This window comes from Varanus komodoensis, unplaced genomic scaffold, assembly GCF_004798865.1.
Source record: "Varanus komodoensis strain SLA01 unplaced genomic scaffold, ASM479886v1 scaffold29_1, whole genome shotgun sequence".
In the NCBI taxonomy this organism is placed as follows: domain Eukaryota; kingdom Metazoa; phylum Chordata; class Lepidosauria; order Squamata; family Varanidae; genus Varanus; species Varanus komodoensis.
In genome coordinates, this window is record NW_025335759.1 from 1193471 (window position 1) to 1317504 (window position 124034).

General features: G+C 46.9%; 5 protein-coding genes and 2 long non-coding RNA genes across 10 annotated transcripts; 4 read left to right on the forward strand and 3 right to left on the reverse strand.

Moving 5' to 3' along the window:
- Window positions 1-6130: 6130 nt before the first annotated feature.
- LOC123026030 (kallikrein-14-like) lies at window positions 6131-14564 on the reverse strand. Its single transcript, XM_044435265.1, has 5 exons — window positions 14558-14564; window positions 12780-12933; window positions 7625-7878; window positions 7228-7364; window positions 6131-6310 (listed from the first exon to the last, which is right to left on the reverse strand). The coding sequence occupies exons 1-5, from the start codon at window positions 14562-14564 to the stop codon at window positions 6152-6154; spliced, it is 711 nt and encodes a 236-aa protein (XP_044291200.1). The 3' UTR covers window positions 6131-6151.
- Window positions 14565-36372: 21808 nt separating this feature from the next.
- Window positions 36373-41496, forward strand: LOC123026031 (trypsin-like). Its single transcript, XM_044435266.1, has 5 exons — window positions 36373-36427; window positions 37023-37179; window positions 38807-39060; window positions 40223-40359; window positions 41344-41496. The coding sequence occupies exons 1-5, from the start codon at window positions 36373-36375 to the stop codon at window positions 41494-41496; spliced, it is 756 nt and encodes a 251-aa protein (XP_044291201.1).
- Window positions 41497-46742: 5246 nt separating this feature from the next.
- LOC123026032 (trypsin-like) lies at window positions 46743-55081 on the forward strand. The gene is made up of 5 exons (XM_044435267.1): window positions 46743-46791; window positions 48861-49020; window positions 50289-50542; window positions 51253-51389; window positions 53463-55081. The coding sequence occupies exons 1-5, from the start codon at window positions 46743-46745 to the stop codon at window positions 53715-53717; spliced, it is 855 nt and encodes a 284-aa protein (XP_044291202.1). The 3' UTR covers window positions 53718-55081.
- An 864-nt stretch (window positions 55082-55945) lies between these two features.
- LOC123025793 lies at window positions 55946-59073 on the reverse strand. Its single transcript, XR_006415190.1, has 2 exons — window positions 58898-59073; window positions 55946-56384 (listed from the first exon to the last, which is right to left on the reverse strand). It is a non-coding gene; the product is annotated as an uncharacterized LOC123025793 (long non-coding RNA).
- A 3891-nt stretch (window positions 59074-62964) lies between these two features.
- On the reverse strand, window positions 62965-93711 carry LOC123025792. Of its 3 annotated transcripts, none has more exons than XR_006415188.1 (3): window positions 93572-93711; window positions 92373-92486; window positions 62965-63075 (listed from the first exon to the last, which is right to left on the reverse strand). It is a non-coding gene; the product is annotated as an uncharacterized LOC123025792 (long non-coding RNA). The 3 variants fall into 3 exon arrangements; XR_006415189.1 differs by lacking the exon at window positions 62965-63075 and adding an exon at window positions 85433-89056; XR_006415187.1 differs by lacking the exon at window positions 62965-63075 and adding an exon at window positions 85433-89136.
- Window positions 72562-79070, forward strand: LOC123025791 (kallikrein-8-like). The gene is made up of 2 exons (XM_044434809.1): window positions 72562-75769; window positions 78214-79070. The coding sequence occupies exons 1-2, from the start codon at window positions 75608-75610 to the stop codon at window positions 78367-78369; spliced, it is 318 nt and encodes a 105-aa protein (XP_044290744.1). The 5' UTR covers window positions 72562-75607; the 3' UTR covers window positions 78370-79070.
- A 6528-nt stretch (window positions 93712-100239) lies between the features above and the next one.
- On the forward strand, window positions 100240-119102 carry LOC123025790 (kallikrein-14-like). 2 transcript variants are annotated; one of them, XM_044434808.1, is made up of 6 exons: window positions 100240-100308; window positions 107097-107191; window positions 111312-111483; window positions 115860-116113; window positions 117256-117392; window positions 118869-119102. In XM_044434808.1, exons 2-6 carry the CDS (start codon window positions 107125-107127, stop codon window positions 119046-119048), a joined length of 810 nt encoding a protein of 269 aa, XP_044290743.1. In that variant the 5' UTR covers window positions 100240-100308; window positions 107097-107124; the 3' UTR covers window positions 119049-119102. The 2 variants fall into 2 exon arrangements, with proteins under 2 accessions (XP_044290743.1, XP_044290741.1); XM_044434806.1 differs by lacking the exon at window positions 100240-100308 and adding an exon at window positions 104863-104964.
- Window positions 119103-124034: the final 4932 nt, after the last annotated feature.

Sequence of the window (124034 nt, forward strand, 5' to 3'; positions counted from 1 at the left end):
AAATAGTTCCTCAAATGAAATTTGGCCGGGCTCAAGCTGGCTCCCGGGCTTGTATTTTGGGAATGCATTTTATCTGAGGAAGTGCCCAAGAGATGCTCAGTGGCACATAGGCAATGCCTGAATGAGACCAAGGTGTTGGTGGGCATGTGGAGCAGAACCCAGAGAAGTGGAAGCAGGCTTATGTCTCATCCTGCGACTCGCAGAGGCGGCTTGAGATAGGTACTTCCTTTAGCCAGTCTTCCCTGAGAATCTAGAGGAGAGCCAGTGCTGTGGCTGCGGCTGCTGGAGGGGACAGTGCCCCCTCAGACCCCGGGGAGGTCCAAGTTCAAAATCATCCTTCAGCCCTGAAGTCTGTTCCCACAAGCGGGGTGGGAAGAATACCTGTAAGGCACAGGAGAGGCGCTGCTAGAGTCATAGCATAGTCGAGTTGGAACGGGCCAAGAAGGCCACCAAGTCCAACCCGCTGCTGTTGCAGGACACCAGTTGACACCATCCCACGCAGGTGGCTGCCCAGTTTCGATCTGAATGTTGCAGTGTGGGAGAGCCCCCCGCCTCTCCAGGCAGCTGGTTCCACTGTCGTATTGCTCTTGTGAGAATCACTCCTGTACTTTGTTCGTCAAGAGAATAAATTCATGGCACGAATTCAAGCAGCACTAAGTTTATCTTTGCGATTGCAATGGCGGGTGTCCCACAGAGCAGGCACACCAAGCATAGCTCACCAGTTCTTTTTATTTCCTATCTCCATCTGCAAGAAGCCTCCCCCTTTTCCCCATTTACTGGGTAGTGGAGGGTTCACAGCCTTTCCATTGGCCTATTTCATGCAATTCCTGTCTCATACCATTACATACATCTACATACATTGCATGTGCATTGAAATTAGCCCATTGTCTATTCGGGGTGTGTGAGTTAATATTCATCAACCTATTATGCCTGCTTGCTTATAACTACAAGTTCACAAGTTCACTCCTCTGACTTCACCTTGCCCATCTCATAAAACTACTGGGAGGATGAGATAGGAAGTAGCAAACTTTCTTCCAAGCCAATTATCTCTTTCTCCCCTCCACATTTCTGTTTCATTTGAGAACAGCCAGCTGCTATTTGAGAATAGCAGAAGATAGCAGAGACAACTACCTGCTATCTTCTGCAAAAGCAACAATTAACCCTTTCCTACACTCTGACGGTGAGGAAGCTTTGCCTGAATCTGGGTTGTCGCAACTTGAATGGATTACTTGGTGTCCTGCACAGGCTGCAGCAGGACCCGGCAGGCTGATTTTGCGCCTGCAGAGCAGTAGCTTTTCTCGAACTTCCCAAGCCCATACCTTGTGCAGTAATGGAGCTAATCTGTGCACTTGTTCCCTAAAAGCAGCTCTGTTTCAACATGCCCTTGGGAAAAATGCAAATACCAACAGCTGTCTGAACTTGTTCCCTTGTTTGGAGAGATCTTTGCCAAAGTCAGCTCTGGGGAGGGTCTGAACCAAAAGTGGTTGGAGTTGCGCTCGCTCGCACTCTCTCTCTCTCTCTTTCTTCCTGCTACCCCCTTTTCTTTGGCTAGTGGGCTGCTGGGGGAGGCAAAGATCCCACTACTGAGGGTCTGGACTGGTCACTTCTGGAGGGCTGCGTGCCATTAGACCTTGAGCAATGGGTTGCCCACCTTTACCCTAAAGCTGTTGTGAAGAAAAGTACATGTGGGCAAACATCTGGGTCCGGAAACAGATTTTTAAAAACACAGAGAATGTTCAAAGGTATTAAACCTGAAAATAGTAAATGCAGGGAGCAGAGTCTCCCCATACCTACACTGGGCAAGCAAGAGCCTGGGGGGCGACTGGGTTGGGCCCATGAGAGCAGCTGGGAGCCTGGGTGGAAGGCGGGCCAGTGCTGCCAGACAGCGAGGTGAAATGCAGACGGCCAAGCTGACAAGGGTAGGCAGGGTCAGGCCGAGGGCTCACAGTGCAGGAGCGGGCTCCTGCCAAAGGCCCTCTGGAGTGGCCCCTGCACTCCTCCCGCCTATCACTGTGACTCAGACAACAGTGGCGGGGAGGAAGAGCAGGGGGTGAGGAGCCGGTCAGAAAGCAAGTGGCGATGGTGTGAGAGAGGAGGGAAATTAACCTGATGCAAATCCAAATGAAAGGGACGGAGGCCCCGAGTGAGAGGGCACGATGCAATGGCAGTCAAAAATGGTTCTGCAGCTCCTTAGCAATTAACACATTCATTGCACCAAAGGATCAGCTTCTGTCAGCCAGAACCCACTTGGTAAGATGTGTTTGGCATGGAGCCAGGCTTTCCCACATGGAGGCTCTGCAGGCTGGCTCAGAAGAGAGCCCAACATTTCTGTGGCACTTAGTCCCAGTTAAGTGTGTGTAGGATGACATCCAAAGTGATGAAGGGCATAATCCTGGGCACATTTCAACAGGAAAAAGTGCCACAGCCTCCCGCATGGCTGCTTGAGGGAATACTGGAAGCTGTGGGACTTTCCTCAGTCTACTCCTTTGTTAGACTACTCACTGAGCACGTCAGTTGTTTTTCCTGCAACATATTCTTTACAGATTCCTCTCTGGAGAGTAATTTATTTGTGGGAGGTATTTCTGTTATTAAAGAAAAGCTGGAAGGAAAGAGGATTCTTGGCTGACTGGTCTTTCCTGTTGCAAGAGGGTGTGAGCTTTGCTCTGTGTGTAAAACGAAAGCTGGAAAGAAGTAGGCAAGTGGAAAAAGCATCCAGAGACCTTTGCAGATTGCAAAGCCTCATCTCTGCACATCCTGCTATGAGGAAGGCTGCTGTTTGGAGTTCAAACTGAGTACTAGTCATAAATAACTGCCTGGCATTTGTACTTGTCAATAAATGAATAACGTACTGCCTTTTTCTGTTGTTCCAGATCAGCTGCCTGAGGCTGATTTGCGTATGTGTATTTTTATAGGACCGTGTCTCCTGGGGATCCCCCTGTGGATGGATGAGAGGAGGGCATTTGATTTCAAGGAAAAAAGGGACACCTCAGATGGAAGATGCAACAGCAGGGGGTGGGGGTGGGGGGGTGGGGGGGAGCCACACAATCCAAAGGGCTCAGATACAACAGAGGCCATCACGGCCCGTCTACCTTAATTTCAGGAAGTGCCATTTTTTTCCAGTTACATGAACAGCAATGTTCAAAATCGCTTTCTGTGCAGTGGACTGCTTATGATGTCACTGTATACATAGCTGCTCTGGCTGGGGTATGTAGATGTAGTTAGAGGGTGTACCTTGGTGGGAGGGAGTGCGTGTATTTCCTCATCCACCAAAATCAGGCCATGTGGATTGAGTAAAAAGGTGCCTGCACAGCCAGGGAGCTCCAGCCACACTCGGCTGTACACTCTCTTATTTCCTGCCCCAAGTTCAGTTTCTGCTGCCCATTCAAACCCTGTTTGCAAGGAAATCCACTTCTATTTCCCCCATCCATTAAGGGTCTGGATTAGCCTTGAGGAAGTCACAAATGAGGAAGGCCTGGTAGGCATGTCCTGAGTGGAGCCGGCAGGAGCTGGGGGGTCAGACTAGATGGCCTGGGAGACCCCTTCTGACTCACTCTGTTTCTCTGTTTCTATATTATATCTGTTAAGTGAGAAGCCAATGTGCCTGCTTTTCTTCTTCTCAGGGCCTTGCTGCCTCCAATGGCCAAGGGCACAGGTGCATTTGCCCAGAAGCAATTGGCTGAGCAGGGGTGGCAAGCTGACATTCCAGGGCGCCCTGGCTATGGGTGCAAATCCTGGTGCAGCAGAGACAAACTGGTATCCACCACCACCCCTGGAGGTAAACCAAGCCAGTCTCTGCAGTCCTGAAGCGCTCTCGGTCCCTTGGGACTCGCTGGCCAAGATCTCACTGGTGTTACTTGTGCTGGGCTTCTTTTCATCCCTCCAGAAAAAAGAGGCTTCCAGGCTCCAGGTTTTGCTCAGGATGTTCCTTGCAATCTGGTTGTTAAACACCATTAGCACGGCCAGGAGTGGGAGCCTCCCCGCTTTCACCCACAAAGCTCACCATCCGGGTTTTGGAGGAAACAGGGTAGAAGGTTTATTAGAGATTCAGGGGAAAGTGCAGGGTGGGAAAGGGTTTGTTCAGTTTCAGAGGAGAAAGCAAAAGGTAGCTTCCAGTGGCCGTTCAGTGGCAAATGACAAAGGGAAAATGCAGCCCAGAGAGCAGGGCCCTGTGCTAGGCTGCCGACCAAGCTTGCTGAAGATGTCCAGCCTCTGTGGTGGATTTCTCCTGATGCCTGTGTCAGGTCTTCCTCTGCCTTGGGGAAGGTGACATTCCCCCTGATGCCTTGGTCGAACTCCTGGGAGGCTGCTCTTGGCACAAGAGACAGACCTCCCATGGTCGTTTCCAGCGGAATCTTTCTCATTTGCTTTCTCCTCCCTTGCCTGATTGGAGGTTCCAGAAGACTGCTGACAGTTGGGTGATTGCTCATCCCCAGCTCTGTCATGGAAAGACTCTTCACTGCCTAAGCACCCAGGCTGTTCGACATTCAGGAGGTTTGCTAAGTGGAGGGGCTTGGCTTTGGGATGACCTCAGCCAGGTCTGCCATGCAGTGTCAGCATCCAGATGAGCAGGACTTTAGCTTAGCAGAAACCTGCAACTGATTGAAAAAAAAGACCTGCAGACCTGGCTAAGATGGATTTAGCATGGTTTGGTTGAGTAGGCCTCTCCAGGTGGACCGTAACTGCAGTTCCTTGCAGGGTCAGACGTACTCCAGGTGACAGTGGTGCCACAAGGCCATTCTGGAATCTGGACTTAATGAAAATAATTGGCAGAACTGTGGAACAAAAGAGATTTGGCAGACTGGCACCTTCCTGCTACATTCCCCATCTGTCTGCTCGTACAGTGAGTCCGACCTCTCCTAGTACCCGTAAGTCTATTAAGCTCACAGGGAAGAAATGGCCTTGTGTTAAGACCAAAGGTGGCAACTGGGTGAATTCTAAAAGTCCAGGGTGCCTGCCTAGGTGAGCCATGGACTCACACCTCCCATGGATAAGGGTGGTGAGGAAGATGGCCGGAGAGATTCCAGGCTCCTGCCTTAGCAGGCCACCCCTTAATACTGCTTCTGCTAAAATAAACAAAGTAAGCAAAGATGCCAATGGAATTTTAAACAAATGTGACCTATCCATTCAACCCCCCAAAACGATCAATCTCCCATCTGTCTGTGCTCTATAACAGTTTAGTAGAAAAAAACCCCCCACATTAACCTAAGCAACGACAAAACTTCTTATCACTTCAAGTCCTCTACTGCTTTTCCTTTCCTTTTCCAAAGTCCCCTCAACTCCTATTAGTCGTACTGAGCATAATAAAATTTCTATTTATATTTAAATTCTTCTAACGATCTTCTGTTTACATAGTTAACTGCCATCACGGAATATTCATTTCTTTTTTTAATTTTTATTTTCTTAACATATACAAATACATAAAAAGAATATAAAACAGAACAAACTGAAATAATCAAAGTAAGCAAAGATGCCAAGGAAATATTAAACAAATGCAACCTATACATTCAATCCCCAAAACTATCCATCTTCCATCTTTGCTTACTTTGTTTATATATGTTAAGAAAATAAAAATTAAAAGAATACTGCTTCTGCTGGGTGGGGTATGATTATTTCCAAAAAGTTGTGGATGGGACTTTAAATAAGAGTTGATGAACCTTCCCAGCCAAATTCCATTTCAGGTAAGTGTTGGGGTTATATTTTGGGGTGGGGTGGGGTGGCCCAAAGGCAAAAGGGGCAAAACCACAAACACCAAGGAGAAGCATTTCAACTTGGGTTTGGGGAGACTGCCCCAAAACCGAAACCAATGACTGGTGACTGGGGAAGAGGGTGTTGCCATCCAGGGAACCCCTGAAAAGCTGGATTTGACCCCCTCAAATGGCTGGATTTGGCCGCCGAGCCTGGGCTTCAGTGCTCCTGCTTTAAATGCTTGCTCTGATGTATTGGAGATAAAGAACAAACACTATCAAAGAAATCCTTAATTTTGCCACTATTTCTGTACCACGGATAAAGGAAATTGTCCTACTCATCTACCTATCACCAGCTGTGATGCCTCCATATATGCGTTTACAGGTTTCATAGGAAAGGAAACGACGACAACAAAAATCCTGCCATTATTTATGATTTGCTTTTATGGATAAGATGAGCTCTGTCCTCAGGGTCGGTTCCATTGCATGACTTCTCTGATCCATGTGACATAGTTGCATACGCGAGTGTAAACGCCCGGCCGGTTCCTCTGGGCACACTTCTCCAAGCCCCAGGAGACAATCCCCTCCAGCTGCTGATTGCAGACCAGCGGCCCTCCAGAATCGCCCTGCAAAAGACGAGCACAGCCGCTAACAGAGAGCCAGTGCAATGCAGTGGTTAAGGGCACGGGACTGGGACTCGGGTGATTTGGGTCCTAGTCTCTGCTCAGCCCTGGAGCCACCGGGGTGACTTTGGGCCACTCACAGACTCTTGGCCCAACCTGCCCCACAGGGTTGCGACTGAGACAGCAGGAGAAGAATGACGTTGGCTGCTTGGAGTCCTTTGTAAGAAAAAGGGTGGCATAAAAATCTAATAAACAAATGATGGCTACAAATGATCTTCATGAGCACATGCCTGTAAGCAAAATGCAGATGGCTAGTGGGTTCCTGATTCCTGTTTCAGAATGTGCAAAATGTGTCACAGCAAGCTTTCTTTTAGAAGAGGCATTCCCCTCTATGTGTATGAGAGAGGGAAGCAGGGAATGTCTCTTTCAAAAGTATGCTCCCCTCCCCGCCTTGCGATAAGCCATCGCATGGAAAAAGAGACATTTTAAAATCCGCTTCCTGATTAATTGTGCGGGCTCTTTTTGGCCAATTTAAAGCTTTAAAAACTGATTAACCCCTTAGTTGATTAACAGTGCAAGGCAACCAATGTCTACACAGAAGTCATCCACAGTGGGTGTGGTCCGCCCCCATAGCAAAGTTTAGGGTACCTAAGACCAGCTGCCCTATTTTTTTGCATCTGAGACAGAAAACCCCAGAAGCGTCTCACAAGCAGTCAAAATGCAGTGATCCTGGGTGAAATGGCAAACCCTTCTATGGCATCCGAAATCCGTGGCCTTGGGCAGCCCTCTCACCCTGCCTCGTGGCAGGGTTGCTCTGCATTAGCGGCAGGCGTGTGTAGGGAGAATCCGAAGGTGCAGGAACACCTGGGGCAAAACTCTCCTGAGGCCACTTCAGTAACCAAGTCATTTCTCCGTCATACCTGGCAGGTGTCCACGCCACCTTCAGGCACCCCAGCACACACCATGTTGCCAGTGATGTATTGTGGATAAGAGGCTGTGCACTGCTCTTGGCTGATAATCCTGACGTTCCCACATTGCAGGACATCTGGGTAGGTTACTGTAAAAAACAGACCAGCGCTCTCCATTAACAACCATGCAAACGGTGAAATTCACAGCGCCCACTGCGTCGCCACCTGTTTTGTGATCGCAGTCATAATCAGTGTCTTGCTTTTCAATCAAGCTGGTGCTCAAGAGGTTTAGTAATAGCAGACAACAGGAGAGAACCTTGTTGAAAGCAAAGAGGAAAACACAAGTGAAAAGTACGGTTGAAGACAGGTGAGCAAGAGAACTGGGCAGCAAAAGCTCTCAAATTCATACCTTTGGGAGTGGTCACAGTGCCCCAGCCGGACACGATGCATGTTGTTCCGGGGGCTGAGCAAGCTGAAGGCAGTCCCAGAGGAGCCACTGTCGGGCTGATGGACACAGGCCTCCTGAGCTTCAGCAGCATGATGTCATTGTTGAAGGTGCTGCGGTCATACTGAGGATGGCAGAAGTACTGGGCCACCCTCCGGATCTGCTGCCCTTTCCCCCGGGTATTCAGGTTGTGTTTCCCCAGGTGCACAAGAATGTTGCTAGGCAACAGAAGAAGGGGAAGGGATACAAAGAACTTCATGGAACCATGATTGTACCAAGTCATCCATCAGTCCGTTTCTTATTGCTTTATTGCTTGTAGAATACTTGGTGCAGCTTCACAATATTGAAAATATTGGAACAGAAACACAAAGAAGCAGGTGTTGAAGAAAAGCCCCAAACACATGAGGAATGTTGCAATAAAAACTGCACTCTAAAACAGGAGGTTGGTAGCCATGGAAATAAGAGTTGAAAGTGTGCTGGAAAAGGCAAGTTTCGAATGGGTAGAAAAAGAAAGGACCCAGTGAAGCTCCTCCAGTGGGGTATTCTAGAACTGCGGGGCTGCTATCAAGAAGGCCCAGTTTTCCATACTCATTTGGCAAGTGGCCCAAGAGGGCAGTGCAGAGAGAAGGACTTGTGTTCATATGAGAAGCTGGTCCCTAAGATAACCAGGTTGTTGGTACGCTTGGGGCTAATAAGAGCACATTTCTAATGTCACCAACCATTTGCTGAAAATGAACTTGATCACCCTTGTCTTGACTAGTTTGGAACTACACGGCAGACCCAGAATTCTTTCTTGGTGATGTGTGATATAGTCCAAATAAGTGCATCTGGGCCTCTCGTGTGGTTGTGTACACAAGGATTCAGGAGACACTTCAAATGCATCTCTCTAGGTTAGCCATGTGTCCCATCTTATCCAGGGGGCAGTCCTCTCCTTCATGGAAACCTTGACTTTCATGGTCCAAGTCTAGTTTAAAGGTACAGAACCATAAAATAGGAGAGGAGCAAGGCCCTTGTGGTTGGCCATCTGCAATTCATGCCTGAACAGCGGATTAAATAGGAAGCTATGCAAGCCACCTGGTGACCCGATAATCATCTTCCCACTTACAGTGAAATGCATTGTATTTTTATTTAAATGGTGGTTGTTATGATTATGCATCAGCAATTTCTTTCTGGTCAAATTCAACGTGCTGCCTTTAACCTATACAGCCCCATACAGTGGTCTCATGGCCAGGACCCCAGTGCCTCAAGGACCTTCTCCCTCTATGTATTTCCTGCTAGAGCAGTTTGGGAGGTGTCAGTTTGTGAACAGATCTTTTCCAGTGTTTATGGAAAAGTAAGTTTTTTGGCTGCCGATACTGTTATCTTTTCAGCTCCAGGCAAAATGACATAGTTATTTTCTCACGTGTTTGGACATCAGTTATGGAGAAAGAAACATAGAAACAGAGCGAGTCAGAAGGGTCCTCCTGGGTTATCTAGTCTGACCCCTGGCTCCATCTGGCTCTGCTCACGACATGCCCACCATGTGGATGTCTAGCCTATCTTTGAACCAATGGGGCCTCAACCACCTCCCGTGGAAGCCCATTCCACACCCTCGGGACATCAGTTGCTGCAGATTGCTTTTGTGAGCAGGAAAGTAGGGGGAGAAATTTTGTGTTTCTATAAATGAAAAGTGTTCATATGGTAGTGTTTTAGATTATGTTTTTATGGTATTTATGTTTGCTTGTACAATTGTGCTGACTTTGATTGGTTTGGGGGTTTGGTTTCATTTCATCTTGTTATATCACTATTGCAATTCTGTATTGCTTCTGTACAATTTTTGTACATAGGAAGAAATAGATAAATTTACCAAATAAATTATAAGCTAACGTATAAATAAATAAACTGATAATAATGCCATGTAAACTGCTGTCAACCATTTGGTGATGTGTATGTGGCATCCGTACAGGAGTTTAACATTTGACCAATTTTAAGCCTCACTGGTGAAAACTGGATTATAAACTAGGGTTTTTTTCCAGTTAATCCTTGGCTTTGGGAGGCTTCCTTTCCATCAAGTTCTCCCTGCTCCACTGGAAATTGCAGGGATGGGGAATGAACAGACACCCCCAGAATGCCGAAGACAACTCCGTTCAGGAACTAAAATGCCAGTTTTTCAGGCCCAGCTCTACTGTTTGACAAGGTGATCCACGGGTGGCAGATACTGGGGAAATGGCGCAGTCGCGTGTTGCTGGAATTGTGTGCCTTGGGCAGCCGGCTCTGCATATCCTGAGCTAGCTCTCTAGTTTCAGATGTAGCAGAAGATGTGTCCAGGGTGGCTGCCAATCCAGGAAGTTGAGCAGGGCTCCCTTATCCTTTCCTCTTTCCTCCAAGCTGTAAAGTGTTTTGGGCCGGCCCTGCTGCTTTTGAAAACTGCTATGGAACAAGCAAGGCAGCAAGCTGTGAGTTCTCTATGCAGCTATGAAAAGTTTTGAGCAATAGATTGCAAACAGGTGACTGAAGCATCCTTGTTGAATTGCTTCTAAAAAAACACCTGTGAGCTAAAATCTATCCACAAGATGGCAGTATTTGTCTAGTTGCCTCTTATCATGTCCACGGGCAAGGACTTTGGAGAAATCCACAGCAGATTCAAATCAGTTTGAATTTCCTAATAGATTCCACAGCAGACCTTCCTTTCCCCTATTGTGTGGCTTCTGCAGACTTGCAGATCGTTTGTTTTATTTTAACTTCCAATTTTTATGCAAATATGCATCTAGAAAAAAATAAAAAATCAACCAAATATTTCCCTTTCTATCATAAGTGAAGGTATAGAAACATGCATTTTGGTGGACTTGATTTATTGAGCTGGAGGGGGAGATTTTTGGGAATGTGCAAATCTGCTTCCAGATACATTTGCACAAAATGGTTGATGGGTAGTTGATGGAATGAGAACCTGATCGTACTTGACTTGTGGAAGAATGGATTTTACAACATCGCTACTAGGTATATCCTGAGAAGTTACTGCCCTGTATTGAAATGGCAAGGAAGAGAATCAGTCTAGTTTCTTCTGCCTTGCCATCATGCCCTCCTTCACTGTTGTTTTGGACTCTCTTGGACGAAGTGTTGGAGGTCATCCAGTGACTAAAAGCAGGCAGGTCTCAGTCTTGTTGCATTTACACGACATACCAAACAAGGGCAGGTGTGAAAGGCATACATTTAGTGCTAAAGAATTCTGAGTCCAGGAATTTATCTGGAATACCAGAAATGAACTGAGCTCGTAATCTGAGCACACAAAATCTGCTATCTGGTGGTCCCAGACTTTCTTTATTTCAGCAGTATAATTATGGAGTGGGAGCCACTAAATTGCTGTTATGATATTATTGCAAATCACCCAGAGATCTGTCCGTCCACCCTTGCTCACTGTAGGAGTCTTGCAACTACAGGATCCCTGCATAGGATCTACCCATGCTTCCTTATTGCAAGATCCATGCAAATACAGGATCCCTGACAGATGACCATCCAGCCTATGCTTCACTGCTTCCAATAGAGGACAGCCTAGCACTTCGTGAGGCAGCCGCTCCACTCTGGAACAGCTCCTCCCCTTAGGAAGTTTCTCTTGAAATCTCCTTCCTTGCAATTTCCACCCCTTTGTTCTAAACCTGCTCCCTACAGCAACAAGAAACAAGACAGTTCCATCTGCTGAGTGACTTACCTCTCAGATTCCTGACCACAGATCTCCCGGTATCTCGACTTGTTTCCCCATACACACACACAAATTTAAATCTACACCCCAGGTCTGCAGTTTGGAATTTCTACACATCTGATCAGACCATACTCCAACTTTACCCCACTTCAGATTAGTTTCCTCATCTAGGCATTAGCAAAGAAGGTGCTAGAGAGGCTAGCCTGGCCAAAGGAACCATTTAGTAAAACAATTCAGATACCAACTTAGATGAAGATTAGGATTTGCATCTAACACAGAAAGTGAACGTGACAGTTCTCTGCCGGGGACTGAAGCATCCCTCCTGTTTTAAGATGACGTTCTCCAGACCATGTCAGGAGGCAGGAATATGGGACCAGCCCCTGGAATATGCTGACTGAAGTGACTCTCTTACATTGCTTCCTGGTTAAGTCTAGCCCTGGATCCAGATGCCTTAAGTAGGCGGACCAATGTACGTGCTGCAGAGGAAGGCGAAAGCGACTTACATGACTTGGTAGAAAACACCTCTCCACAATGGGCCCTTGCACATCCCCAGCAAAGATGACAAATGAGGGCACAGATTTGCATAAAATTAGCATTTTCTAATTTGTCTGTATAGCTGCAAATTTAGAAGTAACTGCTGCCATTTGAATAGAAATACAATATATCTCACCATAATCAGAAGACTGTGACCAGGTGGTCTAGGTACCTATGTCATCTGACCAGTATTGACGTGTTGTTTCAGTACTGCTACTCTCCCTTCCTACCAGGGACGGCTCACCCACGAAGCAGGGTGGGGTTCTGCACCAGGTGGCACAGCTGGAAGAGCAGCCAAGTGTGCCCCTCTTCTGCCCGCTGCCAGCACCAAGGGGGTGTGCAGCCGCTTCTAGTGGGGGCTTTGGAGAGTCCCACCAACCACTCTTCTGCCAGGCCTGCTTCTTAGAGTGCTTCAGCCGAAAGTGGCATTGCACGGAGGACTCTTGGCATAGTTGGATGTATGGCCACCCTGATGTCTCATGGTTCTCTTTCTTTAAAAAAGGGTTTGTTTCAGACAGAGGACACGTTCAAAGAGAGGACTGTCTTCTGACAGCCCATCGAATACAGAGAGAGCTGTCCCACACAGAGCAGAGCAAGCGACCAGAGAAGATACGGCAGTCAACTAGACCATGAGCATGGAGACGGTCTCCAGCTGAAGCTCTCCAGAACTTCTACCCATTTTTGGTTGGAAGACACCTCCCAGGGACCTAGCACATTCTCTTCACATAGGCAGTCCCAGGTTCAATCCCCAGGATTTCTATTTAAAATAATGTTAGGGTTGCAGCAGGCCCAGGAAAGTGTCTCCTGGTATTTGTCATGCCTGAAATCCTGCTTCCAGTCAACAGAGATGACTCTGAGCTGTTGACTGGATGGATCACAGGCTTGGTTTGAGAGCAGACACAGACTCACCCTCCAAAGCAGTGTGCGGCAGTAACCACCCAGGATGGCGCAATCAAAACTCCCCCACAAATGAATGTTCCTCTCAAAAAGGCCTGCCAGTTCTGAGAGTGGGGGAGGCAGGGATAACCTCCGATGATCCTTCCCTCTTCAACTTGGGTGAGCACTGCAAAAGATGTCAGCCAGCAAATTACCACAGAAGGAGCTTTGGAAACCTTGAGCAGGAGTAGAGAACATCGTGCTTCAGTCCCACCCTGCCTTTTGCCCCTCTTTGGTGCCCTGACCTGGCATCCCAGTAGCGGTCAAGCATTTACTGGAGGAGCTGGTTCCAAAATTCTGTTGCTATAGAGGGGAAGCAGGAAAAGAACTGGAGCAAAAAACAAAACAGAGGCATTCCTCAGTGGGGAAGAAGAACTTCTAGTGCACCAGGGTCCTTTATTTCATGCTGGGATTCCTTGTCCGGTTATTTGGAAAGCCAACAAAGATTGTGGGATGCTCGCCTTAAGCCAAAACAGAAATTGGGTTGTGACTCTTAAGCTAGATGACTTTTCCTCTTGGTTTCTTAGCCAGTAATGGAAGGTACTTACTCAGCAGGCACTGATGTCCAAAAACAATTGTTTAAAAGAACAGGAATGCATTTGGATGGTTGGTGACTTCTAACTAATGCTCAGATACCTTGCTTGGGCAGGGGTCTGAAAAGAAATTGTGTGGATTTGAATTTGGCCAGGGGAAGAGAGAAGTTTTGCTTCTCAAAGCAGCTGACAACCATAAATAAAACTCAGTTAAAACAATAACAATAATAGGCACTGTAAGATGCAATAAATCTACAGCAATGATAGAATAAAAACTGCTTCTGATCAGCTGCTTCCCCTGCTCACTGTGTATCCTTCTAGATAAATGAAAATGTCATTGCAAAAATGTCATAAATTTCTAGCCTTCGCAAGGGAGCTGCCCATGAAAACCCTGCCTCCTAGAACATCCCCCTGCTTTGAGAAGCACAAAACATGATTCCATGCTTTGGTATTTTGGAAATAAACAGAGACCATGGCAAATGCAAACTGGCAAAGGCAGACAATGTGGCCAGGAAGCCCTTTCTTCTACACTTACCAGTAGATGCTAGGAGTAACACACCTGCCAGCTCCTTTAGGCCTGGCATGGCAGCAAGCAGAAAGCAGCGTGTGGCTAGAGATCTCTCTAGGATTGTTCCTGCCTAAGAAGGAGGTGAAACGTTGGTTATCAAAACTGATATGGACTTGGAGCCCATGTTGGACTGGATACCTAAGGCTGTGCAAGACACCTTGCTTTTTCTGGCAGCTGCAGAAAAGGACATGATGAATCCCAGGATCCATTGCACAAGTGCAGAAGCTGGGGCCCATGAGTCTGTTTCTGAGCCCATGCTCTGAGCTGGAAGATGGAAGAGCCGGGGCCAAAGCAAGGCTGGCTGCCCCTTCCAAAGCCAATGATAATGTAGTAGCTCGTAAGGCAATGATGCGAAGAAGGCGCTTTGCATGCAGGCTCATTCCCTGGCTGGCATCTCCAGTGAGAAAACCAGGTAGCAGGAGATGGGAGAACCCTGCCTGTGGGCCTGCAGAGCTTCTGCTGCTTAGAGAAGATCAAGTACAGCAAGGCAGGGGAAGCTGCGATTTTGCAGCTGCCCAGGGTGGGTGGCAGGCAGTCTGCAGCCCGGGCTGGTTGGTTTTAGCTGCTTTAAAAAGGGAGTGGGGTTACGGGGTGGAGCCCTAAGGGCCGATGGCAGGTGCTCTGAAGCAACTGGGCTAGTGAAAACGCACCTGACATTGCGTCTCTCTGCCTGACAGAGGAGTGACAAATTCTGCACACAATGTTATGCAAGTTCAGGCGGAAAAGAGCCCTGCAGCTCTCAGTAGGCGCTGGCCTGCAGCACTGCTTCTGTGCCTCAACTTGCAGAGGATGTGTCTTTCGCTTCCTTCGTGTAACATTCACCCAAATAGCAAATGAGGAGCTGGGCCACTGCTATACTGCCATGGGAGCACTTGACACTAGCGCTTTCCTCACAGAACTTTTAGCCACTGGCAGGCTGGTGTGGTTCTGGTACGGTCTAAAGTCTGTGGAAGGTTGTGCCAAGTGTTTCAAGGGGTCCATATCCAAATCTCGCGCAGCCCTTAGCTTGATTCCAGAAGCTCCCTTGGAGGCAATCAGTTCAGATTTCTGATCTCTCTCTGTTCCGGAACCTGCTGAAGGGTATTCACAGCGCCTTCAGCAAGGCCCTTCGGGAATTGCATCTTGGTAGTCCCTGAGTTGGCCTTCACTGGACATACAAGAATTTTGCCTCAGTTAACAAATCCTTGAATGAGTTCTGCTTGCACTGTATTTTGGAACATTTTTTAAAAGTTCACAAATTTCTGAACTTGCACTTGTGTCAAATCATTGTATCTTGAAGCCGTGTGCCCTTTTAACATGCACATTTAAAAATACACATTTGCGTGCTTCAGTCAGCATAGAGAAATTGCGTACGTTTGAAAAATGTGAACCAACATGCATTTTCCCATTTGAAATGTGCACTTCCCCCATTCCAATGAAGGCTTTTGTTTTTGTTTTTGTAGTAGGTCTGGAGGTTGCAAATGAGACCAGAACTGAAATGAGGTAAGCATTCAAGTAGACTTTGGAGAACGATGGCAGACACCAGCACCCTTGCTCCTTCCATCAAACTGGTCAGTTTAATTTCAGCCTAGCCGTGCCACACGCAATTTTAAGAAAGCAGCTCTGAGCACGGACAGAGTCCTGCACCACTGAAGAACACATAATTGGAATGGGGGGATGAATTTTCCAGGCCATGAGACACAGCATCCCAAGTGCTATAAACCTACTGCCCAGGCATATCATGTAAGCTGGCTCCAGGCCTGAGGGGCCTTAGGGGAGAGGTTCCCAGTGGACGTCCTCTTCACGGGGTCCTCATAGCTTTACTGGCAGGAGCAGCTCCGCTCTGCACCATGCTGGGCGCACAGGTGAAGCAGCACTTTTAATTTCCCACAAGGGCCCAGCGCAATGCTAGGTCAAGGTGATGATGGGAAGTTAAAGGGTAGCTTTTCAGGGCCAAGAAACTTTAAAAAAAAAAGAGGGCCTCTGTCAGACATCGCCTGGGGCCCTTCCAATTGGCAGAGCTCTTGCAGCTGCCCATGGCTGCCAGGCACCAGCGCTAGCTCTGGCTTCCCATTTCACCAATTAACCCCTCAGGAACTCCCGCTCGGTTCTTACCGGGCAGGGCCAGTCTTCTCTTGGTGCACCTTCCCACAGCTTCTGGCCCTGCAAGCAGCTCGGCTAAGTTCCCAGCTGAATCACACCAACCTTTCCCATGCCACATGCTTTTAAGCTGGCCTGAGCTCAGCAGTGCCTGCCCCTGGGTGGCATGTGGCATTTACTGGCTGGGGGGACGCCTCCTCGCTTGTCATTATCGCTCGCCACCCATCTCTCAGGTCCACACCCTCCCGTCCTAGCTGGGTTTGGTTCAGGATGCCTGGATAGTCAAGCAATGGGCTGATGATGACTCTTCTTGACATAGGAGGAACCTCTGTCTGTCTGTCTGTCGGTCTGTCTGTCTGTCTGAAAGTTTGATATCCCACCTGTCTAATGCTCTTGCAAAGCACAGAGCAGACAACGACAGCAATAAAAAATACATTGCAATTAAAGTACTAGCCTCACTAAGTATAATTGATACTTATTTCTCTGTGCATCATCTGTAAAGAATTGCTCTTGTATGCTTTTAAGAAATTGTCCTGCCATTTCATTTATATATATATATATATTATATATATAGTATTATAATATATAAGATATATATAAAATGAGGGGGTGTAAGATAGCACATGTGTGTGTGTGTGTGCGAGTGTGTATCTTATGGAATGGCAACCTTCTTGACACATCAGTGGACAATTGATGCTGCAACTCCTTGGATGCCATCGTTAACAGCATGGCTTAGCTTTTAATAGGGATGCCACTTGGAGTGGATTATATAGGAGTGCCTATAAATTGTTTTAAAGTCCTGATGTAAGCTGGGAGCTGCGTGACACAGGTTGTTCATTCTGCTTACTGAGTACAGCAAAAGTCCCAGGTGGACACTGGAGATGGCTCTAAGTTACACGTCATTGCGGCTACAATCATAAACATGCTTTCTCGCGGGTAAGTCCTATTAGTGCAGGAGGACTCATATCTCCATAGGCATGCACAGGACTGCACTGAAAGGGAGAATGCAAAGGGATGACAGGGCTCCTGGAGAAAAAGGGAACTCCTCACCCCATAAAACGGTAATAGGGTAATAGAGAGGAGGAGAAAGATTTCATAAGCCAGCCTGGGTCTCTTGCAAGAGGAAAACGTGCCGGGCTAGAAAAATGGTAATGAAATAAATATAATAATGAAAATAATTCCCAGACATCACTAGCTCTAGTGCTTCAATTTAGTCCCGTGTGTGCATCGGGTGGGGGGCATCTTTGCATCCCCTGTGAAGGGCCCAGGCACTTCTGCAGGGTCTCCCCAAGAGGGCACGTTGCCCCGCCCCAGCTGGAGGCCCGCGGGAACTGCACGGGAACGGAACTGAAGGGCTGAGCCTCGCCGGAAAGGTCGGAGTCCTGCCGGCAAGGCTCGGTCGCAACGGGTCCTTGCCGAGCCGCGTCCAGCCAGCCCGGGTTCGGCTCGGCTCGGCTCGGCCGAGTCTGTCAGGACCCTGGACAGAGCCCCGCGGGACGGAGCTTCCCAGAGCCCGAGCGAGCGAGCGAGCGAGCAGGGCGACCGCGCAGGAGAAGCGCCTCCGCATCGGCGTCTTCCTCGGAGCCTGAGAGGAGAAGCTGCAGCTGGGAGATCCTTCACACGAAGGCACCTTATACGTGTACAGCCATCCGTGGATGCAAGCAATGAGGGCAGAGGGGTGCCCGTGGAAAAGGCACCATTGCCTTGCCTGGCTTTGAGAAAATCTGAAGGAGAACTCCGGTCAGCTCCTGCTGTCATGTGCGAAAGGGGCCGGCTCCGAATCCAGGAGCTTTAAGGAGGGGACAGCTTGGTTCATATGGAGTAGGCGAGGAGCAAGGCAAGGGAGGAACCAACCAAAGGGCTAAGAGCAGGGGGCTGGGGCTCAGGCGACCTGGGTTCTCCTCCCCGCTCAGCCAACTGGGTGACTTTGGGCCAGTTACTCAGCCCAACCTACCTCACAGGGCTGTTGTGAGGAGAAGATGGAGAGGAGGGGAGAATTATATGAGCCTCCTTGAGTTCCTTAAAAGGAAACAAAGGCAAAATGTAAATATAATACACAAACAGAAGCAAAGAAGATAGAGGAAGGCATAAAAACAGCTTGACCTACAAATCAAAGATGTTTGATCTGGACACAGATGTTACATCCAACAGAGTGCAGGCAGTTTTGTTAGACTGTTGTTGCACTCCAGAGTGACATCCATCCTCTCCGTTGTGGGCCAATCTCTGGAAAACCAGTTCTGCAGATTTTCAGCATGATTCACCCTGAACTGGAGAAAGGCCAACAGCTGTGGGTGTCTCTTGGCTGGCACCTCTACCCTCACTGCTGGTACAATCCGTGCTGCAGTTCTGCATCTGAAGAAAACAAAGCAAAGCAAAACAAAACACCAGTGTGGAAACTGCATAGGCTCTCATACAATTCCTCTCCCAAAGCTTTAAGAGAAGAAAGGGGAAAGGGAGAGAGAGAGCCTAGGAGAATCGTGCAAACCAAGCTGCAGACCCTAAGAAATGGTCCCCGATTGCCACATTTCTGCCAGTAAAAGCCACACCTCTAAAATGGGCCTCTTGGACCAAGACACATGCAAAGCTCAACCTGGTGCATGTGTCCTGCTGCCCTAGACTCAGTTTGGTCTTCGTTCTTGGCCACGTTGATAAGTCCCACTGCGTTCAGTCATGCATACACTAAACCTCAGTAAAGATTTTTGCTATTGCATGAGATTGGGGCCAGCTCTACCCTCAGGCAGCAGATGCTGGAACGACCTGGGATGTTGCCTTTGCTTTCCCCAGCTGCTTGCCTCTGTTGGAGAACCGAGCTGGGTGCATACATCCTGTGCTAGAACCCCTAAATTAGTCCGCTCCCTCAGGTGTGGTGGAACATATGATCCCAGCAGCAAAGCTGAGGGAAAAATCAACAGCGAGTGCTACCCATGGAAGTGGGTGTGGGCACTATTTGATCTTTCGCCTCAAACAGCAAAAGTTCTTGGGCCAGCCCTGCAGTAGTAACCTTTGTGGGAACCCTCTGTTCACTGCATGCCCCTTGGAGAAATTCATTATATACAACAGCCATTAAAATGGTGTGCAGGGAGAGGACTGTTTGGTTGGGAAACAATAAGAAATGCCCCAGTGGTGATCAGAATAACCCCAACTTCTCCCAAGTTGTCCCGCGAGGTGATTAAGATGATCGGAGTATTAAGATCGTCATCATTTTGCAGGTGGTTCATCAGTCCACAGATTTCCTTCTGGTAGCAACCCAGAAGCAGGCCTTTCCCAGAGAGCTGCCCATCTGGTGGAATGACTTCCCAGCCGCATCCAGGAAGTATCAGCTGCAGCTTGCCTTAGGCACCAGTTAAAGAGCCATCCCTTCACCCAGGCCTTCCTTCAGTGTGTGTATTGCTCAGTTTGTTCATTAAAGCCTTGTATTGGTTCCAATACTCTTATTAATACTGTAGCTGTTTTAGCAATTAGTATATATTGAATTGCATTTTAATGTACGCCATGATGCATTTTAAATGTACTTAATTTTCTTGCAAATTCATTAGAAATGTTTTTTACATATGGTCAACATCACATGGACATGACTGATTGACTGGCGGAGTGTCAAGGTGCTTTACGTTCCAGTCACACCCCTAGCAATAAGTCACAAGAAGTGAATCAGTTCGGGGATCAGATATTCTGCCTCCCCTAAAACACTCTCCTCTTTTGTAGGTAAATGATGCTTCAGGCAAGTTGTTCCCAGAAAGGATGACCTGTGAATATGCCTTAATTATTGTTCATGATTCAGTTGTTTCCTGGTCCAGGACACGTGTCACGCTTGGAATATGTGAATGGGGAAGAACTTTATGGCAGACCAGTTTTGATAAAATGTACCAAAATTCACAAAGCGCTTCATATTTGGGCACAGAAAAGAGGTTGAATTTTAAAAAATGAACACAGGAGAAACCAAGCTAGTCAGATCCATCCATCCAGATCTAGGACTTCAGGTGCATTTCTGTTAAACAATTGGCTTTTCATGGCCATGCTAGGGTTAAATTAGGCTTCTCTTTTCTTCTTTTACTTAAGTTTTACTTAAGGGTTTTTTTTAACATAGTTTTACTTAAGTTTTTATATGCCGTCCCAATACTAAAAAGTCTCTGGATGGCTTACAAAAAACAAAAAGTAGGAAAACAAAGCAAACCATAACAACAACAGCACACAACACACTGCATTTGATAAATAATATAAAAACAAGGATAAACGAATTAACTGTTAAAAAATTGAGAAAAAAACACGGTCTTTGCCTGATGCCGAAAAGAATAAAGCAGCAGCACCAGGCAAACCTCCCTGGGGAGTGTGCCCTACAGTTGGGGAGCCACCACTGAAAAGACCCTTCTCTGAGTAGCTCCCCTCCTGGAGGGCTCCTGGAGAAGAACCTCTGCCTCAGACCTCAGAATTCCAGTTCAGTTCACTTTTATAACAAGTTACCAACATTTGCAAAGTGATCCATATTCTATGGGGAAAAACCCTCAAGATTTGAAGCCTCCAAATGTGAGAGAAGGTGAAACTAATTCCTGTTGGCATCTGTGTACCATTCTGGTCACTGCACCTGATACTTTACAACTAGAAAAGATGCAGAAAGGGGTGACCATAAATGATCATGAAACTGTAGCATGGAGAGCTTTTACAAACCGAGTTTCACACTCTTTAGCTTGAAAAAAACCCCGAAAAAACAAAGTTAACAGAGGTACACAGAATGATGAATGCTATAGAAAAAATCTCTTATGGTACTGCAGCTAGGGTCACCCCATGAAGCCGAATGGCTGGACATTCAGGACAAATAAAAGGAAGGTTTTCTGCACATACTATATAATTAAATAGTGAAATTAACTCCCACAAGATGTGATGTAGCTACTGATTGTGATGATGAAAGGGGATTAAACAAACTCAGACAGGACAGCGTGATCTAGGGCTAGTAGTCTGGTAGGCTCCAGGTTACCTCCAGTATTTATTTATTTATTTATTTATTTATTAGAACATTTCTATGCCGCCCCTTGCCGAAGCCTCAGGGCGGCTTACAACACAATAAAATACAATAAAATACAAAAATAACAATATAAAATTAAAATTAACAATATAAAATAAATAAAATATATAAAATATAAAAGAAGTCGCCCTGGCCAGATAAATAAGCAAATCTTGTTAACAATTAAAATGACGTTTAAATAAAAAGGTCTTCACCTGGCTCCGAAAAACAAATAACGACGGCGCCAGGCGGACCTCTCTGGGGAGCGCATTCCATAGGTTGGGCGCCACCACAGAGAAAGCCCTCCTCCGAGTGCCTACCCTCCTAATTTCCTTCACGGAGGGTTCTCGGAGAAGGGCCTCTCCCGCAGATCTCAAGGGGCGGTCGGGCATATATGGATGTAAGCGCTCCTTCAGGTAACCAGGACCCAAGCCGTTTAGGGCTGTATAGGTCATCACCAACATGTGGAGTATGGAGGCAGTGTACCTGCACCTGTCAGTTGCGGAATGTCTTGCTTGTGGGTTTCCCACTGGGGTATCTGGCTGGCCATGTGGGAGCAGAAGCTGTCCTACATGGAATTTTGGCCTGGTCCAGCCCGGCTCTTTGTGCATCCTCATGTGGATTTGCTGTTGCCTCTGAAGCAGCCCCTTCACTGAGCCGTCTTCATTCTGGTCAGTTGACGGTGCTGATTGTCTTCTTGAAGCTGCATGTGGATGTTCCCCTTTCCCCAGGTACTGCAGCCCAGGTTGGCACTAAGTCTGGGGCAGGAGGAGTAACCTGCACACAGATCCTCTTGTTGTTCTGACTTGGTAAAGGTGCAGCCTTAGCAAAGGCAAGGAAGCCTCCGGATTTTATCCAGACCACAGCAAAATATTCTCCCCATTTGCAGAAAGGTCTGGAGGGGGCTTGTTAAGACTACCAAAAATGGATGGAAGAGTGAGCAGAGCTCAAAGACTATAACCAAGTCTATGTAAAGAATTACATAGACAAATCTATACATTACATACATAAATTACATAGGCAAATCTAGACAGCATACTAAAAAGTGGAGACATCACCCTGCCAACAAAAGTGCGTATAGGCAAGGTTATGGTTTTCCAGTTGCAATGTATGGCAGTGAAAGCTGGACCATAAGGAAGACTGAGTGCCGAAAAACTGAGGCCTTTGAATTGTGGTGCTGGAGGAGACTCCTGCGAGTCCTTTGGACCACAAGGAGATCAGACCAGTCAATCTTAAAGGAAATCAAGCCAGACTGCTCTTTAGAAGGCCAGATACTGAAGATGAAGCTCAAATACTTTGGCCACCTAATGAGAAGGAAGGGCTCCCTGGAGAAGAGCCTAATGCTGGGAACAATTGACAGCAAAAGAAGAGGGGGATGGCAGAGGATGAGGTGGCTGGATGGAGCCACTGAAGCAGTTGGTGTGAGCTTGGGTGGACTCCGGGGGATGGGGGAGGACAGGAAGGCCTGGAGGAATGTTGTCCATGGGGTTGTGATGGGTCGGATGCAACTTCACAACTACCAACAACAACATGCAAAGAATGTTTTGCTGATAGAACTCTGCCATGCCATAGCACGCTAGTCCTTCCTTCCTAACATGCTGCCTGAAACGCTTTTTATGTTTGATTCTACACAGGAGACAATTCGGACATGTCAGCTCAGCCCAGCCTTGCCCTGCCTGCGTTCACAAGTAGTTTTGCTCCTGGTGGACCACAGCACAGGAAGTCTCCATGTCTGTGTGTTGGTTGGCTCCATGCAGATGGATTGTGGTGTCCCCACAGCAGTGCTGGGTGGCACAGAGTGGTGAGACACACCAAAGAGGCCCATCTGAACAATGCCAAAAGCTTTGCCAATGGCTCAGCAACCTGCCCTACGGAAAAGGAGGCGACAGGTCCCGAGCCGCAGCTGCTTGGGCAACACGAGAAGTCACAGAGGGCAGAATCTGCCCGCAGCGTGGGATGCCGTGGGAGGCACAGATAGCGATTCAACCTTTGGATTGTTGCAGATGAAGCCAGCTTTTAGTTGCCAGCGTGAGTCTGTTGCTGGAGGCAATTTTTCCTCTTGTCACCTAATATCAACAGCTTATTTGTGGGTTATTACAACCACATCCTCCTTTTGGTGACCAGGAAATGGGTTTCAGTCATGAAGGTGCTTAGGGCAAGCAGGAGGCCATCTCAGAATGAGTGAGATAAAGGATATAGCATTGCATAATATTCCCTTCCTGCAGGCATGAGGGCAGGCAGAGAACTACTTGTGATTAAGGGTTTCCGCTTCCTCCTGGGTAGGGCAGGTGGGAAGAGGGCTTGAGCTACAGGTCTGGAGAAGCAGCCCAGGCCCAAGAGCTCAGGGAGCTACTTTAGGTTGAATCCTGCCCTTGGTCCTCCCATGCCAGTACTGCTGGGCCCAATGCCTTCCTGGCCCCAGCCAGATTGAACCTGGACCATTCTGCACGGAAAACAATGGCTGCACCGCTGTGCTAAGGAAAGTTCCACCACCATGAGGGTTTAAGGCCTAGGAAACAGAATATCTAGGGCATTGTCCCATCCTTCTCAGAGGAGCAAATTTTAAAAGAATCAAAGGGTAGGCAGGCTGATCCTTACCAGATGTTTTGGACTACAAAGCCCATCAGCCTAAGTCAACGTGGCCAATGGTCAAGGATTATGCAGTTGAAGTCCAAAGGTTGCCTGTCCTGAATATAGAGCAAATTTTAATTATAGAAGTTTCTAATGTTGTAAGCCACTTTAAGTCCCAGTACTGGGAATAAGCGAAATCTAGTAATAATAGTCTCATGCCTTTCCCCCGTTCCTTCCTTGCGTATGGTAAATGCCATCAACTGCTCTTGCTTCGCTTGCTCTTTCCCCCATTGCTACACTAGCTGCCTGAATGTCTTTTGCACACTGCCTTTCCCCGGGTCGAAGCAAGAGGCAAACAGCCAGGTTGCAATGGTAGAGGCCCTTGCTAGTGGGTCCCTGCTGAGGTGCGAGCCTTTGGCAGGTGTCCAGCCAAACCTGTTCTGGACAGTGGCCCTCAAGGGCTTCCCTCTGCTTGAGGAAGGAAGTGATGCTCAAATGGAATGGGCCAGAAAAGCAGAAAATACCGGCTTGTTTTGGCTGAATGCTCTTCCTGCCTTAGGGCAAGGCACAGCAGAAAGGAGGTCTCCTGCTATTTTGGACGTCACCTCCCAACAATTTGCCATGCTGGCAGGGGCATCTGGGAGCTGAGAGGCAGAGTGGTTAGCATGCTGAACTGGAACCTGGGAGATCTGAATTCTAGCCCCCAGTTGGCCATGAAGCTTGCTGGATGAGTTTGGCCAATACTGGTCTCTCCGCCTCACCTATCTCATTGGATAGTTGGAGGATAACATGAAAAGGAGGATTATGTAGACTACTTTTAATTCCATACATGGAAAAGGCAGGATATAAATAGATAAATAAATAAACAACATATCTGGAGATGCACCTTCTGCCCATCCTTGCCTTAGGAGAGGTATTTCCAACTTTTAAAATGGGGAAAAAGCTTTACAGAAGCTGGGAAGCTACCAAGTGGTCTGTGGTCAGGAGAAAGGGAGGTGGACCAGAACAGAAGACATGTCCTTCTGGAGATGCTGTGGAACAAACCTGGGACCGTCAGCATGCGATCATACGCATGTCAGGGCAGAATGTTTAGTCTTATGATGAACACCAGAAACAAGGCCAAGCTGGCCTACCCCCCACCAAAAATAAATACCTAACTTAAAAAAAAAAAAACAGGCTCTTTTCTGGAATTCACAGTTTCTACCCCTTTGGAGTAGAAGATGGAGATTTCTGGGAAAGTGGGCAGGCAGGATTCTGTTTGTAAATTTCCTTCCCCTCCCCGATCTTTTTAAAGCCACCCTAGTTTCCTGGCATGCCCTCAGTGCTCCTTGGCAGGTTCTTCTCACATGCATACTTTTACAAGGTGTAAACTCCATGCCTACATTCCAAACCATAATTAAATTAAAAGTTTAAAAAAAACCTGGAAGTAATTTTCAGAAACTGGTGTGTTAACCTTGTCCATTTCAGGTAGCGCTGACATCATCTGAAATTAGTTCTCCTTAGAGACAATTTAATCCTCTGTGTTGCAGACTAACAATAGGGAGGTATTAGAATGAACCCTTTGGAAGCTGGTAGGTGGTGGCTCTCACTGCAAATTTTCACAATAAATAATTCAAATGAAAAATTTGGGGTGAAGAAAGTGGTGCAGCGTTGAGAAATCAGGCTGGTGGTGGTCAGGAAATGGTGGCTGGATGTGATTTGTCTAGGGATGGCTGAGAATTTTGTTCAGTTGATTTCAATGCGATGTGAGAGAAAGCAGCATTTCCCGTCCCTGCAGGAGGGTCTGAAAGCTTAGCTCCTAAAGATCAGGACTTGATCCGCACTTTATTCTTTCGAGTTTGTGGTGCTGAGCCAAAGCAGCTGTTGCTGCTTCTTTGACAACTCATTCACCTTTAGCACATTCATGGCAAGTGAGAACGACATGGTCTTCTCCATGATGGGAACTTCTGTATGAATCAGATTTGGCCACTGCAAATACACGAGCCGGTTGTTTGCTTCATCACTTGATAAGAACTAGCCAAAAATCAAGCATGTCTTCATATTTGGGATGGAAAAATTCTTGTGTGAATCGAGCAAAACTTACAGGTATGTCCATCCATCATTCATCCATGCATTGCCTTCAGAAAATACAACTTTTGTAGCCCATTTCCCCACTCTCCAGTTAGTCCTTGTGACTGCCTTTCCTAACCTGACACCCAACAGATGTGTGGAACTACAGTTCCCAGCATCCCTAGCCAATGTGGCCATTGGTTGTACTGGCTGGGGATGCTGGCTTGCCAGACATTTCCTAATCTACCCATCGGTGCTCCACAAAACTAGATACTCAGTGGCCAACACAGGTCTGGGCACCCAGCAGCAAATAGGCAGAGGAGGAGGACAAACGGGAGCCGAAAATCTGCTGGCAGGTTCCGTCCCTCCCATGGTCACCTGTGGAGCACAGCAACACCCACCAAATCCAGGTAACTGGATCGCTTTAGACGGCCCTTGTCCGACTCCAGTTGAAAGCACAAAATTCACATTTCCCTCACTCCTCTTTGCACGTTAACTTATAGCACCATCAGGACAGAGCAGGAGTAAAAGGAAATTTGCTGCCACTGCCCTGATGCTAAACACCTTTCCTTGGTGCTAGAAAAGGGCCGTACAAGGGGTACTCATCCCTGGGCATTTTGCTGCATTGCAGGGGGCTCACTGCTGGAATCATCCCTGGAATCAATTTGGATAAAATAATCAGGGCAACCCTGATCCTATCTTGGCAATTGCATCTCATCTACACAAGGACTTCATTGCACATCCCTCAAAATGCACAGGGTCCACAATGTTATTTGTACTATGCATTTCTGCAAAGTAGAGATTGCCCAGCCCCCAGGTCAGATGGGGTCTGCAAAACATGGACACGGCATGTGGGGAAGGGCAGGCAGGGCTGGCAACTCCCCATATATACGTTTGTTTTTAGCCAGGTAGTAGAACATGCCATTGTTGCTGTACAGGGCATGAATGACCCACCAAATCGCTCTGTCCAGGAGCTGAATGCTAATGGACTGCTCCTTCCTGGAAGGACACAAAGACATCTGCTGCCCTCATCCCAGAAGTGACGGTGGCATTGAGAGATTGCACAGGCCGATACTTGCAAGTTTTACCAGTGATCCTTCCCAAGAGATCATCTCCTACCTGCATTCTTAGAGGATTTCATGCAATTGCCTTCACGTCTGAAGGCGGACACATGCAATCCTTCTGCCTCACCTGTCATGGAGAAAGGATGTGACTCTAGGATGCACGGCTTAACAGGACAGGGTGTTCCACTGATGTGTCACCAAAAATGAGGAACTGCGAGCCCAAAAAAGGAGAAAAAGGACACATGCTAATTTTCATAAAATGACATGCACTTATTTACAGGCATCAATGGAAATTTGGAAATAATTACTCTTACTAAATTCAAATGCACAACACTTGATTACTCCAAATGCCCCATCCCTTGAAATTCAGACTCCTTGAATCCTTTCTCCCCAAGGCTTATTTTACCCTGAAATCAAATGCTCTGCTTCCCCCTCTCTAGACATCCTTCTTTAGAAATAGGAGTGTCTTTCGGGTCTTCCCAGACACACATAGAGAAACTTGAGAGCATATTTAACTTAGGACATGCAATTAAGCTGCCCCCTCTGTTGCCCTGTGGGCTTAAGCCCCAGGTCTTTCCCATGCCAAGCACTACCCCAGGCTGTGGGTATACACAGAGGTTTTTATCAGTACAGCAGCTTCCAGCCTAAGCTGCCCATCCATTGTGGTGCAGCTCACAATTCCCCTCCCCCATGCCTAATATTTATTTATTTAGAATATTTATATGCCGTCCTGTTGCGAAGGCCTCATTTTTTTTTAATAAAATTCAAACTGGCGTTGAACCTGGGACCTTCTGCGAGCAAAGTGTGTGTTGCAGCTCCCATCCCATAAAAAGACACCACTCTACACATCCAGTTTAGGAAGTTGCCTTTTCCCAGATCGAGTATTTGTTCATCCCAGGCACTCTTGTCCACATTCGTCATCACCAACCTGTCATGCTCTAGGTTTATTCAGAATAACGGGAGTCACAGACTAACCCATCTGGAAGGCACTGGCTTAGATCAGGCTGTACACTGACTGGCAGCAGCTTTCCAGGGTTTCGGGACCCAAGTCCGTTTTTCTCACGGGATAGGCAAGGAATTGAGTGCAGCATCGTCGGTATGCAAGGCATCCTCTCCTCCACTGAGCTCTGCTGCTTCCCCAGGATTTTCTCACTGTATACATGTACACACATGTATAAAATAAAACACACATTTAAAAGAAGTCAGCTTTTCCAAGATAATTGCTGAAGTAGGTGGATGAACAAATTAACTGAAGAAATGGATTTATGTTGGCACAACTTTTCTGGTCTGTGAATATTTATGCTACTAAAGAACAGGTAGTATTTTTCAAAAGATGATACACAGTACTTAACTTGTTTGAAGCTACGATCCTATACTTTGGTGTGGTGCATTTTTGTTCCCATCCAGATCCCATCCCTGGTGGGCAGGATTCTCAAAGCAGTTTCTGTTTTGTTTTTGTAAATGATGGCTGGGTGCCAAACTACTTCATAACTTCATGCATCCCCATTTTAATAATAAAATTCTCCACCACCAAATTCAGCAGTGTGGTAGGAATGGCGGGAGCTACGTATGGCCATATGTTGTCCATGCCTGCTATATGTACGAATTTGTAAGTCTCCTTAGAGCCACTGGGTTTTATATCTGAGTAGGATTGCGCTGATAGGATTGCTCTGCTAGAACTTGCAAGGCCCCCAAAGGCTTGAGAAAGATCCTTTTAGCTCCCATAGACACCCTGAATCATTCTTCAAGAATTAGTTTTCTGCCTGTGCACCTTACAAAAGTCTTTGAAGAGACTAACCTTGATGATGTTGCATCTTGCAACATTATGCAGGGCAGAGAGAGATCAATCCAATTGATTTGAGAAAATGCAGCGATGGAGCAACGGGGAAATGACCTGATGCATTTCTGCAGTGCAGGCTCTGCTGTGATGCAAAGGTGACCCTCACCAGGAACACGGTTGAAACAACCCCAACGATGGCAGTGAAATGCATGGACTGAGCTGGCGAGGTCTGCAGGGCAGGATCGACAAGGGCAAGCAGGAGCCTGGGTTTGCCATTTGTCCCCGTGAGCCAGGTGTGACCCTCTGAATAGGCCAGGACAAACCTTCCAAGGGCTGTTTGCCTCCATTCCCTGGAGAGCCTCTTTGAGTCATGCAGGGCAGCCTCTGCCACCGCATGATTCACTTGGCTTGCTTCACGTCCTCCACTTCCCCATGCGCTTCGTGACTGTGCCCGAGGGATTGCCGCAGCCTTCATCCGATGCACTTTGCCACTTACGGACACGAGGGCATCTAGGAAGGGCTGACTTTCCAGTTTCATTGCCTCCTACACCAGATTTTTTTGAAAGTGTGGAAAATCGTCCTGAAATGCCAGTAACGGGACAGTATAGAAAAGCTTTAAACAAACAAACAACCTGCACCCCGTATGGGGAGAAACTTGCAAGAAATTAACTATGGTTGCTAAAAGCCACTGATACAAATATCCCATCATGCCACTGGAGAACCTGAAATGCCATTAAATGTATATGAGCCAGACTGGATTTTGGAAGCATTGCCCTGTCATTTCAATCTCACCCCATCTAGTCCAGCTGTTTGCTCTTGTTCTCACAGTGGACAACCAGATCCCTTTGGGAAACACAGAAATAAAACACGAGCCCCACATCTATTGGGGCGCGACGCCGAGCACTGGGGGCCTCCCTGCGCTTGCCGACTCTGGAGAAATGTGGGAAGTGGCAGCAAGGGGGCAGCTTTCTCAGGGGATGAACCTCCCCACTGAAGCCCAGCTGGCACTGAATCTGACAACTTTCTGGCACCAAGTCAAGATGGCCCTTTTCGTGGTTTTAAGGACTTACTCGGCCACCCAGAGGTTTGAGGGGGAATCACCTGGTGTTTTACAGCATCACTCTTTTGTGATATCTTGTTGTCATTGTCTGCTTTTATCACCTTTTTAAAGCTGCTGTAAACTTTTTTTTTCTGCTTTTAATTATATTTTACTGTATTTTTATCATCTGTTTTTTATGGAGTGTGTGAACTGACCAGAAAGCTTGGGTGGTGGAACAGTATAGAAATGAAAGAAAACAACAACAACACCCCTCTCCTGCTGGTTCTGTACTCCAATAATCACACTTCAGAAGTTTACAGTCTCCAATAGTACCAGGGCATAAACAAAAGACATGGGAGATAACCATGTTGGTGAAGTTAAGCAGGTGTGGATCTGGTCAGTGCTTGGAGCAGAGATGACCTCAAAATTCCATGTTCTGCAGTGGAGAAAAGGTAGGACAAACATGTAAAACTAAGTTAAGTAACGGTGCTGGGATTGAATAGCGCGCTCATTACTAGCAGACCATGATCTCCTTATTTGCCATGAGCCTGACCAATCCCTCGTTAAAACCAACCCAAAACTGACTATGCGCTGGGTAAAGGACTTCTTCTTCTCTGCCCTGAATCTTCCATCACGAAGCCTCATTGGATGACCCCAGTGGAGTCTAGAATTAAGAGTCAAGGAAAGGCCAAAGCTGAGCCCCTGCTTTGCTTGCCGGAGACCATCTGCTGCCAGTCCAGGTAGGGCTGGAAAAATACGCCTGAAGTCCCGGGGAACTTCAGCCCATCCGTATTGACCAGACTGGGTGAGATGGGGCTACGGCAGCAGCTTCTGTTCCTAGCCACTTCCTATGCTTCATTCATAATTTCATACTCCTCTAGCATGTCCCTCCCTCTTACATTTTTGTTCTAAGTGGAAAATCACCCACACTGTAATCCTTCCTCGTACATAATTTAGTTATTCTTCTCTGTACCTTTCCTAGCTCAACAGTAGTCTGTTTGGGGTACATCAGTCCCTTTCCTAATGGCTCCCAGCATGCAATTTGTCTTTCTCACACAGAAGCAACCTATCCATCTTCACCTGAAGACCTTTTTCCTGGTCACCACCAGTTCTGACCCCATGAAGGTGTCAACGAAATTAGGATTTCTTGCTTCGGTGTGCATCTCTTTAACTTTGCTTATAGTGAAGGACTTTTAAAGTTCAAACCTTCAGTCTGAGGACGTCTTTTGCAGCACTTTACAAACCCATTTTGTGCTAACCACCCAAAATTATTTGGTGTCATTGCACCAGACTTGGTCACCTCACTGCTTACCCTAACTCTAGCTAGGAAAACGGTACAAGCTGTCACTGAGGTTTTCAAGAAATATACGGCCAGGTGTCTGCTGGAGTCCATCTGAAAATGGTATTCTAGGGTGCTGGACAAAATAGCCTGTTGCAACCTTTCCAACTCTTTCCAGGGGCTATTTAGAAGAGGTTTTGGATTAAGCTGCTTTGGATGAAGCTACTTTGCTAGAAGCTCAGCCCTTATACAATTAAAGAGTTCCCCTCAAAGTGCCTGTCATTGGAGTGGCACATTCATTTCGTTCTGCCATTCACAGAGGAAGCTCTTTGGTCACCCTCTCCCACAATTAAGATGCCCCTTTCATAGAATATGTATGGTAAAACAATCCCTAGAATGAAATCTGTTGAGCAGTCTTCCCAATCCTAGATCTTAAGGCCACTTTGTAATAACTGTCTCCAGGATTTTCATCCTTTTTTGGGAGGCAGGGGAAATAAAAATACTTTGTTGACAGTATCATTTAACAGAACAGAGCAAATACAATTCCAACAGTGGGGAAATCTTAATACAAACCATTAATAACTGTGCTCTCAGTTCAATACTTTCACTTTTTGCTAAACTTGTAGTGTAAGCAATAACTGTTAAACAATTTCTAAGACCTTTCTCTATATTCCAATAATTATTCTGTTGTCTCCAAAACAGAACAGATTTGTTCTCCTGTAACTTAAGCCTCCCATAATTTGATCATACGAGATCTTATGCATTAATGCTTTGCACCAGATATAATTTTCTTATTTTCTTATTCTATTCCTTGGATTCCTTCCCCGCAACACACACGTACATTTTGCTGTTAGATTATGAAGTAAAACCAGCACATTCACAGTCATCTGTTCATGCTCAGTTGTGATCAATCCATCTGTCTAACCTAAAAATAACACAGGTGCAGCCAAGGACACCTTAGAGCATACCCTCCCCCCCCCGTGTTCATAATTACACTCATAACGATCTCATATTTTTGCAATTCTATATCTCTGAAAGCTGCAGGACCCTGCCTGCATCCCCAGTCTACTACTTTGGACAATTTATGTATTTCCTGCCGTCTTCATCCTTTAATTGAAAAATTTGTAATTGCAGTGAAGTAACAGAGAATCCCAAAGTGCTGATGGGTCACTGCTGGTAATAAATTACTAAGCTTTTCATTGCTTAAGGCACAGTTGTGCACTTCCCCTGTTGAATCATAACCCGTTGCCCCACTGTGGCTTTCTGTTGTCTAGGTTATTAAGTGAAGGTAACTAGAGGCTGATTCATTCAAGCACCCAGTTTATGGTTTCCTTTTTTCCCCAACCCCCTGAATATTAGGGTGTAAGGAACATTCTGGAGTTGCTGCGCAGGCCCCCAGAATACCCAGTGCCTGAACGCTGCCAGAACCCACTATTATTTCTAGGAGTGGGAGAAAAGGTGTTTTCCTATTGTATATTTGCGCTAGTCCACGACAATACAGTGCCAGCTGGAGGTTATATACCAGCACTTACCAGTTGTGCTCTGGGCTATATCACCTTATCTGCTCATACCTACATGGAGACTTGGTCCTGATCTTACATCAATGGACTGTTATGATCCCATGAAATGACAAGGATCAATCAAGTATATAATTGCTAGATGTTTGGGATCAAAATGTTATTTTCAGAATAAAACAGTGAGATTTTTTTTAAAAAAATTATTGATAGTGCAATGCTTACAACCCCCCAAAGCAAAAAAAAGGGGTGCCTATATTGAAACATGCAATATAGACTAGTTATTACTTAAAAGCAAAAGTAAAGGGGGAGAGAAAATACCAGGCAGTAAAGGGGAAATATTAGCATTTCATGCACGCCACCCTGTATGTCTGTATTAACCATGCATATGACTTTACCCATTATAGGAGATAATGCTCAAACATAGCCAAAGCAGTATGAGTGACAGAGGACAGTGTTCAGCTTGATGTTTAAGGCACAATTCCACACATATTTAGACAGAAAAATGTCCTCCAACCAGAAGACGTGGGACTCTTTTCTGTCTAAAATATGCATAGGATTTCACCCTAAGTGCCGTGAGCTGGGACTCCTCCTTCACACTTTCAAAAGTCACAGATTTTCCTTGCAAACTGTTGTTCATTGACCAAAAAGCACAAAACACCCAGGATGAATCTCGGAGCATGCACAGGGCAGTTCGTTGAACCCAATCTAGTTTTCATCTCCAGCAACTCACCTTATGAGTGTGCCAGGGTCTCACTCCTTTGTGAGGGGCCTTCTGAAAGGCGCTGGCCCTCTAACTGTACCTCCCCCTCTGCTGAAGTCATGACGTGGGGTGAAGAGCCCAGGCTCCCTTGTCTGTCTGGGAAACTCCCCTGCCAGCTGGCTGCCCACTCCCATCTCAGACTCTCGGCTTGCCCTGCATTCCCAGAGAATCCCTAGCTCTGCTTCGCATTTGGATTCCGATTCTTTCAAAGCCCAGCCAGCCGCCCCTCAGAACGAGCAGCTGTAAGGGCTCTTAGCACCCACTTTGCCATTCCTCTATTAACTCCCGCACCACAGGGACGTAGTTTAAAAGTGCGTGGGATTACAACATAATTGTCAAGGGCATAATTTATATGAGCAATGATTTGCAACCAAAAAGAAACCATGCCTCAATATGGCATTGCCCAGGTTATATAGCTTGCTTCCTTTTAACAGACCTCTGTGGTATCTCATATATACGAAGTATCAGCTTGTGTTGCCTCAGTTTCACATTCACAGCACTGGCATGCTGAATTTTGCTATTGATTAAATTGAATAGCGCTTTCAAGTTCCTCAGTCCATTCATCTCTGACTTTCTGAGCATCAACTTTACTAGATTCCAGAGGAGTTTTTATAGTCAGTGTGTCAGAGCTTATCTTTCTGTAAGGAACCAACTCATTCCTCCAACAATTGTGGAAATGACATGCTCCCCTTGATGGAGAGGACATCCCTCAGGACAAATGGCAAGGGGCAGTTTTGAAGACCTCCTCAGATCATTTCTGAAAGCTCTCAGAAGCTAACTGCATACCCAAGGGATTCCTGCCGGCCGCAACACATGCCAACAGCGTGGTTCCCTCTGCCCCACCACCCCAGGCCCCGAATGGGTGAGCTGTCCTCTCTGAATAGGTGGGCTGTCCTCTCTGCAGGATTTGGGAGTCAGGGGCCCTGTGTGCTATCATTCTGCAGGAGGAAAGCAGGGAAAGAGGAAAGCAAGGATAAAGCAGCAGGTCTGGTGCAGGGTCGCAAGCGGGAGTGGCAGATTCAGGGTGTCTGGCATTTTTGCCCCCCTCCCCCCCTCACACCATGATGCTGCTGGGGCTCTGCATAATTGGGCAGTGGCAAGCCCCCCCCCCCCCTTCAGCTTGGTTGTTCTAGTTCTCTGCAGCGATGTACTGCCAATGTGGAGAGGCAATTCGGCGTGAATTTATTTATTTGCTGCCAATATGAATGCTGGGTGGAAGACTGGGGGGGGGGTCCCCTGGGGTGGTGGGGGTCACATGCAGCCCATGGACCATTTACTGCCTATCACTAGGTTAGAGTGTCTGGTGCTGTCAATGGTGCCACTGGTTGGAATGGGTGGTTCCTGTTTTAAATCCAGCGAAGCAAGAGCTGGTGAAGGAGTCCGCAGGGCCCTTGCTGGTGGTGGGCCTCACCAAGCGCCTGGCCGTGCCTCCCCGTGATGCCCACCCTGGTGGGCAAGGCTTCCGTCTACTGCCCAGGTGCTCCTTGGGTTGAGAAGCACTCTCAGCGCCTATGCATGGCCTTCGTTTGGTTCCTTTCCTTCCAGTCAGACTTGGGCAGGGAAGGCCTTCAGCTAGAGATCCCTCCTCTGTAAAGTAGGGCATAGAGCATCTCATGCATATGTGCAAAGATACATCATTGCATTCAGAATATGCTACCTGAGGCCTGCCTTGCCTCATCATGGGGGAGCCAGCTCTGCTTTCCAGCCGCACTGGAATTTGCAGCAAGTCAAGCTGCGGACAGTGCTAAGAGCAGAAGTGATTCAGAGCCCTTATGCAAAGCAGAAGGAGGGATGAGCGGAGAGGCCGTCTGACTTGGCCCTCAACATGGCAGCTCTGGGGTGACACCTTCCTCCTGCTCTGACAATCACTTGTTATATCACCAGGAAGTTTGAATAAGCTGAACAATGGATTTGGTCCTAGTCACTTAAGGCGGGGGTGTTAACAAACTCCTCCTGACAAACCAAGGCTTAGCTAATCCAGGGCAGAACCCAAAATAAAAGGCAGGAGGGGACGGGGAGGCCGTGTGCATGATTCCAGCAGGCTTGGGGGTAAGAAATCCCAGTACTTCTCTTGCTTTCTTGCTGATGGCTTTCAATGTCTTTGTCGAAGCTGTTGTGGAAGGTGCACTATTTCTTGGGGAGAAGAGTGGGGGCATTTTCTCTAGCAGCCCCCTTGTGATCTTCTCAAGAGGCAGAAGGAGATGGTCGATGAGAAATTTCGGCTTTGACAGCTGACAGCCTGCCTTATCTGGAATATCTGCTGCTTTGGGTTGTGAATCTGAACAGATCTGGGCAGGCCAGAAATTGCTGCCTGCAGTCAAGGAGGGTCTCCACACAGAACTGCTCAGCCAGTAGCTGCCTGCAGGTGACTCAGCCAGAGACAGGTTTCTGTTTGTGCTTCGCGAAAGGCTGGGAACTCCTTGCTGCTGGACCAATAACTCCAGTGGCTTTTTGTGTGACTGCTGTGTAAAAGTTGTTCATGTTGGATGATAAGAAGGGCACAGGTGGATTCAACCTGAAGTGCTTTTTGTTTGCTCTGAGGGATTTTCCCCACTTCTGCAAGCATCGATTTAGGAAATGTAGATTCTGGCCTGCCCACTCACAGAACAGTGGGCACAATTTCTGTTTCAGTTGCAGGTTAAAGCTGAGAAAGAGCATTTAGCATTATTTTCTCTTTGACCTCTTCAAGTTAATTAGGAACTTGATCTTTCTGCACTATGTAGAATAAGGTGACGAAGTACTGAATGGTATCATGCTTGAGTGTAGGTGTGTGTTGCACATGGATTCCCTCTTCAAATGCACTGTCCTCCCCAAAATATTTTTGCTCACAGTAATGCAGGTATCTGGAGGCGAGGAGACTCCACAGGGCCCTTCTTTGCAATGTGCTAGTTTAGTATGTACACAGATTTTTATGTCTAGCATGGAGGACAGCTTGTAGCCCTTCAGTGTTTCAACCTACAACTCTCATCCTCCCTCTCCACTGGATATGCTGGCTAGGGTTGATGGGAGATGTAGGCCAAAACATCTAGAGGACCATAAGTGGACTCACCCCTGTTGTACTGAATCACTTGACAGCAGGACCACCTTCTGCAATCTGAAAGCTGAGCACTCGCTGCCACGGTCTGTTACCACCTTCTCTGTAGTGGGCAGGATGGCTCTCATTGAACTGATTCGTTGGTTATTTGGGGGTGGCAAGAGGAATGCATGACACGCCTCCTTTCCCCCACTCTTTCATCCTTGCTTCTGGGACACTTAGGTCCGAGGAATGATTGGCCTATCTCTCATTTCTCAGAGGAAATCTTATTCCTGGGAAGAATTACTGCCCACCACCATGCCGTCTGCTCTCCTGCAATTGCTGGCTGCCATTCTGTTCCTGTCATCTTCAGGTAAGCACAAGAACAGCATGGCCAGGGGGGAGGGGAGGGCTTGAGCGTTCCTTTGGGGCGGGGGAGGATGGCTCCAGAGCCACTTTGCTTGCTGAGGTAGAATTTTCAAAAGGTCTCTCTGCTGAGTCAAGTTATAAGAACTAAAGAAAAGCTTGCTCAATCTGAGCAGCTAGTCCAGCATTCTGAGGACGCAGTGGCCAACCAACCGCCTTCCCTCAAGCAGGATGCAAGTGCTACAGCACCGCCGTCCATGTTCCCCAGGAACTAGTGCACAACCTTTCCATAAAATGGGGAGCAAGTTATTAGCTGTTTAATGTCTTGTTATTGTATTTTTACCACCTTGGGCAGTATGGACCTGGAACTAAGGGATGAGAGTGCTTCCCAGGCTGCTCTGGCTAAAACAGGCGTGCCTTAGTCTGCTCCTGGACAATGCTTATTCTTGCTTTGAAAATGCTTGTGCAGTTGCCCTTGGGCGTAAGCATCCCTGCGTCCATTCCACACAAAACTGTAGCATCATCACACACCAGTGTATTCCTTGATCTGGCAGCTGATAGTTCCTCTGAACAGTGCTAACTTCTGGCTTCTGTTCTTCCAGCCACCGCAGCAGAAGAACGGATAATTGGTGGAAAACCTTGTCCACGCAATTCTCAGCCATGGCAGGCTGCACTTTTTACTGGCTTCAGGCTGAACTGTGGAGGGACTTTGATCAACCGTTCCTGGGTGCTCAGTGCTGCCCACTGTAGAAAAAGAACGTAAGTGCATGTAAGCAGAAACTAGGCGGCATGTGTGTATGTTTATTTACTCATTTGTGATGGGATGGGCCCATGGCTCAAGGGTAGAACACATGCTTACATGCAAATCCCAGTTGAATTGCCGGCTTCTCCAGGCAAGTCAAAGAAGGAATCTTGCCTGAGAGCCTTGATGGTTGTTGCCATTCAGTGCTGACAATATTGTGCTAGAAAGACTAGTGCCATGGACCAATTGCAGCTTCCTCTTTGCATCAGTTTCTGGGCAGGGCACATTAAGAAGGCTTTAGACACACTAGAATGGCTTCAGTGGAGGGCCATGAAGATGGTCAGTGATGTGGAAAACAAATCCCATTACGTGGGAAGGCTGAAAGAACCAGGCATGTGTAACCCAGACATGAGAAGACTCAAGAAGGATGAGATGTTCCCCTTCAACTCTCTGAAGGAGTGCTGCCCAGCAAAGGACAAATGCATGTTCTCTGCTGCCACAGAAGACAGGATTGGACCTGATGATGCAAGTTCTGGGAGGGCAGGTTTTAGATGAATGTTAACAGAAACATCTTCATGGTAAGAGCTGTTTGACAAAGGAAGTGATTATTTAGAGGGTGATGACCTCTTCCTCGATGGGGCAAGCCAGTCACTGTCACTGGTGCTTTAGCTCTTGATTTGCTTCATTGAGCCAGAGGTTGAATTGGGTTTTCTGGAAGACAAATTCTATGATGTCTGGGTATGAGGGGATCCATATGCAGACCTGCATAAATGGAACCCCAGACTAAGAATTAGTCAGTATCAAAATTGCACCTGCCCTCATAATATGTGAACCCTGCATGGATATTCGCTACTTCCACTTTTCATTCTGCATGGTGGTGTCTGGCAATTAGTTCCAGAACAGTTAATCCATAGCTTTTGTGTAGTGCATTTGAATGTTCCTAAGAGTGCACACCCGTTCGTTTCTTGTAATTGTTGTAGCCACATAAAACAGGAATCCTCAACCTGTTTTAACTCAATTCTGGTGTGTTGTGAGTGTTCTCACAATTTGGCCATTGCAGGGGTGTTCCCCTTTCATAAAATAACCAATCACAAAACACATATTACATAGTACATAATACCACTGCACAACAAGCTTGGAAATGTAATTGCACATTTTGTTTTAGCTGCAAGAGGATGCTGAATCAGACGTATGGTTGGACTGTCCATGTCATGAAAATGGCCTTGAAAGTGGTGGACCGTGTTAGATATTTTGTGGAGTTTTCAATAGCTGTCTTTGTTACAGTTTTGTGTTTTTGAAAGTTGTAATGAGTATGAACTTTAAGGACTAGGAAGACATTACTGCATCATGGACTTTCCCCCTTTTTATTTATCTCAGTGATTTTATTTTATTTTTATTAATAACAAAAAACAGAACTACATGCATCTCTTTTCACTATATTACCAGTTGCCAACTTTAAAACATGGGGCTGCTCATGTTCTTTTAGTAAGCATAGAATTTAACACTTTTGCCTTCTTTGTAAATTAAATCGTAACAACATTAAATGAATAGCTCTTTCTATTGGGAAAGAAATGCCTGCCAAATATCTGGGCATCAGGCTGTGGGACACAGCTCCATATTGCACCAATGTTTGTTCCTTCCCAGACCCTTCTTTGTCCGCCTTGGGGAGCACAGCCTCAGCAAAATCGACTGGACTGAACAAATAAAACTGGCAACAAAAGTCATTGTGCACCCTGGCTATAACCCGCGAACCAAGAACAATGACATCATGCTCATCAAGCTGCTGATTCCAGCCTGCCTGACCAAAAACGTCCAGCCCCTCAGTCTGCCTACCAGATGCCCTGTGCCTGGGACCAAGTGCCTCGTTTCAGGCTGGGGTACAACAACAAGCCCCCAAGGTATGTTGGGCCAGGTACATTTCCTTCAGAGTGTGTTCTTAACATGGCTTTTCTTTCTCTCAAATTTGTAAAGGTTCTTTTCTTTCTCTCAAATTTGTAAAGGTTCTTTTCTTTCTCTCTAATTTGTAAAGGTTCTTTTCTTTCTCTCTAATTTGTAAAGGTTCTTTTCTTTCTCTCTAATTTGCAAAGGTTTTTTTCTTTCTCTCTAATATGCAAAGGTTTTTTTTCTTTCTAATTCATATTCATTTCCCAAATGCAAGACAAACATAAAGGAAAAATACACTGCATTACTCTAATTATTGACCAGGTCTAACACATTCCCCCACCTCTGAACTTTACAGATAAAAATGTAGGTTGAATCCACTGGCTTTTGGGGGGTTTTCCTTTCATGATCACTAATTATATTTAGGGCACAATATGATCAGGGTGCTCTAAGCCTCTGATCTTGGAGGTTTCCAAACATCTTGTACAGAACAGCAGAGGGGAGTTTTCTCCTTTTGCTCTGCACTTCTGCTGCTAGAAGGCCACCTTCCACCATCAAGCTGGTACATATCAAAGGGGAGGGAAAGAAGCTGCAGAAGACATCAGAAACCTCATACACAGACCCCTGCAGTCTCCCCTCCAAATTCCTCCTTTAATCTTTCTCTGAGATTGAGGTAACTGGGACACGTCTTTTCCACACCCCCTCTGAGAGGGTTTTGGGGCCATGGGATCAGAACACTCCTTCCCAGCTCCGAGTTTGGAGCTTCAGATCTGGGAATCCAAAGTATTCTCCCACTCTAAAACCAAGGGTATTCACATCCCATATCTCTTAACTGTGCAGACAAAAATACACATTCCTTTATATGTAAAATAAAAATTACATGTTTTTAATATTATATGTTTCTAATATCACAAGGGCAAGTGAGAAAAATATTCTCTTTCTACCCTGTCTCTGAACACCATTCATAACTGTATGTGGCTACAATCCTATGCAAACTTACCTGAGAGTAAGCTCTACTGGACCCAAAAGGACTTACTTCAGTGTAGACATTTGAAGGATTACACCAGGTGTCTACATCAATCAAGTTAATTATGCACTGGATGGAAAATGCCCTTCCATCCATTGTCCTCATTTTCTGTTCTTAGACACCTTCTCTGAACCGTGTGCTTTTCTTTCCAGCAACATTTCCAGATGTTTTGCATTGTGCAAACGTCACCATCGTCAGTCACAATGTTTGCCAAGCCATCTACCCCACGTACGTCAACGAGAACATGGTCTGTGCTGGCAGGACGGAAGGAGGCACAGATGCTTGCCAGGTGAGCAAAATTGGTGAATGCTAGCAGGAAAAAAAATGGTATTTGGAATCTTCTGGTTCTCTCATCTTCAACCTTTCCACACTCATGACCAGATGTTATCTCAAACATGCATTTGGGGATTCATGACTAATTCTTGAAAATCATGTTGTGCTTGCTGCCAACCACACTTCCGCAAGCTTCAAGAAGTTCCATGGGCAATTACCTTGGTTTATTCCCTTTAGGAGGAGTATCTAGAGACACTTTGGTATTTTATGATATTTTTGCTTCTTTAAGAATATCAGCACATATAGACAGCTTAACTGCGCCAACAGGCACCTGCAGCCCACTGTTCCCCCATCAGGTCTTTTAGGACAACTTTCCCCAAACTGGTGCCCTCCAGATATATTGGCTTCAAATACCCATCATTCCTAGCTGGGTGGCCACTGGTCCCAAAATGCTTACAAAGCTCAAACCCAGCCCTCTATCTTCCTCAGTCCGCCTCAAAGCTGCATGTGTCTCTGCTGACTGGTGCATGCTCAAGCTTCCTTCCAGGTCCATGGACCCCCTTCCTTTTCCCCTCCATTTCACCAGCTGTTCTTGCCCCTCATCTTCTTTTGCATCGCTGCTTCCACTTGCCAGCTTACTTGAGAGGCCTGGAGGCAGCGATCCAGGAAAGCTGAGGCATCCGTGGCTCCCTCTTCTTACCAGTTCCATTGTTTGGCTCAGAGCAAGGGGCAAATGAACAGGTAGGTTGCAGTGGTGAGGAATAGGAACAGCTCCGGAGAACTTTTTTCCCCGACGCCCTGATGTTATGTAGGGCCTTGGCAGGTGCCCACCCATGCCAACCCTTGGCGCCTGTCCTGCTTATGGCCCTGGAAGATATCTCTCTCTGTCTCTCTCCCCTCCTTGCTCTCTCTCTCTCAGCTCAATTTACCTCAAAGCTCAGCCCTCAGGTCAGAAGTGGATATGTAGAAATGGTTCTGTTCTGTTTTGTTTTCCCTGCAGGGCGATTCGGGTGGCCCCCTTGTCTGCAACGGGGAGCTGCAGGGGATCGTATCCTGGGGGCCCCAGATATGTGCACAACCCTATAGGCCAGGAGTCTATGTTAACGTCTGCAGATATGTGGAATGGATCCGAGACACTATAAGCAGAAACTGATAATCTTGCCGCAATCCAGGAAGAACTCTCTGGGGAGGAGCACTTGCTTGTTGTTTACTAGACTCTCCAAGATGGTCTGTCTCTTTTGTGCTGCTTTTGGCCCTTCCCCGATGCTATGTTAAAATGTGAAATAATAAAGGGGTTTTTATTCACCATGCCTTCTGTTGGCCTCTGAAACCACTGCAAAGGAATATCTTTCTTTGAGAATGGGAAGAATGCTCCCGTGTTTGGTAAGAAGCCTTCATTTGGAAGGTTTGAGATCCGCTCTTCCATCACAGATCTGCAATTCCCAGGACTCCTTACAGGGGTGCATCACTACATGTATATATGTAACATGTTCCTCCAGGGTTTATCCACTCAGGGTTTTCTACAAGAAATTGGAGGAGGTGCCATTTTGCCCTTTCTTTTAAAAAGAAATCTTGGGCTGCTGATGACTTGGACTGGCCATGTTCTAGGTGTTGCAGATTTCTTTTTAAAAGTTTCATCCATTTCTGGAAAATGATTATGTACTGAGGAGACAGTTTCTTATCCCAAATGAGAATACCTGTTTTGTTTGCTAGAAATGTTGATATACTAGTTTCTGTTTTCCCTTCTGATGGACACATTACCCCAGTGTGCAGCAACACGCAGTTCCTTTTCTAATCTTCAATATAGTCCAATTATCCTTTGAAGGAAACAATGACATTTCTTCTTAAACTTGATACATTTAGCAAATAATTCATTTATATGTCCTAAGTTGCACAAAATACATTGTATGTAGTCAAGGTAGTAAAGTAAGGACTGATGAGAAAACAAAACTTGCTTATGTTTCAGTTTGTCCCTAAATTTCTAAAAATAAAATAAAGATAATAAAGAGCCTTGTTGTACCTTAAAGACCACCCAGTTTGTTCTGGTTTAAACTTTTGTGCAGTGCAGATACTTGGTATGCCTCTTTAGTTATTAGTACATATAAACCAGTTTGGCAATATAAGGAAGCCACAACAGATTCAAATCGATTTGGATTTCTGTGAACCTGACCTGTGGACTCTGCAGCAGCCTGCCTTTTCTGAGTCTCACGGATTCCAAGGATTGTAGGCTGTTTTTGCACAACTGGGCAAAATTTGCATGCGTGTGAGTAGAACAAAGCCCAGCTAAAACAATCCAATGCCGTCGATGAGCAGATGGCAGAACGAAAGGCACGGGGCAACCCGGACAGTGCATTCCTGGGCAGGGTGTTGCTGAGCCTCTTCCGTCACGAGGGTCAGACTAAGTCTCGGAGACGCTCCAGGGGGAGCCCTTCCAGAGGCAACAGGGCAATGGGGGCACACTGCTGCTTAAAATGTCTACTGCCAGCAAGAAAGCCTTTTCAAAGGAGGAGGAGACTGCACAACAGCGGAGAAACCATCCACTGGCAGTGACTGGAGGAAAGAGGTTAGGGCCAGGGAAAAGGGATGCTGCACCTGGGAAGCCCTGGAAGGCTGGAGTTTACCCCCACCCCCCACCCACTCCAGCCAGAGCTTCCCAACCCTTATCCTAGCGATCTCCAGCCTCACTCTTTTTGGCAAGGGCACCCAGAGCAGGATTTTTGGAGAAAAGCTTCAGGTTCGGGTAGGGACAGCGGTGAAAAGGCTGTCTTTCAGGGAGCTTGTTCCCAAGCCTTTCAGGGCTTGAAAACAGACTTCCCCCTCTCTCGTGTTTCATCTCCATCTGCAAGGGCAAAATGTCTTGTCCTCCCACAGAAGTAGGGATGACAGTAGTTAGTTTCAGCAAGGCTTGTAACAGGTAGCTTTTCTCCCTTGGCGCAGTACCAGATCACTTCAGTATACAATAACAACAGCCTGCAGCCCCATTCCATGTCAGAACTTGCTGGATAGCAAAGTTTATGCATGGGATCATGGGGGGGGGGGATCAACTACCCCCTTTTTTGCTAGAAAAGAAAGGGAGTGACAGTTACAATGGAAACATGAACAAGTACACTTAATAATAATTGTTAATGATAATTCCACTTAGTACTGAACAGCCAAAGCTCCCTGGGTGCTTTAAAGGACTGCCCCCGGACCCCTGCCCGGGACATCCCTTTAAAAGCATGCAATAGTCCCCATTTGCGGGGTGGGGGGCGTCAGTGGAGCCTATTGGAGTTCTGAGACAAAGCTGAGAGTGTGCCTGACACAATGGCTGGCTAGCAGGTGTGTCTGGGAATGGCTGCCCATAAAGTGTCTGATTGCCAAAGTCTCCTTTTCCAGGGCAAGACTAAAAAAAAGTAACTTGCACAAGAAACTAAGTAATTAATTAAAAAAAACCCTTAGGATTTTTATTTAAAAAATAAGGGGGCATCCAGAGAAGTGAGACCTGTAGGCCTCACAATAAATGACCAGCTCTGGGAATGATCCTTTTATCACTCAATTCCTCCTGCATAGCCTTGTTACAGGGCACTGCTAAAATGGACAGGGGTCTGGTGCTGGGGCTGGGGCTGAGCACTGCCGATCCCTTCCAAGGCCCAGCCACGTAGGAGGGAGGCTGGAAGAGGGCAGTTTGCCAGGTCTCCTCAGATTTGCAGCTACACCTGCTCTCAGAGACGCACACATCCAGCCCTGGGCTGGACATTACTGATGGTTGAGGTGTAACGCCCATTTTCCGTCTCCAATGTGTCCATCCTTTTGAGGCCCATTCCACAGAAATGCAACGGGCAAAATGAGCAGCTGCCCGGAAGATAGATTGCCTGCTTCAATTCTGCTTTGGTGTGAGCTGCCCGGATCAAGAGGTGCCGCTTTTCACTGCAACATGCACGGAAGGGCATCAGTTGCCTCTAGGTCCGTAGGCCCTCGTTTCACCCTGATGCCAATCATTCATTAGTCTTTAAGTGAGGGATGGGAGGCCATACATTGAGTGTCTGCACTCAGGGCATGTCTGTGGCATGAGATTCGTGACCTTAACCTCATTTTGTGAGCGTGGCCCAAGCCGCAGTGACACCCCAAATAAAAATGAGTCACCGGCCTAGTGTGACATTGCCAAGGCATTTCACAGCTGGGGAGGAGGTGGCAACTCCTGGAGCTTCCAGAAGTTTCGGGCTTTCGCGATGGGTGATTGGCAGCTAGTTAAAATCCGAGGAGTCTGTATTTATCCATGAGAGAGATGGGTTGGCCTTTGAACAATGCAATGGCCATTAGACACGGGGCGGATTCGTGCTCTTTATCCTAATGCTATTTATCTGTTGAAGGAGGAGCAACTCTTTCCCGAATGGTTTCCTCTTTAGCGTTCGAGACCAGCACAATCCCTTGACTCCATCCCTGGCACTGTGTGGATGTTTGTGTGCTCAGAAAGGCCTCCTTGGAAGCGGAATTCCAAAGCAGGACTTCAGGTGACTGACGGGTTTACTTCTTTCAGGCTAGTGGTGTTGGGTGTTATGATATTTGTATGTGCCAAAGATCAGTTGAATTGCATTATGCATAGGATTGTGAATGTGTATGTACAGCAGGATGGGGAACATGTGGCACTCCAGATGTTGTAGGACTGCAGCTTCCATCAGCCCTAGCTCCCTGACGGTGATAGGTGCTGTAGTCCAATACCATCTGCAGAGCCCATTTTCTCTATCCTGATATAGGATGGGATCCGTTCAGGAGAGAAGACAAAAGCGAGGCAAAGGGTGCCTTTGCAGACCAACAAAATTATTCACGGAAGCTCACATGACGGTGCAGCTGCTAGTCCACAAGGTGCCCTAGTATCTCTTTTATTTGTGTATGTGCCATTGGTTACAGCAGCCTTTTCCCGATCTAGTGACTTGCAAAAATGATGGACTACAATTCCCATTGCCCTCAGCATGTTGGCTGGGGATGGTGGAAGTTGTAGCTAGCGCATCCAAAGAGAACTTGGCTGCGCTAGGGGATGGAGCAGAAGGTGGAATGCTGGGAGCTGAATTTTCAAAGCTGAGAGCAGATCCATGATGTGGTGGAGTCAGCCTCAATTCTGCCATTGGAGCACGGGCACATGTGTGCGCACCTGAGTGTGCAGGCCGCACTGCATGCCGCAACCCAGAAGCGGGGACTGGGGGGATGAAATCCCATGCCGCATGATGCTCCACCAATCGAACCATGAGGCTGCCTCAGGCTTTAGGGGCCTAAGGGAATTTCCGTGGTAAGAGGTGCTGGGGAAACACGCGAGAGTTATCGGTGCAAGATGACCACATCAGGACTCCATGTGATGTTGTTAGACGTTAGAAGCACCCCCCTCAGAGCATGGAGAGCAGGGTAAAATCAAGATTCCTGCTCCCAGTGGGTTTACCCATCCTACTGTCAGAGTTTGCAAGCATTGGTGTCATTTTAAAAATCTCTTTTCAGCCCAGACCAGCATCCAGCACCCCCAGGCCTGGGTTTCAGCACCCAAACTGTGCCTGCTGACGTTGCTTCTCCCTCCAGCCTTTTGCTCTGAAGCTGCCATTTTGAACTTCCGCCAACATAATGTTGTTCCAGGGCATTGTGCAATAATTTCCCCCAATGCCCTGGAGGGCTGTCCATCAAGCCAAGCAAGCTGTCACCCAGAAGTCTGCCAGTGGAGCGGGTGGGGAGCCAAGGGTGCTTTGTCAAGGACTTCCTCGGACCTGGAGCTAGCCCTGCCCAACTGACCGCAGCTACAGAAATGTGGGTCAGTCATGGGAAGCAAACCCCTCTCCTGTGTGGCACAATCCCATGCAAGACGGTCCAGATCCTGGTCAGTTCAGTGGGACTTATTCCCAGCTAGGATTGAAAAAGGTTTCAGGGTTTTGAGAGCTCTCGTCTCTCTTCAGCTTTAGCTAAAGGCATTATTGGAACTCATTTATTTTTATTTATTGTCACACCTTATATTCAACCTTCTCCCCCTCTTGCAAGGAACCCAAGACCCTCCTACGTGGTCCCTCTTATTTGATTATATTCTCACAACCGCCCTGTGAGGTAGGTTAAACAGGGTGTCAAGTCACTGGCGCAGAGTTACTCAGTGAGTGCCATGGCTGAGTGGGGATCAGGACCTGAATCTCCCAAGTCCTGGTCCAACACTCTAATCACTAGGCAACACTGTATGCCCTGAACTGTCCACCTTACATTTGGGAAGTTTGGAGGAACATATCTCGCTTGAAATGGGGAAGCCCCCGTGGCAACGTCTGGAAACCCATTCCTGCAGTCCACGATGGAAGTTGTGAAGTCTCAAGGCCAGGTTGCTAATGACCATTTTCCTTTCAATTCCTCCGAAATTCCAGAGCCCGTTGGCCCTGCAACCTGCCATTACCAACTGCTCCCATGGCGGGCATGAAGCTTCTAGCGAGGGCTGTGCTTCTGATCTGTGCAGGTGAGATCACATGGAGGTGGTACTAGAGGGTTAGGGCTGGAGAATAAGACTGGCTCGAACAGCTGTGCTGCCTTGCAGAAATATTCACATGGCCCTTTGAGGTTTTTCTGCATTTTGTTTTGTTCAAATGCACTTTGCTAACTCTGGAATCGCATTGTCGCTATTTGATGTCTGCAAGATACTCAACACTGTGAAGGTGAAAATATTTTCATTGTGGCAACAAAGTTAACAAAAATACACTAGCAGTTTTTGGTTGCATGCACACATGCACAGAAACAGTCTGAATCTGTTCTTGTTCACAGCACCTTTGGCAAAATTTTTGCTTCTGGGGTAAGTCCATATCAGCTTCACACATCTGGCTTCTCCTTGCTCATTCTTCCTGCCAAAACTGTTCTAGGTCTGTAGCTTGTATGGGGACCATTGGTGAACAGCAGCCTTCTGGTCTTGCCACAGATCAAGTTCTTGTTGCTAAATGACTCCGGTGTTACTCTGGGTGTGTGTTTAGGGCCATTGTCCTGCTGGAAGTTGAACCTTCACCTCAGCCTCAAGTCCCTTGTAGGCCAAAACAGACTTTTCACTAGAATTGCCCTCTCTGTGGATCTAACCATCTTCCCTCCAAACCTGGCCAGTTCCTGCTGGGGAAAATCATCCTCACAACCTGCTGCCTCCACCACCATTCTTCTTGCTACTCTTCCAGAAGAGCTCGGCTTTGTGGCACATCCGAGTGATCAGTGTTTCATGGACAGTTCCTCCGATCTCAGCTGTGGATCTCTCCAGCTCCTTCAGAGTTAACATTGACCCCCTGGTTGCTTCTCTGACTAATGCCCTCCTTACCTGGTCACTGAGTTTTGGCGGGCAGCCTTCTCTGGGCAGAGTCATGGTTGAGCTATATCACTTCCCTTGCAAATGAACAGCCATCTGAGTGGGATGGTGTACCATGGTGTCCTGCAACAGCAGGGGCTGGATGGCCCCTTCCAACTCTACTATTCGATGATTCTATGAATCTGAAGGTGCTCTGGAGGATGGCTGCTGTTTGGGATTTTTTTTTTTTAAAAGCAGGCAACCTGGATTGGTGGTTCTTCATAACTTTATCCCAGAACTGAGCTTCATCAGGCTGTTCCTTTAGATATGCTCTCCAACAAACTCTGAGCCTCCCAGAAATACATGTATTTAACCCAAGATCATGTGGCACTGCATTTACACATAGAGGGGCTTCATTCAGCTGCTTGCGCTGGCTCCTGAAGGCAGCGGCTTGCACCAGAAGCTATTGAAACATGTCTCAGCCAAGGGGAGGAATACGTGTGCAACCAAAGAGTGCCAGTTTGTTTTTGTTTACTTAACTTCTGCACCACAATGTATTTTTTTCATCTTCACAGTGATGAGTACTTTGCAAATACTAAGTGGTAGCAATGCCGATTCAATCCATTTCTTCCAGGCTGTAAAACACAACAAAATGTCTGAGCAGGTAGGCAGGAAGGTGCGTAAAAGTTCTGGTTGCCTTCTTTTCATTGGGCTGGGATGTATCACACTTCCATTTAAGTGTCAGTCAGTATTTCTCATGTTGCGTCTATACCTTTAAATTGTGTTTTTTAAGCAAACAATACCTTCCCTTTCTGTCTTGTGTTTTCTCTCTTTTGGCAATGTTTAAGAGGTCACTGCATACAGAGAGAGTGCGACACATGTCGAGGCGTCCGCTCATTCTGTGAACGTTCAGGGAGGGGAAAAGTAAAAACCAGCAGGATAAATGGCAAAGGCTGGAGGAATTCTGGGGCAGTGTTTCCCAACCCTGGTGCCCTCCAGATGTTTTAGATGTCAGCTCCTATCCTCCTCAGCCAGTAGGGCTAATGGTCAGGACTGCTGGGAGTTGTGGGCCCAAACATCTGGAGAGCATCAGGTTGAAGAAAGCTACGCTCAGCCTCCTAACTAGCCCATGGCCCTTGAACTCCAGAAACCAGCCCTGATGATGGACAACCCTTTGGCTTGGTGAAAGCATGTCCATGCCCTGTGACAGAGATAGGTAAGCAGCATCTCTTTGCTGTATAGCTGACACCCATCCTTTCTCCCAACAGCAGCTGCACAACCTGGACCCAGGATGCTGAGGGGTTTCCAGTGCGTTGAGCACTCCCAACCCTGGATGGTAGCACTCTTTGATGGTCTGAAGTTCCACTGCGCAGGCACTCTGATCCACGCGCAGTGGCTGGTCACTGCTGCCCAATGCTACACCAGTCGGTATGTGCGCCTGCAAGGTGCGGGGGCTGTACCACTTCGGGCAGGTGTGCAGAACCTGCATGCCAAAGCCAGTCCTCTGACTCATTCAATCTGGCAGTGGGGGCTGCTGGCTCCAAGACCAGCAGACCCAACACGACAGGAGCTGTCTGTGGCGCTGAACCAAAGGGAACTGCGATTTCAGCACCATGGAGACCTCCTTAAAGTTTGGGCTGGAGCCCAGAATGGATACACCAGCACCCTGGCATTGCAGCCGCAACCTTCACAGCAATCCAGCCCTCTGGGGGTAGATATATAGCTGTGGTCCCTTTCCCTGGACCCCCCACCCCAATTTGCTTCTGACCACCAAACATTTGGGGCTTTGTGGATTTTGCTTGCTTTCTCCCATCCTAAAACAACAGACCTAAAGCTTAGCTACAGGCAAGAAGAGTTGAAGTCAAAATAAGCAAGCATTTTGGGCATTTTGGCCCAAAACATTTAGTATTGCCTTTGATCAGTGGAATATGCCAGCCTTCCCTCAAAATTTCTCTGAAAGTGGATTTGATCCCTAGTTGTGAAAGAGGTTCAGCATTCCTGACTTAGGGCACAGATGAGTCCTATCACTTTGGCCCTTTGATATGGAGGGGGACCGTCCTAGTGATACGATCTGGTCTCAGAGATCACCCCAGGTCACTGACACGACACCAAAAAAGGGGACAAACTAAGAAACAGATTTGCATAAAATATGCATATGCTAATATATAGATAGAGATACCAACTTAGAAATCTGGCTATCATTTAAATGGGTATGGAATCCACCTTGCCAGAGTGGAGAAAGGATTGGCCAGGTGAGCCACGCGCCCTGCTCAGGCTGCTGCCCAGGTGCAAACAGTGGATAGGCAACTTCAGGTCCCTGCTCTGCTCTCCCTTCTTAGGGCTCTTTCCCCTGGAAGCAGACTTGCAGTGGTGGACCCTCAAACAGAGGACTGGCTTCTGGGGGACATAGGGCAGCCCTAAGCCCGAGGCATTCAGCTGATCATCTTGCGATTAGCTAAGTGCACAGATCTGTGGCTGGATGAGGAAGGTTATATACTGGAGAGTAGAACCTCTTTCAGTCTGAGGCCAAATTCCATTTTGGAGAATCTCCTGGGGGCCACACTGAGCACACATGCAGACCTCCTCGGGGCATGGCTACGAGGATGGCCATTGCAGAACCCCACACTCCAGCCTTCACCATGACACTGCTGGTCCCGACTTTGCCACTTACGTATGTTCTGTCCCTTGTGCTTCAGTTTCCTCTTTGCAAGACTCGGAGAACACAGTCTGTGGCACGTGGAATGGACTGAACAGTTCAAGATTGCAACCAAGGCCATCTGGCACCCTTTTTACAACAGTTACACCAAGGATAATGACATCATGCTGGTCAAACTCCTCACCCCAGTGCGCATGAACAAGAACGTCAGGCCACTCGCCCTGCCAAGAAACTGCGTCCCCCCTGGCAGCTACTGCGTGCTTGCTGGCTGGGGCATCACCATCCTGCAGAAAGGTAGGGCTGATGGAACCCCAGGAAGGAAAAGGAGGCACGGATGATGGTGAGAAAAGGAAAAGAGCAGGGATGTGTTGCACTGTGGAAGCTTGAAAGCCCCTTGAATTAGGCTGCTAACTCTTCAGCTGACCCCTGTTGCCATGCCATAAGGTGCAAGCGACGCTGCGTGTTAAAAGATACAGCAACAGAATCCTGTGTAACATTTGGCAGCTTTTCCAAGGGAAGGGAAGGGAAGGGTTCATAGCCAACTATAGATGGTGCATCTTATCAAAATGATTACATGGGAGGTGATGGGAATTTCTCCTGAGAATAGCTGTTAATCACACAGAGTAATGGATACTGGACAAATACTCTGGTCAAGAATGAAACAGGTTTCTGCATTCCTATTATTATTATAAGGTTTCATCAAGGAGGCTGGGTTGGTTCACACCAGCCAGTGGGTGGGAGGAAAACCCCTGGCAGTAGGGTGGCCACTAAGTCAAACAAAGGTGACCACAGCAAGGAGAAAGCCACTCAGGAAGGTGGTCCTACTGAACACAACTTACCCAAGTGTCCCTTCCAAATCTAGCCTTGATACCATAAGAAACAAGGGAGCAGTGGATGGAGAGCAGGCAAAGAAGATGGAGAATCCGCATAGCATCCTTAAAAACCTGCGTAGTCCTTGAAAATCCCCTCTTCATTCACCATTCTCTCACTCCGCCCCCCATTAGAGTACATGCCTGATGTCCTGTACTGTGGAAACATCACCACCCTGCCTGACCAGGAATGCTCCAGTGCCTATCCCACTGTCCAACTGGGGCACATGCTATGTGCCACCGTGAAACAAGGTGGAGCTGATTCCTGCCAGGTAAGGCAAGTGCGACTACCTGTTCCCACCACCCTCCCTAGACAAGATGAGGTGTACATTTTCAGATGTGCATCTGCTGGCAGACATTCTCTGATAATGTACATGCCTGCATATGGGAAGCACGAAGGGTACAAAACATCATAGGGCATATTTCACGTCCTGATGGGAATGCTTTTGCCCAGGGGTCCAGCCAGCTACTTCCTACTCCAGGAAAGCAGCACAGGGTTCTAGCTGACCACCCCATGCCCCTGCCCCAGTTTGGCTTTTCCATGCCACATCCCAGGGATCTTCAAGGCCACAGAATGTGGTCTGTCCCCATTGGACTGTTTTGTGGGATGGGAAGGAAGGAGGGCGCTTTAAGTTACGAAACGAGGTGGAGAGTTTTTAGTTCTTCCACAAAGCTTGAGATTCTCCTGAGTATGCTGATACTTCCCTCTGGCACTCGGTGGCCCTCCTTTGGCTAGAGGCTCAGCAACTGGACTCTGCTTTCAGAGGGAGTGATTGAAAAGCATGGAATATACAGAGATGCAAACCAGCTTTGTTGAGGGCTGGACTCTGTAGCCACTAATCTGGTAAGGTCAGCTCTGACTGAAAGTTGCCCTGCTTCCCAACCAACCAAAACATACTTCCTTACATGGCTAAATAAAAGCAACTTCGATAGCCCAGTCTGTGTGCGACCTGGAAGAAGAGGCTGGTTTTGAGAACATGGCCCTGAGAAGGGCTACTGCACTGCCACCCAGTGCTCGCATCCCGCTACTCCACCGAGGCTGAGTCGTGCGCCATGCACCCCCAGCACGACACCTGTCGGATTGCAGAACCGAACCTCATTTCAGAACGCTTTCTGGGAGGCAGTCTCCCCCCTCAGCTCACATTCTCCACTGTGGCCATGTGCTGCATTCGTGGCCTGGCTGAGGGACTTCCTGGTGTTTCAACATCTGGCAGCTGCCATTTTGATGCCCAGCATGCAATAGAATTAGGCCTGGAAGTGTTATCCTCACCCTGATTGGCTCCCTGAAGGTGTCCTATCATCATGTCGTTGTCCTGTAACCAACCAGTGGAGGGCGGTGTTTCTTGCCCTCCCTTTAGGTCATGCTGGGAAGAGAAATGGCACCTGTCATGGACACTGATTCCAAGTTTGCTGGATGCTTCACTCCATTGCATGTTTCTCCTCCATGCAAATTGCCACACTGTGATCCCCGCCCCAAATAACCTTTCCACATCTGAACTGATACAGGGCTCCATAGAAGCAAGACTAACAGTTACATGACAGACAGAAATTTCGCAAGTAAAGTTCTTCCCCTCATGGCAGAAAAACGCTGGCAGCTTGACTCACCAGCATGATTCACCATCTGCTAACGCTAGCCATTTCCAGCTTCTTTAACCTGGGTCACTGTTTCAGCTGGGAGAATAACCCATAATAGCTTATTTCCTCCACCGTGCATTCAGCAGTGTGGCTTGTTGTGTCATCCAAACCTAGCCAGAACCCAAACTAACTGTCAAAACACTGGCTCCTTTTAACAGTGTTTTGCTTCTTAGACAGGACTCCCTGTGGTTTTTTCACAGGGACTTCGGTGCACCAGTAAAAGGGGAAGGGCTACAGTTTTCCAAAGCATCTAGAGCCTCAGGAATAGGAGGAATAGCTGGAGACTCCAGGACTCATCAGGGGAACACAAAGAGTTGTACAATATTTTTAATGGCCTGGCTTTCCAGAGGTTTTAACAGCTGTCAAAAAGTTCAACAGTTGATGATTTCCCCAGCGCTGCATCCCTGTCCTTGGGGAATCCTTGTCATGTTGACTTTCTGCCTGCCATACAGAGATTTGCTTAGAAACTCGCTACAGCTCTACTCCCTGTGAATCATGATTATAGGAGACCAAATGAAGGACTATCCAGGCTTCGCAGAAACATTAGCTGGGCTACTATGCCCCTCTTAATGACAGTGTAGCCATTGTAAATTGGCAGGTTGAAGAGGGACTGATAGGAACATCTTCACTTTTTGATTCTGCCTGTTATGCAGAATGTTAAAGCATCATTGCCATGCAGGACAAACAGAACGTTGAGAAGGTAACGTGGGCCAAAAAGAAAAATACAGGCTTTCTCTCCAAATATGTCTCTTCATACTAGAAAAATATGGGTTCTGTTGTTCATTCATGGTGTCATTGTAATGTCCCTGCAGGGCGATCCAGGATCACCTCTTGTCTGTGATGGTGAACTGCAGGGCATCACTTCTTGGGGTTTTGAGGAATGCTCCCACGTGGAAAATCCCAGTGTTTTTGTCAGAGTCTGCAACTACATCGATTGGCTGCAGGAGACAATGGCTTGGGCTTGACGTCTCCATGGAATAAGTGCAGTCTTGCCTGCCCTTCCACCCTAAGATAAGTTCATGAAATAAAGATCTGTGGAGGCATAACCTGGTGTACTTTGCCTCTTGGTCTTCATGACGCTGCAGCATGTCTCCTGGAAGCACCTCTCATTTTTGCCCAGCAGCAAAACCTAGCAGCTATGTGGACAATTAGGGCTGGGGAAATGCTGGTTAGGGAATGCTGGGATTTGTAGGACTTTTTTCTTTCTAAAAAAAGAACAGAGTTGTGCTTTCGTCAAGTTTTTCTATATGCTACCCTGATTTTGCACCTGTGAATCCTCATTCACAGTCATTTACAGGGGTTTTATGTGAGGTCACCCCGCCCCTGGACTTCCCATTATGTGGGAAGGATCGTACCAGTGTGGTGTAGTGGTTAAGAGCATGGGACTGGGACTCAGAGGATCTGGGTTCTAGTCCCCGCTCAGTCATGGAGCCAACTGGGTGACTTTGGGCCAGTTACAGACTCTCAGCCCAACCTACCTCACAGGGTTGTTGTTGTGGGGATGAGATGGAGGAGGAGAGATGATGTAAGCTGCCTTGAGCCCTTTGTAGGAAAAAGGCAGGATATAAATCACAATATACCAGTTTGCATGCCTGTTTTCCACTTCTTATGGAAACCTGCACTAATGAACAGGAAGTTAGTTTGAGCTGCACACAGTGATAGGCAGTGAGCTTGGCTCCTTTTTGATCTGATCTGCTGCCCAGATTCAGGCGTTTGGAGCAAGGCGATGTGGCAAGCCAGCATTCCCAGTCCAACCCACACCACTGGTGTTGCAACCACTCCCCCAAAACTGTGCAGAATGAAGTAGAAGGATGCCACCCGTCTGGTCTTGCACTCCAACTATGGCATGCTCTTTTTCAGAAAGGGAACACAGAAACAAAATACCCCTGGGAAGCAGCAAGCATCGAAGGAATGGCAACGTAGGAGAAGCTTCTCTGTCATCACCAGGGAAGCTCTGATCAGCTGCCAAGGAATGGCAGAGATCCCTGGGACATTGATTTGGAAATGGTACATGTGATCTTGCAAGTCAAGCTCTCTTTGCATGTGCTATTACAACCAGTTGACCAGGTGACTCCTTTCTGCCACTTCATTTGATAGGGAAAGCCTCCCTGGCTCAAGTATACGTTTGCTGTTAAAGGTACAGGAGCAGAGTTAGAACTACACCTGACGCAGACCTGCCCATTGCCGAGTTGTTGTGAGGGCATGTGCCAGCTGCTCCACACCCACATATACTGGCTGAAGGTGGGGCTCAGCATGCATTTTGTAGCATTGACACACAATAATCTGAATCTCATGCCAGCCTTGGCAGCTAATTCAGAAGACAGGATCCAAATGACTGAGGCTCAGAAACCATGAGCCAGGATGGGCTCTCCCTGTTGCTTTAAAAAAATACTTGCATGTATAACAGGGAAACAAACAGGCAAGGAGGGCAATGGGAATTAAGAAATCAGCGTATCTTACATATATGTCTGTGTGCCTGGATAAACATCCAAACAAGGCTGGCAATGGCTTATGATCAAACGCAGAGAGAGTAGCACGATTCTCAGACTGCAGATTCCTAACCTGGAAGAGGGAATCGGGCAACAACAGGGTTCTCCTTTGCAAAGTTGCTGCAAGAGAACATTGCCAGGAAGTGGCAATCTGCTGAGCAAGAGGCTGACAGTACTGCTACTTCGTAATCATCAGGTTGAGGCAGTGTCAGCTCTGCAATCGCACACCCACCAGAAGGTCAGTGCAGAAGGGTGTCCAGCCCCAGTGCAGTACCCATCTAGGGCAGGTGCACAGTAATCCTGGAAGATATGAGGATTCCATTGCACCCGTTTCCTCTTCAGAGTTTGTTGTTTTTTTAATGAGGCGGCGGAAGGGTAGAGAGAGGTTTCTTCACGAAGAGGGTCAAGGCCTGACAGATCAGGACCTCTCCTTCCACGTGAGGAGCTGCAGGTGAGGGATGTTATAGCAGATGTCACAAATGCTCATTACCAGGGGATTATTTTGCATCTCCAGGTATTTCATCACCTGTTGGAACTTGTCCTGCAGAACTGCCCCTGGCTGGCAGATTATCTCTGCTACTTGCTAGATACCTGGGCAGCAAGCTGCAGCATGTCAGTCTCTTCCTGCCTACTTTGCAGGAGAAGCAGAACCAGGGAAGATACTTACAAATGCCCAAGCAGGAGGATATGCATCATCATCATCATCATCATCATCATCATCATCATCATCAAAAAAGTCAAAAGAGGACAGCAGTGTGCCTAAAATAAGTATGAGCTCATTTGTCTGCTTAGTTTCAGAATCAGTGATAATGCTGATTAGCATTTTTAAATTAAGTAGAAATCCTCGCCCTAGTGCTGAAGGTTGCGACCTCTGCGTCCTACTCAGTCCGCTGGCCAGTCAGATGTTAGCGCCAGGGTCAGTAGAGCAGTGCATCCATTCTGGGTTTCAGCCTGAACTTTTAAGGACCTCTCTGTGGTTCCGAAATCAAACACCAGCTAAGACTCAATGCCATGGATAGCTCCTTTGCTGTTCAGTTGGAAACTTGGAGTAGATACACCACCCCTACTCTGCGTGAGAGTCAGAGCACCAAAGAACAAGCTGGGCAGGACTGCTGAAAGGAAGTTTGCTGCTGAAGACCGAACCTGGAAACAGTTAAAAGAGGCAAAGACATACATCTAGAAGGATGCCATATAGAAATAAATAAGGATTATTCAGGTGGACTATGTGCCTAGGAGAGATGATTCCGCAAAGCCAGATAACTCCCAACCTGAACTACAGTCAGCAAAGTTTATAGACAAGTTCTGCTTGCACGTGCACAGATATGCTGACACAGGGGAAATGACAGGCTGTCTTCTCCAGAACAGAGAAAACTGGTTCTGATCAGATTCTCCTCCCCGCTTATCTCAATCTTAGTTTGGACAGTTTGTCTCTATTAACCTATCTTCCCTCTTGTACATCCCATTCCTTATTTTAGTTGCTGCAGACCTTCAGAACTTCTGCCAGGTATTGCTCACATGCTCAAAGTATGGAAGCGATATGCTTCATCTGTGCAACAAGAACAGTCCGCTCCAGAATCCACAAGCCAATGGCACAGCCAAAACCAGGCACTGTTTCCAGCAGCTCCTGCAAAGTTCTACCGGGCTTTTCTCCTGGAGCTGCTAGATTTCCACCCAAGCCCAGCTGCCTTAGTTCACTTCAGGTCCTCCCTGTGTGGAGGACCTTGAACTCATTAGAAGCCCCTCTGTCTTCAGGTAGACACTGCAGCCTGGCCCTTTCTCTGTCACACGAGGCTCTTCTGGCATTGCCATTCCCTGGAACTCGGGAAGCACCCAGCTTCCTCCTCTTAGGAAAGCTCCCCACATTCCAAGGAGCTGGAATTTCAGTGGACTCCTCCAAGAGCTCAGTCCCCTGTTGTGGCACAGGCCCTGGCATATGATTCTCATTGATAACCAATAATTAGTTGCTGATATCACTCATACTATAAATAGCATTAATTATTAACAATGATTATTATATTTTACTATCATTATATGCTAATACTTGTCCTTTGTTGGGGCCTAACTCTCCTCCTCCTTGGAATCTTCTGGTGAGGGTGTGACGTAATTGTGTATAAGCAGGGGGAGAAGACGAGTCCTGCTGGATCAGACCAAGAAGTAGTGGCTGATGTCTCTGATGTAAGTGGGGAGGTGTATCTACTCCGGGTTGCCTTCTGAATGGCAAAGCAGCCATCCGTGGTGTTGAGCCTCAGCCAGGGTTCAGGTTCAGCACCATGGACTGCTCCTCGAAAGTTCAGGCTGAAATGGATACACTTCCCCACTGGCATTGGAGCTACCAGCTCAGGAATTTCATGGAGAGACCGGAGGTCACCCCCTTCCATCTTCAACCCTCCCATGTTTTCTCACCACTTCTCGCATATTTTTCTTTCTTCATGTGGAAAACTCATTAAGGAAAACATAACAGAACTGCTGCAAAATTCCTTCAGGTTCTTAGTGCCAGGAGTCCTCCATTTGGAAGTATCCCAAGACATCAAGGCAATAGTTCTCTGTCCTTGCATTTGACCGGCCTCCATATATACCTGGTGACCAGAATATTAATTTATATTTTACATTTTTATTCCACCTTTTTTCCATTGTGGCCAAATGCAGTTCTCAGGGGGTCTCCCCTCCAAGCACTGAACAGACCCAATCCTGCTTAGCTTCAGCAAGATGGCCACCTCATGTTCCTTCAGGCCATGCCCTGGGACCATTTAGGCTTGGTGGGCAAGCTCAAAAGGGACACACAGCACTTCTAGGGAGCTGCCCGGACGCATCAACACCGACATCTGCCCCGGTCTCCTTTTGTCAAGTGGTGGAGCTTCCCAGCTACCCACAATGGCCCTGGCCTTGTAGGGACATGGCAGGACATAGCCAGTGGCAGTTCTGAGCCTCCTGCCGTGATGCCAGGTGAGCCTACCACTGGTTGTCCACTGGCAGAGGAGGAGTCCCTCAGAAGATACTTCGTTCAGCACTCCCTCACTGGTGGCTCAGAAGATACGTAGGGCTGATGCAACAAGACACTGAGATAATTCTAAATATGCAGGGACACAAATACAGAACTCCACTGGCAGCCTTCATGCCCACATCCTTTGCTGGAATACCTGAACAAACGCTTCATTCATCTCTTTCACATCCACACACCCAGGATTCTATCATCCACTCCAGAAACATCAGATGTCTTCATCGTCAGGCAGGTTCATGATCCCTTCTGCTATGAAGGTGACCGTGCGCAGGACCTGATCTTGCAGACAAAGCCTGGGCATCCATCAAGGACAGCACCTCTGTGGCTAAGCGCACTGAAACAGCATGATGTACAACCAGCTGGAAGGATTATCCTATGCATGAGCAGTGCTGTGCCAGAACCTGGCCTCAGAGCCCAGCCAGAGGGCAGCTACACGCCAATCGCCAGTGACTTGACCCTCCGACGTGGCTGGGCTGACGCATGTGAGTTCAGGACACAGGGAAGTCAACAGGGAGGCTGCACCTTAGCGTTGCTACGCCCCCTCCCTCTTTCTCTCTCACTCTGTTCTCGAAATCCTGACTTTCAACCCCTAGTATGGGGTGGAAGTTGTTTGTCATCCTCACATACACTGGCCTGAATTGTTTTGCAACGTACACACCTACATTTGTCAGGAGACACTTGGTGTCAGGTTCTTCACTGTTGCCCCATGGAATGGTGAAGTCCTTGGACCACGGGCAGGGCTGGCTTCAGGATCACTTACTTCAGGTGTCTTCCTTCCTTCCTTCTGGGCAAAATCCTATGCAGCCTCAGACAGAAAAAAAAACCCTACATCACAGCCTATTGCTGAAGCTCTCTGGTATATGAGAAAAAACAAAAACAATAAAACCAAGGATAAAATAAGTAATAACACATTATAAAATATTGTTGCGAAAGCAGCAAAAAATGCAGCAGAGATAAATAGCTGAGCAGCTAAAAACTTGGAGAAGATCATGTGTTTACTTTTGCAAATTGTCAGATGGATTTCCTTTTCGTATTGGTTCACTGACAGAAACTGATTACCATTTGAAAGCAAATTTGCAGATTTGCAAATTCCTAAGGCTTGGGAAAACAACTGTAAATCACCAGCTGTAAGAGACAGGGTGTTTCTTGAGCACAGAGCAGAAATGCACTGCAGATCTAGTAAACAGGAGATGATCCCACTGCAGTGTGTGTTGGATAAGTTTAGGGATCTCGGTGGGGAGGAAGATATCTCAGCATTTGTAAACAAATCTGCAGATTCGCACATTCCCAAAAACGTGCAAGCCCCCCTGGGAAATTTGTATTTGCATGTTCAGTCTATGGGGAAAATGCACATTCTTTGTTTTCTGTGTGGTGGGAGAGAGGGGTTTGTGGGTATTGTTCTATGCATATGGTATGATCCAGCAGGGCTTTTCTTACATTCCCAGGCTTCTTGAACTCAGGCTATGCTGAGAAGGCTGTGCTTTCTTGAATTCAGGAAGGCTTCCCACCATCACCTGCGTAGCACTGGCAGAAAATGGTTCCACTGTTAAAATGCTCCGTTCATGACAGAGAGGTTCTGTGAGGGCAGTTTTCATATTTATGCATCCCATTCTCCAAACACGTTGCCATCTCCAGCATCAACCACACCCAGAAATTATGAGCTTTAGTCACACCCTTTCATGCGATTGCTTACAATATGACTTTTGCTCATGTGGTAATAGGGCCTGGAGTCGACAGCAGGTCCATTGACCTTTTTCTCCTGTTGCCAAACTTTTCCGAGATTCATGCAGGTGGATTTGCCATTCCTACCTATTTTGAGTTACTTTTGAGGTTCTGCCTATTGCTTGGACCGACCTTCCTTCCTTCCTTCCTTCCTTTTTCTTTTTCTTTTTCTTTTTCGAGAGAAATATCTTTATCATTTATCGTAGAACCCTCCCTTGGCTAAATTTAACAGGCTCTCTTAGAATATAAGAATCTGTACCTTTAAGAGGAGATTATAACCTCTCTCTTCCCGTTCCCTTGGTATTTTCCTCCAGGCAGAGATGATGTAGAGAGTCTGGCTCTCACAAACAAACAAACACCACTTGAGGTGTTCTACAAGGCCAGCCTTTGTGCTCAAGATGGCCACTTGTGTATCACTCGAAAAGAGGAAATGCATCAACCCAAAAGAGCACATGGCTTCACATGAAAGTTGTCTGTGTCAATATGCAGAAAAAGCGGTCCTTCAGGTAAAAAACACTTTAATTTAATGAGAAATAAAATACACCCCAGCCTTGCGGAGAACACTGGGATCAGGTAACTCTTGTGCCTACCTGTTTAATCCATTAGCCAGGCGCCACTCCCAAGTCAAGAGGTAATTGCAGTGCTGTGGCTGCTCACCCTTCGACATGGTGGGCATGTCGTGAGTGGAGCCGGCTGGAGCCGGGGGTCAGACTAGATGGCCTTCTGACTCGCTCTGCTTCTATGTTTCTATTTATTGACTGGAACCAACTCAGTCAACCGAATCCAACCACAGTGAGAGCCAGAGGGCTGGACTGGGACTCAGCCCATCGGGGTTCCAGTCTGCATCCAGCCGTGAAGCTCACTCGGTGATGCTGGGCCACTCACTGACTCTCAGCCTAACCTACCTCACAGGATTGTTGTGAGGCTTGCATGGAGGCAAGCAATGAATGAGTGCGTGTGCTGCCCTGAGTTCCTTGCAAGAGGAGAAAAGGTGGCCTGTCAGTGCACTGCCGCTAACCCTTCTGCAGGCTGCCACTCCAGAGTGGAGGTGGAGGCACATTTCGAAGTTGCACCACCAAGGCATTCAAGTGGCTCACAGACAAAGAGAAAAGCACGATCCCCATCCCTACTCCTTCGATCCACAAGGCGTTGCAGAGATGGAAAACATGTGCGAGGAAAGATCACTACATCTCAGCATCCTGTGTGTAACCGGCCCTGCTCCCTGAAGAGCATCCAGAAGGCTTTGGAGGAGCCTGGCCTCTAATACTCCAGAATGTAATTGGCACAACTGCTCTGAGGTATCTGGGCTCAGGAGCACTGGCCTCTGCTGCACCAAAGCCAAGGCATTCCCCTCCTCGCCGCTCCACATGAAGAGCACTGCTGCAGCCACGCTTTTAATGGATTCTGCGATGAGTCGCACTGGTAAACAATGAGTCACTGTAATGGTTTTGGGCAGGGGTCATCGTTTCCTGTTCTGCATCTGTGCAGAACACCATTCCAAAGGATGTGTTTCTTTAATAATTGACTGATATTTATTTTTTTACAGTTTGCTTTTCAAATGTCCTTCCGCCTACCCAAAGAACACAAATAAAACAAGAAATTCAGGATTTCAGCTGCTCTACCCTATTCCCTCCTTCCCTGGATTCTCAGTCTCTCTCTCTCACACGCACACACGCACGCACGCAAGTGCACACACATGCACACGCACTAGTTAGTCATCAGTCCATGCCCCCTAAGGACCCTCAGTTCTTATTAGGCTGTCTGGGGAGCCTTTTCAGCCTCCCTTGAAGGCTTTCTCCCAAAGATTTGTTGTGCTTTAGCAAACCTTGGAGGCACCCTGCGTCTGCCTGTGCATGCACAGAGCGGTTTTAAGCGCATAAGGGTGAGCACTCCAATACCTGTGTTCACTATTGGGATATAGCTGATAAATCAATTATGAAAATCATGTCACTTTAAGGACAGTAAAATCTAGCAGCATAAAAAACCATGGAGCCGGCACACAAAATGGTACAATGAGAATCAATCATGAAAAGCTTCCTGGAACAAAAAGAAATATACAGAATACTTCTGAAGCCAGAGAGGGAGCTGGCAGGGCTCTCCAGGAAAAGGTCCCGCCCTTGTGGAGTGGCCACTGAAAAGCCCCTGCAGCCTGCCAGTTGTATCCTTCCTAATGGGGCCAGAGGGTCCTTTATACTAATTCTATGGCTAGATATGTCCATATAGGGGACTGCAGGTGGCACAGTGGTTTAATCCGCTGCGCTGCTGGGCTGGTAGATTGAAAGGTCGTCGGTTCAAATCTGCACAACGGGGTGAGCTCCCGTTGCTCCGTCCCAGCTTCTGCCAACCTTGCAGTTTGAAAGCATGCAAATGCAAGTAGATAAAAAGGCACCACTTCGGTGGGCAGGTAAGTGTTCTGTGCACTTCGGTGTTTAGTCATGCCAGCCACATGGCCACGGAGACTGTCTGCAGACAAACGCTGGCTCCCTCGGCTAGGAAGCAGAGATGAGCACCGCCCCCTAGAGTCAGACATGACTGAACGTAACGTCAAGGCGAAACCTTTACCTTTACCTTTTTATGTCCATATAGGTTCTCAGTAGAAGGTACTAGATGCCACTTGAGAAGCAATTATTGCAAGTACTGATATTACTGCCAGCCCTAAGATACATGGAGGATTTTGCTCCTCCTATTGCATTGGTCCTCATGAGAACTGAATAACAAAATGGGGGACAGAGGCTTCCTCAGCGGGGACCTACTGCCAAGGTTTGAACCCAGAGTTCCTAGTGTTAAGTCTCTGCAGAAGTACCTGGTGGCTGTCCAGGATGACCAATCCCTCTCTATTAGCAGAGAATACGCATGCAGGTTACACACGTGTTAGCAGAGTTCCAGATGTCTCGAGGTTGTTCTCCCAGAGTGTGGAGCAGGTGTTTCTCCAGAGTTCCCAGTCTGCATTCACAACCATGTGTCTCTGTGCACATTTTAATAAGGATACTACTCACTGAAGGCAACTATTAGCATTGTTTATGTGATGTACATCTGGGGTTGACTCAGGTTATTGGAACTTCCAGTTCCCTGCTTGACAGCTTGGACTTCAAGAGATTCTCTCACAATTACTGACTAAGACACACACAGAGAGACAGAGACAGAGACAAGGAAACATCATTTCCAAAATTTAAGACACACTGTAAGTTCCTGCAAGGAAGGTTAATTCTTTATACAATTACACTTTAATCCCAGCTTTCTTCAAAGCTCTCATGGAAGTGTCTGCCGTTTCCTCCTTTCTCCCTGTGTCCTCGTGACAAGCCAGAAAGCCTGAGAGACAGTGAATGGCCCCGGGTCACTCAGCGAGCCGAGCAGGGATTATGACTTGACTCTCTCACATCACTCCATCCCAGGGGTGAGGAAGTGGTGGTCCTCCAGATTATTTATTTATTTATTTAGAAAATTTCTATGCCGCCCCATTCGCCGAAGCCTCGGGGCGGCTCACAAACAAATCAATTAAAATACTATAAATTAACAATATAAAACAAATTAACAATATAAAATAAGTCGCCCTGGCCAAAGAATAAAATAAATAAACACTATTAACAGTTAAAATGACGTTTGAATAAAAAGGTCTTCGCCTGTCGCCGAAAAACAAATAACGACGGCGCCAGGCGGACCTCTCTGGGGAGCGCATTCCATAGATTGGGTGCCACTGCAGAGAAAGCCCTCCTCTGGGTACTTACCCTCCTAATATCCTTCATGGAGGGTTGCCGGAGAAGGGCCTCTCCCGCAGATCTCAAGGGGCAGGCGGGCATATATGGACGTAAGCGCTCCTTCAGGTAACCAGGACCCAAGCCGTTAAGGGCTTTATAGGTCATCACCAACACTTTGAATTGGACCCGGACTTCAATGGGAAGCCAGTGAAGCTGACGGAGGACTGGAGTCATGTGAACATAACGCCCAGTCCCCGTCAGCAGCCTGGCAGCTCTATTTTGATTCTGCTGGACTACAGCTCCCATCGTCCCTGCCATGGGCCATGCTGGCTGGGGCCACATCTGGAGAGCCACAGGTTCCACCCCTCCTGCTCTAGCCAGCCTTCCCCTTGCCCAAGTTCTGCATACCTATTGAACGGCTGATCACTGTCATGCAGAGTCGCAGGGTTCCCAAGGGGGCAGCTCTGTGGTGCTGGATAACCATAGCGGGGACCCAATAAGGGTTTGCCACTGCGAGTGACAGGCAGGGGTGGGGGGCTACCTGCCCCATGTAGCCCCAAAGGGGTAGAATGGGTGTGGGGGCAGATCCAGCCAGGACGCGGGGTGTGGTGCAAAAGGGGTTTCCAAATCGGTGAACTTAAGCAGAGGCTGGGGCACGATCTGGGTTCTCCCTTCAGCCAGCTAAAATGTTCTGGGCAAGCAGTTGTGACAGACTCTCATCTCCCACGAATTGCCTCATCCCTTTCAAAGCCATCCAAGTGGGTGAGCATTGTGACACTCGCTGTACTGAATCCCAAAAGCTTTGCTCTGTGCTATGAGAAGAAGTTTGTTTTATCTGTCTGGAATCTCCCACCATTGAACCTCTCTCTATTTTTTTGAGCTTGGTTGTTTTGACACCATTCGAATGATTGTGCTTTGGAATCCCCTGGACAGTTCTTGTCACCCAGGCTCCAAGAAGACACCCATAGGGCTAGAAAAGGTGAAAAAAGAACAATCAAAATGGTCAAAGGACAGAAGGATTTCTTTCCCCTACTAAGGAAGGTAGAGATGCTTGGGACCTAGGCAGCTTTCCTATACATACTTTCCTGGGTATGAAACCCACTGAATTCAACAGGGGTTATTTCTGAGTAGGGCAATATAGGACAGGATGGCTGACCAAAGAAACATAAGAGCTGCACTGGATTAGAATAAGGGTCTGCCTAGCCTAATAATTCTGTTTCCACAGTCATTAACCAGTGGGAGCATAAGCAGAATATGTGGGCAATATTTCTTTTTGTAATACTTATATACTGCTTAATAAAGTAAAATCCTGAAGCAGTTTACAAACAAATGTTGGAAATCGCAGTTAAAGTGCATAGCTATAGTGCAATAGAACACTAAAATATTTCAACTTCCAACAGCAGTATAAAGAGATGGGAAAATGAAGGAGCATTATTATAAACCATTTCTATGGATTATAAACCATAGAAAGCTTGCATTCAGAATATATTTTCAGGAGAGGCTTGAAACACTGCAAATCTTATGCCTCCTGAACAATATAGGGGAAAGTATTTTAACATCATGGTAGGCATGTTTATTCAGAGTTCAATGGGATTTACTCCCAAGCAAGACTGCACCCTAGGTACTATTTCATTCCAAGGACTCGGTATTCAAGTTTGACGACACCCAGAGGGCAACAGCTTCCTGGTTCAACAGAAGTATGATATGCAGGATTTGGCTTGCAAAAGAGACATGTATAGGATTGCAGCTAGCATTTTGCTAAGTACTTGCTTTGTGGACAAAAGATTGTGCCGGTAACTACTTTAGTCTTGTGTTAGATGTGTTCTGATTGTTGTGTGGGTGTGTGCATGTGTGCACATGTTCATATGCATATCCTAGGAGGAAGGGGGACGGGGGGGAGGGAGAGGGAAAGATTTGGCACCCTCCGCTGCATATTTTATACTCTGACAGGGGTGAAAACACCACCCTTTGAGAGTCTGCTGGGGGTGTACAATCAAAATTGCATTTACAGTTTCTTCAGACATTCAGGAAAGACATATGGCATTGAGCCCGAAGGGCAGGGCTCTCTTAACAGCATTATGGGCCCCGGGCAAAGCAGTGTACTGCGGCCCCTACGACAACTACAACTACTGGTAATTTTGGAAGTGTTCCAATTTTCCAAGGGTTAACATACGCAGATTAGTATGGGGCCCACGGGCAAGTGCCCATCAGGCCCCTGTGTTAAGACGGCCCTGCCGAAGGGACTACCAAGATGGAATCTGTGCAAGATGCTTTTATACAATCAGTTACATACAGTTTGGAGGAGGAGTGGGGGATCCGGTGGGGGATCACTTAGGAGTTTGGGACGGCACATGAGAGTTACCCTAGAGGGTTGAATGGGGCTGGACCAACACAACGCAGGAAAAACACTTCAGGACAAGTAAGCAATTAGCATATCTAAAGTTAATATTGTTAACAGTATTTGCTTATTTATCTGGCCAGGGCGACTTCTTTTATATTTTTTATTTATTTTATATCGTTAATTTTAATTTTATATTGTTATTTTTGTATTTTATTGTATTTTATTGTGTTGTAAGCCACCCCGAGGCTTCGGCAAGGGGTGGCATAGAAATGTTTTAATAAATAAATAAATAAAATAAAGTGTACGTGGGAAGCAAGGCTTGTAACATGGATTCCTCATCAGCTCAGGAATCCCATCTTAAGCCCAAACTGGTGTTTACAGTGCCAGGATTTCAGCAGCCACCTTACGGCAGAGCTTTTGCTCATGTTGTCCTGCCAACTCCCACCAGCGCCACCCAGTGTGGGCAACTGGTCCTGGATTCTGGAAGCAGAGAACTTAAGAAGAGCCCTGCTGGCTCAGCCCAGAGTCCATCTCGCCCAGGTATCAGTTCACACAGTAACCAACCAGCTGTCCATGGAAATCCCACAACCAGAAAATGAGTGCAACTCAAGGGCCCTTGATTTTCCTTCAGAGGTGAACATTCCCCGTGTTTCCAATTTCCCAGGACAGGGATCTTCCAGTGAGTACAAGGAATTACTTTCCAATATTTCCTGTCCTTCATCACCACCGCCCCTCTCCTTTTGAAAGGTTGTGGCAGTGGAGGTTTGCAGCTGGTGTATGCAATTTATAATCTCTATGACACCCTTAAGATGCAATGAAAATGCCCTTGGCAAGCCTGCAAGAAACAGGATGATGTATGAAGAGGAGGAGGGTGGACCCATCGGCAGGTTGGACCATTCAACACTTAACATGGGTTTCTTGTTGAACCAGAGATCCAGAGATAGGCAGCCGTGGCTTTGAGTCATACCAGAGGCTCCCAAACTGCGATGCATCAGACAGAGAATCAATTAGGGCCATCCTCCTCCTCTGGCATTTAAATGTTAACTTCTCCACTAGTTACTCACCTGCTCTCCTCCAAGTAACAGCATCGAGGCATCTTCCATCTGGTGCTTCAGTAAGAATTGCAGGTGAGTGAGAGGTTGTACAGATTTACTCTGAAGCTGTGGTCCAATATCCTCTTTACTTGTAGTAAATCCCATGGACCTTAATGGTCATGTATAGAATCTCTCTGTGAGTGTTTTGTTTTAGCATTTGTTCTGTAGGAAGAGTCTGAGCTATTATTCTTTTTGGTCTTGGTTTAGATGTGTTTTGTTAATGTTTTGATTGCTTTAAACGTGTGTGTGTGTGTGTGTGCCAGGAGAGAGAGAAATAGGGGGAGAGAAAGGCTCATCCACCACATATTTTGTGCCCAGGCTCACACCAGCCCCAACCAGCATGGGCTAATGATCAGGAATTTGGGGACCTGAGAACATGAGAACACAGGAAGAGCTTTGCTGGATTGGGCCAAGGGACTTTCAAGTCCAGCATTCTCTTCACACAGTCACCAACCAGCTGTCCATGGGAACACCAGAAGCTGGAAATGAGGGCAACAGTACCCTCCTACCCATGTTCCCCAGCAACTTATGTACTTAGGTATTCTTGATCATTTCAATTGACCTACTCCAGTTTTGGCTGATAGACAGAGGGAGAATAGACTGACTGTCCTGGGATTGTGTGGAATGCAAAGGCAAAGACTGTTTTGTTTAAATAAGTGAAAATTGTTTTCATCATCGGCACCATGTGCTAGCTTGAAAATGATTCCCCCGCCTCCGTCCATTATGCTATTTGTCCTTGCCAATAGGACCACATGGGGATTGCAAATCTTTCGCAGTTTGTGATGAGGCTGTTCTTTAAGATGAAGGAAGTGGGGATGCTTGGAGTCCCAGTCACTGAACAGGCAGAATATTCATAGTGACATTGGTAATGGTGAAGAGGTTTAACCTACAAATGTTTAGACAGAAGAAAAAAGTCTCACAACTCCCAGTATCCCCCAGCTGGCTTCCTGGAGAATCCTGGGAGCTGTAGAAATTTTTTCCCCCGGACTATACCCCAGGCACAGACTGGACTCCAAATGCTCACCCAAAGTGTAAGGACAGTGACAAATAACTTTTGATAAAATACTTGGTATTCTTTAAAAATCTTCATATGGCAGCTGTACTTGTGAATCTCTAGCTAAGAAGTGAATAACTTTATAGAAAAATTGTAGGACTTCATTCTCTTTAAAGTATTCAGTGGTGCTTGTCCCATTTTTGCTGGATTCAGTTTTTCTAATATAGAAGAACTTTTGGGATTTTGACCTACTTACAACACAAGTGAATTTCTGTTGTATACTCAGAGCTCATATGAACAAAGATTTGTGTAGCATATGGACCATAGTCCAATCATTCTTGGAAATATGCTTAATATGCCACTCTTATTCTGGAGACCCTAAGGAGTGAAAAGACCAGGAATGTCCCCAAAAAAGCAGTAGAGCCCCAGCTTCTTGGTAGTAGGATTGTTACATTTTTCCACAGTGTGCCTTGAAAAAAGCATCAATTTAAGGGCGCTTCCGTGACACTTTTCATTTAATGATGCTTTCCCAGCCACATCATCGCTGTATCCAGGAAAGGCTTCCACGGTTTAACTTCTGCCTACCATAGAGCTGGTGAGTCCACAACAGCCCTGTCACAAAATTATGTGGCAGTCATACGGCAGGGAGGGGATGTCCCAAGCTGTGCAGCACGGCTTTGTCGATTCGAACTTGGGTCTCCCCAGTGCAGAAGCAGGCAACCCAGAGTCCACTACAATTCCCAGACTCCCTGATCATTGACCACGTGGGCTGGAGCTGAAGGGAGTTGTAAACCAAAGCATCAGAGGCCAGTGAGTTGTCTGCCCCTGCTCTAGCCATTCCTCCAGACTGCCGCAACTCTTTTCTTCCTCATCATTGTATCACTCATACTTATGGTACATAGTTATGCACTATCCCAAGAGATGACAGATCTCAGCCATTCTTAACCTGGAACCCTCCAGATGTGTTAGAGTACACCTCGCATCTTCTCAGTGGCTGAGGATGATGGGAGTTGCATTCAACAACTGATTTGTGTTACGTATTTGTTGGATATATTTAGAACCTGTTCTTCAACCTCTCTCCAAAGGTCTCTTGAGCAGCTAACAAGACAACCAACTAAAACAGAATAATTCTTGATATTAATATCTTCTGCCTCCTATTATTTGAATACTATTAAAGACAATGAAAAACCTTAAAAAACTGCTAATAGAAAACAAATCTTTTTGCATTTCCATCTTGACCCCTTTCCCCGCACCTGTGAGGTTCACGTGTGTTTTTGCCCAAAGGAAGTATCTACCTGAGTGGTAATAACTCCTCTTGTCTCAGCACAAGCATTAATGATCATGTACCATGCAGCATGATTACTGGATAATGATTGACATAAACAATTATGGATGATAATGTCTTTCTGTATCATCATCTGGGTGTGCACAAGTGTGGGCCCTGCTTAGGGACCAGTATCAGTGACTATATCTTGCCGACATCCATGAATTGTTCCCTGTGATTCTTTTGCCTTGCAACAAATTCAACGAGAAGATTGGTCTCTAGTTGATTTGCAACGATGAAGCTGCTGGTCCTCGGATTGCTCCTGATGAACTTTGCAGGTATGCAAAAACAACTCAGGGGAGCACACAAGGTCAACGCTAGGTCCTTTTTCCATTCTTCTTTCATCCAAGCTTTTGTTAGTGCTGGTGGTTAAGTTTAAGATTAGGGTTACGGCTTTTTGAGCAGTCACAAGATGCCCCATGTAGAGTGGGGTTAGGCAGAGCAGCAAAATTTCTGTAGAGGTTCAAGTGCTTGCCTTGGGCCGGGGGTAGCTGTTGTGTCTGGTCTTTCCAGCAATCTTGCTCCATAGTGGTGCCATTCCGCCCCCCCCCCCAACAATAAGGACTCAATAAGGGCTCCACTAGGGTAGAGAGGGGAGCTACACTTTAGCAGAGGCAGAACATCCATGAGAAGCAGCCTAGGCTGGAACCCTTTTACTATGGGGTAGCGGATTGATGCCTTGTGATGAATCATGCTTGAGGATATTTATGACATATCCCTGTATCTGGGCATCAATTATCCTGCTCTTGTAAGAATTGCTGGTGCAGGTTAAAAGCTGTGTCAGAGCAAAAGAAACAGCACCCAGAGCAGGGAAAGGCTGGTCTGGACTCCTTTCTAGAAGAGGAAGAATGCACTTGGGTCTGTATTCTGAGAGGCCGGATTTGTGCTTGCTTCCGTGGCATGCTTGCTCCAGGACTACCAGTTCCAGAGTTCTTTGCATTTTGGCAGGAGGAAAGTTCCCCGTGTTACAGGGCAACAGCCCCTCTGGCATTGGCATGACTGCTCTGATGTCCTACGGTTCTTGCAAGCCTTGAGCCTGGGCTACGGTGATCTTCACAAGTGAAGAAAAGCATCACCCTCACTCCAAGTGAGAATTTGCAGATGACATGGATTTGCACAGATGTTGCTTAAATTCATTTATATAACAATACCAATTTGAAAATAGTTGCTATAATTGAAAATGGAATATAATATATCTCACCACTGTGGAAAGACCATGACCAGGGAACCTGTGTGCCTGCTCAGCCATTATCCAGGTGTGAATGACTGTGGGTGGGCACATTCAAGAGCCTTCCCTGCTGTCCCTTCTGAGGGTTTGCCCTCTATCCTTTCTAAAGTAGGACACAGAGTTACCCCAGCCCAAACAGATGGCTTGAGGGCCAAACCACAAGTGCTGTGGGAGGTCATAGACAGTGGGACCTCCAAGACAACAACTGATGGATTTATTGCTTCTTCCATCTTCTTGGACACTAATTATGACCATATATATTATTTCCAGTATCAGAGGCCGCATGTCTCTCCAACAGCATTCATCAGAAGTGGAAGGGTATTGTTCCACTCATGTCCTGTTTGTGGGCAGCTTGTTGGCCACTATGAACAAATGTCAGCCTAGATAGGCCTTTGGCCTGTTCCAGCATGGCCCTTTACGTATATATTCATGGATTTAGAGATAAATAGAGATTTTAAATGAAGAGCCTGCTGTGTGTCCCAATTCTAGGAAAGGGTGTAGGACAACGGTCTTCAACCCTTTTGGATTAGTGGGCACATTTGGAATGTTGATGGACTATTCCAGGTGCTCTCCAAAATGGCTCCCATGCAGTGGGCTGTTTGCCTGCCATGGCTGTTCACAAAACTCTCATCTTCCAGAAAGCAAACTGCAGAGACTAAAAGAAATATAACCTACCCAAGAACCTACATCCAAGGCATAGTTGGGAGTCTCAATTGCAGAACTCAAAACACTTTTTTGGATCCCAGAAAAAATGGTGTTGGCAGTCAGGAATTCATTTGCAGAATGCCAACCTCCCAACTTAAGAAATAAAATAAAAACTTAAACTTGCAAATAGCATTTGGAAGGGTCAAGGAGTATTGTGGGCATCAGAAAGATATTTGAGGACACTTTCAGGACTAGGGACAACATGCTGGAGACCCCAGAGAAAGGGCAAAGATTGGGATTCTCAAACAGGAAGTCACGGAAAAGCCCAAGTATTTCCTTACCTGGAAATAATAATGATCTGTGAGAGTGACAGATGTGATGACAAACAAAAGGAAAATCATAAACATGTTGTACATTTAATTAGACAGATATATAAAATGATATCCAGTGACTCATGGCAATATCCATGGGCTCCAGTGATCTTGTTTATGCTCTGGTCGTCTGTCCCTAGAACATTAACCATCTGTATGATGCACCTGTTTTGGCTTTGCTGAACTTTTCTATTTTACAATATTTAACCTTGCCTTTAAAATGTTGGAAATGGCTTTCAGCATGATAAAACATTTTTAAAAATCAATAAAATATAAATTAATAAGATAAGAAGACAGCAAGAGAGAGGGGAAGTAAAGCTTCATTAAGGATAGTTTTGCTAAAGAGATTAAAACTAACATCTGATGCCAGCTTGAAAAGAATGGAAGGCCATCCAAAAGAAGGTGAGATGAGATTTTCTAGCTGGCTGGGCCACGGCATGTTTGTGCCTGAGACGTAGTACCAAATCGACCACTCCACATCAAGGTGCAGAGTGCCCAAGGCTTGTATTTGAACACTTGAGGCAGAAACCCTGGCAGTAAAATATAATAATAAATTTAAATAGCTCATACTTCATGTGCTAGTATGGCCAAGTCCTCTACTAGAAGGGACATCCTGTCCAATCTCAATGTAAAGGTAAAGAACAATAAGATGGTTGCCCATCAACAGTTAGCAGCTGGACCACAAGGTAAACAGGAAGGCACACGGGTCACCTGGCCATGGTCTTCCATACTATGGCAAGTTTTACTATATTTCTATTTATATTACATATATTTTCTTAAAATTGCATCTATATTTTCATATTTGTTGTTAGTTGCAAGGTCATGCCTAACCCATCACGACCCCATGGACAACATTCCTCCAGGCTCTCCTGTCCACCATCCCTCGGAGTCCACCCAAGCTCACACCCACTGCCCCAGTGACTCCATCTGGCCACCTCATCCTCTGCCATCCCCTTCTCTTTTCGCCATCAATCATTCCCAGCATCAGGGTATATATTCATACACAGATGCAAATCTTTCTGCTCCTATGAAGCTACAAAGAACAGTTGCCGTGGAGGTGAGACTCCACTGTGTCACCAGCGCCCTGGTGCTGGGAAAGCCCAGAAATGGGGTTCTACCACTGAGCAGGCAGTGCTGAAAGGGAGTTCTGGACAAGACCTTAACCTTCATAGCTGAATTGTGCTTCATATGACACGCTGCTGATATTCCCGCTTGCTGGGCCTGCTCGTTTGTTCAATTTTGAATCCACCCAATAACTAATATCCTCTGTGTGGATTCCATATAGCTAAAAGAATAAAATAGAACAGAAATGGTTAGAAGAACAAAATACAGGACAGGGCACCATGACAAGCAGCACGAGATATATAGAAACAGCCAGAACATCTAAAAATCTGGTTTCCAAAATGCCCGGGAGAAAAGAAAAGAAAAAGTCTTGGACTGGGGTAGCAAAGAACAGCACAGGTACCAGCTGAGTCTCTTTGGGGGAGGCATTATATGTATGGGGAGCCATTTCCCCTTTAGGTTTTTAATTGTTTTGGGGCTGCCCCTCATGAAGCCTACTGGGGGGATACTGGGGGCAAAAATGGACCCCAGTTCTCTTGGAGCTGCCTACCCTGCCACAGAAACGCTGCTTTCCAGCAAGTGGGCACCAGGAAAACTGGGGGCGCGTTTCCAGAAACCAGTGATGCAATGGCGACTCTCTCTCCTTGTGCGCAATTTACTGCAGCCTCCGAGTACCAGGGCACAGGCGACCGAATCATTGGAGGGTACACCTGCCCAGCCCGCTCCAGAGCCTTCCAGGCAGCCCTCGTGTCGGGAAGGAGAGGCAACTGGAGGATTTACTGCGGAGGGAGCTTAGTGCATCAATGCTGGGTGCTCTCAGCCGCCCATTGCAAACCCAGAGCAGGGTAAGTCAACGGAGGGAAGTATAAATGTTGGGACAAGCAACCACTTTGCTCTAAAGCCTGGCATAGCAATTTGACAAAAGTGAGCTGCAATCAAATCTTGTCGAGATCAAATATTGCAACTTCTTAATTTTGGCATGCCCCCACCCCACCCCACCTGCCCCATAGGAGCCAGCAACCTTTGGCTAGGCCCCAGGCAAAATCATTTCTGTTCTCCCAGTCACCCACACATTGCCTAATAGGAGGAAATGCATCACCCAGAAAGAGAGCAAAAGAGGACACAGATTTGCATGGAAAGGACAGGCATGAATGTCTGTGTGTAAACATACGCTGATAAATTTTACTATCATTTCACAGAAACACAAGACATTTTGCCTTAGTGAGGAAGAGTGTTTGTGGGCAACTGGTATTCAGTCTGCGGTCCAGGTCTCAACACGTGTTTGATGGAAAACTTCAAGGCATCGTCTCTCCCATCTTAAAAGTCCTTTTTATTTAAAGCGAACTTGGACGAGGCAGCGATGTGTCGACACGAATGTGTCATGTTGTTTTCACCACGTCTCCCTAAGGTTTTATCCTGCTCCGGTCCAGAACACTGTGCTGCTGCATTGCACCCCGTTGCCCCAAACCCTCAAAATCCCTTTATTTCAAACTCTGAATTGTATAAAATTGCTCTCAAGGGGGCTGATTTTTTTCTTACACAATTGCCAAATTTAAAAACACTCCTCATGCATGGGATGCCATTAAGGATGCCCTGATCTTTTTTATTATAAAACCAGGATATGCTTCATGGGCTTGTAAATATGTCCTGATATTCCATCTATACAGCTTTGTCTGAGTTCAACTAGAGGTGTAAGAAAGCCAGTGTAGCAGCTTCACAGCACCAGTTAAAGCAGGGAAAACACAGTACACCTGAATCTTTAATCTTTAATCTTATCTATCATTTTAGCTAGGACTCTAGCTCTTTCCACCCATGCAAATTCCAGTATTAGCACCAACAATTTATTAATGATTGAGGCAGGGACTTAAAGGGCATATGGATTTCTGCAAGATGCCATAACTGGATGACTTTAAGAATTGATGGAGTACAGTATCTGGCAGGGTCATGCTTCCAGGGGAAATGACAGTATTATTGATGCTAGCTTTTTCTTCTTTCTCCCTGTGGAATTGGATCCATTCAGTTTTGTTCAGGCTACCCTTCCAACCCCAAATAGACCCAAAATCAAGCAGATGCAACAAGAAAAATCATTTAAGTTGCTGGTTATTGAAAAAAGGGAGAAAGCCATGTGAGGATAAGAGTAGAAATGGAGTTTGTCACAACGAATAAGTATCTGCCCCTGAAGAAGGACATTTCCATTTCCAAAATGGCTAGGACATGTTTTTTCAATATTCTCAGAAATATTCTCACTTTGCTAGCTCACCCGCTTCCCACCTCTGCTGCGTGCCACCTCCTGGTTGTGCAACTGGTGCGAGAACTTGGCCATATCCTGAAGAGCTCCTTTGAGCGGGTTTCGGCAGACCTTGCAAGAGCGTGCTGCCCTCTCGCTGGGCCCGGGCATGGTGCAGCGAGGGGGAGCAGGCGCCACACAACGAGGGGTGGGGGAAAGCTCCAGAGAGCCCTCACTGCAGGACAGCTGCTCCCAGGACCCCCGCAAAGGTCTGCCAGAGACCCCCAATATGTCTGCCAGTTTGTTTAACCCCCACGCTACAGTTTTGTGTGCAATTTTCTTTGCATAATGCACTTCTGAACAATATTTTAACAAAGCCACATTTTGTGCACATTCCCCTAAGAATCCAGGGCAGTTTGGGAGGCCGGTATAAATGTAAAAGTCCTGTTATAATAATATACACATTTTGTAAGCATTTTTACTTGAAAAGCTCCCTTAAAAATTGTAGAAGAGTGAACTTCAAAGAATAACTAGGCTTTGTTTGCACCCTTGTTCAAAACTATGAAATGATGAACATTTGCATTAAAATAAATCTAGAATGAAATTCTCCCTATTCCAGTTTTCCATGCTTATTCTATTTTATTTTTGCTCTGTGTCCATGTAGGATGATGGTGTGCCTAGGGAAGCAAAACCTGAAGAAGATTGAAAACACAGAGCAATGCTCCCATATTGCTGAAGTTAAAACACATCCGCAGTATGATAGAAGAACCAACGACAAGGATTACATGCTCCTCCGGATTTCTCCATGTGCCAGACTCTCAGAAGCTGTGCAGACAGTTCCACTACCTTCTGGCTGCCCTGCTGATGGGATGCACTGCACTGTTTCAGGCTGGGGCACCATCAAATCTCCAGAAGGTGCAGGAACAACTCTAGAATTAGAACCACCTTCAGAGAGAATGTTTTTACCCCTCTGGAGCTGCCTTCCCCAGTGCAGTGGCCTTCTGGATAGAAACAGAGCGAGTCAGAAGGGGTCTCCCAGGCCATCTAGTCTGACCCCCGGCTCTAGCCAACTCCACTCACGACATGCCTACCGTGTGCATGTCCAGCCTATCCTTGAACACCCTCACCGATGGGCCTCAACCACCTCCTGTGGAAGCCCATTCCATACCCTCGGGGTCCTAACTGTCAGGAAGTGCTTCCTAGCATCCAAATATGAGTCTCTTCATCCCTCAGCAGCATGGCTGGCTGGACTGGGGAGATGGGGATCATCCCAGCTGGGGTGAATGGGAATTGTAGTCCAGTAAAACTGGAGGTTGTGAAAGGCTTCTCCATGGGTGGTGGTGTTCCTCGCATTATGCAGCCACGCTTGAAACTACTATTTGTTGAGCACAACCGCTCTTGCGGTGATCCAAAAGCCCTCCCTCTCAGCCAGCTTTCCAGCTTGTTCTCTCACAACTGGTGCTACTAATGCACAGCAGCCTGGTTTGTATGACAAGACAACCCATGGTGGATGGACATCCTGGTTTGCTTCAGGGTGGCTTGTTGTGATGTCCAAACATGGCATGGTTGTTAACCATGCACAGGCTACAGGAGTTCACACATCATGTTAAATCACCCTGAGAAAAAACCTCAGTGCGTAGGTGGCACAGCCATTGTTCCTGACAGATCGTTGCTCTCGATATTTTATGTCTTCCAGCAAATCTTCCTGCTCAGCTACAGTGTGCAAACGTCAACATTGTCCCAACAAGGATGTGCAATTCGGGATACTATGGTTCCGTCACACCATACATGATGTGTGCTGGAGTCCCACAAGGAGGAATTGACTCCTGCCAGGTGAGAGAGAACTGACCGCCTGATTAGGACCTTTTGCAGGTAGATATGGCCTCCCTGCTGAGAGGTGACAAAGTCCTAGGTAGGTCTATTTTGGAAGCACAGTTCCTGGCTTGCTACCGTATAGCATTAGCAGACAGGAAGGAGCTGGGGAACTGTGTGCATCCTCCTCACCTGTCTCCTAGCCTACAGATGTGCGAAGAATCCATTACGGGGTAAGAATATGTTGGATTCCTTGGGCTTCACTCCCTGGACTCTAGTCCGCTCTGCAGCAGCCTGGAATCCAGGGTCCTGGGAAGCATGCCCAGTGCTCTTGGGGCGCTTGCCAGGAATCAAGCCCTGCAAGGTCCAGAAGCAGAGCCCCTCTTCTGTGCCCACTGCCACCTCCACCAGCAGCAACAGGTGGGGAAGAAGGTTGGTCGCCGGGAAGGGCTCCTGGTGATCTTGGTGACGGCACCCATCTCCTGCTTCCTGCAGCCACTCCTCATTGTTGTGGGTTGTGCAATCTGGGGTGCACAATGGACATTCGCGGATTTCCTCTTGGCTCAGCTCGTCTTGCAGGACCTGGCCGAGCGTGCTGATCCCAACCCTACCCTAGCCTGCTTCAGTGCTTAATCCTAGCTTAAGTACAGCTATTGCATCTGAAATAGAGAAATGTGGTTTAATATCTGCCTGTGCTGAAAGATCCTGGTTAGCAAAGGGGCATCAAACTACAATCCACTGTCCCAGCAAATGATGGGAACCTTGATGCCATGGTCCACTAGACTGGTGTTGTCCATATCCAGCCTTTCTCAACCCCGGATCTCCACATATTGTTGGGCTATCTGCTCCCCTCACTGCTGGTCATTGGACATCCTGCCTGATGATGGGAAGGTGCAGTCCCACCGCTTCTGAGATCTCAGGTCTGTGAGACACTAGTCTGCTCCTCTGATCTTCAATCAATGATCGCCATGACCTACTCCTGGGCTGTAGCCAGATCACAATAGATGGAACACTACTACCATGGAAATATATACTTAAAATGAGAAATAGAGCCCCAAATGCACGGTTTGCTTAAAAGCAGATCCTGGATCTGAAGACTTTGAAAGCTACTGTCCCGGTTTTTCGGAGAGGGCCTTTTCAGCCCTACCCAGAGATTAAACCTGAAACATAAGGGTTAGCCTTCTACGACTAAGTGATGGTCTTTCCCTGAACAATGTAGCAAAGCAATTACTAAACACACAAAAGTAGTCAATTTAAGATGTAATCCTATGTATTCCAGAGAGAGAGAAGGTCCCACAACTTCCAGAATTCCTCAGCTAGTTTTGGACTGGTATGCATTTGCGCTGTCTCACTACACAAAGGGTGTGCCCGTGCTTGAGTTTTAATAGCAACAAATAGATTCACTCAGCTAATGCATCTGGGAGCCTTTACTGATGATCTGAACCCTTTCTCCTTGCAGGGTGACTCTGGGGGCCCCCTCATCTGTGATGGGAAACTTGAAGGTGTGGTTTCTTGGGGGACGAGGGTGTGTGCCCAGAGGGGGAATCCTGGAGTGTACTCCAAGGTCTGCTGCATCGTGCCATGGATCAAGGAGACAACAGGACTGGAGTGGTGATCACACCTGTGACACAGAATTCAGCTGAGGAGAACAGAGGACGCTTCACCCCAAAGATCTGGAGGATCCAAGCCTGCCCCCTGGCCCATGTGTTTGCCTCCCCTTATTTCTAAGGTGCCCCTTCCCTCCGAGGGGCATTTCTCATTTCATGAGGGCTTGCCAGGTCCTCCACAACACAGGCGCACAATACTTTGCCACCTCAAGTAACAGTGGATTTTGCTGCCCCTCTTCCCCATACAAGGTTGTGCCCTTTTGCCAGGAGGACAATACTGGAGTTCTGTATAAATGAATGGAGTGAGAGAAAGAGGCTGTAATGATGGAAATGATTAGAACCATACAGATTCTTCCCTTCTTGGCCACCTTGTCAACGTTGGAGTGTTGGGCCCACTGGAACAGTGGAAGGGGCTCGAAGGAAACCGCATCCTGGGAGAGGCATGGGGGACCCTGTTCCCACTCCCAGCCCAAGACCGGCTTTGGGGAGACTCACAGCAGGTTGCTTCAAATTGGCCTCCAGCCCCCTCTCTCTTTTCCTCACACCCCTCACCCTACCTCCACTTACGAAGAAGGGCAAGCTAGACTGTGCTTATCAGAGCTAAGCACAATCGTTTTATTTACTTCCATGTAAGCCTACATGGCCCCAGTTCGGTGCTGTAAGAGCAAGGAGGTTTGACACCGCCTCCCCCCAGTCTAAATTTAACCCATCTTTCACAGAGGGGGCAGGGTTAAAAAGGGGGGTGTCCATTGAGACACTCCCCTTTTTTTTCTTTCACTAAACCCAACGAGGGGGTCAGAATTTCAGACAAGAATAAGTGAGGGGGAAGGTTGGGGGGCAGGGGCCTTCCCATAGATTTGGGGCTCCAAATGAAAAGGTTGGGTCTCCAGCCCTAGTGGACAGAACCATCACGCTGCCTCGGACCGATAGCCATGCTTAGGTTAGAGGCGCCCGAGGAACATGTGTTTGCTGAATTGCGGTGGCCACGAACATGAGCTGCGAGTCACTCCTGGCTGGAATCTTACCTCTGCCGCGAACTTACTAGGCAGCCTTAGACATCTCTTTCTCTCTCTCTCTCTCTGCCTGATCTGCAGCATGAAAGACAATAAAACTGTCTTGCCTTCCCTGTTTGTTGTAACTCGATTGTGTTTATGAAGCAAGGTGAGCAACTGAGTGGGCAGTCCAGAACTAGATGTAATGATGATGATGATGAATGAGGAAGAAATTCGATCCATTCTAATATTAATACACATTTAGCTAATTCCACATTTCTAGCCAATATGTCAACTTAATCTTCCCCTTCCCCTGATTTTACAGCTGAGGTTAGTAATCACAAAATAAACACACAAATGTGTGCATTAGGGGAAGTTGCATGTGGAATCTTGTATATTAGTGAAAATAGCATTCAAAAATTCATTATAATTGGAAAATTCCATGCAAAAATGTGGATAACGGGAGAATTACAGACAAAAATGTGGATGCTGTTTCATATGTCTTGTAGACATATGTGTAGAAATAATGGCTGTTATTTAAATTACAGAAAAACTGTGACCAAGTGAGCAATGTGCTTGGACAGTTTGCTGCCCAAGTTCTAAGTACCGATGGACAACTTCAAAGAACCTGCTTTCCCTTCTTAGGGTTTTTTAACTTTTAAACTTGGACTTGGACTAGAAATACCCTTTAAACAGATGCCACCCTCAAACAGAGGACTGTCCTGACAGCTCCTCAAACAGAGAACAGGAAAGTAGGACACACATCTTATACCACATGGACTTTTCGTTGTGATTCAACAAAACGATCCATATTTTTGTTGCACACTGCTCAGAAGTTGTCGATGTTATCCACAGTACATAATTATTTAGGCACAGTGCTACCTGGATACATGTCGCCCTCCCAGCTTGGAGGGTAACAGGCATCCTGTACAGGGTGGAAGGAACGCAGCATCACTGCCAGCCTCCACGCTGCTCCCAGCCTGCAAAACCACGCGACAATGCTGGCTACCTACCTGTGGCACCTCAGAGCAGGAGGGAGGCAAGCTGATGTGCCTCCGGGATGCCACACCTGTGCCCTCCCCTCTTTCCCCTGGGAATGCCCACCTAACCTCTGCAGGCACTTTTGCAACCTCAAAGAAGCAGCCGTCGTTCAGACTGCGAGCGGAGAAGGTGCTCCAAACTCAGAGTCTCAGCTCTGACATTGCAGTGGGTTTCTGTCCATTTTTTGCAGTGGGCCTTGGACCTCCTGCTCAGCTTGCACCAATAAGTCCAGGCTTTCACCCAGAAGCTATATCTATATACCTTTAAATTCTCTGTGGCAGCAAGAGAGAAGGCAGGTACTGAACTGCCACCACAGCTGGGTTTGCCACCAGATGGCAGTCAATGAGTTTCCTAAATGAGCAAGCGGTAGCCCCGAGAGATGCCTCGACAGACATTTCACAGGACGGCCAAAGACCGTACGGAGAATTGTGGGCAAAACGAGCCGCCTGATCGACAAAAGGTGCGCTTGGGCCACAATTGTGTCAAAGAAAGAGTGTAACAGATTCTCGGCTGGACTTGCTTTTCCTCAAGAATTTGCCGTGTTTAGCAGACAGTTTCATAAACCAGGAATCCCTGTGGGAGACCACACACAGAGAGAAGCAAATGTAAAACTCAGGTTTCGGCCTTGAATTGGTTCGAGCACTCAGGGCTGCCAGGGGAGCTGAAGGAAAACGTGAAGCCCCAGCTCTGACCGCAGATGCATCCTCTGAGGTCAGAGCTGAGGTGCTAACACGACATGTCCTCGCAGCCCATGTGGAAAGAACCAAGGCCAAGCTGTGCCTCTGAGGTCATGAGAGAAAACCTGGAGATGGACTTTGTAGGCAGGGAGCAGGTGGGGAGGAGAGGGCAGGAGACAGGTGTGCCGGCAAATGCAGCATCCCAGTGGTGGCTCAGCCTCATCTCCTTCGGCTCTGGGGCAAATCATGCAGCTAACCAAAGTCATCCTTCTAAGTGCTTTGCAGGACAGGAGAAGCACAGAGGTGATCTTCTGCCCCCCCATATCATACCCATCATCTACGTTCTGAAGGTTGTGTTCAGCCTTCCTGGATTGAACTGCCCAAAACCAATGCCCCAAAGGGCAGTCTTATTATCTGGCCGACACAAGATCCTCATCATATCATTATTCCAGGCTGATTAGGTTGAATACAAGCACTTCTAAAATCTTCAGACATTAGACAGTGCCTTAGACGAATGTTTGGTGGAAAGTTCGATTTAGCAATACGGTGCATGTGTGCATTTAAATGGAGTACTCAGGTGCCTTGCTCCTTCCTCGCCCACACCTTTATGTCATCTTTCTTAGAATACCGTGCACATATGGATACACCTCCTCCCCCAAAATCAGTTTCTACCCGTCTTGGAGCTGCCAGTGGAAGAGTGCTGACTGTGTAGCATTACCAGCTGTCCATCTGCAAACACATCAGAACTGATATCGACAGATCTGGGCATTTAAACCTGGCTCTGTCCACAAGCATGTAGGAACGGGTAGCTGTGGGCTGAGGCAGGCAGGCAGGGCAACACCTTCCACGATTCCTGCATCTGAACTGCTTTTCTGCCTCAGCAGATCTCTAATATTAGAAGTGATTTTGGGCAGAGCAAGGTGGAAAGGGATGCAACCTCAGAAGGTAAAAGTCTGGGCACATCCTTTGCATGATGTTAGGATCAGAACCCACTCCCCACTTCTTTGTGGTTAGGGTAGATCTGCATTTAAGCAGGGCATTCTGGTCAACTCGAAGTCTATTTTCAACCTAACCACTTTGGCACAGAAAACCCCTTCCTGTCTAGAGTCGTGCCTTCTATTGTAATATTCAGCATTCCAGGCGGTTCTTTCCAAAGCGCCACTTCATAACAACCTCCACCTGCGCAGCAAGCCAAGGCCCTGTGACTTCGAAAGGTCCAACAATTAGCATGACAATGCTCCTTTAATGACTCCTCCGCGGGTGTGTGTTTCCCCCTTCTTTCTAGAGTCACTCCCTTGCTAACACTTTTGAACTGTGGGCAGCAGCTTCCCTTTTGTGTTACCTCTTGCTTGAGACTCTGCTGATGTTTTCCTATACAAACGAAGCAGGGCAAGACAGTGCAGAAGGAATTGTGCGATGTTTTCCTATACAAACGAAGCAGGGCAAGACAGTGCAGAAGGAATTGTGCGATGTTTTCCTATACAAATGAAGCAGGGCAAGACAGTGCAGAAGGAATTGTGCCACGTATCAGACCAGATCACAGGACATAAGGATGCGGATTCTTGGAAACAATTGGTTTTGGGTGGATGTGATAAAGGAGGAAATAAGGGCCCAAATAGACCTGGAGATCCATATCCAGTATGAAAGAGCCCGGGACTAAGAACAGGGAAATCCGGGTTTAATGCGCTGGTTACGGCATGAAAATCAGTGGATGATCATAGGCCAGGTAGCATCTCTCAGCCTAGCCAACCTCACAGGGTCGTCGGGAGGACAGAATGAGGGAGACAGTGGATGCATGTTTAAGCTCTTCGCCAGTCCCAGAGCGCCTTGTGCGTACACAGGAGGGGACGGGGCAAACCAGGCAGAGCTGCCTGCACCCAGCCTCTTGGATTCTCCTGCCTCTTTGCAGGCAGAGAAATTGGGAGGACAAGTTCACTCAAGAAGAAATCTTCCACTGGTTTCTCACAGGTGGGGCACACCTGTGGCAGCGGTTGCAGGTATGGGAGGTGCACTGTTGCAAGCAGTTCCAAGGAGGAGATCAAACTAGTACTGCCTCAGAATCTATCCTATGATTTCTTGAAAGCATTATTCCTCCATGACAGGGGCTTCCATTTTTCTGCCTCATTCTCAGGGAACTTTATAATTTATTTTGCACTTATTTTAGTGGAGTTTTCATGCTTGCCTGATCAAAGCAGCTCCTGATGAAAATGAAAGCCCTAAATGGCTTGGGACCAGGATACCTAAAGGAACGCCTTTTTCCCTATTTGCCCTCCTACCCCCTGAGATTGGCAACAGAAGCCCTCCTCCGGGAACCCTCTGTGAAAGACGTTAGGAGACAGAGTACCCGGAGGAGGGCCTTCTCTGCGGTGGCGCCCTGACTATGGAATGCGCTCCCCAGAGAGGACCGTCTGGCACCGTCATTATATATTTTTCAGTGCCAGGTCAAGACCTTTTTATTTAATCAATATTTTAATATGTTTTAATACTGAATTTTATTGTTGTATTTTATTAATTTGCAGCCAGAGTGGATTGTCAATTTGTCTATGTTGTAAAGTCGTCCAGAGACGCAAGTAATTGGACGGCATACAAATTTTATAAATAAATAAAATAATAAATAAATAAATAAATAAATAAGAAAGAAAGAGCAAAAGCAGGACTGCAGCTGAACATCAAGAAAGCAAAATCACAACTTTAACATTAACAATACAGAAACTGCAATTGTGAAAGATTTTACACGCTTTGCCTCAGTCATCAATTCAAATGGAAACAGCAGCCATGAAATTAGAGGTCCCAGGGGTGGTTTTTCTGTTTTTGCTGGTCCCCAGCTGTGGAAAGGTTGAAAACCACTGCCCTAGAAGCAAAAAATGATTAAACTGGAGCTGCTGTACTTCAAGTGCATCATGGAAAGACAAGATTTATCAAAGAAGATGATTGTGCTAGGGAAAGTCAAACACAGAAAAAGATTATCTATGAGATGAATAGATAATGGATAATTCCATAATGGAAGCCACAGACTTGAGTTTACAAGAGCGGAGCAGGGCTGCCCAGGACAGAGCATTTTGGAGGCCATGCATTCATAGGGTTGCCATAAGTTGCAGGTGAAAACCTACCTGTATTCTATTATAGGACAAGAACAGGCAAGCATCCTTTTTCTGTTTGTTCAGTATGAACTTACAAGAGAAAGTGACTATGGAGAGATAGTTCATGCATTTGTGATGAAAAAGACCAGAAAAATATAAAGCTCTAAAATAATTTGCATAAAATTGTTTGGATTCCCAGCTACTAAGCTGGAATATTGCTCCGTCTAGTAGCTGGGAATTTTAGGGTTTTATTGCCTCATGTCCTCTCCTTAGTTTTTAAAGGTTTGCATTCAAATGGAGAGGCAAGATATTAATAGATCAAGTAAATAAAGCATTGCACACCACCAATTGGAGGGCAAGGCTAGGGTCCCTGGACAAGCCTCCCCAGGAAATTCATACTCCTGTTTTCAAGACCACACCACAGACTGGGGTGATGAGCTTGCCTAGAGAGAAGACATAAGGCCTTTTCTATCATGCATTTCTTCATGCGCCATTCCCTTTCCTGGCCTTCTCTCAGAAGGTCCTTCACCTGCCTGAGTGCTGGAAGTTGGCCATGTATCCCACTTATCATGGGGCAGTTCTCCATTTGAGTTCTCCATTTGAGGATGACCAGCCCTAGTTAGAAGATAAGGCGCCTTGAGAAGGGAAAGCAGGGCGGGCTGGGACCTTGAAGCTACGTATCCACATGGGCAGCAGACTGAGTCGGTGCATAGATCACCAGGTCTTTCTGCTATGTGGAAATATGGATCTGCTTTTAAATGATAGCCAGGATTTCTAATTTTGTGTCTCCACATATTGATCAGGCTATGCCTAGTTTGTCCTCTCTTTGGGATCATGGATTTGTCAGACCTCACTAGTTAGCCCTCATTTGGAATACTGTGCCCAGTTCTGGGCACCAAGGTTTAAGAAAGATGCAGAAAAGTTAGAAAGGGTCAAGAGGAGGGTAACAAGAATGACCCAGGATTTGGAAAGGCTACCCTATGAGGAGAGACTGAGAGAACTGGGCATGTTCAGCCTTGAGAAGAGAAGACTGAGGGGGGACATGAGATTCCCTCTATAAAGATCTCCACGGCTGTCACAAAGAGGAAGGTCAAGATCTCTTCTTGCTGATGCCAGAGTGTAGGACATGGAACAATCAATTTAAGTTGCGACAACCCAGATTCAGGCTGGACATCAGGAAAAGCTTCCTCCCTGTCAGAGCAATACGACCATGGAACCAGCTGCCTAGAGGGGTGGGGGGCTCTCCCACACTGGAGACATTCAAAAGAAACTGGGCAGCCATCTGAGTGGGATGGTATAACTTGGTGTCCTGCAACAGCAGGGGGTTGGACCCAATGGCCTCATGCCCCTTCCAACTCTACCATTCTATGATTCTGGGATTTCCTCTTCTTTTGGGTGGAGGGTTTCTGACCACCCTACTGTTCTCCCTCAACTGCAGCTGTGGCTAAGCTTCATATACAAGCTACACTCTCTTACACCGGTGCCAACAGTGCTTCTCTGCATGGCATCTTGGACAAGGAAAGCCCTCATTCCATCTTCCCTCCCACCTCTTCTCTGCCTCTGCTGAAAGCTAAACACAAACAAAAGGATGAGCCAAGAGAGTCAGCATGTCTCTGAGCAGATGACGGAGGTGAGGCAACAGCAGAGGCGTATGTCAGCTCAGGGGCTGCTAAACTGGAGAAGCGAGAGAAATGCGAGGGACTGGGACCAAAGATGTCGAGCTTGGAAAACCAGGCAAAGCAACCAAGGAAGGAGAAGTTCACCAGACAGCAGAACTCTCATCCTGTTCTGCCTGGAGTGGCCTGCTCAACTAGACCATATTAACCCCATCTTACCCAGATGGAAACCTCCCTTTTTCAACCAGTTTGCAGGTCTCTGCTAAAGCTGATGGCCTTGCTTGCCATCTTGATACTGGCATTGAGCTGCAGACTGAAATCAGCTCAAAGTCAAGCACCTCCAGTTAGCAAACCTGTTGAATAGTGATCTGATCAGATGTCTCAACAATGAAGACTCTTTTAACATCCTTGGGATTGAGAGATTTGTCTGGAATCTCCACCTAGGAAAGGGAGGAGGGACCAAAGAAAGACATTTAAGCTTCTTTTATCTCCGTGCTAAAAGCAGATCCTCCAGGAAGTGGAAAAGCCAGAGGAGGCTGCATGGACATTTTCCTCTAATACTGATTCTAGGGAAGGATGCGTGTCTCCCCAAAGGAGGGGGAAAACCTGATACAGGTATAGGAGAATTTCACCACGTGGATCTTCAAAGAATAGGTAGACAGCTTAGCTCAGAGCTGTGCTAACTAGCTTGGATTTTCTGTTTGACATATGCCTGATTAAACTGTTTATGCTTTGTACTCTGAAGCTAGACGCTATTTTGCCCCTTCTGTTTTCCTAAATCCCTAGTAGATATTTTACACTATTTTCACCAAAATGCAAACTGTGTTCTTTGTGGATGAAAGCAGGGAAGCTCACAAAGGATGTCCCACACTTTTGGTCATGTACCCCAATGCTAATTCAACAATCAGGTTGTTTACAACATGCTGAGCCAAGCCTATAACCTAATAGTGGTTCCCTAAGCACAGAAAGTGGGTGCAAAGCAACTAAACATAAGAAACCTTGAAACCTTGTTGATCCCAAGGGAACAAGAGAACTGGGGAACTGGGAAGACTCTTGGTGGTGGCAGCTGGTACCAGTTTGGCCCAGCTGCACCAGACTGTGCACCCATAGCCAGGTTGCCCTTGGGCATGGGGCCACTGCACAACCACCAACTAATGAGGTTTTTAGCTGATTAATCATCTGGTTTTTGTTCAGCTGATACCAATCAAACATGCAATGCAAATTGCAGACATATGGAAATCAAGGCATAAGTCTTAATGCATTTTAATCTCATCCTCCAAGGAACAGTGTGTCATACACAATTTCCTTGCATACCTTTATCCTCACTACAGCTGGTAAGCTAGCAAGGTCTGAGATTAGGTTCAGACAGTATGATATTGGGTTGCATGACTTAAGTGTGGGTTGTTATTGAAATGGGGGTTGATGTCTGAACCAGCTGCACTAATAAGCCATAGCTTGTTAACCATGAACAACCCAGGAAGGTTAACAATCCAGGTTTTGCAGTTGGGTTGTGCAGTGTGGCTCGTTCACCATGGTTTCTCAACTCAACCGGGTTCAGTCAGCAGAATAAAGCACACTCCAGCATGTTGAAATGTAGTTTGCCATGTTGCCTGAATCCAGGCTATAACTCACATTTCAGCAACAACTCAAAGTTCAGTGACAATCCATACTTGACCCCTGAGTGTGGTTACTCCATTGAGATACATGGCCGAGTGGAGATTTGGAAGAGCACGTGCCCTTTAGCAGTTAGAGGGCCCGTCTAAACTCCACTAAGCCATCAAGTTCACTGGGTAGGTTTCTCTGTTCCTCTGATTTACCTCCTTCTCCTCTTTAGCAGCTCCAAATCCAATACATTCTTCCCTTATAATTAGATAAACAAACCCGGAGTAACCCTGGAGGGAAAGGTCCCCAGCAGCCTCTTTCCCCATATGGCTACAGTCCAGCCACCAGGGCTTAATCTGGATTTGATTTACCTCCCAATTTTAGTCCCAAAGTGGGGAAAGGAGATCTTTTACATGGGCTGCATGGCAGCACAAACGCACATCAGTTTCACAGCAGCATCAGGAGAAACACACAGAAAAATGCCTTATTCCAAATCAGACCATTGGTCTGTCAGACTCAATATTGCCTACACAGACTGGCAGCAGCTCTGGGAAGTCTCAAGCAGACATCTTTCCCAGTACTAGTTACAAGGCGTTGAACCTTTTGCCTGCAGAGTGCATGCCCTGCCACACAGCTACAGCCTTTCCCCATGCGGAGAGGAAGGCCTTCGTGTTGACACTACTGCTTTGGATCCCTACCCAATTTCACGGGCGGGACTGTCCTCCCAAAACATGCAGAGCCAGATTTTTTGAAGCCATTTGTATGACTCCAGTTAATTGTGGCTCCAATTATGTGCCATTATATCATAGACTCAGAGTCTCTGCTTATCAGCTGGTTTGACTGTTAAATGATATTATTACCTGGCCTTATGATAATTGTTGGTGAAGAATGGCGCACCCACTAAATTACCACAGAGAATCTCAGATGAAAATTTGGCCTGAACTTTGAGGAACATCAGGATTCCTCAGGATGCAAAGACTGCAGGTGAAAACAGGGATGGTGCTTGGTACCAGAAAGAATCGGGACCCAGGCATCCAAGGGGGAAAATGCACAAATTTGCAAATTCTATTTACAGGTGCTGCAAAATCCATGTGTGTGTGTGTGTGTGTGTGTGTGTGTGTGTGTGTAAGACCCTTGCAATGGGCACTTGTTGGAAAAAGGTCCAGGGACCCTGAGGGTCCCTGTTGCATCTGATCCCTCCCACCCTGGATTGGCTGCTTTCTTGCTCACACGAGCGGCTTCTCCTGCTGCACCCCGCCCCCCCCATCTTTCTGCCTGAGGTTCCTTGCTAAAATCAAATGCCCCCCTGTGGGCAAAAAGCCAGCCAATCCAGGGGGAATCAGATGCAGCAGAGATCTCCCGGTCCCCTGCACCTTTCTCTCAGCAGGGGCGGGGAGGGAATGAGAGCAATAAGCCATTTCAGAGAGAAAGAAATAGAAATTCTACTTGCAGTTGGGACACCATGGATCGCTCATGCCCTCCCTCCTTTCCCATCAATTGGCTTCATGGAGTTCAGTCACCCCTTGCTTTATGCCGGTAGCACCCTCCTCATCTTATACAGAGGTTGATCTATAGATGCCTGTCCCATGAAGGCATTTCCAGCAGGACGTGAGGCTGCAACAGGTGACTTTCCATCATCTTCCAGCTGTTGCAAGATGCCATGTTTCCTTGAAGACACCATGCCTTGCTGCAGAGAGTTATAAAAAGAAGCACATCTTCTCCATCCCCAGTCAGCAAAACAAAGAGTCCGTCAGTTAATCATGCATTCTGGGGAAGGCAGATAAATTGGTTTGGTCAGCTTTTTAATACGAACTCAGCTCCCCACGCTAATACACGAACCAGAGTGTGATGGTTCTGCTTTCACAGTGCCCTGAACTCTGCAGTGCAGTCTCCTAAACTGTGTACAAAACTGTGTTCATTTGGGGAAACCGCATACGCAAATGTGTGCATTACACCAAACTGAGAACTACTGGATACCTTTCAGAAAGCACTTGAGACAACGCTGCGCAATGTCGGCATCACGTGGGAGGCGTGTGGGCAGCCCTGGCTCCAGGCGTTCGCAGGTCCTTGTCCACCACGTCCCCAGTGGGCACCACCCTCAGGGAGCTGCCCTCCCCGGCACCGTTGGCCACCAGCTGCTCTTGCTCTCCGTCTTCTTCTCAGCACTGCTGCCCCGGCTCGCCGGGCCAGCAGAGAGGCCACGGCATCGCCCGCTCCTCTTTCTCTCCACCGCCATCACCTGGGCCAGGGCAAGAGGCAGCCGAACAAGTGGGCAGCCACTGCGATGATGAGGGCAACTCAGGAGCCAACACTGGGGGCCCTTGCTGGCCCATGGGCTCTCAGCAGGGGCCCAGGCAGGACTGCCCTTGGCTCCGGCATGGCATGAGGCTTCCACAGGAAAGAACCGAGAAGCAGCCTTCGGCTCGCGCATGCCCACTTCCCTTTTCCTTTTCTTCTTATAAGCCTAGCTTAGCCAGTCCCTCTTCCAATTGCAAAAGCCTGTATTTGCTCTCGCATCTCCCCTACCCAGCTATGGCTCTGGTTTGTCTTGCACATTGGGAGTGGAAACCACTCAGTTTATAGGATAAGGGCCATTATGGATGGCCAGTTCAGACGCAATGGCCAGTTGTGTCTGCCGCGAACCAGGAAGGAACCAATTAAGCTGAGTATACAAGGGGGGGAAGAAACAGAGCCAGGAGATCATGCATGAGCCCGAGGTGCCTCCCACGTTCTTTATTAGTATTACTATTCAGTTGCATTTGAATATTGTTGTTTGATGTTGCTTCTTTGCTTGCATTGCACAGTTCACTTCAATGAACAGGAAATTCTCAGGGTGATTTACAGCAGAATGAATGGTTATCGAAATGGCATAGCACTGGAATCAGATGCAGCAAAGCAGACGCAGTGGGAAGCGTGCACACATGCATGCACTGCGCACGCATGTGCACACAATGCAGGCGAGTTGAAAAAGCAGCAATTCAAAAGCCTGGGGGACATGAAAAGACCTGCACCTGGTGCCTGAGGAAATAAGAGCCAGGCATCAGGAGAGCCGTGCTAGGTGCAATTTCTGCAAGGGGGAATGGAGGAGACCCTCTCTGCATCTGCCACCCACCTTGCCTACGATGGAGCTTTTATTTCAGCAGCAGCTTGGTGTGGGTGATGCTCCGCCAGCAAGCAGCTCCAAGCCATCCAGGGCCTTATGAGAGAAGGGCCAGCACATTGGATTGTGCACTAAGACGGATCTCTCTTTGGCCTGAGCATGGGCAGCCCCATAACACTGGCTCAGCCTGTTCACTTCTAAAGGAAGAGAGCGTGTCAGCCCCACAGGCCTGGCGGGTTTGCCTGCCCACCGCCTTTGTCGAGAGCTTCTCTGGCTTCCCATCCACCTTGCCTATGAGGCAGGGAGCCAGCAAGCCATGGCATCTGCTATAGCCAGTACCGTTGGCTGAGGAGGAGGAGGAGGCTGCTTGCCCAGCATACCATGGAGCAAGTTTGGGGGCTTTTGTGAGCACCTGTTGAAATGGGCACCTTTGGCAATTGCCCATGTCAGAGAAATTCGATGGTCCAAATAAATCTTATGGAAGGAAAATAAAGATGGTGTTTCTTTCTGTTTTGTGGGGATGAGGGTTTCTGGAATCCACTTTTGGTGGTGGCTACAGAAGCTGCTGGAAGCAGCCCCTTGGAATATTCAGAAAGGGACGGAAACAGGAAAAGAAAACCAATGGAAAGGAAGACCGTGCAGCTCCACGCCATCCATTTGCGCAAGAGCAGAAGGCAGCTGACATAAGATATACATCTGATTTTGAATGTGCCCACTTAAACTGTTCAGGAATTCATGGCTGTTGCAAGAACGTATCTGGCTGATCATGCAAGCAGATCCAGCCATTCGAGGCTTTGAATTTTAATACTGGCTGAGGAAATGCCCCTTGGCAGGCATGACGTAGCTGTCAAAATAGTTTCCGAATGAATTTCTGAAGACCAGTTTGCATGTCCAAACCGATACCCTGGCCGACTTTAATTATAAATACTTTATGTAACTGAAATGTCAAAGAAGTCCAATTGGTAATATTTTCATTTTTATTCTCACTTGTATTTCTGACCGATTTTGGGCATTGTCTGCTGTATGGAGCGATGGAGACTGTCATTATCCGGCAACCAAATACCCTGCATTTGATGTATGTGACTAGAAGGTTATAAAACTGTGCTGCGTATGATCTGGACCTTCGTAGATGCTTGGCCTTCTCCCCGGTAGTGGCTGTCATAAGTAGCTGCAGGGGTCCTGGCTGTTCTATTAATAAATTCTGGAGGCTCAAGAGAATTCAGCCTTCCCTACGAATCTGTTTTTCTTTTTCTTTTTACTTTCATTATTAATATCGAGTCCCTATCACCCGACTACCCCTATGTCAGGACGAAATGAAGGAACGTTCCGCCATAAGAGGGGTGTTCAAAGCCTGGCACTGTAGGAACAGCTTTAGACTTAGGATGGGATTGCTGATCTGGGCCAGAAACCATGTTGCAACCCTTGGTCCCCAGAACACCTCAGAGAGGCTAAAGTTCTTCCTCTTGTGTGGTGTGTCTTAATCACATTCAACCTTTTTGTTTGACTTTCATGTGCCTCTAGCAAATCACCTAGTGATGCCCCACCTGATCTCCTTCCCTCCCTGGCCTGTGTATGGAATTGATAGATTATAAGCCTATGCCTAAAACTAAGCCTAACCCTAATGGCAGGACCAACTTTGAGGAAGGGAGAGACAGCTACCTCAGAATGCTGATTCTGAGTGGCAAGAAGGGGCACAAAATAGCTATTTCATCAGTCACTGTATGTTTACATGTGATTTTCTAGTGATTTTCTGCCTCGGGTGCCAAAGTAAGGCCCATCCTTGTGCACGATGCACCTTGACTTGGCATGGGCTCCAATGCCGTTTGCTGCTCTGGCACAGCTAACAACATATCTCTGATCGGGCCTGTCCAAGAGTTTTGGCCGCTCCTGCCAAGGATCATACCTGTACAAGCCAGTCGTGTCTGTAAGGTTTCCTGGTATACACACACATGTGTGCGTATATCTCACATGGATGTACTCGATAGTTTGACAAAATAACAAAGAAGAAAACAGGCAGCTAGAAGAAAAAAGAAAGAAAAGTTACGCAGTTACATAGCATGCTAGTTATTGATGGCACATCCATTTTCAATACAGCAGATAAAATCTATAAAGACGCTGTTAGAATGAAAGTCCAATAATAAAAATAGTTACAGCTGACCACAAATTAATTAAGAGCAAAGTGTTCAGACAACAGGTCTGCCTGTTTGGGTGTGCCAAATTACAGGTCTGTGTGTTTTAGAGCCCGGTAAAGGCTTATAATATATGACAGAAGCATATATGAAATAGGAGCAATAATTGATCAAAATGAACAAGAGTATATCCGGTTCCAGATTCACCTGGAGGCAGCAGTAAGCAGCTGAGAAGCAGCCATTTCAAATTGCTTACCTTGCATCTGGCATAGTGCAGCAGAACTGGGGGTGGGGCTGGAAATGTGGACCAGGCCAAGACTCTGAGATGGGAGAAGCAGGGATGCTCATCTCAAGGCCAGACTCCCCAGGTGGGCAGCCAGGCCCTGGGAATAACCGGGATATACAGCTGGAGGGAGGGGACTCGGAGCAGGGGAGTTTCTCAGGTACAAACAAAGCGGCCCCAGCTCTTCACCCCATGCTGCATTGCCGGCAGAGAAGGGTGACCCAGTTAGAAGACTGGCGCACAGAGAGGAGGTGTGCTCACTTTCAGAAGGCCCCTCACCAAGGGATGGGACCCTGGCGTGCTCACAGGGAGAACTCCTGGAGAGGAATACTAGATTGAGTTCAACAAACTGCCCTGTGCATGCTCGGAGGTTCATTCTGGGCGTTTTGTGAGTTTTGGACCAGAAAGAACACTTTGCAAGGAAAAAGGTCTGTGGCTTTTGAATGTGTGAAGGAGGAACCCAGCTGGCAACAGCACTACTCTTCAAAAGGCTGATGTAAGCCTTGGTGGATCACAAGACATTCGGTTCTTATTGCAGAATGTAAGTTTTGGAGGAGCTGACCCAGGTACATGAGACAGACAGACAGACAGATTCATTAATCCGATGACTAGGACTCAGGCTGACAATGATGTTAACGTGCTAAAACACATCACCTACGGTGCTGGGACTTCGTTTGTGGTGATGCTTACCTTTCCCGCATTCTGCCTGCAGGCAGGTCCCGTCGCTCAAACAATTCTGCTGGGCGAAGCTCGTTTAGCATTAGAGGCGCAGTCCCTGCCACCCTGTCATTAGCGCATCTCTAAGCCGGGCTTTTGTGCGGCTCTTTCGAAACACTCTGCTGACAGCTGTCTGCTTACAGGAATGCATGCACCTGACCTTGGCAAACCCGAGCATTGTAGTCATGAGTGGGAGGATTCCAATTTTCCATGCAGACCAGCACTTTGCCCGGTGCTCCTATCGGCCCTCTCCTGTTGCGGAGAGCGCATGGTTATGCTGTGACGAGGCTGGTTCATTTTTAGATGACATGCACCCTGCTCACTGGGACAGCTTCAGGGTGACTCAGAATCTCAAAATGCGGGAACTGGAATTGGATTCAGTGCCCTTATCAGCATGCAAACATCAGTTTGCCGCCTCACCTCCACCTCTCTTTAAGTCTTCAAGTGTCGCAATTGAATGGTTGATATGCAAGGAACTTAAGACAACTTCTACCACTGGCATTGACAACATCTTTAGTTTGGGTTCCTGAAATGGAACTTGAAAGAACAGAGAAAAATCTGTGACATGTCATAATTTAGAAAGGCAACTTCAGAATGTGCCATGGGATGGAAATATTGATAAGAGAAATGACTTTGGAGTATTTTTTATATTACATGAAAATGAAAAGAAACAGAGCAACCGTTAAAAAAATCTAGGCAGCTTCAAGACTGAGTAGAGTTGCACTTGGAGGAGAATGTATAATCTTTTCCTGTTCACTAGTTTTGGCTCACTTTCACACCTTGAGCTGTTTTTTTCCCTTTTCATGTTCCAGATACATATTTGTATCAGTATGCGCCTGGAATCCCATGAGACTCCAAAGCAATGGAGGTACATTTTTAGTGGAAAAATGACCATTGGGAAACCAGTGCAAGACCCCTTCCACAGGCTGTTTTTATTTAATTTTTTACTTAAAAACTGACCAACCATTGGAGCTTTTTCACATGTATTTCCACTATTACCTTATATCAGTTTAGATGCCATGGCGACCCCGAACTATAATCCTGGGAACCACAATCCTGTCCAACCAAATTCTCAGAATCCCTTCCCAAACTCCCATTTCCAGTGTCCCTTGGATGACTGAATGACAGCTAGGCCAGGAACTATCCCATGCCAGTTTAGACAGAAGGAAAAACGGATACAATTCCCAGCAAGTCCCAGGTCCTTTTTTCCCTCTCTAAGCTTGCATAGGATCGCACCTAATCTGAAATCTGGAATGCACTCTGCTTAATATATTGTAATGACAGCCCTTTACACACAGGCTCACGTGGCTTGTCATCAGAACAGATTTGGTCAGGTGCACAGGAACTAATCTAATCAACAGCCAAGTGACACCACGCTGGGCTTTAAATGCTTTCCTCTTACAGACGTCAATTAAGCTAAATTTGCTGAAATCAAATGGTGCAACTTCAGCTGAACCAACATGGGTATTATCCTGTCATTCCAACACTATGGGGGTGGAGGAGATATGACAGTTGGTTGGAAGCAGAGAGGTGAATAGGTTAATCTGTACTTTGGCTAAGTGATGAAAGGGGGAAGAATATGGGTGGTAGGGCAAGAGTGTATCACCATTTTAATTCTTCAATTCTTCACTGGCTTTCTGAAAACTAGATTTTGCTCAACTGCTCAATGTAGAATCTCTTATAAACGGCCCAGAGTCAATGGCAATGGACACTATGTAATATAAAAATAAATAAGTGCTCATTTTGTGGGCATGCATTAGTGGCTGCCTTTCAATTTGATTAATTTTGTCCGACAGAGTAAGGTTGCAATCTCATACCGAGTACGTGGGAGGAAGCCCCACTGAAATGAGGTAGGTATGTGTAGGACTGCATTCATACACGTACACTGCAGATGTACATGCCTAGCGACCTACAGTGCTGGATGCACGGGAGTACCCAAACATCAGCGCCAGCGCCTCTGACGCCTCGCTCTGCCCCATGCTGCCGTAGAACCATGAGCATATGCATCGCCATTGACGCAGTACATCTCCACATGTGTCTGCAAGATCATGAAGTGTGTGGCCAGCCATGTGGTTAATTGTGCTAAATTCAGAGGAGGCAGCAGATTACTTATACGGCGCATTAGTGCGGCTGATGACCCAATCCATACATCACAGCTACCCTGGCTAGAGAGTAAGTGTGGGTTGTTTTCTGTGACATCCAAACCCTGAAATATGGATTGCTGGGGAAGGAACAACCAGCATTTGTAATCCATGGTATGTTCTCGTGTTACAAGTGTGCATTTTTCCTTCCATCTTTTCCTTCTCCAAAACCCCTTTGCTTAGACATCAACTGTATCCTATCATTTCCTGTCACCAGTAAGGTAGTTCATTCCACGCATCGACACCCACTCCTTAGTGTCTAAATCTGGTACCTACTGGAGCTCAACTCATTTCCTCCCAATTTAACTACTATTGATAGAAGTTCTGGACACCTGCATTGCGGAGAATCGCCTACCACTCTGTCAGCTACTGCATTGCCCTAGATCGGATGTCTGTAAAAATTGCAAGAGATTCCAAAAAGTTTGGATTTCTTTAAATCCACCTTGTAGATTCCATAATGAGCTAGTCTTTTTCCAAGTCATGGGAGTTCCCTGAATGTGCAGACCAGTTTTGCACTTTGAGGGGGGTGGGAAAATGTGTGTGTGATCATACGGTGTTGCACATGGTAGGCATGTCATAAGCAGACCCGGCTGGAGCTGGAGGTCGGACTAGATGGTCCAGGAGACCCCTTCTGACTCGCTCAGTTTCTGTGTTTCTATATGCAGAAACACATTAGTACAAATGAACATTCATTAATTTACAGTAGTGCTAATTCACATTAATTAATACAGAATGCATTTGTATGAGTGCACATCAGTGCTAATGCACATTTGTATTTAAGGAAATTAGTACAACTGGAACAAAACTCTAGTTAAAACATCAAATTCCGTCAATGCACAGATGATGAAACAAAAGATGCCAGTCAATCCAGGAAACGCAGATGGAATGGATTTAGCAAGAATTGTACTCCCTATATTCTCCTGGCTGCTGCTGGTGGATCAAAAAAGATTAACAGTTGGTAAGATCCTATTGATAAGCTTTTAGGCATGATATGATGCAGCAGCAGATGGAAAGCAGAATGTCTGAAGAGCAGACGGGCTTCCTGGAACACTGCATGAGCTGGGACAATGATCTAGACTGGTCGGTTATACCAGAGAAAGCACCAAAATGAAAGGTGTTGCTTTTCTGCTGAAAATTGTCCCTCCCCAGACCACTACTACTGGCTTTTGATGTGTGTTTGTCCTCCCAAACTCTTGGCCTCTTTGTGTTATTTTGTCACATGGGACTCAGATGTAGCACAATAATGATCACAAAAAGTTTGGTTCCATCTAATCTAAATTGCTATCTTACTATAATAATCCATAGGCAAGCAGGCAATTAAATGCAAGTAACTGTGTGTTGTCTATAGATTGTTTGTATAGTAAAAGATAGTTGATTAAATGGAAATTGCTCATTAGATGGTTGATTAGATCAACCATCTGTTACTCTAGCAGGATATCTCTGAGTGAATACAGCTGCAGCATTGTAACGGTAGGCTCATCCCTAGGGTGGCCATGTATCCTATTTCAAAGAGGACAGTCCTCTATTTAAAGGGCTGTCAGTGAATAATCCTCTGTTTGAAGGGCTGATAAGTCCAAGTCCAATTTTAAGAAAAAGACCCTTGCAAAGAAGTGCCTTGAATTTGCCCTTCCCCTGTTAGTACCTCATCAGCAAGGTAAGCAGGAATGATACAGGTCACCTGATCATGGTCTTCACCGTAAAGAGAGATAAATTATATTTCAATTTCCAAATGCACATCTGTATGTATACATTATTAACATATGCAAATCTATTGCTTTACTGGTGCTGCTCTAGAATTATGGAGAAACAGCTGGAACTTGGCTTACGGCATCCAGGTTTTGCAGCTTGAAGGTATCTGGTGCAACCCACTTTTAGAACTCCCATGAGTTCTAGCCAGCATAGACGTGGTAGGGGTCAATGCAATCTATAGGTTCCAAGTTCTGGCAGGCTGCGTGTTACTCATCACTGGCATAAAGCCAGCAACAGAAGCAGAATCAGTGTATTATGATGCTATTGGACAAATGGATCCTGCATCAAAATGTTGCAGTGTGAAGTGCTCCTGCTCATTCTCCAGTCAGCTAGTCATGCTCTTTCCCAGGACACTCCATTCCATTCCTCCTTAGCTTGTTTTTAATTTCCCCACAGTTTTCTGCAGCTATGGAGCATGCTCAGGCTGACCAGGCTGATTTTGGGGTCCTTGCCTTGGGGATTCCATTCCAGAGTTGTCCTATTTGCAGTTCTGCAAAACTTGTCTCACCCCTGTAAAATCTTTGCACATGGCAGTCTTCCTCCTGAAGCACCATGCAGCCAATGCATTTTGATGGCTGTGATCGGCAACAGGAACTGATCCTGGGCTTCTTTCAATCGAGGGCAGTGATCTCATCTGTCAAGTGCCAAAGTAGCCAATTAGCCCCCCTTGCTCTGGAAAGGGAGTGAGGTGATAACGAGGCTTTCAACGCCACTACTGTTTATGCTAGATAGCAAAGATCAGTGGTGGCGAACCTATGGCACACATGCCGCAGCTGGCACACAGAGCCCTCTCTGTCGGCATGCGAGCCAAGTCGCCCCAGCATCGCCCCAGCAGCTGAGCATCGGATAACGGGTTTTATTGCAGTGTTGGCACTTGGTGATAAATAAGAGGGTTTTGGGTTGCAGTTTGGGCACTCGGTCTCTAAAAGCCTTGCCATCACTGGCATAGAGCCTGGGTGTGCAGCCAACCTAAGGAGCCCTGTGTAGTTTACCCATGCAGCCTGGGGAGGCTTGGGCTGCTTCACTGGGCCCTGCCTAGGCCTTTCCCCAAGTCCCACCCTCCGACCTCGAAGCACCGGGAGACCTTGGGTGGCGGTAAGGAGCAGCATCCTTTCATTATCTCCAGTCTGTGTGCAGGGTGCAGGAGAGGAGACGGAATATCTTAAAAGAGGAGAGGAGACGGACTATGGGAGAAGAAGACTCATTCTTAAATGCTAACCATGGTTTCCTGTGGCATTCCATTACGCCAATTGCATAATTTGGCCCTGGGTCAAGCACCTTGTCTTTCCAGAAATTAGGGCTCGCCTTCATTCTCATGTCCCTTTTTCTCCCTCTTGCTGCATGAGCAGGAAGCACAAGTGTCACCCGTCATCGGCACCAGCGTTGTTTACTCTTGTGGAAGTCGCCTGAATGAAGCATGACCTTAAATGACAGGTTCCTGCACTTTAGTACCTCTGAAGCAAAAGGAATCCATATTCAGAATGACCAAATCACATGCGCATGCAAACAGGCGAACAAACCAGCCAGGCCTCATGCCTAGGGCATCACCATAGCATAGCTACTGACAGAGCTCACCCCTTGCTCTACCATTGGCAACCTTTTCTAATCCCTGGGGACCCATTTTTAGAACAAGGACAAATGATGCACACAGAAACCTCACACACAAGGAAGCGGAACAGCTATTTAGGCACTGCCAAGTCAGGGGAGATGTGTCTCACACACACACCCCAGAAAGAGAAGGGAAAAGAACATAGATCTATATCAGATTTGCATGTACTAATGCATATGAATTGGTGTAAATTCAGACAGAAATACTATAATTTAACTAGGAATGCAAAATATTGTCACCCTAGTGGGGGGGGGGGAAGGGGACCCAATGACCTGCCTGCTGATCTGGATGGCCATGGCCAAGCAGCTTCAAGGCCCTTCGCTACTCTCCTTTCATTGGGGGCTTTCTCTTTGAGATGGGCTTTCATTGGATGCCCCTTCAAAGAGAGGAGTGCCTTCTTTAAAGTAGGCCACCCTACAAACTCAATCTGCTTTGGATAGGGTTGCACTTTCCTTGAAGGACACATTTGCAACTGGCCTTATTCATGGATACCCAAGTAACACTGATACTTCACAGCATCTTTTAACTAGCTTCAGCTGATTGATAGACTACCGAGAGCCACTCCTAGAAAAGCAAGATCTTACAGCAGTCATCCAAGCTTTGGTAACATCCTATGTAGCTAGACCCAATGCACATGGCATTAAATGTGTCACTTGGAACCACACTGGGTTTTGTGTTGTTGTTATTTAACAGTAAGGATGTTGGAGGGGCAATGCTTTTCATCTGGATTGCAGCTGGACAGTTAATCCAGCCATGATGGGGGTTACCTTATTGGATTAGCAGTGCCTGTTGACCATGAACAGCCCATGAAGAGAACTCATGGTTTGTTGCTGGCTTGTGAAACGTGGGTAGTTCAGCTGGGTTCAGACAACATGATAAACTCATGTTTCAACAGCAATCTATGTGCATAATAACCTTTTAAGGTCATTGACTTGGATTCTGGTTCAGAAATGAAGGAGGGACTGGAATTCACAAGGTCTGCAAACACAGAGATATGCCAGGCAGTTGCTGATAATCAGAGAGTTTCAAGTTCTTGGGAAACTCTAGCAAGCAAACTGATATGGAGGGGAGGGACCAACATCATGAGTCCAATCATCCACCATCAGTTTAAGAGGAAACAGTAACTGAGAAGTGCCAGGCATCCCAGAAGACTGGCCCACGAGCAGCAGGATTCACTCTGAAGGTGCACTCACATCTTTTTGGTTTGAAAGGTAAGAGAGTTACTCAGCTTGGAATCTGCTTTTTCATCAAGTCAAATTTTCCTAATGGCCAGAGTTCTAGCTTCACTTGCTTCTTTTGTTATGGACTTCTGCAATTCTCTTCTTGTGTATCACAAAGCCAGCCTGGCAGATCAGCATTAATGTAATAAAGACTTTTACTTAGAAAAACTTTGCCCAGATCTATGGATGTTGGAAATGTAAACATAAAGTGGGTACTTTTTATCATACGTGGTGGACCTGTGACAATGTGAAAAAGTATTGGATTAAAATACATAAATGGCTTGAGGAAATGCTACAAAAACCCTTAGCTTTTAAACCTGAAGTTTTCTTATTAGGCATTGTACCGGAAGTTATTAGCCAACAAGAAATGTATTTGATGTTACATGTAATCACAGCGGCGAGGATTGCATTTGCTCAACACTGGAAAAGTGAGGAATTACCCACCGATGAACTGATTCTAAAAAAATTCTGGACTGTGCAGAAATGGATAGATTGACCTTATCACTGAAGGAGAAAGAAGATACTGACTTCTATCAAACTTGGGATTTTTTTATTATTGGCTGGAGAAACGGGAGTTGGCTTAGATTTAAAGATGTTTTTAAGTTATTATAAATGGATTTGAATATGACTATAGAATGTTAAAAGATATGTAGTAGGGGGCTGACCCAGTACGTCCGATGTATTTGATGATTGATGTCTTTAGTATTAGTTTAAAATCTTAATAAAACTCTTTTAAAAAGAAAAAAGAAAAACTTTGCCCTGATGGAAGGGAGGAGAAGATGGGGATGATGGAAGTGTAATGGGGCCCCTTCCACCTCTACTATTCTATGCTTGTATGCTTCTAAGAACAGCCACACCATGATGGTTCAACAAAAACTCAGACCCAATTCATACTCACCCATTGAGTGAGTATGAATTGGGTTGTTCATTGTGGTTGTCTGAACTCAAACTATCTCTCTCACTTCTTTCGCAGTAGCTTCTCACCCCTGCAGGAGAAACACTCTGTCTTGGCCTTCTTCGCACAGTAGTGTGATCCAGACCCCTTGGCCAGGAAGGGTTCCCGCCACCCCATGGCATCCACAGCTGTGCCAGCCTACAGTCAAAGCAGCTCCTGCTTGCCAAACAGTGGAGATAATAGAATAGTTTATTCTTATTTAAACTCTACCATATGACATCGTTTAACATGCTGCAATATTCCTAAGAAACTGAACATACACAAAAAGGTGCATTGATCTGTGTTGTGCACTGAATACACAGAATTTTTACTTAGACTTTGAGTTTACATGCAAGGATATGCGTGAAAAGCCTAACCATTTATGGTACTGAGTATCTACCTGCTTCCTATAAGGCCGTGAACCTTTTTAGGTTCAGCGAGTGGGAAGGTAGTTGGTGAGACCAGGACGCAAACAGATTTGCACACCCATCTGTCTCTTTCACACACACACACACACACACACACACACACACACCAGTAATCTTGATGAAGACAGTGCTTTCCTGTGGCTGGGACCAACAGGGAAACCATTCTCTTGATCAGGATTACTGGGATATGGGGAGGTTAAAGCCTCTCTCCTCCCACTCACATGATCCCAAAGGTCTTAATCTGTGGCTGTTGCACTGTGATGTGCTTAATGCTGCTGCATTTGCAGCTGAGTTTATGGCCAATAGGTGCGCTTTGAGCAGCCATAGGAAAAGGCAGCGTTCCTGCTGAACCCTGTAAAGACTTCCAAAATTTCAGTGGGGAATCTGCCTTTGGGTGCCCCTTTCTCCACCTTCACAGCCCGCATGGCTCTTTCTGCACCCAAAGAGAGATAGGACAGGCACAGGGAAGTAGGAGGGGACCCACTGGGGTTCGGGAAGGGGGGCAAGGCACCCCAGCTTCCACCAAACCCAGGTCATGCCTCGGCCCCTCCCTCTTGAAAGGAGAGAGGCAGCTTTGGCATTACTGGCTGTCTGAATGTTTCTGAAGGCAAGGCCAGCTTGGAGGCTTTGTCCTGGGCTTCTCCTGGTTTCAGCTGGTTGCGTGCCCACAACCAGCTGAAACCTCATGGGCTTGTACCCTTGAAAATATTTGAAATTTAATTCTAACTGGAGACATACTTCATTAGTGAAGGTGCCACCTTGGACAGCTACATGAAGAAAACTGGTGCCGGTGAAGATAAATCTTTCAAGCGCGTACAGTGGTGCGGCAGCCCAGAGTGTGAGTGGCACGTTTATTCAGGGAAAAGAGCACCGTTTCCATGCAGTCATGTGATTGTCCCTTCTGCCAAAAAATGAGGCAATGCATCCACACCCAAAACAGGGGGCAAATGAGGACAAAGATTTGCATTAAAATCTGCATGTGGTGCTCTAGAGATAAAGAGTAGATTGCAAAATAATGGCTCTAATTTACATAGAAATATGGAACGTCTCATCCTAGTGTGGAAGGCTGGCTGGCGACCCATGTGCCTGTCACCCTGGTGCTAATTTGCGTGGACAGCTTCAACACACACATATGTGCGTGCACATGTGCACACTCCACAGCTCGCCCTTCCCACAGACCTTCATTTTCAAAATAGGGCTGGGTGCCGATAGTTTCTTGAAATTCTCTGCCGTTTGCTTGACAAGAAACTTGGGGGGACAATTTCACCAAATTTTCCCAGAGGGAAGAGAACATTTCCGATAGTTTCCCAATCTTTGAGCTCACCATTGGCAGGGGCTGCAGCACAGCTTCTTCCCCACCCCTCTGGGGGGGGGGGTCCTCACTGCCACTGCATCCGCTGGCCCCCACTTTGCATCCACCACAACACAGGTGTGAGGGGCACGATCTTGAGTCCAGAGAGCAACTAGTGGTGTGTCAAAACCTGTTCTCCAATGTCTTGAAAGCCCATTTCCCCCCATGAAGGAGGCTTCCATTTTTCTGCCTCATTCTTGGGGCATTTTATAATTTATACTGAACCAGTTTTAGCGGTGTTTCTGGATTTGCCTATGCACTGCAAGGTGGCCAAGAGTGCTGTGTGTGTGTTTTCTCTGACCTCTCCAGCAGCCTGATCCGGAAAAGCCCTCTCAGAGGAATTAGCTCATGATGCCTTCTTCTGGGCCTTAACTGGCACTAGGTTGCCAGACACATGACTGTACAAGGAGAGACGGGCCTCTCTCACACACTTATCAGCCACCTCATCGGTAAGAGAAACTGAAGAACCCAGAACCCAATTCATGAGGATTCTCTGATATGTTGTTCTCCTTTGTATTTGCCATTGAAAGCAATTTATTTTCTATCAGGTTGGATAGGCGTGGTTGATACAAAGGCTGAAGACATTTTTGGCATAACACTAGGTAACACTAAGTACATGCACACATGTGGGAAGGTTCCCAGCACATGCATGCTAGTCATGTCTGATTCTGGGGCCAGTGCTCATCTCTGTTTGTAAGCCAGAGAGCCAGCATTGTCTGAAGATGCTTCCATGGTCATGTGGCTGGCATGACTAAATGCTGGGTTACATGGAGCACTGTTACCCTTCCACTGAAGTGGTACCTATTTGTCTACTTGAATTTGCATGCTTTCAATTGCTAGGCAGGCAACAGCTGGGACAAAGCCCCATCGTGCAAATTCGAACTGCTGAACTTCCAATCAACAGCCCAGCGGCTCAGCTGTTTAACCCACTGCGCCACCTGCATCCCTGGCATAACACTGCCTGAAAACCAAACGAGGACTGGACAGCCCTTCAGACAAGGGGAGCTTTCAGACAAAGCAGCTGTGTGAAATGTCTGGACCATGGGCCTCACCCTGCAACGGAGATTCCCTGCGTGGGCCACGGAGGATTGGACTCCCTCTGGGGTCCCACCCAATCCCCTCTCCAAGCCATACCCCCCAGCCTTGAAACTGCCAGGGGCTTGGGGAGGAGGCAGTGAGATGGATCCTCTTTGGGAATGAAAGTAGCGTGCTAAGAGTGGATCCCAGCCCTCCAGCATCCCAGCAGGGGAAAGCTCAGTGGGAATGAATCCAATCCCTGGCAGGAGCAGCGACTGGAGAATGTCCAGCCAGCACTCTGCTCAGGGCTCACTGCCTGCCCTACACTATCTCCAGTGAGAAGTGGGGCTGACCCCCGGCAGAAACAGCAACTACAGGCCCTCCTGCCAGTGTTTTGGCCAGGGACCAAGTCCTATCAGGCTGCCAATGCCACTTGGAGAGAGATGATGTGTGAGCTAGGAGCTAGGATGATCTCTGGACAATGGTTGCTCTTCCCAACATCCCAGAGTCCCTCCTTGTATGGGCACCAAACTTCATGGCTTTCTCAGTGTGGGGAAAGGCAAAATGGGGTGAGGGTGATGCTGGGCCCCCTAGAAGCCCGAAGAGAGCACATCCACATGCCAACAGTGGGTAAAAGTCGCAGGCCCTTTGGAGACACAGAAGGGAAGGGACAGACGCCCTGTGGAGGCTGAGCAGGCTGCGCAGGCAGGCTGTGAAGGCAGAGGGAGTTGCCCTCCTTGCCTAGGCATGTGCCATGGATAAACACCCAGCGGATTGATCAGGTGGAGAAGGGCGCATAAAGGCTTAGCTGATTCACGAGCCATGCAGCAACGGTGAGGACCGCAGACAGTCTTGGAAGCCTGCTCTTACTGGACACCCTGTGGCTGAAACGCTTCTACCCCTCCCAGGAACTGCAGGTGATGATGGGCTGGGGAGAGCAGAGTGGGTGAGGGAGGCTTGGCCTGCTGGGGGAAGCCTGCAGGCAAAAGAGCACCGAGGCTTGCTGGACCCAGTCCAAAGGCTCCAAGTGGGCTGAGTTCTCCAGCCAGCCAGAGATGTGCTGCTTGGAGATGATAAGAGGTTGCAGTCCTCAACACACATTTACGCAGGAGTAAGCCCCATCCAACTTACTGAGGTTAACTTCTGAGTAGGCATAAGTGGGATTGCACTGGAAACACTCATTTGTTCACCCTGATCTTGCTCTCCTCCCCAGGAATATTTTAAATGGAGCTAGATTTTAGGGTTCAATTTGGTGGCCCCCACTGCCTGCAGCAGGGGTGGGCACATTTCAAGCTTACGTTGTGGGATCTATTGGTTGCTTGTTTTTCCTAAAACCTTGAGAACCACCAGCTGGACTCTGGTGCAAAAGAATTAAAGAATCCCGGCTCCAGGAATTTGTTTCGAGTACCAGAACGGAACAGAGAATACAGTCCTTGCACCCCAGTCCTGCAGAATGGCAGGTTCATAGCAAATGAGCAGCGCCATCTCAATCATTCCTAGTCACAAAGAGCTTTCTTTATTTTGGCGGCAAAATTTAGGATGTGGGGAAGAATAGTTTTGTTTCTGGTATTGTTACATGATCAGGAGTTACAGGGCCTTGTAGATCTACCGGAAATCTCTCAGAGATCTACTGATAATTCCCAGTTTACCTTCTTCCCACTGTGTCCTACGGAAGAACAACTCCATGCCAGAATGCCTCCCCCCACCCCCCCACCCCAGATTTCATCACCATCCCATGTAGGCTTAGTTTTGCAAACTGCTTGAAGAGCTTCTTCAGCTTTGTTGCAGTACAGAATTAAGAGACAGCTACTGTTTGAGAAAGACAAGCTTTCCTTTTAAAAAAAAGTTTAACGAAATATTTGATGTCATTTCACAGAGAGAAAGAAATTAGTGTGGAGTTAATTGCATGGATTAAAAACAAACAAACAAAAGCCTTTCCATTCCCCCTTAAACTTAGAAAAACATGCTACAGCCAGAAAAGGAGAAAGTGGATTTCCAGAGATAATACTGGACTTGTTCAAAATGTGTTTTATTTGCAACTTTTCCCTTTATTTATATTATCAGGACTGTGACATATATGGAAACACATTCCTGACAACAAAGATGAAGTTATTGTTTCCATCACTAATGGCTTTCAAAATAGTTTTTTCCAGGGGTTGTATACTTTCAGTCTAGCAAATTTCTGCCTTTTCATGTGTCATTTTTCCTATCTGTCATGATTTAAAATTTAATACCCAATTTTCCTTTTTCTAAAATAAAACCTTCAAAAACAAGGATGGAAACTCAGGAGAGGCCCTGGACGACAATGACCCTGTGAAAAATACCCATGAGTTGTGGATTATGAATGCGCAAAGATGCTTTGTCTATAGAAACCCTATGTTGGAATGAAAATATCCCACTCCAAACAGAGCTCACCATTTGTGCTGTAGTTTAGTGGCAAGAACAAAAAAGGATCCGGGGGTGGTTTATAAAAGGCCCCGTTCCCCATCCTTCCATCCCACTTTCTCTCTGATTCAGATGCATGCACACACACACATACACACGCACAATTTGAGGTCTCCAACCTGTGGCCCATAACTTGAACTGTAATTTGTGCTCAGGTCAACCACTCAGTTGATGTTCTCAGATTCGACCAAATGGAATAAGATCAAATGTTGTGCCCCAGCTCAACTGGATTATAGACTGAGCTGTGTTTACACAGCGGTACTTCTGTACTCTTTCAGTGTGAGCAAGACAGCCCGGGGGACACAGAACTCCCTGGAGTCGGCCTAACATTCAGGAGCACAAGGCAGTCATTTCAGTCTTGGTCTCCACCAGAGGACCACTTATGGTTCTCTAGCCAGGACCACAGCGGAGAGCATCCTTCTTCCTCATGTGTGGCCAGATGCGCTCCCAGGGGCTGAGCAACAGCAGCAGCCCAGCTGTGTGGGAGGGTGCAGAACCCACATAATTGGATCCTTCTGATCTGAGACGAGGATAAGGAAGGTGGGGCCAGCCAGGATTTCGGGGAAACGAATTCAGTGACAACAAACTGCTCTCCATCCAACAGCACCTCCAGTGACAAGATAAGCACAGGAATGACGTCTGCTCCCGGTAGGGCCAGAAGCCTTTTGGGGACCGTGCTGAGTCTGGTGGCACTTGCAGGTAGGCTGAAATGAGGTGCCTGAGAGCATGGATGAGGGTGTGAGTGGTTATGTGCATCCAACATGTGTTGTCTTTGTGTGCGCTCTGGAAATTGACCACCTGGGCTGGAGAGAACGGGCGCCAGTCAAAGAGATCAGTCAGCGATATTGGCAGTTAAAGGGGTGCATGGCAACTGATGGGGAAGACTTAAAACCCTGGCAAGCTGTGAGTTGTCAGAGGGAACACCACTGGGCTGTCTGGATAAACAAACCGGTTTGATAGCAGCTATCTGCATTCTAGCTATCTTGGGAGTGGGACAAGAGGCACAATCAAGATAGTTGAATCGCATTCCAGTTACACCCATAAATTATTTCTCTTGTGAATGGTGTACTACATCCCCAAATAATCTCAAAGCAATCTCAAAGCAAATTCAACTCCCCATCTCAAGGGGTCTATCAAGGTTTTTGGGCATTGGACATATACTGACCGGTTGATGTGACTCATCAACATGATGGTATTTATTGTGCAGAGAGGCAGAAATGCAAGGTCCTGTCGATTTCAGCCTGAAAAAAAAACCTTGGAGACTGTGTGGTGTAATGGTTAGATTCTTGGGTCTGCATCAGGGAGGCTTCTCCTGGAATAATTAACAAGCCGTAAGAGTCATTAGGTAACCTTGGATTTAGCACAGTAAGCCACCATGGGAACATACTTGAAGGGCAGAAAGTACTAAACTTAAACCTCAAAATTGGATTTCGCCGGTGTGGAACCAGTTCTAAAGCTGCAACCAGTGCAGAATATGTGACCTGATGCACATATATGCTAAAAAAAAATCTGTCCTAGTTCCCAGTGTGCTATTGAACTAAGTCTGAGGTGCTGCTATTGCTATACATAGCCTTGTACAACCCAGGACCAAGTAACCTCAATTAATATCTCCCCTTATGCCAACCTCCCAGACTATTGTGACCTTCATGGAAAGCCCCATCCTCTCTGCTGCAACCTACAGTTTTCTATCAAGCAGGGACAAAGAGACAGGCCTCTTTGCAGTGGCCCCCATTCTGCAGAATGATCTTCTCACAGAGGTGTATCAAGCCTCAGCGTTGGTGTGTTTTAGGCATTTATTGAAAATGAACATTTTGTTTTGTGTTTTGGCTTTCCCTGATTTTTTATTATTTCTGTACCAATCTTATGACTACTATTTGTGCACGAAGTTTTATTTTTAAAATTTTATTTTTAAATTGGTAAACCACTTCAAGATTGGTTTCAAAGAATAACTGATATGAAAATATTGCCACTAAATAAATTAATGGGCTGGCCATAAAACTGAAATAGAAAAGCCAGAATTGGGGGTTATTTTATATGCCCAGCATATGACAAACACCAGAAAAACAGCCCAAAATATTGACCTCGTCTTATGCACAAACCATTGGTATATACGGTAACTCTCCCATGGGGCTTTTACATATCAGAAAGTGTAAACATTTGGGGAGATTGTAGTGTGATGTAGAAAAGTGTAATAGAAGGGACACGCATGGCACCCCTCACACCAATAAGGCAAGCTCAAACATACCCCCAAAGAAATTCAACAGAATTTCTTAAAACACCCTGAGAATGAGGCAGAAAAAGAGATGCGTCCTATGTAGGAGAGACCCACTCATTTTGTTTTACCATTGGTTGTGAGATGAATGTGCTGCTGCAGCACCGTACAAGAACATGGTCAAAAGTCAATGCTTCTTTGTCCCCAAATGGCTGTCTAAACGAAAGGCGAATCTTGGGTCGGCAGAGGCTGAAGACTACTCTCCTATTCTCATCGGTGTGGTAGCACGTACTTTACAGAGAAAACACCCACTCTGTCCTAGATGGAGATAGATAAGAATCTTCTTTCAGTTTGGTTCTGAGAAGAATTCAAACAAATTTGCAAAAGTTCTCCATATTCAGGACATAAGGAACACAAAGTTTAAAAAATTCCCATGGAGGAGAGACCAAATGGATAGATTTGTCTCTCTAGGCTCACAGTTTTGAGTGCATTGCTCTTAAAACCCGGGTTTGAATCCCTGTGTATTCAGCTATCTCTGTGTTCCACTAGGCTGGACTCCCCTGTGGTTAAAACAGGCTTCTCTTTGTTTACAGCTCTGTGGGAAGAGACACATTCAGCACAGTCTTCTCCATACTGAGAAGAGGTGTACCTATTACATTTGGCCAGTGCAGTTAGTTTTTATATAAGAATTTACAAAAATTTGCAAAGATCTTCATACTCAGAACTGTGAGTATGTACGCTTGACTCTTGCCCATCATGGTTTATCATCAGAATTAAGGAAGGGATTCATGCCTGGGTCCAGGAAGCCATAAATGCCTCCTTTAAAGAGAGAGTGGTTCCAGCCTCTTCAAAAGAGACTGTAATTAAACCACTGCTGAAGAAACCTAATCTGGACTCAGGAGACATTATTAACTATAGGCCTGTGGCCAAACCACCCCCCCCCCTTTCTTGGGCAAGGTGCTTGAGTGGGCGATGGCTGAACAACTCCAGGCACTGTTGGATGGAACGCACCATCCTGATCCATTTCAAGAGCTGGCTTCAGAACAAAGACTGCCTTGGTCACCCTGTGGGATGACCTTTGCTGGGAGAGGGACATAGGAAGTGTGACCCTGGGCCTCTTAGTGGCTTTTGATGCCATCAACCCTGGTATCCTGGATAGGCTGGCCAGGTTGGGAGATGAAGGCACCGCTTTGCAGTGGTTCCGCTCCTACTTGGCCAGCTGATTCCAGAAGGTGAAGCTGGGGATTATTTCTCTTTGCCGTGGCAGTTATGCCATGGGGTACTGCTGGGCTCTATTTTATCCCCCGTGCTATTCAACTTCTACACGAAACACTGGTGGGGCTGGGATGGGTAGTCCAGCAGTATGGGCTGCAGTGCCATCAATGTGGAGGTGACACCCAGCTCCGCCTCTCTTGTTCATCCAACCCGGTGAGGCAGTGGCTGTTCTGAATCAGTGTCTGTACTCTGTAATGGACTGCATGAGGGTCAAGAAACTGAGATTCAGTCTTGCTGAGACTGAGCTGCTGTCGATAGTGGGACGGCTGCTCAGCTGGGTGATATTCAACCTGTTCTGGATGGCTGCACCCCCCCCAAAGGACGGGGTCCGTAGTTTGGAACTGTTCTTGGATCCAGAAGTGGACCCAGTGGCACGGAGCACCTTTTATCGGCTTAAGCTGATACACCAACTGCAACCCTATATGGACAGGCAGAGCATACCAACGTTGTTCCGTGCTCGGGAATCATCTTGTTTGGATTATTGTAATGCACTCTGTAAGGGGCTGCCTTTGAAAATGGTCTGGTGATTCAAAATAGGGCAGCAAGGCTGCTCAGAAGGACTGGCCAACAAAAACGTACCATGCCAGTCCTCTTCCCCTTGCATTGGTCACCAGTTGAAGCCCAGGCCCAATTCAAAGTGCTGCCACTAACATGTAAAGCCCTAAACAGTTTGGGGTCAGGCCATTTGGAGGAACGCCGCTTCCCATATGTGCCTACCCAGCCCATGAAGTCATCCTCTGAAGTCCTTCTCAGGGAGCCCCCTCTAAAGGAAGCACCTTTTTAGGTTGTGGCACCCCGATTATGGAATCGGCTCCCCAAAGTGGTGTGCCTGCCAATTACTCTTTATTCCTTCCAGCGCCAGGTAAAACCCTTTTTATTTACCCAGTTAATTTTTTAATTTGACAATTACATTTTTACTCTCATCTTTTACATTGCATTTCATCTTCTACTGCTGTTATACCTCTTCACTAATCTGATTGCAGTTGCTGCAAGTTTGTTGTTGTTATTTTATTTGCTATATTATTTCTGTTTGATCTTATGCATTATTGATTATATATTGTTGATCCCTGTTTTGCTTGTTGTGCATTTCAATCTTGTGAACTCCCAGACAGCCTCTCCGACTGATGGACAGTACATAAATTTAATACTTAATACATAAAATAGTGCTACCTTAGAAAGTCTATAAATCCACCTGGATTGTCTTAAAGAGCGCACCTATACTGACCTAGTAGAAAGTCTCCTTGCTGTTTTGTCAGTGGGTCTTTGTTAGGTGTGGCTGAACTCAAGGTGTGGTTGAAACTGCCTGTCTAACTGGCCGATTTTTCTCTCCAGTGGTTGCACAGGATGAATCACGGATTATCGGGGGCCACGAATGCCCCAAGCATGCTCAGCCCTTCCAGGTCATCCTCTCCAACAGCAAGAAAAATGGGCCTGATGTTCAGTGTGGGGGCGTTCTGATCGAAAAGGACTGGGTGCTTACTGCCGCCCACTGTGATCAAGAGGGGTAAGGAAACTAAAAGTGGCTGAGCCTGGGATTGGAGCAAGGAAGGGAAGGCCAAACGTTTCCTTCCAGGGTCTCCAGTGGGACTATAAAGATCAGAAAAGCTTGGGGAGGTTTTCAGGCAACTCTAGCAGTGGTACTGCTAGATTCTGGGCTTAAGGGTTCTATGACAGCTCCCTTTAGATGGCCAGATGTGAAGCACATCTGTTGTGAAGCAGACCGCTCTCCCAGTCCTCTCCCACTGCTCTTCCATGCGGGCAAATGTTTCTATATTCCAGATAAGTTAGAACAACAACACATGTTCTTGCCAGCTCTGAAAACAAAACAAAGCTCCTGCGTATGAGCAGTTTTGCTTTTGCACATGTTGCTCTCTAAATGGTCATGGACTTTGGTCCCAGTCCCAGCCCTGTCTGCCCCATTGAGCACTGGAGCATAAATGCTAACCTATTTTGAATGCACTAATTATTTTGGAATAAATCACCATGGAATAATCCTCACAGTTCTGTAGAAATACTGATGCAATTCTAGACACGTCTACTCAGAAGGAAGTCCCAGTGATTGGTTTATTCATTCATTCATTTAAAGTTTTGATATGCTGTCCCAATTCTTAAAGTCTCTAGACGGCATATGGATTTCACTAGGGTGTACTCCTAGTTGGTATGGGATTGCAGCTTACTACTTAACTGCTGCTGCTGATTTTCAGTCCTGCTGAAAATCTATTGAAGAATCCTATACCTGGAGCAGGGTAGGCAGATTGTGTGTTGCCCTGCAACTCTACCAGCCCTAAGCCACCTCGTTAATGGTGAGGAGTGATAGGAACTGCGGGCAAAAACTCCTGGGGAGCCACTGGGTGTCCTCCCCAGCTCTAGTGCATCAAAGAACCTTGAGTGAACCCGAGAGCTTCTTTTACGACAGAAAACAGATGGTAAATCGCGTTCTTTCAAGAACCACTCTTTCCCAGGCACAACCTGTTGGAAGGGCACATGTGCTGCAGTGGCAGGTTCGAAGCCAGTGGTGCAAAGGACAAGGACCACCCCTTTCTCTTCCTGCCCCCACTTCACAACGCCCTTCCTCTCTCTCTGCCAGCCCTCCTCTTCACAATCCCCCCTCTCTTTGCCATCCTGTTCCTCCCTCCCTCTCTCTCTTTTTCTTTTTGGTTCCTCTTCACCAGACTGCTCCATAGCTCCTGCCGAGATCCAGACTGGTGAAGCGCTTTTGAAATTAGGCCAAGGGCTGCATGAAATTAGGCTGAAGGTGAGAGGTTGCCCACGCCTGCTGTATGCAGAGAACATGCCAAAGGACGCAAACGATTGCAGTCATCGTGACACAGTGGGAGGATGGGTACTTCCTGGTACTTTCAGGTGGTTACTTCCAAGGAGTCTGAAAGTCTAGACTTGGGCCTTGCCTTCTTCGCCCACCTTCCTGGAAGGCGTCCCATGAATCAGTGTCTTTCTGTGTTCACACATGAAAAATAATACCCAGGTTCATACATCTCCTGGAACTAGGGTAATTGTCTTATAGATTACTTTGCACATTGAACAACGATGTCAGGAATGCCCGGATCTGCCCAGAAAGCAAGCAAACAAACAAGAACCTAGGAAAGATGGTAAAAAGGATGGGAGCAACCAAACCAGTTTTCCAACCAGAAGTATTTTCTGATAGTTCCCATAGGAAAGATATCAATATGATTTTACCTCTAAAAGGCAGATTATTATGGTTTGTTCTGTTTACTTGTTGCTGCTGGTTGGTTTGATTTCTACACTAAGATTGCTGGGGAACATGGACCAGCAGGTGCTATTGCAAGTTTCTCATGGGTAGCTAGTTGACCCCTGTGTGAACAGCATGCTGGACTGTCTGTCTGTCTGTCTGTCTGTCTGTCTAATTTCTAGCCCATCCCATTAGCCATATGACTCCCTGGGCAGGTTACAGCAACAAAATACAAAATAGAATACAAAATAGAATAAAATACTGATTAAAATGCAATATAAAACAACAATTAAAAGCAGAAAAATAAAATCAATATTAGATTTGGCCTGACCTAGCAGGGCTCAACTTATGTTCTTAATTTAGGGTGACCACTTATGAATCACAAAACAGGAAAAAGGGGACACAGATGTGCATAAAATGGGATTGTGTGAATGCATGTGTATAAAGCACATTTCATTTAATTGCTATAATTTTAAAAAAATGCAAAAAATGTGGGGAAACTCTGTACCTGAGTGCTCAGTCTGTAGTCCAGGACAAGCAACTTCAAGGCTGCTTGTTTCCTTCTAATGATCTATAAAATGCCCTTGGTCTAGACAATGCTTAATGTACAGCATGCTTTCAAACAGTATCCGAATGGCAAATCTGTTTCTTCTTTTGCCCTCTTCTTTCCTGATGTGTGTGGCCAATCCCACAGGGGTCATACAGTTGTCATAAAATCTGTTTTGCAGACTGTTAAGCCCCGTTTTCTCTGGTGTCTCCTCACTGACAGAATCAGCTTTTGCACAAATGCATTCTTAAGCATTTGCACAAATTTGCTCTTGTGCAGATTTGCACTCTCCAAGACACACAAATTCACATTCACAAATCATCGAATTCCCTCTGTAGAGCAGATGTGGGCTTAAGGCACTGTGCAAGACACAGCCTGCCATTTCGCACATCAGTGAGATTCACTTTAACTCCCTATTATAGTTAGAGGATACTTTCCAGCTAGATCTTGTATTATTATTATTATTATTATTATTATTATTATTATTATTATTATTTCTTAATTAAATTTATATCCTGCCTTTTTTCTTCTTGCAAGGAACCCAAGGCAGCTTACATGACCCTCCATCTTATCCTCACAAGAACCCTGTGAAGTAGCTTAGGCTGAAAATCCATGACTGGCCTGAAGTCACGCAGTGAGTGTCATGGCTGAGTGAGGATTTAGAATCCAGATCCCCCAAGTCCCAGTGCAATACTACGCATTGCACTCTGCTGGCTCTCTTTTAGCCCAAAGAACAAACTCCCCTGGATTTAAAATCAGTGAAAGAAGCTACAGAGGCAGCCTTCAGGGCAAGTGAAGCGGAATCTTATCCATTCTTGAATGATATGCACCTGATACCCGGGACCATGGGCAGCAGTCCTAAACATTGGAATGGGAGTGTTATGCCCCCGTCTTCACCTGTGGGATGTTGGCAGGTACGCTCTGCAGCAACAAAATCTGTTATGTGTCCACTCAGAAGTAAGCTCCAGGTTTATTCTTCAGTATGAGCAGGTGTGCAGCCCTAGCAATCTGGACTCATGCAACAGCAATGGTTCAGGCCGACCCAACCAGGAAGGGGCAACCTCAGGACCACTGTGGCACCATGGCCGCCGCCATTCCACAGGCCAAACTAAATCTGCAAATAAATGAAAATTGACCCTTTGGGTGATCCATAGCCTACGGATACCATATTTCTCCTAAAATAATCTTTAAAAATCAATGCCCCCCGCCCCCAAATGTGGCAGACAGGAGCCAGGAAGTTCATGTTGCCAACCATCCTTCTGAACTGTAGAACTAGGAGTTGGACACCAGTGCAACCGTATTACTATGCAACATTTTTATCTAAACATGCTGAAAAGCAAAGAAAAAAGAAAATGGCAGAAGTTCTTTCCCCTCCCCCATTTCCTCAGAATTTCTAACTTTTTCCTGGTCTCTCCACAACTGCCCCATTTTTCCCAGTCTTCCCACCTGTACTAGCCTTTGTCTTTGCCTTTTAACCACATGACGTCACCGGGAAATACCTTGTGAGATTACCAAGCCCCACCTTTGACTCAGGCCCCGGGATGCTGATGGCTTGGCAACTTGAAGCGTGAGTAAGAAACGCCATGCATGCACTAGGCCTCTGGCTCCCAAGCTTAAAAGAGAGACACATACTGATCCGGTTCTGATATCATTGCATTTATTCCAGTCTTGCATACATTTAACTGAAAGCTGCTTCTTCTGGTGGCTCTACTCCACCTCCCAACTCTTGGAGAACACAAGCAAGAGAGAGCTATTGCATTTGTGTCCAGTTCAAGGTTATCCCATAACTATCTGCTTGGGCACTGCAATAACTGAAAGCCGCTGGTACAGGTGGGCCAGACCTACTGTTTGACAGAGCAAGCCCATTGGCAGAGGGTTGGAGGAAACCCCCGAACGCTTGCTGGCCACTCGCGGCCTCCGGGGGACCGTGGGGGACGGATGCAGCCCCACTGTCAGTGCTGAGGACAAGCTCCTCTGCCCACCTGAGCCAGCTCTCATGCACTGAATGGACGTCAGCCCCATCCTGCTCTGGGCCTCCCAGCCTTGCACTGGTCCGCTCTGTTTTGGTACACTGCATCCTCCCCCGCTGTCTCCTTACGGATCTTCTCCTCCTTCTCCCGTGCAGGGAGATCCACACGCGAATGGGAGATTACAGCCTCAGGGCCAACGAAGGCACCGAGCAGTGCATCACCTCCATGAGGAAGTTCCCGCACCCGAACTACAATGCCACCACGCACGACAGTGACATCATGCTGATCCAGCTGTGCAATTCCGCCAACATTAATGACTTCGTCCGGCCCATTGAACTGGCCACCGAGTGTGTGAGGCCCAACACGCTGTGCGAGGTTTCGGGCTTCGGCACCATCAAGTCCCCTGAATGTACAGTAACAAGTTCCAACTACATGCTGGGGGGAGAGGGGGGAGGGCTGTTAGAATTTCCAACTACCAGCAGGAAGAGTGGCTAGAGCCGGCCGTGCTGCCTCTGCCTCCACACCATCATTCGGGTTGATCCGACACCTGCTCTTGAAGAATCGCTCGACCTTGGTGTGGCGTAGTGGAAGCGGGACTCACAGGGATGGGATCTTGGATTAGCAGGAACACTGGCATCTTCTGCCACTTCCTTCTCCAAGTTCCCATCATCCCTGAGCATTGGCCATACAAGGTAGAGCTGATGGGAGTTGTAGTAAAACAAATCTGGAGTGCGCCAGAGCAAGCTGGGGAAGATCAGATTGATCTATTTGAGTAATCAGTTGAATACTATTATGCTAATTATTTTGATTCCTACCTTCTGTTACAACCTCGTATTTCCAATGGTTTCTAGTTACAGAAGACACTTTTATTCTGTGCTGATAAAATTCCAGTTTCAAGTTTTTGATGACTTTTCAAAGTGCAAAATCGTTTCATCTTTCCTTTCTCCCTTGATGCCAGCTGTAAATTCTTTTATTTCCTAACTGTAGCTCTAGGTATTTATTAGTGTCTCTTGTTTGCCAGTTTGGTTCTACACACTCAGTGGCTTTTGACACTTTTGGTCATAACCTGGAGAAATAAAATTCCTATATATTCCTCATCGCCATATTCCTTCAAAATATTTATGTACCAGCTTTCTGCCAGGAATGTGCTTTGTGTTCTTAAATAATTGCACACTTTCTAGTAGATACAAAACAAACAGCGATGGAACCTCACTGTCCTACCTCTGCTGCTGCTGCAGCCAGGTGGGAAAGACCCTGGTCATAGCAGTGCTGGAAAGGAAGAGCTGCATGACGGCTGGTCCCACCTGGCTGCTGGCACATCCCCTACTGTCTCATCTCCCCCTTAGATGTTTTGGGTGGAGGCACAGGAAGGAGCTTGAACCCTGAGCCAAGGCAACATTGGAAGTGGGGCATGCACTCTTTTTGGAAAAGGCAGGAAAAGTTAGCTTGCGAGCAGGTTCCTTCAGGCAGTTCTGGCAGTCTCTGGCGCCGGCAACGCCCTCCCCAGCACCCTTATCACAGCCATACACATTCAATATTCTTTGTCTGCAGCAGAGTTTCCTGACCTCCTGCAGTGTGCACAAGTCTACACAATGTCGAACAAGGACTGCAGCCGAGCATACCCAAACGGCATCACAGAAAACATGCTGTGTGCAAGTGTGAGCAGAGGCGGTGTGGACTCCTGCCAGGTGAGAGGCTCTCCCTTCTGGCCAAGAGAGTGCAAAGCAACGCAGTGTTTGCTCTGGTGGAACAAATAGTCTGTCTAAGACATAAAACCCAGTGCAGCAGAAATGCCCCGGCATGCTGGCTTTTTTGATCATATTTCTTCTAGTAGTACAAGCACTACTAACAGTAACAGCAGAAGTAATTATTGAAATGTTTATATTTCTGGTTGCATAGTGGTAAATTCTGAAGGGTAGGCGCACATCATGGCTACCTCTCTAGCAGGTATGTATGGATTTCATTATACCTGTTCCGACTCTGCTTCACGGAACCCTGCTTTGCCCAGTCATCCACTAAATGATGGGATTGGGGGATGGGATTTTTATGAGAATGCTGTTTAACTCCTGCTAATTCACATCAGCTGCAATCCACCTTTTGAAAGAATGAAGAGCAAATACCTGTGCTGCATCATTCAGTTCATACTCTCAAAAGAAGACTAAAGAGAGCTGGACTACAGCCACTTGCAAGAAGAGCTCGAGATACATAAAATTCAGAGCCCAACCAGCAATCCAGTCTCTATGTCCCCATCTTTGTTCTGTGATATTCATATACATTATAAAAATTGAGAAAATGTACAAGTGCTGTTATTTTTCACTTTTCTTTGGAACTGTATCATTTTGTATAATTGATTGCAATGTTGCAAGTTGTACAGAGTGCAAGGAACCATGTACAGGGATGTCAGAAATCTGCAACAAATTTGAATGAGTTTGAATTTCTAAGAATTTGGATTCCATAGTGGGCCAGCTTTTCCCAAGATTCCACAGCAGTGCAGATTATTTCTTCACACCCATAACTGTATACAAATTTGGTCATATAAATATATGAAAAATAAACGCTGACCAAAAATATGCATTTCTGTTATAGGCTAAAGCACAAAAACAAACATTTTAGTGGGACTTACTCATTTCCAGAAGTGCAGATTTGCATAATTTAATATGTGCATATTTACACTTGCACCAAATCCAATTCTATCAATGAGCAGATGATGAAACGAAAGGAGACTGACAATCCACAAAATGTTGATGGAACGAGTTTTACAGTGTCTGGCAGCACTTGCCTCCATCAGCTTAGTCCATTCTGCCAGATCTCCACCCTGCAGAAAGGAAGTGATAATAAATCTGTTGTTTCTTAAAGATGGATCGGCAGGCAGTATGGACAGGGGCGCCTCATCTGTGGAATGCCCTTCCCAGTCAGCTACGCCAGCCCCCTTCTTAATCAGTCTGTTAAGCATAGCTTTTTGAAGCTGGCTTTATTTCGGAAGACTGACTTTGTGTGGATCCCAGTGTGGCTTTTCTTATCTGTGAACTGCTGCTTTTTAATAATGGGTTTGGACACTGGTGCAATTTTATTGCTGTTTTATCTTGTGATCTGTGTGCTGCCTTGAGAGACAGGATACGGACGTTCAAACACATGGCTGAATTGTGATTCTTTTCTCGCTGCAGGGCGACTCCGGCGGACCCCTGGTGTGCAACCGCAAACTGCAAGGCCTTGTCTCTTGGGGGATGCAAATTTGTGCAAGGCCTGGGAAGCCCGGCGTCTATACAAACGTCTGCCGATTCACCGACTGGATCCGGAACACCATCCAAAGGAACTCAGGCAACCGAGCAGCATACACGTACTAGTGCAACGGGGAGCCACCAACACCCCAGGGTGCCAGAATAAAACCGAGCTACCACGAATCTGAGTTTTGCTGTGTCCTCGGCCTGTCACGCCATCCCTTTGGGACTCAAATGGGTGCTCTGTGTATGGCGGGGGGCAGAGATCCTCGGGGCTCCCCAGCAAAGAAGAAAAGCATCACACACACTCAAAGAGGACAAAAGAGAGGGCAGCACACCATAAATGCACCCATATCCAAAGTGAGAAATGATTGCTGTAATTCAAATAGAGATAGAACCATCCCACCAAAGTAGGAAAGACTAACTCTTCAGTTGGCTGTCCAGATGCTAATTATTAATAGGCAATTTCCACAGCTGTTTTTTCCATTTTATTTTGTTTCTATAACACCCAATTGTCAAAGCTCTCTGGGGAGTGAACAGCTAATAAATATATTATAATAAATAAATTATGAATACATGAATGAATGAATAATAAATAAAACAAATATTAAAATAAAACAATAAAATATGGCTGCAACTACCTGCTAGTTTTGAGTTTGGGGAAGTTGGTCCTGGTATGGAGAGAGAAGAAAAGAATCACAGGGGTGTGGGAGTAATAGCTGTGAATGGAGATAGAGATGATAAGGTGTTCTTTGGAAATATGGAGATTTCTTTTGTGTGGAGGAAGAGACAAACATGGCACAATTTCTCCCACCCAACATACACTTCTCACTCAAACTAAGGAAGAAGAAATCAGCAAAAATGTCCTTAGTGTGTGTTTTGTGGATTTGCGGGGTGCATTAAGTTGCATTGAGAGATTCAGAATTTGCTTTGGTGTGGATTGGAATTCACATTTCCCAAAATGCACACATCCCCAAAAATGTGGGAGTCACCACAAAAAAGGATATTGCTATGCTTTAGTCTATGGGGCAATTGACACATTTGATAATTTTGCATATTTTTATATGGCAAAATAAGAAAGGTCCACAAGCCCTGTAGAACTTGTGCTACCTTGAAAAGCTGGTCTCATGCAGAAACCATGGGCTGGACTTCGAGAAATCCAGCTTTCTGCGTATTTCTCCAGCACCCCTAACACAGAAACAAATCGCTAACAGGATACACCCGCAGCCATTACCTGCAGAGCCTCTGCTTGGTGGACACCCTCCCGTGTCATAGACGGGGCCTCCACAGTGCTACCTGGAGCTGCCGGGGCCTGACCTCAGGTCCCTTTGCATCTGTCCAGCCTCCATCACAGAGCCAAGACCGTCCCAGTGAGATCCAGCAGCCGCGAGGCAAGAGAGGCTCGGCAAGGCTGCACAGTGCAGCCTTTTTGGTCAGGGCACCAGCCTCCTGACATGGACCTTGTGGGCCACAGGGCTCTTTGGAGTCCCAGCACAGAGGTCCTCCAGCCTTGCTGCCCGGATGCCAAAGGCCAGGCCCCCACCCCCTCCGCAGCTGCCTCTCCAATGTCCCTTGGAGGGGGCACAGGAAGGGGCCACAGCCATCCCCCTGTGCCAGCCTCCTTTCCTCCCCGTCTCCAACACGTCATCTCAATGCACAAAAACGGTGATAGGATGGCATCCTTAGTTTGGCCTACGGGGACGGCTCACGTATCTCCCATGTCATGTGTGTTTTGCCCTGAACACCAGTTCCAAGGAGACAGAGGGGCAGCCTGTGTCCCAAGAGCACTGGAAGTGCCAATCCATGCCAACATTTTTTCATGGTAGGGCTCCCATGCCCAGTAAATACAGCTTGACCTGCAGAAATACAAAAGGCAAAGGTTGCCCTGTTACTATATCAGCAAGGCTATATCTCCCCAGCTGGATTTTGCCTGAGTGAAGTGAGTCCAGCTACCTTTGTTCAAGTCCCAGAAGAGGTCTCAGGCTGGAATTTTATCCAGGGAAAGATTCCCAAAGATGATTCCTCATATTGCTGGCTCAAACCAAGGGCAACCTAAAGCAATCAAGCCAAAACTGTAAATGCTGACAGGTCCCCCGGGTGCATGTTTGCATTGTGTTCAAAAAAGTGAAATAATATTACATAAGATGCATATGCATTGTCAGACTATCCAGCAGCACCAAATCATTGCACTAATATTGATTTCAAAACTGGGTAAGTGGAGCCCATTTTCTCTGAAATGTTTCCACTAAGATGTGTTCTTATTCACCAGCATCCCATCCTTCATCTTCCTTCTATGCTGACTCAGAATTGCTACGGTTGGCAAGTTTCACGCCTTCGCCAACAACATGTATGTGAACCTGCCCACCACCCTCAGAGGATACTCCTTCCTGAGTCCTTTTAAGATTCCCAGCTTTATTAGGAATTAATGGTGTTTGATAGCCTATCGCATCCAACTGCCTACATGTCCTTCTTATTATAATAGTTCCCCTCATGCAGCTCTCCAACATGATGCACTTTGGGAGAAGTGTGTGAGTGGCCAAGGTTGAAAGCAGAACATGCAGGAATAGCTGGGAGGCAGGTCCTTGGTGCCCCTCGGGGGCCCTGCATCGCCTTCATGTGAGTTTAAGCCGGTTCAGACTCAGAACCAAGCATGGAAAATAGACACTTCTCCACCAAGTGGGCTATTTGCATGTACTTTGTGCCCATCATCAGAGGTAGGTATGGTGGGCAGTTGCTGAAGGTCCATGCAGTGGGAGTGGCCCCTTTTCTTTACCATAGCAGCCTGCTTTTCCACCTGCTTCTTGTTCTGGCCAAAGGCAACCATGCTGGTGAGATGGAAGAGCGGCAGATGCCACGGCATGCCATCTTCTCAGATGCCAAGATCTCTTCTTGCTGATGCCAGTGTGTAGGACACGGAATGATCATTTCAAGTTGCAACAACCCAGATTCAGGCTGGACATCAGGAAAAGCTTCCTCACCATCACAGCAATACAGCAGTGGAAGCAGCTGCCCGGAGAGGCGGTGGGCTCTCCTGCACTGGAGACGTTCAAAAAGGAACTGGGCAGCCACCTGAGTGGGGTGGTGCAATGCGGAGTCCGGCAACAGCAGGGGGGTGGACCCGATGGCTTCCGTGGGCCCTTCCAACTCATCTGTTTTATGATTCTATGATTCAGTGGTTCTCCTGCTGGCAAGCAAGCAAATGGTAGCAACGAAGCTGAGGAGTGAAGACAGCTGGTGAGAGCGGCAGTGAGAAGACCAGCTCATGAGACACTTTGCCTTTGGCCAGCATCATCTGTGTCCTTAACGTACATAATTCCTCCTTTCACAGGTGAGGGGGAACTTTCCAGGTTGGCTGTGCCCTTTCCTCTTCTGATGTCACCAAAACAAAGTCGACAAAGAAGTGCCACAGAACAGGCGTGAGAGTGGGGAGCGTCTGAGCAAACCCTGATCTCTCTCTCTCTCTCCCCCCCCCCCTCTCAAAGGCTGTTGCTCAATTTGCAGCCCTGTCCAGGGATGGGACCCAAAGCAAAAAGACAAAAAGCCCTTGTAATGCTAATTAGAGGCCAGCAGCTCACACCTCTTCATCGGTAGGTGTGCCTAGAAATTCACACTGGAGGAGGAGGAGGAGGAGGAAGAGGCGGCAGCGTCTAAGGCCCAGTAAAGGTGTGAGGCTGCAAGAAGTGAGCAATGAGTCGCAAGTGAGGGCAGGCCTGGCCAGGCGGGACAGGAAAGGAGGGAGCGGAGAAAAGGGATGAGAACTGGGGCTCATACAAACCTGGGACTTTGCTGGAGACAACACCACCTGCCCATGGCGATAAATGCTCTCTGGAAGTCTTTCTGGCACACTGCCCATTAAAGGGGAGCGGAAGAGTTCGAGGTGGACATCCAGTCACAGTGATCTTGCCCCACTTCTGAGTGTGTTGCGGGTAGGTAGAACTGCTTTTTCTCTGCTCACAGATGGCATCTTTTCTGGGCTTTTGCCATAGGAGGAGGACTTGATTGGGAAGCAAAACGTCCAGCTCATGACCAAAGATAGGGTTGGACTCAATGCTTAAAGGTGAAATCCATGGGGCAGTACACGTCATCACTCACTCACGTCCCATTAATATGAATGGGTCTGCTAGACATTTTTCAGCTGTCATGCATTTCAATAAATCGGGGCAAAAACAAAATTTGAAAGCATAACAGCTCAGCGGGGATGACAAGCAGGAGTGTCTGGGTCCAGCGGATGGTCTGTTGTTTGGCTAGTCGTGATACCTGGGGAGACTTGGCCTTGGAGATACAGCCAGTCATGACTTCAGGACTAGATTACTGCAGGGATTGTGATGTGGGGCTGCCCCTGAGGCTGCCCTGTCCTGGAAGAAGCTGCTGGTGCACTGCCCTTTCAGCCTGCAAGTCCTTTGCTGAAGGTGTTGATCTGGCTGCCTAGTCTCCACCAGTCCAGGATTCAGGCTCTTATAGCAGTGCGCAAAGCCCTAAATAACCCGAGGCCAGACACATGAGAGCACCGTCTCCCTTACAAACCCACCCGGTCACGGGAGGGCATTCGCACTTGGACCCATGGCCCAACTGGAGTCCAGCAGGAGAAAAGCTTTCATTGTGGTGGTCCCATTTTCGTGGAATTCCCTTCCTCTGGAGGCCAGGCAGTCTCTGCCACTGTGCTGAAGATGCCTTTCTTCTGAGGAGCCTCCTCAAAAGGCTTTCTTGGTAAACTGCCTGGACACTTTTCACTAATGGACAGTAGAGAACTGAAATGAATAATAATATTAAATACCCTCTTGCCGATCAGTCACAGCTTTAAAGTTAATGTGTTGTTTTTATTCTTTTGTCTGTTTTATTGTTCACTGCTCCAGAATCTGTTTAGATGTGGCACAGTATACAAATATTCTAAATAAAATAAAAATACTACCTAAAAAGTCATCAAGGTAGTATACAACAATATAAAACATGTGGTAACAAAACTAGAATGGTGATTATACATTTTTACTTGCTTTTTGTTCTTTTAAAAGGTATGGTTGCTGATTTCATTAGGAAATTATATATATTTATATATATATATAATATATAGGAAATTTATATATATATATATATATATATATATATATATATATA

Coding starts and splice junctions, on each gene's coding strand:
- LOC123026030 (XM_044435265.1), bottom strand. Junction 7,879..12,779: donor GCCGCACACTGCTTTGGAGG/GTGAGTCTGTGT, acceptor TCTGTTGCCTAG/CAACATTCTTGTGCACCTGG. Junction 6,311..7,227: donor GTGGCGTGGACACCTGCCAG/GTATGACGGAGA, acceptor CGTCTTTTGCAG/GGCGATTCTGGAGGGCCGCT.
- LOC123025791 (XM_044434809.1), top strand. CDS start 75,608: ATGATGGTGTGCCTAGGGAAGCAAAACCTGAAGAAGATTGAAAACACA. Junction 75,770..78,213: donor GTGCCAGACTCTCAGAAGCT/GTGCAGACAGTT, acceptor TTCTCCTTGCAG/GGTGACTCTGGGGGCCCCCT.
- LOC123025790 (XM_044434808.1), top strand. CDS start 107,125: ATGACGTCTGCTCCCGGTAGGGCCAGAAGCCTTTTGGGGACCGTGCTG. Junction 111,484..115,859: donor GCCCACTGTGATCAAGAGGG/GTAAGGAAACTA, acceptor TCTCCCGTGCAG/GGAGATCCACACGCGAATGG. Junction 116,114..117,255: donor CACCATCAAGTCCCCTGAAT/GTACAGTAACAA, acceptor CTTTGTCTGCAG/CAGAGTTTCCTGACCTCCTG.
- LOC123026032 (XM_044435267.1), top strand. CDS start 46,743: ATGGCGGGCATGAAGCTTCTAGCGAGGGCTGTGCTTCTGATCTGTGCA. Junction 50,543..51,252: donor CATCACCATCCTGCAGAAAG/GTAGGGCTGATG, acceptor GCCCCCCATTAG/AGTACATGCCTGATGTCCTG. Junction 51,390..53,462: donor GTGGAGCTGATTCCTGCCAG/GTAAGGCAAGTG, acceptor AGGTAACGTGGG/CCAAAAAGAAAAATACAGGC.
- LOC123026031 (XM_044435266.1), top strand. CDS start 36,373: ATGCCGTCTGCTCTCCTGCAATTGCTGGCTGCCATTCTGTTCCTGTCA. Junction 36,428..37,022: donor TCTGTTCCTGTCATCTTCAG/GTAAGCACAAGA, acceptor CTGTTCTTCCAG/CCACCGCAGCAGAAGAACGG. Junction 37,180..38,806: donor GCCCACTGTAGAAAAAGAAC/GTAAGTGCATGT, acceptor GTTCCTTCCCAG/ACCCTTCTTTGTCCGCCTTG.